Source organism: Nicotiana tabacum, chromosome 8 (assembly GCF_000715075.1).
Source record: "Nicotiana tabacum cultivar K326 chromosome 8, ASM71507v2, whole genome shotgun sequence".
Taxonomy (NCBI): Eukaryota; Viridiplantae; Streptophyta; class Magnoliopsida; order Solanales; family Solanaceae; genus Nicotiana; species Nicotiana tabacum.
Window position 1 is genome coordinate 82,819,525 of NC_134087.1, and position 144,179 is coordinate 82,963,703.

Below are 144,179 nucleotides of genomic sequence, written 5' to 3' on the forward strand. Positions count from 1 at the left end.
TTGTGCTAGGGTTTCGTAGCGTATGGCTCTATCCATCTCCCCAAGGTTGTATGTTAGCACTTAGAGTGCTTGTGGTCGATATTCGGTATTTTGTAAGTATAATCATTTTGGCTTGATGGGTATTTCTTTATTTATTTTTATGTGTAGATCGGGTGGCATGCCGCCACGGGTATGTTGTTTGGATCGGGTTGCACGCCGCAACGGTATCATGAATGGATTGGGTTGAACGCCGCAATGGTATCATGTGTGGATCGGGGTGCACGCCGTAACAGTAAGATGGTGAGTACGGTTCCTTATATCTATTCTTGCATATTTTGATTCTCATTCTCTAAGAAGGGTTCATAGTGTCCGTTTGACCATTTTATTCGTTATGTGGGATGGGTATCTCTTTTCTAGAGTTCGTTCTTCCTTATGTTTAATATTCAAGTTGTAGCTTGTTGGCACATTGATGGGGTCATATGAGATTTTTGCCAGTATTTGAGATGCTTTATTGCCTAAGTAGCTGGTATTGGGTGAGACGAGGTTATTGGACCTAGGATCAGTGCAATCAGAGTTATGTAGGGTATATCAAAGAGTAAATATCGTTATTTAGTTTAGAATGAGGTAATGGTTCTTGTTAGGAGAAGCGAATCCATGATTTGTTAATTCGGCAGGTGGTTATGAATTTCTAAATACCTCTTCCGTCGTGGCAGTATTGCAAGAGTTGGAACAGGGCTTATATGTGTTATAAGGTGTTTTGCGGGCACCAGGTTCATGGAATTTGTAGCTATTATTGTCGTAGGATGTTATTATGGTCATGTGACTTATGTGGTGTATGGTGTGATTTCAGTGGAGGAGCATGGTCATGTTGGGTACAGTGTGTGGTGATTGGTACGGTGTTCGTATGTTAAAATCAGGCCTGGTAGAGAAATTTGGAGGTTGGAATTTGGTTCTAACACTTATTGACTAGATAAAAGGGAGAATCTTCAATCAGACTCAAGTTGTAGTGCTCAACTGGGTTGTGGTGGCACGGGCAGGTGCATGAGATGTTAAATAGTGATTTTGGGCAACTCCGGAACAGTTCTCAGCACGTTCGAGGACGAACATGTGTTTAAGTATGGGAGAATGTAATGATCTGCCCGGTCGTTTTGAGCTCTAACGCATCATTCGGCGGTTTGAGGCTTCGAGTAGCTTCATTTCATGTTTGTTTTATGACTTGTACGTGTGGTCGGAATTTAATTTCGGAAAGATCGAAGTTTATTTGGAAAGAAAATTCTAAATTCGGAAGCTTTATGTTGGAGAAGTTGACTAAGGTTTGACTTTTGAGCAAAACACCTCAGAATCAGGATTTGAAGGTCCTAGTAGGTTTGTATGATGATTTCGGACTTGGGCTTGTGTTCGGATTGAGTATCGGGTGGTCCAGCAGCATATCAGTGCCTATTATGGAAAGTTGGCATTTTTGATGAATTTCATAAGTTTGGGTTGAAGTGGATTTGATGTTATCGATGTCTGTTTGAGGTTCCGAGCCTTGGAATAGCTTCGTTAAGTCATTTATGACTCGTGTGCAAAGTTTTAAGTCATTCCGGATTGATTGGATACGTTTCGGCACAAGATATAGAATTTGAAAATTTATAAGTTTGATTAGAGGTGCGATTCGTAATTTCGACATTGTTTGGTATGATTTGAGGCCTCGACTAAGTTCATATTGTAATTTGGGATGTGTTGGTCTATTTGATTTAGGTCCCGAGGGCCTCGGGTGGATTCTGGATGGTTAACGGATTGATTTTGGACTTAAGGAAAAGCTGGAAATTTCTAGTTGCTAGTGCGATCGTTTCTGCAGAAGCTTCATCCCAGAAGCGACCTCGCAGAAGCGAGGCATTTATCGAAGGAGTGACATTGGCAGGGCTGGAGTTTGGTTGCAGAAGCGAAAGACAAAGCGCACCCGCGTCATCGCAGGTGCGATGCCTAGAACGCCGAAGCGATAGGGTCGACTGGGCAGCAGAATCGCAGAAGCAAGGCTGCAGATGCGGCATTTCTATTGACAGAACCAGAGCTGGGAAGATTATTAAGGGATCGAACTTGGTCATTTCCTCATTTCATTTTGGATTTTTGGATCTCGGTTTTAGGCGATTTTGGAGGAGTTCTACATGATTTCGACTTGGGTAAGTGTTCTATATCCGAAAGTGATTATATCTTACAACTCCATAGTTGCATTCATCATTTACTTTGAATTTAATGGAAGGAATTGGAAAAAAAATTGTGAAATCTTCTGAAAGAGTAAATTGGAAATTTGGAGGACGATTCGTTGTCGGAATTTGATAATTTTGGTATGGTTGAACTCGTATTAAAATAGGTGTTTGGATTTTTGTGAATTTTCATCGGGTTTCGAGATGTGGGCCCGAGGGTTAACTTTGTTGACTTTTCGAGCGGAGTTAAGAATTTTTATAAATTGTTAAGTTATACGCTTTGGAGTATATTTTGATTGTTTTGCACATTATTTGACTAGTTTCGGATAGTTTGGCTTTGAATTTAAGAGTTAGTGTGGCATTGGAGGTGGTTATGGAACTTCGGAGAGAGGTAAGTCCCCTGTCTAACTTTTTGAGGAGGAAGCTACCCCCTAGGTGATATAATTGTGCTACTTACGCACGTGGTGATGAGAGTCCGTATGTATCTAAAGCATGTTTATGTCCGAGTAGACGTAGGACTTTACCATGTAATACTTGATATATTTGAATTCATTTTGCTGGCTTAATCAATTGAATTAATAATTGAACAGTATATATATATATATATATATATATATATATTAGGCCGAGCCTTATCATCTTGAGTTGTTGGCATGTTATTTGAGAAGCGGTAAAGGTTATACTCACCTTATATTCATATACTATATAGTAAGCTCGCATCTCGTAATTCAATAAGTCCTTTCCTTTCTTGTAGAGCGGGCTGAACGCCTTGGCAGTATTATGTACCACATTCTCATGGGAGCGGGCTATTTGCCTCAGCAGTATAATAGACGCATCTATGGTTCTTGCTGCTCAACCCTCGACAGTGTACATGTAATGATAGGATTGGGCCGATCGCCTTGACTGTATCATACTCTTTCTGAGATCTGGTCGTAGTACCTCGTCATATCGCTAGCAGTCAGAATATTCACGAGATTTTCCTACCACTGATGCCTTGAATTTTATACGGTATTTCTTATCCATTTTTTATTGGCTCTTGATATTTTTCAAGCTACCGAAATAAAATACGAGATTGATAAATTGATATCGTTAAAAGAAAATTTGGAAGGTGCACAAGGTGCTAAACAGTGATTTTGGACAGCTCCAAAATAGTTCTTGGCACGTTCGAGGATGAACGCATATTTAAGTGGGGGAGAATGTAATGACCTGACCGGTCATTTTGAGCTCTAGCACATCGTTCGGTGATTTGAGGCCTTGAGTAGCTTCACTTCATGTACTATGACTTGTACGCGTGGTCGAGGTTAAATATCGGGAAGTTCAAAGTTGATTCAAAGTGAAAATTCTAATTTCGGAAGCTTTAAGTTGGAAGAATTGACTAAGATTTGCCTTTTGAGTAAACAACCTCAGAATCAGGATTTAAAGGTTCCAATAGGTTCACATGATGATTTCGGACTTGGGCGTATGTTCGGGTTGAGTATCGGGCCGCCCGGGAGCATTTCGGCACTTATTATGGAAAGTTGGCATTTTAAAGGTTTTAGAATTTCCTAAGTTTGGTTTGAGGTGGACTTTGGTATTATCGATGTCCGTTTGAGGATACGAGCCTTGGAATAGGTTCGTATCATGATTTGTGACTTGTGTGTAAAGTTTGACATCATTCCGGAATGTTTAACTGTAATTCGGATGCGTTTGGAAGAGTTTGAATTGTTGAAAGTTTAAAGAAGGTTTAGATCGCCAATTTTTAGTTTTGATGTTGTCTGGTATGATTTTAGGCCTCTAGCAGATCTGTGTTATGTTATGAAACTAGGTGGTGTGATTGGACGGGGTCTTGAGGACCTCGGGTATGTTTCGGAATGGTTTCAGACCAAGTTTGGATGATTTGTTGTTGTTGGTTGCTGGTGTCTGGTTTTGCTCTTCGCGAAAGCGATGGGATTCACGCATTCGCGAAGAAGGATTTTTGGGGTTGCTAGTATTTTCCCATTACGAATGCGAATAAGGAGACGCGAACACAGAGTAGAGGCTGGGGTAGCCTGCGCGAATGTGACTTGGAGGTCGCAAACGCGAGGTAGTGTGATCTGAACGCTCCGGCGATCGTGATGAAGGATGGGTCTGGGCAGAATTGTTTTGAGTCGGGATTTTTTCTCATTTCACTCATTTTTCACTTGGTTAGGCGACCTTTGGAGTTCTTGAAGAGGATATTTTTGTCATCCATTGTGAGGTAAGCTATTCCCACCTATTGTAAGTTAAATACATGAGTTATATACGGATTTATACATGAAAATTTATGAAAATTGTGGGATTTTGAAAGAAACCTAGAAATTGGTATTTGTGGATTTTGACCACGAAATTTGGACATGAAATTGGGAATAAATCATATATTTGAGTTTGTAATATTATATGGGTAAAGTTTATCTTCGAAATATTTTGGAATCCGGGCACGTGGGCCCGAGGATTGACTTTATTGACTTTTCGAGCGAAGTTGGGAATTTTTATAAATTGATTAATTATAAGCATTGGAGTATATTTTGATTGATTTGCACATTGTTTGACTAGTTTCGTATCGTTTGGCTTTGAATTGATAAGTTAGAGAGGCATTGTAGCCTGTTATGGAACTTCGAAGTGAGGTAAGTCTCTTGTCTAACTATGTGAGGTGAAATTTACCCCGTAGGTGTTATATTCTTATGTGATACATGGTGTGAGAGCTATGCACGTATGAGGTGACGGATGTCCGTGCGTATGTTAGAATTCCTGATTATGTCCGGGTAGACTCAGGTTCACGCCATGCAATAATTGTATTATTTGAGTTATCTTTGCTCGTTTAATTCCTTTATTTCGCGTTACGACTTGACAATAGACTTACATAGGGTGATAGACTCGCTATGTTAGAGATGTAACGAGCTACTTGATAATCCATGGAATAATTTGTGCTTCCCTTATGAATTTCTCCTGCGTTGTGCGTATTCATTGCTAAGTTTTCCTTAAATTTCATAACTCACACGTATATTCGTGAGTGGGGTCAAGGACCCGTTAAAGCTTCTAATTCTAATGGGATCGGGTTGTTCGCCTTGGCAGAATTTTGTACCACACTCTTATGGGAGCGGGCGTTCGCCTCGGCAGTATAATAGATGCATCTATGGTTCGTGTCATTCAACTCTCGGCAGTGTACACATTATTATGGGATCAGGCGGTTCGCCTCGGCAGTATCATATTCCTTATGGGATCGGGCCATACGATCTCGACATAATCGTGTGTTATATCGCTAGTAGTCCAAATACTCACGAAATTTTCCTTCCACTGATGCCTTGCATTTTATATGGTATTTCTTATTCATTTGATATTAGCACTTGATATTTTCTAAGTTGTTGAGATAGGATACGAGATTGAGAAGTTTATATCGTTAAAAGAAATTTTTAAAGATTATGCTGGTTACCGTTTCATCCTACTATTACTGTTGTGCCTCATATATGTTTAGGATTTAACATACTGGTTTATTGGACCTCTAGTTAGTGTCGGCATCGACCCCTCGTCACTATTTCTCCGGAGTTAGGCTAGATACTTACTGGATACGTGTTGATTTACGTATGTATGTATGTATGTATGTATGTATGTATGTATGTATGTATGTATGTATGTATGTATGTATGTATATATATATATATATATATATATATATATATATATTTCTGGTGGTCCTCTAGGCGCTGAGGCGCGACATTTGCGGGGATTTTACGGTAAACAACGTTCTATATTACGATCCGCAGCATACATAGTCTCCATCAGAGTTATTTATATTCTCATGTCTAACTTATATTCCATACAGATTTTATATTATTATTTTACTCCTTAGTAGATGCTCATGAACTTGTGATACCAGGTTTTGGGGGTTCATACTGGATGTTCATTATTGTAGTTCACGTAATTATTATCATTTCACCTTGTAATTTATATTTTATACGAAAGTTGGAAATAAAATTCACGGGTTTTTCTATGAGTACCAGACCTTACTCTACTTATTTAATGGAATTCATGATTTCAAAAATAATAAAATGAGTAACTAAGTTGATTACCGTTGGCTTGCCTGGCGGCTGCATTAGGCGCCATCACGACCTATAGTGGATTTTGGGTCGTGACATTAGTGGTAGTTTTGGACAGTTGTCAATTAGTTGTAGAGGTTTGTTACTTGTATAAATAGATGACTAAATCAATGAAAAGATTATCTCATTCATTCTCATTTTCGTTCTGTTAGCAATGTTTTGCAAAAGCTCTTTTCCTCTCAACCTCCATTGAAGTAGAATAGGAAGCTCAAGCTAAGCACAAGCTGAATGTGCAGAAACTAATATGGTATCAGAGTATAACGACTGTTAGTGTAGTTGTATCTTCGATCTAACTCTTCAATTTTCATTTTCTTAGAATGAAGCATGGTGATTGACGATACCGAGCCGGAAACACTAAGCCACAATCATCATCTATTATTCCTGCACTCCACTGACACTTCAAGTGCAGTGTTGATCTCTCTTCAATTGACTAGGCCAGAAAATTACTCTGTTTGGAGTCGAGCTATGAGAATTGCGATCCTAGGAAGAAACAAACTAGGGTTCATAGACGACACTTGTGGAGGATTTTGGAACAAATCTAGTTGATCTCTGGGAGAGAGGAAATACTATTGTTCTGTCATGGATCGTGAATTGTATGTCGAAGGAATTATATAGTGGACTAGTGTACTCAACAGATGCTTCTTGAGTTTTGGGAGATTTGAAGGAATGATTTGATAAAATCAATTATTCTAGGATTCAAATACACAAAGAGATTGATACTATAACTAAGGTCCATTTCTGCTTATTTTTCAAAATTGCATTTGCTACAGGCTTAGTTTAATAGCCTTGCTCCAATTCTTGACTGTGATTGTGCCAAGTCACATGAATTTGTGGTGTTCATGGAGATAAAATTGTTGCAGTTTCTAATGGGACTCAATGAGTGTTTTGAGAAAGAAAGGAGTCAACTTCTGATAATGGTGCTACTGCCTACAATTAACAAAGCATAATCCATGTTAATGGAAAGTCAAAGCCAAAGGAGCATGACAAATGCTGATATTGGAAAGGTGACATCACTCATGACAGAAAGGACTAATAATCCTGCTCAGAAAGGGAAAAGGAACTACAATCTATAATGTGACTATTGCAAACTCAAAGGTCACACTCGTGAAGGATGCTACAAATTGATAGGATATCCTGGTGACTTCAAGTATAGGAAGAAACCTGGAGTTGGAGCTGCTCACAATGCTGTAGTGGAAAATCAAAGAAGGCATGATGCAGCAACAAATGCTAGTGGATGAGGAGATAAGCTCAATATCACAGATAGCATTCAAGGACCATATTTCACACCAGAATATAATCAGATCCTAAAGTTACTCAACAAGGATGGTACAGGCGAAGCCTCAATTTCAGTTGGCATGGCCAACATGGGAGGTACTATTAATGCTTTTCTAGCAGATGCACACATAAAATATTGGGTTATTGATTCTGGAGCCTCAAACCATATGGTGGCTGACATAAACATGTTGAGTACTAAAGAAAAAGTGATAAGAATGAAAGGTACATTTACCAAATGTGGAGACCACAGTTATGACACAAATTGAATCTTTTAAATTGACTGATAACATTAAAAATGATTATTTCCAGAGTTTAGGTATAATCTTTGTCAGTATCTATAATTACCAAGGAGCTTCAAATTCTCAGTGTGTTTCTTTCAATATTTCTATATATTCCAGGACCTTTATAGCGGAGTAGTGAAGAGTATTGGTAGAGAAAATGAATGGACATTACCTATTCCTTCAAAAGCCTACCAACAACAACAACGCTATAGCAAGAGGATTAACTGGAATCAAGGAGAAATTGAATATTGGACAGTGGCACAAAAGTCTTGACATGCATCAGCAGTAGCTATAAAATAGATATTAGGTTTGGGACAAGAATAATGTAAATTTGCAATTGATAGATGCACTATGCCCTTTAGCAAGGGATACTAGACTACCATTTCACAACAGTAAAAGTAGGTCTTCTGATAATTTTTGAATTGTTACATTTGATGTATGGGGACCTTATAGTGTACCTACAGTTGATGGGAATAAAATGTTATTGACTATTGTGGATGACTATTCAAGAACTACTTTGTTGTTTCTGCTTATACTGAAAAGTGATGTAGTTGTAATGCTCAGAAATTTCTTCTCATTGGTCAAAACTCAATTTGGAAAAATAGTCAAGATGCTAAGATCAACAATGGTGGAGAAATCACCAACACCAATTATTTTCATTTGTTTCAATATTTAGGGATAACTCATCAGAGAAAATGTGTTTATACCCCTCATCAAAATGGGATTTACTGAGAGAAAACACATACATATATTGGAAATTGCAAGCAGTTGGGTTCCAAGGAGGTACTCCTCTAAAGTTTTGGTAGACACTATATTTTAGCTTTAGTGTATTTAATCAATAGGATGCTCTCAGTAACTCTTAAAGGGAAGTCACCTTATGAGGTATTTTACAAAAGAAGACCAAAGCTAGATCATCTAAGAGTAATGGGATGCCTTTGTTTTTCCAAGAAGGTCCATAACCATGACAAGTTTGCAGCTAGAGTAATTACAACAGTCATGATGGGATACTCAGCAGTTAGCAAAAGGTACATACTATATGATCTAACTAATCGTGCTTTATATAATATGGATGTTCATTTCAAGGAACACATTTTTCCTTTCAAGAACAAAACATTTACACAGGCTTCATTGTTCTCAGAAATTCAGCCAAACATTTCTGGACATATCCCTAGTGGAAATTATCTAGACACATAATACACAGTAAATGAGATGATAGAAGTTCAAGAGGAGGAATCAATTGCACATCATGAGGAGACTCATAAAGATGTTTCTCAACAAAAACATGAAGATTATGGTGAGTTGGTGTGTCAGAGTCAAAATCATCCTGTAGACCCTTCAATTGAACCTGAAGATCTTGAAAAGCCACAAGATTTACCATACACCTCAGCTTCTGAAGATCCATAGACCTAAAAAAATCTACCGGAACAAAGAAACCTCGAGGATGGTTATCATACTATGTCATTGCACCTGCTATCACTACTTCAACCACTCATTATCCTATAGATCACTCAGTTAATTACTCTTCCCTGAAGCCATCATACTAGGACTACATAACAATTTTTACTTCAATTGTGGAGCCAAAGTCATTTCATGAGGCCTACAAAGATCCAAGATGGATGGAGGCCATGAGACCTAAAATTCAAGCCCTGGAGGATAATCACACATGGGAGTTGGTTCTTTACCTAATGGGAAGGTCCCTATTAGGGTGTAAGTAGGCGTTTAAGGTAAAATAAAAACTAATGGTGAGGTATAAAGTTTTAAGGATCATTTGGTGGCTAAACTTTATAATCAACAAGAGGGGCTTGACTACAATGAGACATTCTCTCCAGTTGTGAAGATTTTCACTATGAGATCAGTCATATCCTTAGTTGTAATGGAAGGTTGGCACATCCATCAAATGGATGTGTACAATACTTTTCTACCAGGTGGCTTACCAGATGAAGTCTACATGCAATTACCTGAGGGATTTACAAGCCGGGGGAAGAATTCACTGGTATGTAGGCTTGTTAAATCCCTATATAGTCTGAATCAAACAAGTAGACAATGGAATATCAAACTCACAAAAGCATTTATAGCTCAGGGGTTCCTACAGAGCACTCTTGATCATTCTCGTTTTACACGGAAGGTAGGGATCACCATAATTGTCATTCTTGTTTATACGAATGACATGTTGATCAATGAAACAATCTCCAGTTGATAGAAGAAGCATAGCATAAATTACAACAAGCTTTTAAGATGAAAAACCTTGGTAAATTAAGCTTTTGGGGATGGAATTCAGCAGGTCAAAGAGTGGGATTTTGATGAATCAAAGAAAGTATTCTCTATAACTCATTGAAGAATTAAGGGTGAGTGCCTCAAAACAAGCTTTCACCCTATTAGAATACAATCAGAAGTACACTCTTAAGGATTTGGATGATATCACAAGCTTAGAAGGTGATGAGCAACTAGAAGATAAGGTCCAATATCAAAGACTCATTGGGAAGTTGCTATACTTGGCATTAACAAGACCAGACATAGCCTTTGCAGTCTAAACACTCAGTTATATTTATGCAACAACCCAAAAGAAGTCACTAGGAGGCAGCTTTGAGAGTGGTCAAATATGTCAAGAAGGAACTAGGTTTGGGGATCTTGATGAGCATTGAAAAGAGCAATACACTAAGTGCATACTGTGATGTTGACTGGGCTTCATGCCCTAACACAAGAAAATCAGTCACATGCTTTCTTGTTAAGCATTGAAATTCTCTCATATCTTGGACATCTAAGAAACAAAACATAATCTCGAGAAGCTCAGCAGAAGCTAAATACAGGAGCATGGCATGGACAGTAGCAGAACTCGTTTGGTTAACAGGGTTGTTCAAGGTGCTTGGTGCAGAAGTGAAGCACTAATTGAATTATTCTATGCTAACAAAACAACACTTCAAATTGCTATGAATCCATTATATCATAAAAGAACAAAACATATTGAAATAGACGGTCATTTTATCAAGCAAAAAATACAGCAAGAATTGGTGAAAATAATGCATGTGAGTTCCAAAGAGCAGCAGGCAGATATCTTGACAAAAGGGCTGCTGAGATTGCAGCATGAGTACTTGATGTCCAAGCTGGGAGTGCTCAATATTTTTACACCTACCAGCTTGAGGGGGAGTGTTCGAGATGGAGTAACTTGAAGTTACTTTGGGAACCAGTGTTAAGAAGTAGCAGTTAGACGTTAAACTAGAGTTAGTTATGTAACGAATTAATAGAAGGTTAGTTAGTTAGTTAGTGGTAATTTTGGACAGCTGTAAATTAGTTGTAGAGATTTGTTACTTGTATAAATAGACGATTAAATCAATGAAAAGATTAGCTCTTTCATTCTCATTTTCGCTCTGTTATCATTGTTTTGCAAAAGCTCTTTTCCTCTCAACCTCCATTGAAGTAGAATAGGAAGCTCAAGCTAAGCACAAGTGAAATGTGCAAGACATATTAGACAGGTAAAAGTGAATGACAGGAGTAGCATAATTTATTTATTTATTGGCTTTTCCCTAAAATAGCTTCTTTTCAATTTATAGTCTTAGAAGTTATTACAAGGATGTGCGGGCATACAAGGATGGATAAGATTAGGAATGCAGATATTCGAGAGAAGGTGGGTGTGGCCCCCATGGAGGACAAGATGCGGGAAGTAAGACTCAGATGGTTTGGGCACATTCAGAGGAGGAGCACTGATGCACCGGTGAGGAGGTGTGAGCGACTGGCTGTAGTGGGCACGCGGAGAGGTAGAGGGAGACCTAAGAAGTATTGGGGAGAGGTGATCAGACAGGACATGGCGCGACTTAGGATTACTGAGGACATGGCCCTTGATAGGGAATTATGGATGTCGAGCATTAAGGTTGTAGGTTAGGGGAGAGTGTGAATATTTCTACAGCACAAGTGAGAGAGACTATCTAGTTAGGAGTTAGACTAGGAATGTCAGTGTCGTCTATTGATGCAGGGCTTTACCTTCTAGTTGTACTATACCAGCCATCTATTTCGTATTTCGTATTTTGTATTTCGTATCCTGTATTTCATATTTCGTATCTCTTATATATTGTTGTTATTTTTATTACACATTTTTATGGTACTAATATATCATCTCCTATTGCTTTTTTTGAGTCGAGGGTCTCCTGGAAACAGCCTCTCTACCCTTCGGGGTAGGGGTAAGGTCTGCGTACATATTACCCTCCCCAGACCCCACTTGTGGGATTATACTGGGTCGTTGTTGTTATTGTTGTTGTTGTAGAAGTTATTACAAAAGCAGGAGGAGGAAAAAGTAAGGAAAACTACCAGCTATGTCCATTTATAAGTAGCTTGTTACAAAAATTGGCCAGTTCAAAAAATATTATTAATACTAGTCAAATATTACCAATATTAGCCAATTAACTAGTTGTAGCCAAAAAGATCAAAAATTTGCTTTCTTTTGAGTGGGTATTATTAGAATAGAATGGATACATCTTAAGGAGCTGGAAACTCAGTTTTGGGATGATTTTGTGGAGTTTTGAGATGGTTTGAATTGAAAATTCGAAGTAGAAGTTGAACATGAAAAAAATAATTGTATGTGTATCACATTGTGTATCTCTCTCTCTCTCTCTCTCGCACACACACACACACAACACACACACACACATACACACACACACACACACACACACACATATATATATATATATATATATATCACATATATACCTGTGTGTGAGATATATGTGTCGCGGAAGAATTTTTTGAACTCGATTTTAACTACGAATTTTGATGCCAAATCAGTCCAAATCACCTCCAATCTTTCTCAAATTTTGTATATTGACTCATCTATGTGTTTTCAATGAATTTCAATTACACCCATTGAAAAAAGACCGTTTTTGGTTAGATTTTTGGGATCTTATATCTATAATATTTTTGTATTTTATCACCTTATTTGCTACATCATCCATGACATTTCCTTTTTCTCTTGCATCTAATGTTACTAATCACGCTTAAAAATATGAAAGGTGATATTTGCGTGTGATTCTTGGAGAGAAAAAAACTCATTTATTTGAATTTTTAATTTTTATGTGTACTTGACTAGTTTTGATAAATTTATAATTAATGACTAGAGATTAGTAAACTGGGACTTATTTGAAATATTTATGTAAGATTCCCAAGAAGTAATGATACACGTGATCAATCAGCATCACATAATTGTCCTTTTGACCTTTCAATGCCCGTGAAAACGGAACTTGGAAGGTTTGTATTGGGGATAACGAACAAAATATAACTCTTGCTATTACTAGTATACATGATTATTTTTTTCTAATTAAGAAAAGGACTAAACGACTTAATTACGGAAAATTTTATTTTGTGTCTCATACAACTTATACTAGTTGTATAAAATATTTTTTTTGTCTCACAGTTTTGTGGACTCAGAAGTATAAAATTGAAATCCACAAATTTATGAGACAAAAATGAGCTTCACACAACTAACACACAATAAAACTTCTCACTTATCACATAGTGGAGTACTCTCGTTCAAACGGAATAAATAAGAGATATAGCTAGTACATTCTCCATTTAAGTTTATGTGATACTATTTATTTTTTTATTAGTTTGTTTCTAACAGAATAACACATATTTATATTTGTCATAATTTAAATTAAACTTTTAATGAAATTTTTTTTGTAATCACACAAATATTATAACATATTTAAAATTACAAGTTTTAAGTTTTTTACTTTTCTTTCTTAAAATCAAAGGCCGAGTCAAATTAAGTCACATAAAATTGATAAAGATGAAGTAATAAATTGGAGTACATGCATGTACATACAAATCAATGGAGTTAAAAAGATAGTTGTATTCACGTCTCTTCCATCAACAAGTTAATAAGTTACTGTGACGGACTGAAGGTGAAACTGGGCCCTACATGAATAAGATCTTCACCTTTTTTTATGAGCTGTATTTGTACTAATACTTGAGTGAAACTAAGATGACCTAAAAGAATTATTTTGATATATGACTTGTTCCAAAGCTATGATCATCATAGTGTCGTTATACATGATTGCATATGGTTGGATTGAAGTAGTGGGTAACAGCACCTTTATTTTTTGCAGTGGTTATTAACATTTACTTCAGCTACATCTTTATGACTTTCTAGTGACATTTCTTTACCTACTTTTGTTCCGAAATAATTTTAATGCATAAAATGCATCTGATGGCACTACCAAATATATGCAACTGATTTTTTTGCACTATTATTATGTAACTAAAAGGAAAACTACAGGTTGTTTTAATAAGATTAAGTTTGTAACATGCTAGGACTAGTTAAACTAATTAGTTGAAATACATTCTTTAATTCTATCACTTAGGGTGTGTTTGGTACGAAGGAAAATATTTTTCTGGAAAATATTTTCAAATTTTTTCATATTTGGTTGGTTTAAATATTTTGGAAAATATTTTCCTTATGAACTTATTTTTTTTCAATTACCGGAAAATATTTTCCTTATCAAAAAAAAGAAAAAAAAAATTCCAAAACTCCTTTTCAACCTTCCTCACCCTCGTCCACTCAATCCATTATAAAATCCACAAATTCTTGGCCTTTATCATTTTCAAAATCCTCCGGCAAGAACGCCGGATTCCACGGCTTCGCCGCCGTGAACTTGTGCCCAGAACCACCACCACCCACGGCGTTAACTTTCTTGAAATACTTCATAGCCACGCGTATTCTCTTCAGAATTGCATAGAATTCTTCCACTTCATCATCATCCACAATTGTTCCCTCGTTTTCTTCCTCATCTTTCATAATATTTACTACCTGTTTATTTTCAATCTTTTCATCATCTATTCTTTTTCGTTTCTGCACTTCCATTATAACTATTGACGTGATTTTGTTTTCTCTTCCTCAGGCAAGGGAATAATGATAAGTGGAGAAAATGTGTAAATGACTATGAAATTTCCTAGTCGGAATTTTAGAGGTTGATTATTACGGAGTCGTTTTAAATGTTTTTATAGTGGATTGGTGGGAGTTGACGGAGTTATACAAAACCTAATGATGTCAGATGTTGACGTTATGGGAATGTGGTAAGCATGGATCGAAATTTCGCGATTTCGAAAGTTTAGCTGTTCGAAAGTTTATGAAATTTGTGGGTTCGGAAGATTGTTGGTTTGAAAGTGTATGACTTCATGTTTATTATATCTAAATTTCTTATGAATACTTTTGAGAAATCATTTTTTTTAACTTGCGCACCAAACACCAAAAAATGAATAAGATTACTAATTATTTTTCAAGAAAACATTTTCTTGAAAAATATTTTTCACGAAAAACATTTTCCGTTATACCAAATACACCCTTAGTTCCAAATCATGTCTCCCAGAAAGCATCAGCGACATAAAAATCATGTAGATGGTACGATGTTCACTGATTCCAAATTCTTGTCACGTTAGTTACACGAGTAAAAATTATTGGTGGATTAAAAATTCTTGCCCCAAAAAGAAAAAGTTATTATACATGGTATTCACACCTAAGCAGTAAACACTTTACATAAAATATTATAGTATCAATTATTCATACATTTATACCTCAATTTTATCACTAATTGCAATAATATAATTTAGTGTAAACATGGTAAATAAGTTCCTCCTCTAGCTAGTCCATATCTGGCTATGTACGCAACATAGTTTTTCCTTCTCATATGACATATGAAGTCTTACACTTAAGAGAAAAACCAAAAGTCGTTGTTGAAGAATTTAGGAGGATCTCAAGTTTCAGAGAATGCCCTATTTGGGTCAGTGACTCTTCATGAATTATATATATATATATATAAAGGGTATTGATATGTGTTTTTGGGAGGTGTTTAACAGTAAAGAGGGATCGTGAGAATGTTCACAAGGGAAGTAGAGCGGTTTCTTAATTCTATAAAGAGGGAAGAAAGCACCCCAAAAAATGAAAAGCCGCATGGGATCGATGTTACACAATGGATGGCGCCCTTCAATATATTAGCAGCTGAGTATAAATATAATATGTACATTCGGACAGATGTTGACTAGAAAATAGCAATCTATAACCATAATTCTCCCCTAGAATTCTGCATTTTCTCGAATTATACATCCTCACACATCATACTATTACATCGTAAAAACAGTCTGGAAAAAAAAAATAAAGGAGTAGGGAGTGAGAGATAGAGAGTACCAACAATAAATGCCAATTGACATGGCTTAGTTCCTCAAACATCTACATGACAATTCTGTACTAACTGATACTTCATAGCTGATCCAACTGCAATACTATTTCCAATCATCTTCCCCCCAACTCCAACATAAGCTGGACAATTTACATACAAATGATACTTCCCTGAAATAAATGTCCCAACTTTCCATCTAATTCTCCCATCCACTTTGATGTTAATCAACACAGTTCCAGCCATCTGATCTTGGTTAAGACTTTCACTAAGGAATGGCGCAACGGGGACTGAGTTTCCATACACAAAAGGAGACCATATTGTGACATCTTTATGTCCCTGATAAGTTGAGGGTAGCAGTGTAGGAAGGGTAATTTGTTGGCCACGGTAAGTTGCATACACATCGAGTTTGTCATAGTAAATTCCAATTTTGTTATTTGGGTTGCGAGAGGCGAGGGTAATTTGGATGTTGGTGGTGAGGAAAATATTAGGAGAGGAGACGTTGAAAGCATAGATAGTGGCAGCATGGAGGATGAAACTTGGCTTTGTTGGCCTAAGGATTAGCCAAATGAGAAAGATAATGAAGAGGACTAAGATAACGAAGGCAAGTACGGCCACGAATAGGCGGCGGTGCAGCTTGTGCCGCTCCTCATCGTGGTGGCCGCAGTCCTTGGGCGACATGCTGGCGGCAGTGGCAGCGGAGGTGGTGGTGAGGGGTTGGTGTTTAGGCTGAAGTTTTAGTCCTTTGGGAGAGTTTTTCTAAGGCGAGCTAAGTTGGTTAATATGGTTTGTTTTCCAGATTCTATAATGTGGTGAGAGACTTTCTCTTCTTAAAGAGAGTGGTCTTTTCTATTAAAAATGTTTGACATTTCTTCTTTTCATTTTTCTATTTCTGTTGGTGGTCGTTGTAGAGGTTTAGGAGACTCTAAGTAGGGTATATAGAAATCTTTCCTTTTATCAAATATGATCATGACACTATGATCAGAAAGATATAAAGATGTCTCTAACTATTTTATCAATGAAGAAGTTATATTTTTAATTTTGTTCTTTTGAAACATGTTATACAAGTAATGGCTATCTAAAGTAAATGTGTCTAACACCATGTTTTCAAGAATAGTTTAGGGAAGTGTCTCAACGACCAATTCATGCAAATACTATGCACTAACTACTTGCAAGTTGCAAATTTTAGAGGAAAGTGAATGGTGGAAAATGAAGTTTGGTGATGGTCGTGGTATGGTGTGGTGCAAGCAACCTTATCTTTTTGGGACGTATGCTTCTACGCAAAGGCTAATTAAAGATTCAAGAATTATACCGAGGGCCCTACTTTTCATAAGTAATGACAAAATGGGATAGCAAGATTCTGAAGTCACCGACACAAATTGGCTATTGTACCCCGAACGGCTAAAAACTTAAAGTTTTGGTTTCAACCTCTTCAAAAAAAGTTAGGAACTTTTTATGCCAGCTATTAGTTGAGAAATCAATTATTATGGCACTATCTTACGAGAAACAAGAAAATAAATAGAAAGGAGAAACTTAATTAGTCGAATCTAAAATTAGTTGTACTGATAGTTTTATTTTACGGTATAAAAACCAATCTCACAAGATCGTATTCTAGCTATTTAAGTAATTTTCCAACCTTAAACACAAGTTTCCTAAAATTCGATGTCGGGCCCACGTGTCTGGATTCCGAAATTTTTCGAAGGAAGTTGTTCTATATAACCTAAGGATCAATAATATATGATTTCTGATTAATTTCATAACAAATTTCGGGGTTAAATCTAACTTTTATCAAAACCCTAGGTCTTGCACTAATCCTATAGTTTTCACAAATTTTTGTGTGTTAATCTACCCAAAACCCAAGTATTAAACCCACATTAAGTAGAATTAACTTACCTCACAATGCTATGTTGAAATCCCCTCTTTGAAAGCTCCCAAATCGCCCAAGTGTAGAGATAAAATGAAATAAATGGCCTAAGTCTCGTTTTCTAAAAGTTGTGCCAAGGTCTCTAATGTCGCATTTGCGACATCAGGTTCGTAAATGCGAACTCGTAATTGCCACAAAATCTTCACAATTGCGAACTGGCTCCCTTTCTGCTTTCATCGCAAATGCAATCCTCGGGTCGCAAATGCGGACCTTGCAGGGTTCAATTGCGGTGCAATTGCCGCAAATGCGACATTGCCCACCTGCTGCCTTCATCACAGTTGTGGTGGTTTCCTCGCAAATGCGAGGTCGCAATTGCGAACAAATTCCTCGCATTTGCGAAACCTGTAATTTCCCACAAAACACCAAAAAACTAGGGTGTTTTTCACCCCCAACCCATGCCCGAAACTCACTCGAGCCCTCGGGGCTCCACTCCGAACACCGACACAAGTCCAACAATATTGTACAAACTTACTCGAGCGATCAAATCACCGAAATAACACTTAAAACCACGGATTCAACACCAAAACGCATGAAATCCTTAAGAACATTCAAATTCCTATCTTTACAACCGGACGTCCGAATTACGTCAAATCAGTCTCGTTTCTCACCAAATTTCATAGACAACACTAAAATATTATATTGAACCTGTACCAGGCTCCGGAACCAATATACGGGCCCGATACCAATATGATCAAGCATTATTCCTTTTCATTAAATCCTTAGAATTTCAATTTAACAATTTCTAATAAAAATTCATTACTCGGCCTAGGGACATCGGAATTCGATTCCGAGCATACGCCCAGGTCTCATATTTTCATACGGACTCTTCGGGTCCGTTTGCTAAAAATATTGACCAAAGTCAAACTTAGCCTTAACGGTTGTGTTCATTCCTTTATTTATTACTTGCAGTCATTTCTCTCTTTATATTTTGTTTATTTTATCTTCGACGCTAACTCCTTCTTTTTACATTTTTTATTCATAGCAATGTAAATTTTCATAATTAATAGTAATTGTTTCTATCCTTCATATTCAATGTCAATAATGACTTTTCACATTCTTTGTTGCAGTCTATATAAGTGCACAATGAGGTGTCTTTGTCCATATTCCCAGCATCCTTGTTGTATTCATTATGCCGGAAATTTCTTTATTCGAGAAGAGTCTATTTCACTCATCAGTATCTGCAATAGGTATATCTGTTTCGATTAGATTATGCTGAAAATATTGTCTTCTCTTCAGTCCCTTTGATCATAGCTAGCAACCAATTTTTCTTGATTATGCGATTTCTTGAAAAGTTCTAAAATTAAATATAGTATTAATGTAAAAATTCCGTAGAAGGTGTGGAGCATGATAACTTGATATGGAGAATTTTTAAAACTGTATATGACCTTTATATTGCCATGTTATACTCAACTAACATATGCTTAAGTACTTTTTGAGCCATAGCTAATTAAACATTGTAGTACTTGGGGCAGAATGTGTTTCTTGTGGATTATTTGATATTGTCATGGCAAATTTTATTTTCTAGTTACCATTACATAAGTCATTTGATGAATGTTAGTTTTTCAGTAGCATTATGGGCTCACTTTTCTTCAAAATTAACTTATATACAAGGAAGATCAATCCCATTTTAAATTAATAAGATATCTTCAACTCTTCGGTTAAAGTAGTAACCAATTAAAAAACTAATGCATCACAAAGCCATAGAATAATCCAAAACCACGTAAAAGAAAGCTAAAGGAATTTAGTTGTCAAAAAAAATTAAAATTTTAGTAAAGCTTATTTTTTACTATTGGCTTTAAAACACTTACGAACTATGGTTAGATGAAAGACAAAGAAGGCATACGGTGATCTATACAAACTAAAATCTGTAATGATTCCCAGTTGAATAAGAACTCTTTAAGTATTTAGAGAGTTAGGACCTAAAGCATTACAAATTTGATGTAGTACAGTGAAAGATTTTTGTGTCTGGCAAGTGTGTATAAAGTATTTAAGTATTTGTTTAATTTTACATGAATTAGATAGCCCGAAAGTAATTATACTAAAAGATAATCATGTAGGATTCCTAACGTGTAGTATTATGTCCTAAAACTAATAGGATTATAAGGCTAATATCTAGAATTCTGGTTATGTCCTTTTATTATGAATTATTATGCTTAATATTATAAGGTTATTTTGGTAAGCCAATATTGTATTCATGCTAGTTTGAGCATCTCTAGCAGGATTCTATGACTGTTACCCAGTATGAGACCAGATTCATCGACTTGGCTCGTCATGCTCTTGTCATACTACCCACCGAGAGAGAGAGGGTGAGGAGGTTCATTGATGGACTTATTCAGCCGATTCGTCTTTAGATGGCTAGGGATACAGGGAGTGAGATTACTTTCCAGGAGGCGGCCAATGTGGCTAGGAGAGTGGAGATGGTTTTGTCGCAGGGAGGTGGTCATGGGTCGGACAAGAGGCCTCGTCATTCAGGCAGCTTCAGTGGTGCCTCGTCTGGAGGCGGAGATTCGTATGGTAGAGGCCATCCTCCTAGGCCCTTTCAGTCAGCACTTCAGGTTTCTCACGGTGCTTCAGGTGGTCGTGGTTCTCATATGCAGTATTCTGATCAGCAGCCCTACAGTGCACCACTAGCTCCTATCAGTGCACCGCCGCTCCAGAGCTTTTGGGGTGGTCATTCAGGTCGTCAGGGTCAGTCTCATCTTCCTCAGCCACACCATTCAGGTGGGTGCTTTGAATGTGGTGAGTATGGTCATATCCGGAGGGCTTGTCCGAGATGGGTGGGTACTCAGTTGTAGCAGTAGGGTTCTTGTGCTATGGTTCAAGCACCAGATGTTCCAAAGCCCGCCCAGCCAGCTAGAGGTGGGGGTAGAGGTGCCAGAGGTGGAGGTAGAGGTACTAGAGGTGGAGTTCAGACCGCTAGAGGTAAAGGCCAGCCAGCTACAGGCCGTCCCAAAGATGTAGTCCAGGGTGCTGGGGCCCAGCCCCGATGTTATGCTCTTCCAGCCAGGCCTGAGGCTAAGGCTTCCGACGTAGTTATCACAGGTATTGTTCTGGTTTGTGGCTAGATGCCTCAGTTTTATTTGATCCAGGGTCTACATACTCCTATGTGTCATCTTATTTTGCACCGCATCTGGTCATGCCTAGTGATTCCTTGAGTGCCCTTATATATGTGTCCACACTGGTAGGTGATTCTATTATGGTAGATTGAGTCCATCGCTCTTGTATAGTTATGATTGAGGGTCTGAGACTCGTGTAGATTTGTTGCTTCTAGACATGGTTGATTTTGATGTCATATTGGGGATGGACTGGTTATCACCTTACCACACTATCTTGGACTGTCATGCCAAGACTGTGACCTTAGCCTTGCTGGGTTTACCTCATTTAGAGTGGAGAGGGACTCCTGGTCATTCTACCCGTAGTGTCATCTCTTATGTGAAGGCTCGGCGTATGGTCGAGAAGGGGTGTTTGGCCTATTTGGCATATGTTCGTGATTCTAGTGCCGAGGTTCCTTCTTTTGGTTCTGTTCCTATTGTTCGTGAGTTCCCTGAGGTATTTCCTTCAGACCTGTCACGTATGCCACCCGACAGGGATATTGACTTTTACATTGATTTCGCTCCAGGCACTCAGCCCATTTTCATTCCGCCGTATCGTATGGCCCCGCCTGAGTTGAAAGAGTTGAAGGAGCAGTTGCAAGACTTGCTTGAGAAGGGTTTCATTAGACCCAGTGTTTCGCCTTGGGGTGCACCGGTGTTATTTGTTAAGAAGAAGGATGGATCGATGAGAATGTGTATTGATTACCGACAGTTGAACAAGGTTACAATCAAGAATAAGTATCCATTGCTGAGGATTGATGATTTGTTTGATCAGCTTCAGGGTGCCAAGGTATTTTCAAAAATTGACTTGAGATCTAGCTACCATCAGTTGAGGATTAGGGCATCCGATGTCCCTAAAATAGCTTTCCGCACTCAGTACGGGCGTTATGAGTTTTTGGTGATATCATTCGGGTTGACAAATGCCCCAGCAGCTTTTATGGATTTGATGAACCGAGTGTTCATGCCTTACTTGGATTCGTTCGTGATAGTCTTCATTGATGATATTTTGATCTATTCCCGCAGCCGGGAGGAGCACGAGCAGCATCTTAGAGTGGTTCTTCAAACCTTGAGAGATAGTCAGTTATATGCTAAGTTTTCAAAGTGTGAGTTCTGGTTGAGTTCAGTTACATCCTGGGTCATGTTGTATCAGCAGAGGGTATTCAGGTTGATCTGAAAAAGATTGAGGAAGTCAAGAACTAGCCTAGACCAGCATCAGCTACAGAGATTCGGAGTTTATTCGGGTTGGTAAGCTACTATCGTCGGTTCGTGGAGGGGTTCTCATCTATCGCAGCCCCAATGACCAGGTTGACCCAGAAGGGTGCCCAGTTTAGATGGTCGGACGAGTGTGAGGCGAGCTTTCAGAAGCTCAAGATAGCTCTGACTACGGCACCGGTATTGGTTTGCCCACAGGTTCAGGGCTTATACAGTTTATTGTGATGCACCTCGTATTGGGCTTGGTGCAGTGTTGATGCAGGATGGCAAGGTCATTGCCTATGCTTCACGGCAGTTGAAGATTCATGAGAAGAACTATCCGGTTCATGACTTAGAGTTGGCAGCCATTGTTCACGCGTTGAAGATTTGGAGGCATCATCTGTATGGCATGGCATGTAAGGTGTTCACGGATCACAAGAGTCTATAGTATTTGTTCAAGCAAAAGGAGCTGAATTTGAGGCAGATGAGGTGGTTGGAGCTGTTAAAGGACTATGATATCACCATCTTATATCATCCGGGATAGGCCAATGTTGTGGCCGATGCTTTGAGTAGGAAGTCAGCCAGTATTGGCAGTCTTGCTTATATTCCGGTCGGTGAGAGGCTGCTTGCTTTGGATGTTCAGGCTTTGGCCAATCAGTTCGTGAGGTTGGATGTTTCTGAGCCCAGTCGGGTGTTAGCCTAGACGATCGCTCGTTATTCTTTATTGGACCGTATCCGTGATCGGCAGTATGGTGATCCCTATTTATGTGTCCTTAGAGACGCGGTGCAACATAGAGGTGCCAGGCAGGTTACCTTTGGTGATGATGGAGTTTTGAGATTGCAGGGTCGAGTTTTTGTGCCTAATGTGGATGGTTTTCGAGAGTTGATTTTAGAGGAGGCTCATAGCTCCCGGTACTCTGTTCATCTGGATGTCGCGAAGATGTATCAGGATTTGCGGCAGCATTATTGGTGGTGGAGAATGAAGAAGGATATCGTTGCATACGTGGTTCGGTGTTTGAATTGTCAGCAGGTTAAGTATGAGCATCAGAGGCCTGGTGGTTTGTTCCAGAAGATTGAAATTCCTGAGTGGAAGTGGGAGCGGATCACTATGGACTTCGTTGTTGGACTCCCACGGAGTCAGAAGAAGTTCGATGCAGTGTGGGTTATTATTGATAGACTGACCAAGTCAGCGTATTTCACTCATATGGCAGTCTCCTATTCTTCCGAGCGGTTAGCTGAGATCTATATCCGGGAGATTGTTCATCTTCATGGTGTGCCCGAGTCTATTATTTCGGACCGAGGTGTGCAATTTACCTCGCATTTCTAGAGAGTAGTTCAGCGAGAGTTGGGCATACAGGTTGAGTTGAGCACAGCATTTCATCCTCAGACGGATGGGCAGTCCGAGTGGACTATTCAGATTTTGGAGGATATGCTCCGAGCTTGTGTTATTGACTTTGGAGGCTCGTGGGATCAGTTTTTGCCTTTAGCAGAGTTTGCCTACAACAATAGCTACTAGTCGAGTATTCACATGGCTCCTTATAAGGCTTTATATGGCAGGCGGTGTCGGTCCCCAGTTGGATGGTTTGAGTTGGGAGAGGCTAGGTTATTAGGTACGAATCTGGTTCAGGATGCCTTGGACAAGGTCAGGATTATTCAGGATAGGCTTCGTACAGCTCAGTCCAGGCAAAAGAGTTATGCCGACCGCAAGGTTCGAGATTTGCCTTTCATGGTCGGTGAGCGGGTGTTGCTTCGAGTGTCGCCTATGAAGGGCGTGATGAGAGTTGGGAAGAAGGGCAAGCTTAGCCCTAGGTTCATTGGTCCGTTTGAGATTCTTGATTGAGTGGGAGAGGTGGCTTATAGACTTGCATTGCCGTCGAGTTTATCAATCGTGCATCTAGTGTTTCATATGTCCATGCTTCAGAAATATCACGGCGATCCATCCCACATGTTAGATTTCAGCACTGTCCAGTTGGACAAGGACTTGTCTTACGAGGAGAAGCCGGTAGCTATTCTAGACTGGCAGGTTCCTCAGTTGAGATCGAAGAGTTTTCTTTCTATTCGTGTTCAGTGGAGAGGTCAGCCTGCTGAGGCATCGACCTGGGAGTCCGAGTCCGATAAGCGGAGCCGTTATCCCCATATTTTCCCCGACTCAAGTACTTCCTTCTTATGTCCGTTCGAGGACGAACGGTTGTTTTAGAGGTGTAGGTCTACATTCCGACGCCTTAAAGAGCTCTTTCAGCATCACCTGGATTTGCGTGCGCAGTCCGGGCGCGTAGCCAGAAAGCTATTATGTGAAAATCTGTGAAAATGTAGAATTTTCAACTTAAAATGCATTTGAGTTGACTTCGGTCAACATTTTGGGTAAATGGACTCAGACCCATGATTTGACGGTACCGGATGGTCCGTGGAAAAATAAGGGACTTGGGCGTATGCCCGGAATCGAATTCCGAGGTCCCAAGCCCGAAAAATGAATTTTTGAAAGAAATTGTTTTCTGAAAAATATAAGGTTTTTTGAAAGTGAAATGTTATGTGAAACCTGTGGTATCGGGCCTGGATTATGGTTCTGGATCCCGGTACAGGTTCAATATGATTTATATGTGTTGTCGGTAAAGTTTGGTAAGAAACGGGATCCATTTGACGTGATTCGGACCTTAAATGCAAAATTTGATGTTCAAAGAAATTTTGATAAATTCCATTGATTTTGAGGTTTAATTCGATGTTCATGATGTTATTTTGGCGATTCGATCGGCCGGATAAGTTCATATGGTGTTATTGAGTTAGTGCGTATGTTTGGTTTGGAACCCCGAGGGCTCGGGGTGAGTTTCGGATGTGTTTCGGAAGGTTTTGAACTAATAAAAAGTTGCAGGTTTTTTAGTTCTGGTGTTCTGGTATTTTCTTCTTCGCGTTCGCGGGAGAACTCTCGCAAACGCAATGATTTATTCATGCTGAAGGAAATTTGCTTCTACACGAACGCGAGACCCAGGTCACGAACGTGAAGCTTTGGGGGGGTCTTCCCTTCGCGAATGCAGGCCTAGTATCTCGAACGCGAAGGCTTATGAGCCTGGGCAGGGGGAGGGGTATTATACCTACGTGAACGCGACCACCTGGACGCAAACGCTACCACCTGGACGCGAACGGGAAGGCTCGAGGAGTTAGTGCTCCGCGAACGCGAGCCCATTTCCGCAAATGCGATAGTCTCTCAGGCCTAGCTCATCGCGACGCGATGAGCCTGTCGCGAACGCATAGACCAAATTCGCCCAGTTATTTTTAAGTTCAAAAACAAAATGCATTACGGGAATTTCACCATTTTTTATAAACTTCATCTTCTCCACACCTCTTGGGCGATTTTTGAAGAGGAACTTCACCATAGCTTCATATGTATGTAATCATAAGCTCGTTTTCTTCCATTTTTATCAACACCCACTAGATTGCTAGGCCTAAAACATGAGATTAAGGGTAGAAAATTAGGGATTTGGGTAAAGTTAGGGCTTTTTGATTATTTGGGAATTTGACCTCGTTTTGGAGTCTGATTTCAAAACAAATTATATATTCGGGCTCGTGGGTGAATGGGTGATCGGGTTTTGGTCCGAACCTCGTATTTTGACCAAGCGGGCCCGCGTCAATTTTTGATTTTTTTGGGAAGAATGATTAGAAAGCTATAATTAAGCATTGGAATTGGATTGTTTAGCATTTATTGATGTCATTAAGTCGATTATGTCTAGATACAATTGATTTGGAGCCAAATTCAAAAGGAAAAGCGGTGTCTGAGGTTTGAGTTGGCCGTGGAAGTTCGAGGTAAGTGTTTGGTCTAACCTTAGCTTGAGGGATTAGGAGTTGTGTCCTATTTGCTACTGGTTTCTTGTTGAGCACGACGCATAGGCATGGTGACGAGTATCTATACGCTGGTATCGAGCATCACCGTGAGTCTTGAATTATAATTTATTGTGTTCTTAAATAATACTATGGATGCTTAAGTTGATAACTCTCTGTATTGAGCAATGATCGTGATTATTGTCGTGGAAATTACTTATGACTGAGTATTGGTGTTAGCTGAGGTAGTTAGATGTTGGAACAAGTTGGGCTATAGCTATTTCTCCCTTGCCGGGATGTTGTTACTTATACTATTGATTCCCTTGCCGGGATAGTGTAGTCCTTTATTGATCACTTGCCGAGACTCTTGCCATGATTGTTGTTGATTTTATATGTGGATCGGGTTGCACACTGCAACAATGAGATATTTGGATTGGGTTGCACGCCGCAACAATGATATATTTGGATCGGGTTGCACACCACAATAATATTATGTGTGGATCAGGTTGCACGCCGTAATAGTGATAAATGATATGGATCGGGTTGTGCGCCGCAACAGTGTTTATATATATTGGGATCGGGTTGTGCGCCACAATAATTACTGGTACAAAGTATTTATAGATTGGATACAAATTTCTTATTGTTTTGCTATGAAATCTAAGCTGTTTTTTTGTTGTTACTCTTGATTTACTGTTGCTATTGGTATACCCCGCAGCACGTACCCCTCCTCCCATATTTACTTGTTTATTTCTATTTTATTTTTCGTTGTGTATTATATAACTGCACAGGTTATTTAGTAGTCTGGTCCTAGCCTCGTGACTACTTCGCCAAGGTTAGGCTTGGCACTTACCAGCACATGGGGTCGAATTGTGCTGATACTACACTCTGCACTATGTGCAGATCCCGGAGTAGCTCTTGGACCATAGCATTTGGGTGGCTGCCTTCAGTCCAGCTAGAGATCCCGAGGTAGTCCTGTAGGCGTCCGCAGGCTCGACGTTCTCTTCTATCTTATTATATGCTATGTTTTCACTTGTATCCAAGACAGACTGTACTTCCTTTTTCAGACACTTGTATGTAGTACTCATACACAGTCCGTGATATTGTGACACCGGATTCCGGGTAGAGACGTATGTTGGCATTGTAGTACTGACTGTGGTTATTTTATCAATTTAAGTCTTTTGCTTGTTTTATTTATCATTAATATTCAATGTTGATTACCTGTTAATCTCAATTGTTAAAAAAGGGGTAAAATGAAAGAGGTAGTGATTCTTCATTTGCGCGGCTTGCCTAGCTTCTACGAGTTGGCGCCATCACGACTCCCGAGGGTGGGAAATCCCGGTCGTGACAACTAGTATAATTACTTTTGGATACATATTTTTAGTCATGCAATCCTATTACTTTAGGATATTCTTCTTAAAAATTCTATTACTACTTTAATTTGAAAACTTATTATAATGTGCTATTACTAATTTAATTTGAGAATATATTATATTGTCCAAATTTATTTAAAAAAAGAGAGCCTATTTAATATAAAAGCATAAATACAATATTGATAGACTAAAATATTAAATAGAAGAAGTCATAGGGAAAGAACATAACTAAAATAACCCGTTTTTTACTACAAGACCTTCTATGTTAATTTTTTAATATTTAATATTTTAAAATTAATAAATTATGTCTATTAAACTCTTATTAAAAATATGTAGGAAGGTTTAATAAAAATAATTTCATAAGAATCCTCCATATTGGCAGTACATTACCACTCAATAATATCCAATACGAAAAAAAATAAAAGTAATATTAAATGGACTGCATAAACCATTAAAATTGAGAAAAAAATATTCTCATAATATATTTTTATATTATATTTGAATTTTTTTCCTACTAAAATAATATATTTTTTAATTAATTTTTTGTGTAATATTGAAAAATATACCCAATTATTAAACAACAACTAAGAAAATATTTAAAAATGTAAATGTGTGAGAAAGAGAAAGAAAAATACTTGGTAAGAGTCAAATACCACTAATGATTCTGTAAACATAAATATATAAAAGTGAAATGTCAGATCGATATTTTTACTCTTTGAAAAGAAAATTTATGGTGGATAAAATTACAATTAAGATTAAATCTTCAAAACAAGATATGAACTACTATTAAGAATTTGAATCAACATAAAATAAATTATTTTTTGTGTTAAGACCAAATAGTTAAATCTTTCAATTAATTATTTGGAAAGAGAACTCAATTCAATTATTTTTTAAATTCACCATATGAGTAAAATTATTTTTCAATTAAGAAAAATCTTAGATTACATAAATTTATTCCATAAAAAGAGCGTTAGAGATTAAAAAAATTAGAACACAAAGTAAAAATGTTGTTATAATATTAAGAATCAAACGGTCATACAAGTGTTTGTTGAAGCACAATCAAAGCTAAATATTGAATAATAACAAGCTTTCAACATTATATTATAAAGAGTTGACTCTTACAACGGGATTATCCTTTATAGACGCCTCCGGCTAAATCGAAATAATATTTCTATGTCATGCATTATTTGCAAATATCAAATCAAGAGGCATGATATTATTTGCAATAATAACAAATGGCGTACCAACAATGATATTATTATTAGGCCACTTAGATTTGATATACATCTTCAAACAACCGAAATAATCATCACAAATATATCAAAGTAGAGCAATGGTGCTAAATTTATAAGAAAAATTAATAATATAGGATAAAGCGCTTACGGCTAAGTGTCAAATGATCGAAATAATTGCCCGAAGTTCTGGAGATATATTTAATATAAATGAACCGTTTGGTGAAAAATTAATGGTTTGGAAGGTGATTTTTGTCAAGTACTTTCAATAGTTACAAAATCGATGAAAGCAGAGACTGTAAAAACTAGCTTGCCAAAATTATACTTATGGCCTCAAATGAAAAAGATTCAACTGATAAGAAATATAAAGTAATAACATATCTATTATTCAGTAACTTCTTGCTTCGTATCAGAAACGAAGAAGAGCGTCTAATAAAAGAGATTTGGTTCTTCCAGAATATTTGTTAATCAATCCCAATTGTGATAGTAGTATATTTAACAAGAAAAATATTTCTATCAATAGATTAAAACCCAATTTCTGCAAATTGCATGATAGAAATTTAAATGTCATCTTAGCTAGTAAAAATGAATATGTTGATCAACTAAATAAAAGGTTAATTGCGAAATTTTATGATAAAATAAGATATTTTTTGGATTTTGATTCAGCAGAATATGACACCAACAATTACTACCCAAAAGAATACTTAAATACTCTACTACCAAATGGCCTTCTATCACACAGGTTTGTTGTCAAGTTTATTTTTTTATTATCTATGTTGGTGTCACCATATAAGTAATAGACTAAGTTAAAATTGATCTTCCATTGCATATAAATTGATTTTGAGAAAAACTATGCTCGTCATGCTACTGAAAAACTTAGATCCGCTGAATAACTTATGTAATAGCACATAAATGGTATATAGAATTTTTGACAATAACGTCATACATGCAAAAATTATGACACTGGTCAATGTGCTTCTAAGTATATTTTTATCCCCAAATTCAACTTTCATCTTCCGAAACTAAAGAATATTCTTTGAAAATAATTTTCGGTATGCTTATGTTTTGCAATTATAATAAATAAAGTACAAGGACAAATATCCTAAATATTTAACTATATTTATCACAGGATGTTTTCTGGCACGAACAACTATATGTTTCACTTTCAAGACGAATACCAATATCGACAACAAGAGTTTTGGTTATGGTAGAGCAACCAAAGCATTGGAAGAAAATATACACGAAAAATATCATCTATAAAGAAGTGTTTGGTAAGATATCATCAAAATAAATACTTTTAAACAATAATACGTAATTATCTAACTAACATAACTAAATTGATCATTTGTGTAAGTTATGATGATGTCCTTTTATTTTGAATTCACGTATTATATTAATGTGGTCACGACCGAAAATCCACTAAGGGTCGTGATGGCACCGGACACCGCTGTAAGGCAAGCCAACCAAACTACTTAATTAAATTTTCATTTAAACAATTGGGAAAAACTCTGATTTTTCTTCAATTTTTACTAGTAAATAATACTCAGTTCAAATTAAATATACATGTTAAGAAGTCAATACAAAATACCCCATAACTATCCCAGAGCCCGGTGTCACAAGTGCATGAGCTATTTCTAGGAAGCATTATAATACAATAACAGTCCGGAATACAAATTGGACAGATAATAAAATACAATACAATACTCTGAAGGAGACTCTGCTAGCTACGGATGTCTCGATAAATGCAACTCACTTAAGTCTCCGTATCAACCATGCCGCTATGCCACTGATAAACCTATGCAACAAAAATGCACAACAAGTGTAGTATGAGTACGAAAACAACGTGTACCCAATGAGTATCCCGTCTAATCTCGAATAAGTAGAGACAAGAGGTCGACTTCGACACTTACTAGTGGTCCAATATTGTTATCTCAATAATATAGTAATTCGGTGATTTTTATAATCATGATTGTAATTCAATGGAATGAAGCAAGCATGGAATTCTTTCTTTTATAGAAAATTTCCAAATTCCTTTTCATCGTTTAGACAAATATTCTCAAACCGGAAAGAGGCAATAACAATTTCAGTAAGTTTCAAGGCAAGCAATACAAGCATGTGCAAATCATGCCGAGGTCGTACAGCCCGATCCAACAATATTTAGACTGTGCACTGCTAGAGGGTCGAACGGCGTGAACCATAGATGCATCTATTTAATCTACCGAGGCGTTTGGTCCGTTCCAGAATTTAAACACGCCAGATAGTCAATCAAGAAGTCATCAGGAAACAATTATCCAAAGAAAACCACTTCTCTTTTAACAATTTAGAAAAAAATGAAGTTTAATTCTTTTTAGAAATTCATTTACCAATTCGATAGAATTTAAGCAATCAATTGTCAATAAGGTTACAGATATTACAAGTATAGCATGCTTTTGGGTCCTAGACTACCCGGACAATAGCATAACAGTAGCTACGCACGAACTCTCGTCACCTCGTGCATTCGTAGCCCCCACAAATAGGAGCACATAACCAATTATTTCACCTATGGGAACAATTCACTCTTACAAGGTTAGAAAAGAGACTCACCTCGCTCCGAAGCCTATATTCCGATTCAAGAACGTGCTCAAACCTTCAATTTGGAGTCGAACGATCCAAAACTATTCAAATAGGGTAAGAACTAGTCAATACATGCTCAAAAGTTCATATTCTAATTATTAAACCAATTTCTCAATCCTAAATGCAAGGTTCCTAAAATTCATTTCCCGGGCCCACGTGCCCGGATTCCGAAATTTTCCGAAGGAAGTTGTTCTCTATAACCTAAGAATCAATAATATATGATTTCTAATCCATTTCATAACCAATTTCGTTGTCACATCTAAGTTTTATTAAAACCCTAGGTCTAGCTCTAACCCCTTGATTTCTCCAAATCTTTAGGTGTTAATCTACCCAAAACTCGAGTGTTAAACTTAGAAATAAGGGGGATGAACTTACCTCATGATGCTATGTGGAAATCCCTTCTCAATAGCTCAAGAATCGCTCAATACCCGAGTGCCAAATGGTCAAAAATGGCTGGGTCTCGACTTAAATAAAGCTAATTGCTTCAGCAGTTTCCACATCTGCGGTCCCGTATCCGCAGAATTGGCTAAAAGGGATGGGACCGCTTCTGCGGTCTTGAAGACGCTTCTGCAGCTAAGGAGCTGCTTCTGCGGTTTGGCCTGGCCAGCTCTAGGCCGCATCTGTAAGGCTACGACCGCTTCTGGGGTCTCGCACCTGCGGTCGACCAACCGCAGGTGCGGTTATGACAGAAGCAGATGCTTCAGCACTTCTTCAAATTTCATTTTCGTTCCGTTAACCACCCAGAATCCACCCGAGTCCCCCGGGACTCCAACCAATCATACCAACCAGTCTCAAAATACATTACGGACTTGCTCGAGGCCTCAAATCATATCAAACCATGCTAAAACCACGAATCGACCTCCAATCCAAGCTTTATGAACTTTAGAATTTCAAACTTTTACTTTCGATGTTTAAACCTATCAAATCACGTCCGATTGACCTCAAATTTTGCACACAAGTCATATTTTCCATTACGAACCTACTCCAACTTCCGGAATCGGAATCTGACCCCGATATCAAAAAGTCCAAAACCTTCAAGTTTTTATGTTTAGCCAAATGACTCCAAAATGGCCCACGGACCTCCGAATTCACTTCCGATTGTGCTTCCAACACCAGAATCACCATACAAAGCTATTCCCGGACTCGAAATCCCAAACAGACATTGATAACACTGAAATGCATTTCAACCCAAACTTAGGAAATTCTTTCAAAATACTAACTTCCGTAATAGGCGCCAAAACGTCCCGGTTCTTCCGAAACCCGATCCGGACATACGCCCAAGTCCGAAATCATCGTACGAACCTTCTAGAACCTTCGAATCCCGATTTCGGGGTCGTTTACTAAAAAATCCAATCTTAGCTAATTCTTTCAACTTAAAGCTTCCGAAATGAGAATTCCCTTTCCAAATCAACTCTGAACTTCCCGAAATTCAATTCCGACCATGCGTACAAGTCATAATACCCAAAGTGAAGCTACTCATGACCTCAAACTGCTGAACGACGCGCTAGAGCTCAAAACGGTCAGTCAGGTCGTTACATTCTCTCCCAACGAAACATACGTTCGTCCTCGAACGTGCTAAGAACTGCATTGGAGTTTCCCAAAATCAATGTTTAACACCTTGTGCACTTATCCGTGCTACCACAACTCAGTTTAGCATATTAGTCGATCAATTCTGAAGATATTCCCTCTTATTCAAGCAAATAAGCTTAGAGCCTAATTCCAACATCTGAAATTCTCTGCCAGGCTTGCTTCCAATATATGAACACCGTATCAATCACTACATAAGGTACAAGAACATGACTGCATGCCTTTGTTGAATTCTCACCATGCATCACATTATTCACACGACCATAATGTAATCATAATAACCACTATTCCCCGAATCTGATGCTCACAACGCACCTCGAGATATATATAAGTTTTATTCCAACTCTCGCAATACCGCCACGACAGAAGAGATGTGTAGAAATTCATAACCAGCAGCGAAGTCAACAAATCATTGAGGCTACACTCCTAACAAGAACATTACTTCATTCTGAACCAAATAATGCTCTTTGCTCTCTAATATACTTCATACAATCTGATTGCACTAATCCTAGATCCAATAACCTTGTCTCACCCAGTACAAACTGCTCAGGCAACAAGCCACCCCAGACATGACCAAAAGTCTCGTATGATGACATAATGTGCCAATAGGCTACTAATTCGAACGTGATACAAAGGAAAAAGAATTCTGGAAGGAACTACTCAACTCACACACTAATATGGACTTTCCTTAGAAAATGGGAAACAAAGCATACAAAAATAACATATAGAAAACTGTACTCAACATCACACTGTTGCGGCGTGCAACCCGATCCAAATAGCATATCCATGGCGGTATGCCACCCGATCCACACATAACACTCACCTAAGGAGATGCACATTGAGCTAAATTGCTCATTACAATAAAATACCGAATTTTGGTCACAAGCACGCTAAGTGCATAATACCATCCCTGAGGGGACATATAGCTCTATAAGCTACAAAACTCAAGCACAACTGAGGTGCGATATACGATCTGAATCTCAAGAGCCATTCTGTTCGTATAACATCATCTCTACACAGAACCTCAACACATAAGAAATTCCCCAAGTCATCTCACGACTCACACGGTGCAATACATCATTACATGAAATAGCTGACGACAAAATAACACCCCGACTACTCTTCAATAAGGAGCGCATTGCTGAAATGAACACATCTGGCTTGATATAGAGCCCATATTCACATTTAAATCCATCCACATACCTCAAGCTGATTCTGATCACACCGAACTAGGCCAATAATCTCTCATGGGTCCATAATCACCCCCCCATTTTTCATAACACACAAGAACAACCATCATAACCGGAGTAATCCCCCACAGTCCACAACCCAATAAACCGAGTGCCCTCCAGGCATCAATTCTCAATTTAACGACATCACTACAATCTTCATACTTGGTTTAACTCTTCAATCAATCAATCAAGTGATTACATGCCACACTTATACAACCTTCATGTAGGGCACGCTCCCACAACCTACCGTAATAGATAACAGGTCTGTACATCCAGACCACCGGCCGCACTAACGCTGAAAAGCGATCAAGAATCCTTAACTAGGATGCAAAGCCTTTTTTACAAAACACCGATCTCAAGTGACACTGAAGACAATACCAACTTGCCTTAAACGTCAAAACTCATTTCCTGCTCATCCGAGTTCGTGACATCCTTGTCAACACCGAACTGCAACCTTGATCCTCACTTCAAATTCCATGGCACTCACTGCACCCAACATGCCAATATACAATAGAACACATTTTTTCATCATCACCCCAGAACCGCTAACAAATCAACACTTCATCATATAAAAACTTTTTACTTACTCGCTCCAGGAGAACCATAGCAACACACAGATGGATTCTCATGACCGTAGAATATGCAAATCTCTAAGTAGTGGACTAAGCCATCATAGCCCTTCTGGGATCTGCCTACACATAACAGGCCATAACACTAGAATATTTCCGAATAAAATCAATTACGGTGGCCGATAGGCCTTACACGTACTGCCACAAATCCCCTGCATAACTTGATCACGCTGAAAGAACTGATCACTACCACCAATATGACAATTCAACAATGGCTAATCAATCTATCTTCTTCCAATTTATCCTTAATTGCCTTAGAAATAATAATAACTCCATTCAACACATAACACACCCCATCCGCACTCATCCCGAGTGACCTTGAATCACGAGACCACGATGTCTCCAATCCCATGAACCGTTTCATACCTCCCTTGTGCATACATTCACATCCTCAACTAGTATTCCCATTCTGATAATCCCTCTATGAATCCGAAGTCTTTTCTCATAAGCTGCTACAAAAGCTTGATTCTAAATCGTACTTGTAGGCTCGAAATCATTAGGTACCACACTTTACCCCTTTGAATCCACTAGGACCATTTTTGAGAGCCTCCCGCCCTGACTTGGCCCCGAATATAATCAACTCTATGAATCTTCTAGCACATGAATACCCTCTCAACGAAGCACCCGGCAGAATCATTTCTCTTGAAACCCGCACCTATACAAGGCATAAATCCTAAATCCCTCCCCAAGTCTAAACATGAGAAAATAAGACCAACCATAGCACACCTTTAACAATTCTTTTGCTTACCTCTTATATTCTTTTCCCGTAGCTAAAATAACCCATCAATATGCTAATAACCAGAAACCTCGCAAGTAGTTAACCATGCAACCCAATCATAGGCGGTGGGAATCTCCCACTTAGCTCGAAGCCACTATTACACAACTCTGGAATTCACCAGGATTCTTTATCTCTTTGACATAACCTTGCGCAATCAACCACCAAAATTCTCGAAATCTTCCTGTAAAACCCATTTTATACTCTGAATCATCAACCACATTCGCACGACCGACCTTTTTGCTGTACAACCAATAGAATTTTTTGCAAAAGCCTCACCAACCACGCGACCGCTAACCTGCTCACAGGGAATAACCCACCTGTGGAAATCATTTTCCGACAGCTTCCAACGCTGCTGCACAGGGTACAATCACTACGATATCAATAACCCATCCTAAGTCCGAGCTCACTCTCTAGCTGCACAAGTCCATTCACCCCTCGTGGACATCACTTAAATGTATGACGACATCCTTCCAATTCAAAGTTATGTGGTATCCTTCTTCATTTCAAGCAACTCCTTCCCGTTATATCAAATCTCCTATCGCATAATAGACCATACTTCAACTTAAATCCGTAGACCCCAATCACCAATCACTAAAATTCCCAAATTATTCCAAACTCTCCTTAAGGTGCGTAGTCATCCTACCACAAAGCCCACACGCAACTCTGCCACTCTCCCACTTTGGTGGAACTCACCCCTTTAATCGACTACTCGACCTTTGCTTCTTATAACTGGCCTTCTAGAAATTTTAACCACCGCCTGACACTCCCCATATGTCTTTTCTCATCCTTCGCTGCTCAGTTGTTGCCTTAAATAAAATCTATCTTCGCGACACTTGAACCCTCAAATCGCTACTAACCTTAAACTTTTCCGAAGAAAATCTTTCTCGAGCCGTCAACATTAGAAACACCGATTCAATCTTGAACCATCATACCCCGCAATCTCTGACAGTCGTTTCTCCCATATTATTTCATAATATCTTACCCCAAAGGCGAATTGCAGAAGACCATAACACCGGTGAACTTAACACATACAATCGAGGACGACAACAATATATCACAGATGAAAATTCCACCACGCTCGAAAATACCAAGTCTCGTTACTCCATCACCCCAAATCTGGACATTCATAGGCCAGTTGCTTTTCCTCTGCCGGGAATGAAATATCAGATCTCTGAATCGTGCACTGAGTAGACTTCCTTTCAAATTATTCACCACCCCAACACATAGGCAAGTATCCTACCATCAAGTCAGTACTGTGCGATAACCAATCATAGTGATCTGTGCATAGTCTCAAAGTTCTCAGGAATATTGTTACTAACCTAAAATGACAAGATATCCTCCCGCAAGGCAACGACAATAGCCCAATCAACTATACCGGGAGAAACATCCCGCACCACATCTATAGTGCCATTACAATCCTTCAATTCTTGATTTATAACCAGAGGTTCGCGTCACATAAGATTGAGTAAGAAGGAAACAAGGGCATAAGCCTCAAGAAATCAAATCGCACGATGAGGAATTAAGAAGGGAAGTACTCCTAACAGCCCTGTAGCCTCCCGAAAATAAGTACAAACGTCTCTGTACCGATCCGCGAGACTCTACTAGACTTGCTCATGACTCGTGAGACCTAAGGGAACCTAGTGCTTGGATACAATGTTGTCACGACCCAAAATCCACTAAGGGTCGTGATGGCGCCGGACACCGTTGTCAGGCAAGCCAACCAAACTACTTAATTAAATTCTCATTTAAACAATCGGGAAAAACTTTGATTTTTCTTCAATTTTTACTAGTAAACGATACTCAGTTCAAATTAAATTTACATATCAAGAAGTCAATACAAAATACCCCATAACTATCCTAGAACCCGGTGTCACAAGTGCATGAGCTATTTCTAGGAAGCATTATAATACAATAACCATCCGAAATACAGATTGGACAAATAATAAAATACAATGCAATACTCTAAAGGAGACTCTGCTGGCTACGGACGTCTCGATAAATGCAACTCACCTAAGTCTCTGTATCAACCATGCCGCTATGCCACTCATAAACCGGTGCAACAAAAATGGACAGCAAGTGTAGTATGAGTACGAAAACAACATGTACCCAATGAGTATCCCATCTAATCTCAAAGAAGTAGAGACGAGAGGTCGACTTCGATACTTATTAGTGGTCCAATAATGTTATCTCAATAATATAGTAATTCTGTGATTTTTATAAACATGATTGTAATTCAATGGAATGAAGCAAGTACGAAATTCTTTCTTTTATAGAAAATTTCCAAATTCCTTTTCATCGTTTAGACAAATATTCTCAAACCGGGAAGAGGCAATAACAATTTCAATAAGTTTCAAGGCAAGCAATACAAGCATGCGCCAATCATGCTGAAGTCGTACGGCCCGATCAAACAATATTTAAACTGTGCACTACTAGAGTGTCGAATATCGCGAACCATATATGTATCTATTTAATCTACCGAGGCGTTCGGCCCGTTCCAAAATTTAAACACACACAGGCAGTCAATCAAGAAGTCACCAGTAAACAATTATCCAAAGAAAACCACTTCTCTTTTAACAATTTAGAAAAAATGAAGTTTAATTCTTTTTAGAAATCCATTTACCAATTTGATAGGATTTAAGCAATCAACTGTCAATAAGGTTACAGATATTCCAAGTATAGCATGCTTTTGGGTCCTAGACTACCCATACAATAGTGTAACAGTAGCTACGTACGGACTCTCGTCACCTCATGCATACGTAGCCCCCACAAATAGGAGCACATAACCAATTATTTCACATATGGGGACAATTCTCTCTTACAAGGTTAGAAAGGAGACTCACCTCGCTCCGAAGCCTATATTCCGATTCAAGAACGCGCTCAAACATCCAATTTGGAGCTGAACGATCCAAAACTATTCAAATAGGGTAAGAACTAGTCAATACATGCTCAAAAGTTCATATTCTAATTATTAAACCAATTTTCCAACCCTAAATGCAATGTTCCTAAAATTCATTCCCCGGGCTCACGTGCCGGGATTCCAAAATTTTCCGAAGAAATTTGTTCTTTATTACCTAAGGATCAATAATATATGATTTCTAATCCATTACATAAACAATTTCGTGGTCAAATCTATGTTTTATTAAAACTAATCTACCCAAAACTCGAGTGTTAAACTTAGAACTTACCTCGCGATGCTATGTGGAAATCCCTTCTCAAAAGCTCTAAAATCGCTCAATACCTGAGTGCCAAATGGTCAAAAATGGCTGGGGCTCGACTTACATAAAGCTGACTGCTTCAGTAGTTTTCGTATCTACGGTCAAGGGACTGCATCTGCGATCCCGCATCTACGAATGGAGGCCGCATCAACGAAATTGGCTAAAAGGACTGGGACCACTTCTGCGGTCTTGAAGCCGCATCTGCGAAGCCGCTTCTGCGGTTTAGCCTAGCTAGCTCTGGGCCGCATCTGCGAGGCTACGACCGCTTCTGCGGTCTCGCACCTGTGGTCGACCATCCGCAGGTGCGGTTATGACAGAAGCAAATGCTTCAGCACTTCTCCAAATTCCATTTTCGTTCCGTTAACCACCCACAATCCACCCGAGGCCCCCGGGACCCCAACCAATCATACCAACCAGTCCCAAAACACATTACGGACTTGCTCGAGGCTTCAAATCATATCAAACCATGCTAAAACCATGAATCGACCTCCAATCCAAGCTTTATGAACTTTAGAATTTCAAACTTCTACTTTTGATGTTTAAACCTATCAAATCACGTCTGATTGACCTCAAATTTTGCACAAAAGTCATATTTGCAATTGCGGACCTACTCCAACTTCCGGAATCAGAATCCGACCCCGATATCAAAAATTCCACTTCCGGTCAAACTTCTCAAAAACCTTCAAGTTTCTATCTTTAGCCAAATGACTCCAAAATGGCCCGCGGACCTCCGAATTCACTTCCGATTGTGCTCCCAACACCAGAATCACCATACGGAGCTATTCCCAGACTCGGAATCCCAGACGGACATTGATAACACTAAAATGCACTTCAATCCAAACTTAAGAAATCCTTTAAAATGCTAACTTCCATAATAGGCGCCAAAACGTCATGGTTCTTTCAAAACCCGATCCGGACATACGCCCAAGTCCGAAATCGTCATATGAACCTACTAGAACCTTCGAATCCCGATTTCGGGGTCGTTTACTAAAAAATCCAATCTTAGATAATTATTTCAACTTAAAGCTTCCGAAATGAATTCTCTATCCAAATCAACTCCGAACTTCCCGAAATTCAATTCGACCATGCGTACAAGTCATAATACCTGAAGTGAGTCTACTCATGGCCTCAAACTACTGAACGACATGCTAGAGCTCAAAACGACCGGTCAAGTCGTTACAAATGTAATAATATTTTTCGTCTTTCAAATGATTTAATTGGTTAAACCATCACGTGCCGTTATTAACGTGCATCGCTAATTATACTTAATATTAGGATGTGGATTTTAAGAATTATAGTATTAAAATATATTCATAAAGGCTAATTCTTAGTAGCCTATAATACTAAGTATAATAAAATTTGTAAGTTAATAAATTATAATAGGGTACTTATAATGATAGTTAATAATATATATGTCTACAATGAGATGGAGTTAGATACTAGTATTAAAGGAATTTTCAAAATCGGCGGTACAAGTCATAAGCCTTTCTAAGAGTAATTATACAAAATAAATACAACATTATTCCGGAACGAGAAGGAATCAATGGAACGTAAATACAAACGAAAGTGACTTCGAGGCTTGCGAATGCAGCAACAAGTTACCGTGAGTCTCCACCGTAACAATCCGCGCAGCTAGTATCGATCAATACCTGGATCTGTACACAAAAATATACATAAGTGTAGTATGACCACACCACGGCGGTGCCCAGTAAGTATCAAGACTAACCTCGATGGGGTAGTGACGAGGAACAGTCAAGACACCTTCTGGTCAAATAAAATGAACGGGATATGATAATAAAATATCGCGATAAAGATAACGAGGTAATATAAACAACGGAAAGAAATCAAAATGCAACAATAAGAACAATAAAGGAGAACGCGGGTAGTAACGAATGATAACCAAGTAAATCAGATAACCAAGTAAATCAACACTAACACAACAGGAACAGAGACAAGTAAGAGTGTATTCAATTAAAGAAGGAAATGCCCACTCAATCAATCATATCATGTCTAATACACAATCCCGACCATCTCAATCCTCGATTTCTCATATCATAATCTTAACTTCCGAATCTTCCGCACACATGGCACCTTGTACCACCCCCCCTCCCATCTTTTCCATTTCACTTTTAACAACAGAATCCACATGCTATACAATACATAATGTCCGTACAATGAACTCAATATGTCCAAGAAGTCCCATTTACCTAATATAAGTAAAATTACAATTTGTAAACTAATTGGGAAAGCTAGCGAGATACGGTGAAATTTGTTTCTTTTGAAATCATTTGAGTAAAGAAAGTACCCCTTTTAATTTAAAAATACAACATTGAATGGATTATTACCTTTAATATGAGATTTAATAACTTAAAACTTAGTAGAAATTCCTTCTTAAGTAAAATACGACCTCAGACGGTTTAAGAAGGTATAATTGAGAAACTAATTGAATTACGGCTGTAGCAATTATTGAAGTTTGAAGTATATATATAAATACGGAGAGGTATTGAAAACATTGCAGGTTCTAACACAAAGGATCACAACAATAAAGGAATTTAAACAGTTTAAACACTTGAATTGATAACAACAAATAAACACAGCAACAGAAAGTGCATGGCACCACCCTTCGTGCTTTTACTCTCGCTCTCACCATAAGAGTCAATATTCACTTTTATTCTTTCTTGTTGCGGCATGCAACCCGATCCCAATCATATAGTACTGTTGTGGCGTGCAACCCGATCCAAATTATATAATATTATTGCGGCGTGCAACCCGATCCAAATAATATAATGATGTTGCGGCGTACAACCCGATCCATATAATATCGTTGTGGCGTGCAAACCGATCCATATAATATTATTGCGGCGTGCAACCCGATCCATTTAATATTGTTGCGGCGTGCAACCCGATCCATTTAATATACAAATCAACACTAATCACAAAAGAATCCCGGCAAGGGAACAATAAGGAAACAACCATATCCCAGCAAGGGAGTCAACAACAAGAGCAAACACATCCCGGCAAGGGAACCAACAATAAGGATTAAATATGTCCCGGCAAGGGAATCAGCTATAACCAAACTTGTACCGATAATTAACTTCACAACGAAACCTCAACTAAACAACACGACATACAAGCACGTGATAACTACACCAGTAATCACAACAATTGGACATGTAACCTATTTGTACGAAGTCATAGATGAACTCACAATCAAGAAGTATCAAAACAATAAGGAAGGCGATCACTGCAATTAAGGCAATTAAGGGTCAATGCAACACGTAGGAATTCGAGGAAAGCTAGCAACATCATATGGAGCATATAGAGACAATTTAAGCAATTATTAAACTCAATCATAACGGAATACTCTCCACATATTGAACATAGACCTAAGAACCCTAGAGCATATTTCCCACAAATAAGTCCAAGCACACACTCGTCACCTCGCATGCATGGACTACAATTAACATAGAAGACTCAATTCCTAAGGGGAAGTCCCCCACACAAGGTTAGGCAAGATACTTACCTCAAAGACGACAAACCAATACTCTAAAATGCACTTCTCGGGTGAAAGACCTCCGGACGGATCAAATCTAACCAAATTAACTTCAAAACACAAATAAAACACATAAGAAACTATTCCGAATCATAAAGTCTCAATCTTTAACAAAATCCAAAAATTGGTCCAAAAGTTGACCTCCGAGCCCGCGCCTCGGAACCCGACAAATTTTACAAAATCTGAATACCCATTCCAATATGAGTTCAACCACACAAAATTATTAAATTTCGATACCATTTGGCCCCTCAAATCACGATTTTTCATTTTAGGAATTTTCTTCAAAAAACAACATTTTACTCAACCCAAATCACAAATAAATGATAAAAATGAAGACAAATTCATGGAATATAATCTATTCTAGGTGAAGAACACTTTTTCCAATCGTTTTGCTTGAAAAACCCACAAAGAATCACCCAAAACCAAGCTCTAGATCTCCAAAAATGGTGAAAATGGTGTAACCCTCGATTTGGAAATTATATTCTGTCCACCCAGTCGCGAACGCGGAAGGACAATCGCGTTCGCGAAGAAGGGAAACTAAAGCTGCCAAGAATAGCCATCGCGAACGCGAGCTATGGGACGCGAACGTGGAGAGTAAAGAACAGATGCATATGCGAACGTGGAGAAGGTGACGCAAACACGAAGAAGGATAAGGCAGAGCTTCGCAAACGCGAAGAGTGTTACGCGAATGCGAAGAAGAATTTCCAGCTAGTCAGCAACAAAGCTTCGCGAACGCGAAAGGCTGTTCGCGAACGCGAAAGAGGATACAAGAAGCAGAAAACAACAGTTCAAAAATAAGGGAAAATGACCCGTATCCCACCCGGAACACACCCGAGGCCCTGGAGACCCCGTCCAAACATACAAACAAATCATATAACCTAACACGGACTCGCTCGAGGTCTCAAATCATATCAAACAACGCTGAAACATCGAATCACACCAAGAATCAATCTTAGGAACTTTTAAACCTTCTAACTTCCAAAACTCGTGCCAAAACCTATCAATTCAACCCGGAATGATGCCAAATTTTGCAGACAAGTCCAAATGACATGACGGAGCTGTTCCAACTCTCGAAATCACATTCCGACCCCGATATCACTAAAGTCAACTATGGGTCAAACTTCTCCATTTTCCAAACTTTATCTTTTTCAACTTTTGCCGAAACACCTCAAATTACCCTACGGACCTCGAAATCCAAATCCGGACATTCGCCTAAGTCCAAAATCACCATACAAAGCTGTTGGGATCACCCACGACCCATTTCGGGGCCATTTACTCAAAAGTCCAATTCTGGTCAAATTTGTACTATTTAAACTTCCAAAACTAGGTTCCTTCTTCCTATTCAATTCTGATTATCCGAAAACTGAATCCAACCATGCACACAAGTTGATATACCTAATGTGAAGCTGCTCGAGACCTCAAACTACCGAATCAGGCACAATTGCTCAAAATGATCAGTCGGGTCGTTACATCCTCCTCCACTTAAACAAACGTTCGTCCTCAAACGTGCCCGGAGTCGTTCTAAAGCCATTGAACCACTGCATGAGCTCACCATGCATACACCCGGGGTGATTCCCCATCACCCAACCTAAGCAAAACTGACAATGCAACTTAACTGAAGATCTCATCTCCTCCTTAGCCCATAACCTTAGAACAGAACCCAAACCTCAACATCTGAAACTCATCATCGGATCTGAATTCCTCGTCATCACACTGCATGAGCCTTGACAAGCTGAATCAAGCCAAATTCCAATCTAGAATACAATCACACGCTGCTCCACACAACTCAAATGTCAGATGCAATAACATCTGACCACCATAGCTGCTCAAATAACATCCTGGATGCCGGCATACTTCACATTGAATACAACCTTGTTCCGGACCTCCACATCACTTCTCATGATAAAGAAACATGCAGGAACTCATAGCCGCCCATGAAAACAACAAGTCAAGAAGCTCTCTCGCCCGCCAAGGGCCATCACACCAAATCTTAGCAGAAACACCCTCATACTTCCAAACACTCCTCACCCCCGATACCATAATACTAATCTCAGGTCTAAGAACCTCATCTCAGCCAATACCAGCAGCACAACTGACAGCTCATCACAGAACCACACGGATTCTCACATTACACAGTTTGTACACAAAACAAACAATAACTCAATTATGCAGCACAAGTAAACAAAAGCAGGGTATAAGAATTATCTAACGAGTACAACACGTATAACAACAAAAGTGTAATTATTCATCAAATCGTCCCACAAAGGGAAAACACAACACCAAATAAACACAAGGAAAGGGTATCCCACATAACATCCGCTGCGGCGTGCAGCCCGCTCCCAAATACTCATCAAGCTAAAATGCTCGAGCTCACTGAACACATGAATACTGATATCAAGTAAAACAAGGTGCACAAATAAAACTATGGGAAAATAAATGAAAGTGTTAACACATGAAAGAAGTAAGCACGACTAAGGTGCAATAAGCAAATCAACATCACGAGGGCTATCTCGCCCGCATCGCCATAAGGCCTGAACAGGATTACTACTTGCGGGGGAAATAATCATACAACCTCGCCGTCAAACACATCATAAAAGAGTAGCACATATCATAGGCTAGGGCACAAATAATATCCATTCTGCCTGATAACATAACCAAAATGACGATCTCATAGGAGCACTCAAACTTGATCTGATACAAGATACTTATTCTCATTGAGCTTTCAAATAGCCCCAACCAAATCCTGAATATTTTCAAATAGGTAAATAGCCTTTCCAAAAATCCATAGCGACCTATAAATCATGCATGCTATTAACTATCTCATCCTCAACGTTTTCCACAATCCGCAAACAGGAAATAATTCACATATGAGGGCATCTAGCCCCAAAATCTCAGGAATACCAAAATTTCCATACTCTAACTCCACTACATGATCAAATGGCTGATATATCACTTACACCCTATCATTCTGCTAAAGCACTCATATAGAGTTTCTGACCGGGTAACAAAACATGAACCTCGAAAAACTCAAACCTAGTAATCATCATGCTACCAGCCATGCACTCGCAAACCAAACCTCAAGGTCCTTTCCACAAAATGCACACTCTTCACATATAATAGCCAACAATGCCAATGCTCTGTTAATTTCAGATACCAATTCGGGAGAAACCACAATGTACCACATATTCCTTATGCCCATAGTAGACACCCAACTCAAGCCGTAGTCAAACTATCGATAACCCTCTGAGATCCACCCGCACGTAACCAAACCATCAAGACTGCACCCCCCAACTCAACCGAGTCACACAAACCGCCCAATCCAAGAGTGCTACCACAAATGCCAGTAGAGAATTCCCATTCAAAAGGACCATTTACTTCTATGGCTATACTGACCCAACACTACTAAACTGACTCATTTCTTCGGATAGTCGATATACAATAACTCCCATCAAAGCCCCACATATAAATGACTCTAGCATGAACTACGTAGCAAGAAACTCATAGACCACCGCATTACCTCTGAAGCACCCCGTTCTGCCGCAACCACGATGCCTACGCTGAATAGACCTCCTGTGAATCTGAAGTTGTTCCTCCGACTCCCCTAGATACTGAAATGTAGATCCATTATTGACGTAGAAATACTGTAAGCCCCAACATCATCCCGTGCGAGATCTTATACCCTGGTCATACCCCAAATCTGGGAATCTACCAATACCACATATACACATACCTCAGGCTAAGATTGATACAAATATGACTCCGCAATCTGAATGCCGCTATTGGACTCCTCCACTTGACGCAAATCCATAGAAAACAAAGTCTGATGATCCACAAAACTAACCCTCAAAGCTTGTACAACACAAATCACAAGGTACTCCAATACCACCAACTATTCCTAATCAACACCGACTTTGTGGCCTTGCCACAATCGCGAGGACTAATCGACCAATTAAACCTTCCCAGCTCGCACTCGTCGAGCAGGTGCCGGAAACCGCTGTGCCTCCATACGAACAACTGAATAGTCTCTCAATGCTTCTGTATCTTCAGTCTGGACAACACGTCGAGGCAATGCCTGAGTATCCCTGACTCCTTTGTAGCCTGTCTATAGCATCACAAACCACTGGCGCATAGCGAACGCTGAGAGGGTAATATTATACACGAGTGGATGTAGAGGGACATAAGTCAGGTACTTCGAGCTGAATCAATATCGCACGATAGGGAATGAAAGAGCTGGAATTTCCTAACAGTTCTGTAGCCTCTCGAAGATAAGTACAGACGTCTCCGTACCGATCCGCAAGACTCTACTAAACCTGCTTATGACTCGTAGCACCCATGAACCTAGAACTCTGATACCAACTTGTCATGACCCAAAATCCCTCCTAAAGGGTCGTGATGGCACCTAGTGTCTATAAACGTGCATTGCACGTTAATAATGACACATGATGATTTAAATATTTATTTATATGAAGAAATAATAAATTTAATTAATGAGAGAAATTTTATATATAATACTACAATAATCTTCTAAATGCCGAAAAATATTGTTACATTAGCATAATACGTGAATTCAAAATGAAAGAATATCATCAGAACTTACATAAATGATCAATTTTAGTCATATTGAGTAGATAATTATGTTCCACGTGCGTTACTAGAACTAGGAGAAGCATAGGGAATTTTGGAGTTTCATACTAATACTACTTTCCCTACTATATGTTTTAACTCGTAGGTACCCTAATATATTATAATATTGTTTTAACTCGTACGCTTATAATGATCACACCGGTGAGAAACTTAATTAGTCGAATCTAAAATTAGTTGTACTGGTAGTTTTATTTTACGGTATAAAAACCAATCTATATCTATATTATTATAAAAGTATGAATACGATATCGGTTTACAAAAATACCTTAGAATATTAAGCATAATAACTCATAAAAAAGGATATAACCGAAATTCTAGATATTAATCTTATAATCCTATTAGTTTTAGAACATAATACTACACAATATATTAAACTAATACTATTTTTTATTATTCCTAGAGTCGACTAATATACATAGAATCTCGATTATACATTCTAGAGTCGACTAATATTTTATAATATTCTAAAGTTGACTAATATTCAACTATAGTCGACTTTATATTATACATAATTTAATATAAAGAATATTAGTCGACTTTAGAAGCTAATGTTTAATATTTAAGATTTTAAAATTAATAAAATTATATTTATTGAATTCTTATTATAAATATGTAGGAAGGTTTAATAAAATCAATTTCATAAAAATCCTCCGTATTGGCAATACATTACCACTCCATCATGTCCAATACCCACAAAAAAGTAATATTAAATGGACTGCATAAAGAGTTAAAATTGAGGAAAAAAAATACCCCCACGATAATGTATTTTATATTATATTTGAACTATGTTCCTACTCAAATAATATTTTTTTAATCAATTTTTCGTATAATATTAAAAAATATCCAATTATTATACAACAACTAAGAAAATATTTAAGAATATAAATATGTGAGAAAGAGACAAAAAATGGTTGGTAAGGGTCAATACCACTAATGATTCTACAAACATAAAGATCTAAACGCGAAATGTCAGATAAATCTTTTAGTCTTTGAAAATAAAATTTATAGTGGATAAAATTATAATTAAGATTGAATATTCAAAACAAGAGGTGAACTAATATTAAGATCTGAATCAACATAGAATAAAATATTTTTATATTAAAACCAAATAATTAGATCTTTTAATTAATTATTTAGCAAGAGAATCCAATTCAATTATTTTTTAAATTCATGAGTAAAATTCTTCTTCGAGTTTAAATTTTTTTAAGGTATATAAATTTATTCCATAAAAAGAGAATTACAACATAAATTTAAAAAGGTTAGTATATTACTAAGAATCAAAATGTTATATAAGTGTTTGAGGAAACACGATCAAAGCTAAATCTGAAACAAGAATAAGTTTTCAAGACTATATTATAAAGAGTCGACTCTGGTATAACAGGACTATTCTTTGTAGATGCCTCTGGTGGAATCGAAATGATATTTCTATGTCATGCATTACTTGCAAATATCATATCAAGAGACATGACACTGTTAACAATAATAGCAAGTGATGTACCAATAACGATTTTATTGTGAGCCCACCCACTTTAGATTTGATATACATCTTTAAATAATTTAAATAACCATCACAAATTTATAAGAAAAGTAAAATTGATAAAATGGGATGAAGTGTGTATGGCTAAGTGTCAAACGATCGAAATAATTGCCCGGAGTTCTAGATATATATTGGATATTAATGAATCATTTGGTGGAAAATTAATGCTTTGGGAGGTGATTTCTGTCAAGTACTACAAGTAGTTCCAAAATCGAAAAAAATATAGACTGTAAAAGCTAACTTGCCAAAGTTATACTTTTGGCCTTAAATGAAAAAGATTCAACTCACAAGAAATATAAAGTGTATATCAAGATTCAGTGTCTTCTTGCTTCGTGTCAAAAATGAAGAAGAGCATCCAATAAAAGACGATTTGGTTCTTCCTGAACACTTGATTATCAACTCCAATGGTAATAGTAGTACATTTAATAAGAGAAATATTTCTATCATTAGATTAAAACGCAAATTGTGAAATCGCATGATAGAATTAAACAGATATCTTAATTAGCAGAAATGAATATGTTGATCAATTAAATAAAAGGTGGATTGCAAAATTTTATAGTAAAAACAAAATATTTTTCAATTTTGACTTAGCAGAAATGATACAAATAATTACTACCAAGAAGATTATACTTAAATACTTTAATACCAAATGGCTTTCTACCATACATGTTTGTTGTCAAGGTTAATATTTTTTTTACGTATTTTAGTGTCACCGTATATATATAATAGACTAAGTTAAAATTGATATTCTATTATATATAGGTTGGTTTGAAAAAAAATATGCCGGTCATGCTACTGAAAACTTAGATACGCCGAATAACTTATGTAATAGCGCACATATGGTATATAGAAGTTTTCACAATAACGTCATACATGCAAAAATTATGATACTGGTTAATGTGCTTCTAAGTATAATTTTATCCCGAATTCAACTTTCGTCTTCCGAAACTAAGAAATATCCTTTTAAATTTATCTGAAAATAATTTTTAGTATGTTTATGTTTTGCAAATATAATAAATATACAAGGACAAACATCCTAAATATTGGAGTACAATATTTACTACAATATATTTTCTTGCACGAACAATAGTATGTTGCACTTTCAAGAAGGATATCAAGAGTTTTGGGTTTAGGCAGAGCAACCAAAGCATTAGGAGGAAACATACACACAAAAAAATATTATTCACAAAGAAGCGTTCGTTAAGATACCATTACATTAAATACTTTTAAACAATAATAATAATTATCTAACATGACAAAATTGATCATTTGTGTAAGTTTTTGATGCTTTCCTTTTATTTTAAATTCATGTATTATGCTAATGTAATAATATTTTTCGGCATTTAGATGATTGTTGTATTATTATATATAAAATTACTCTCATTAATTAAATTTTATTATTTTTTCATATAAATAAATATTTAAATCATCACGTGTCATTATTAACGTGCAACGCACGTTCATACATACTAGTATGATTAAATTTGGTAGTGCTATAACATTTTACAGATTTACCCTCTTGGAATCATCACCTATATTGAAGGTACATACCTATACTTGTCTTGTGCATGTGCCTATTTCCCATAGAAGCTAGGGATCTTTTTTGGGATAATCCCAGGAAATAATACCATCTAGAATTCCATTTTCATTTCAAGCTTGGTTTTTGCCCTAGTGGCCAAAGTGCAAGAGCACATATGAATTGACATTGCGACCAATATTAGGTACCAGGGGCATGCATATGCCGCACAAAATCAACTATTTCTTTCTGCACTATACTGGACTTGAACCATAGTTGTAATCTCTTACTAAGGAAATTTCTTCTTTCACATTATCCTTCTTAAATAACCCAAGAAGCATGTTCATTGGTATAATGAAACATAAGCCATGTAAAGCCAAGACATAAATTTTTTATCAGAATATAAAGTTGAAGCCAAGACATAACATGGTTCCAGCAAACTAGCAAATATAAACGAAGGTAAACTTGAACCATAAAACAGAAAAAGGTAAAAAACGCGCATATACTAACAGATATTTTTGTCATCCCCCCTGGCAGATGCACAGAAGAAGGTAGGAAATGTGGGTGGGGGGGGGGGAGGAAGGGGGGAGGGGATTTAATTTATTAGCAACTTTCATCAATAAAGAAGACTATCCTTCAAGAGGTTTCACACCTTCTATGTGAATTAACTTCACTTCAATTAAACGCACTAACAACCGGAAAAACATGTACATAAATTTTTTTTTTGTGATGACCCAAAAAGGTTATCACTTGTTTTAAAAGTGGATTCTGTATTCCGAGGCCTTAAAAACCTCTTTCGGCATCACCTCGATTTGCGTGCGCACTCCGGGCGCATAGCCGGAAAGCGATTTTGTGAAAATATGTGAAAAATGATGAATTTTGTATTTAAAATGAGTTTAAGTTGACTTCGATCAACATTTTGGGTAAACGGACCCGGACCCGTGATTGGACGGTCCCGGAGGGTCCGTAGGAAAATATGGGACTTAGGCGTAGGAATCGAATTCCGTGGTCCCAAGCCCGAGAAATGAATTTCTAAAGAAAATTATTTTCTGAAATTGTTTATGAGTTTTGGAAATGAATTGTGATTAAAACTTGATGGTATCGGGCCCGTATTTTGGTTCCGGCACCCGGTATAGGTCTTATATTTGATTTAATGTAATTCTGTGAAATTTGGTAAGAAACAGACTTGAAACGACGTGAATTGGATCGTTTTTGAGAAAATTGGAAATTTGAATTTCTTAAGAAAATTTCATGATTATGATGCTAAATTCATAGTTGTTGATGTTATTTTAGTGATATGAATACACGAGCGAGTCCGTATGATGGTTTTAGGTTGGCGTGCATATTGGTTTGGAACCCCGAGGGCTTGGGTGAGTTTTGGATAGGCCACGGGGAGGATTTTGGACTTGGTGAATTGCAGGTTTTTAACTGGTGTGATCAGGCCTGCAGGCTTCGCATTTGCGAAGCCTGGCTCGCAAATGCGAGTTCGCAAATGTGAAGGCTGAGTCGCAAATGCGAAACAGCCCAGGCCAGCTCTTCCTCGCAAATGCAAGATTTCCTTCACAAATGCGATACGCCCCTTTTGGGCATGTTATCGCAAACGCGATCCTTTGTTCGCATTTCCAAACTCGCAAATGCGAGAACCCCTTCGCAAATGCGAACATAGCAGCGGCGGGGTTCGCAATTGCGAACTCTGGTCGCAATTCCCATATCTGCAATTTTATAACTTAGCCGAAAATCTTTTATTTTTCACACTCTTTCAAAATCAAAACACTCTTGGGCGATTTTTCAAAGACAACTCTTCTTCCAAATCGATTGTAAGTCAATTTTAACTCATTTCCTTCAATCATTAACATCTTTTCACATGATTTCAACTCAAAATCAATGATTTTCATGGAGGAAATTTGGTAGAACCTAGGTTTTTCAAAAATTGGGGATATGGACCTCGATTTGAGGTCCGATTTCAAAACAAATTATATATTTGGGTTCGTGGGGTAATGGGTAATCGGGTTTTGGTTCGAACATTGGGTTTTGACCATGTGGGCCCGGGGGCGATTTTTGACTTTTTGGGTAAAACTTTGGGAAACTTATTTTCATGCATTGGAATTGATTCATTTAGCGTTTGTTGATGCAATTAAGTAACTTGTGGCAAGATACGAGTGAATTGGTGGTGGAATCAAGAGTTAAAGCGATAGTAGAGGCTTGAATTGTGTTCGTGGCATCGAGGTATGTGTTTGGTCTAACCTTAGCTTGAGAGATTAGGAGTCGTGTCTTAATTGCTACGTGTTAATTGTGGAGTACGACGTATAGGCATGATGACGAGTATCTATACGTTGGTGTCAAACATGCCCGTGAGTCTTGTATTGTAATTGATATGACTCCTTGTGGTTTATTGCGCTTTACATGTTATTATCATTATTGTTCCCTTGCCGGGATGTTATTATCATTATTATTCCCTTGTCGGGATGTTATTATCATTACTGTTCCCTTGCCGAGATATTATTATCATTATTGTTCCCTTGACGGGATGTTATTTTCATATTATTATTCCCTTGTCGGGACCTTTTTGTGATTGATGTTGACAAAAGAAATGGGAGTGGATTGCACGCCTGCAATAAGATATGTGAAATGGGAATGGGTTGCACGCCTGCAACGAGAATGTGAAATGGGAGCGGGTTGCACACCTGCAACGAGATATGTGAAATGGGAGCGGGTTGCATGCCTGCAACGAGATATGTGAAATGGGAGCGGGTTGCACGCCTGCAACGAGATATGTGAAATGGGATCGGGTTGCATGCCTGCAACAAGATATATGAAATGGGATCGGTTGCACGCCTACAACGAGATATATGAAATGGGATCGGGTTGCACGCCTGCAACGAGATGTGAAATGAAAGTGAACTCTGCATGTGTTTTCCCTATCCGTGTTAGTAATAGGATTTTGGTTTCTTTATATTCTCTTGATATTCTGTTGTTATCTGTTATTCCCTGAAACTTGTTTCCCCTGCCCAATTTTAATTGCAATTATCTTCTTCTATTTCCGTTATTTATGATATAACTACACAGGTTTATTTGGTAGTCTGGTCCTAGCCTCGTCACTACTTCGCCGAGGTTAGGCTAAACGCATACCAGCACATGGAGTCGGTTGTGCTAACACTACACTCTGCACTCTTTTGTGCAGATCCTAGTGTTGTAGACTTCGAACCACAGTGATGTTGCTGCCTTCAGTCCAACAGGCGACCCGAGGTAGTCCTGCAGGCGTCCGCAAGCCTTGGCGTCACCTCCTATCTTTCCTTTATACTATTTCCTTTACTTATTTCAGAAACAGTGTATCTTTTGTTTTTTAGACTTTGTGTGTAGTATTCTTAGACCGTTCGTGAAATTGTGATACCAAATTCTAGGTAGAGTTGTATTTATACTTCCGCAGCTTGTATTAAGATTAATTATCAGATTTTGTCTTCCGCTTAATTATTTTCGCTATTGGCATGATATCTACTCATCACTGATAATGGTTTAAAACAGGAAAAGGTTAAGTAATTAGAATAATTTGGCTTGCCTAGCTTTCACCAGTAGGCGCCATCACGGCTCTCGAGGGTGAGAAATCCGGGTCGTGACAAGTTGGTATCAGAGCTCTAGGTTACATGGGTCTCACAGTTCACAGACAAGCTTAGTAGAGTCTGAGGGGTCGGTACAGAGACGTTTGTATTTATCCCCTAGAGACTACGGAGTTAGGAAAAGTTTCAGTTCTATTCTTTTCTGTCGTGCGGTATTTGTTCTCTCACTGTTAAATTGAAACCTCTACTCTTGTCCTTTCGCTAATGGCGAAGTCACATACCGTTTCTTCAGCCGGGCAGCAACATAGACCGGTGATAGATCAGCTACGTCTTCGGAGGCTTTGTGGAGGTTGGATAGGTTTCACCAAGCTCTTCACTACCACTTTCAGCAGTGCATCTTCTGAAGATCCCTAGGATTATCTAGACAGCTGTCATGAGGTTCTCAGGAACATGGGGATAGTGGAGACCAATGTGGTCGATCTTGCTACTTTTTGCTTGTCTGGATCCTCCAAGACTTGGTGGAGAGATTCTTTCTTGGCTAGACCAGCCGGATCACCCGCTTTGACTTGAGAGCAGTTTACTCAGCTATTTCTGGAGAAGTTTCTCCCTATTACTCAGAGAGAGGCCTATCGGAGGCAGTTTGAGCGTCTCCAGCAGGGTTCTATGACTGTTACTCAGTATGAGACCAGATTCATCAACTTGGCTCGTCATTCTCTTATCATACTTCCCACTAAGAGAGAGAGGGTGAGGAGGTTCATTCAGGGACTTATTCAGTCGATTCGACTTCAAATGGACAAGGAAACAAGGAGTGAGATTTCTTTCTAGAAGGCGGCCAATGTGGCCAGGAGAGTTGAGATGGTTCTATCACAGGGAGGTGGTCAGGGGTCTAACAAGAGGCCTCGTCATTCAGGTCGATTCAGTGGTACCTCGTCTGGAGGCAGAGATTCGTATGGTAGAGGCCATCCTCCTAGGCCTTTTCAGTCAGCACTTCAGGTTTCTCACGGTGCTTCAGATGGTCGTGGTTCCCATATGTAGTATTCTAATCAGCAGCCCTATAGTGCACCACCAACTCCTATCAGTGCACCGCCGCTTCAGAGTTTTCGGGGTGGTCATTCAGGTCGTCAGGGTCAGTAGTCTCAGTAGCTGAGGGCTTGTTATACTTGTGATGATATGGGTCACATTGCTAGGTTTTGCCCTCGAGCACCGAGCAGCTCTCAGCATCAGGGTTCTTGTGCCATGGTTTAGGCACCGAGTGTTCCACAGCCCGCCCAGCCAGCTAGAGGTGGGGGTAGAGGTGTTAGAGGTGGAGGTAGAGGTATTCGAGGTAGAGCTCAGACCGCTAGAGGTGGAGGCCAGCCAGCAACAGCCCGTCCCAAAGATGTAGTTTAGGGTGGTGGGGCCCAGCCCCGATGTTATGCTTTTCCATCCAGGCCCGAGGCTGAGGCTTCCGATGTAGTTATCATAGGTACTGTTCTGGTTTGTAGCGAAGATGCTTCAATTTTATTTGATCCGGGATCTATGTACTCCTATGTGTCATCTTATTTTGCACCGATTCTGGTCATGCCTAGTGATTCTTTGAGTGCTCCTGTTTATGTGTCTACACCGGTGGGTGATTCTATTGTGGTAGATCGAGTCCATCGTTCTTGTATAGTTGTGATTGGGGGTCTTGAGACTCGTGTAGATTTGCTTCTTCTGGACATGGTTGATTTCGATGTCATATTGGGGATGGACTGGTTATCACCTTATCATGCTATCTTGGACTGCTATGCCAAGACTATGACCTTAGCCTTACCGGGTTTACCTCGTTTAAAGTGGAGAGGGACTCCTGGTCATTCTACCGGCAGTGTTATCTCTTATATGAAGGCTCGGCATATGGCCGAGAAGGGGTGTTTGGCCTATTTGACCTATGTTCGTGATTCTAGTGCTGAGGTTCCTTCTATTGATTCTGTGCCAGTTGTACGCGAGTTTCCTGGGGTATTTCCTTCGGACCTGCCGGGTATGCCGCCCGACAGGGATATTGACTTTTGCATTGATTTGGCTCTAGGCATTCAACCCATTTATATCTCGCCGTATCGTGTGGCCCCGCCTGAGTTGAAAGAGTTGAAGGAGCAGTTACAAGACTTGCTTGAGAAAGGTTTCATTAGACTTAGTGTTTCACCTTGGGGTGTGCTGGTGTTGTTTGTTAAGAAGAAGGACGGATCGATAACAATGTGTATTGATTACCGGCAGTTGAACAAGGTTACAATCAAGAATAAGTATCCATTGCCGATGATTGATGATTTGTTTGATCAGCTTCAGGGTGCCAAGGTATTCTCGAAGATTGGCTTGAGATCTAGCTACCATCAGTTGAGGATTAGGGCGTTCGATGTCCCTAAGATAGCTTTTCGCACTCTGTACGGGCATTATGAGTTCTTGGTGATGTCATTCAGGTTGACAAATGCCCCATCAACTTTTATGGAGTTGATGAACCGAGTGTTCAGGCCTTACTTGGATTTGTTCGTGATAGTCTTCATTGATGATATTTTGATCTATTCCCGTAGCTGGGAGGAGCACGAGCAACATCTTAGAGTGGTTCTTCAGACTTTGAGGGATAGTCAGTTGTATGCTATGTTTTCGAAGTGTGAGTTCTCGTTGAGTTTGGTTGCATTCCTAGGTCATGTTGTATTTGCAGAGGGTATTCAGGTTGATCCGAAGAAGGTTGAGGCAGTCAAGAACTTGCCTAGACCAGCATCAGCTACAGAGATTCTGAGTTTCATAGGATTGGCAGGCTACTATCGTCGGTTCGTGGAGGGGTTTTCATCTATCACAGCGCCGATGACCAGGTTGACCCAGAAGGGTGCCTAGTTCATATGGTCTGACGAGTGTGAGGCGAGCTTTTAAAAGCTCAAGACAGCTCTGATTACGGCACCAGTGTTGGTTTTGCCCACAGGTTCAGGGCCTTATACAGTTTATTGTGATGCATCTAGTATTGGACTTGGTGCGGTGTTGATGCAGGATGGCAAGGTCATTGCCTATGCTTCACGGCAGTTGAAGATTCATGAGAAGAACTATCTGGTTCATGATTTGGAGTTAGCAACCATAGTTCACACGTTGAAGATTTGGAGGCATTATCTGTATGGCGTGGCATGTGAGGTGTTCACGGATCACAAGACTCTGCAGTATTTGTACAAGCAGAAGGATCTAAATTTGAGGCAGAGAAGATGGTTGGAACTATTAAAGGACTATGATATCACCATCTTATATCATCTGGGAAAGGCCAATGTGGTGACCGACGCTTTGAGTAGAAAGTCAACCAGTATGGGCAGTCTTGCTTATATTCCGGTCAGTGTGAGACCGCTTGCTTTAGATGTTCAGGCTTTGGCCAATCAGTTTGTGAGGTTGGATGTTTCTGAGCCCAACCGTGTGTTAGCTTGCATAGTCGCTCGTTCTTCTTTATTGGAGCGTATCTGAGATCGGCAGTATGATGACCCCCATTTGTGTGTCCTTAGAGACATGGTGCAGCACGGAGGTGCCAAGCAGGTTACTTTAGGTGATGATGGATTTTTGAGATTGCAGGGTCGAATTTGTGTGCCTAATGTGGATGGGCTTCGAGAGTTGATTTTAGAGGAGGCCCATAGTTCCTGGTACTATATTCATCCAGGCGATGCGAAGATGTATCAGGATTTGCGGTAGCATTATTGATGGAGAAGAATGAAGAAGGATATCGTTGCATATGTGGCTCGGAGTTTCAACTGTCAGCAGGTTAAGTACGAGCATCTAAGGCCTGGTGGTTTGTTTCAGAGGATTGAGCTTCCCGAGTGGAAGTGGGAGCGGATCACTATGGACTTCGTTGTTGGACCCCGCGGACTAGAGAAAGTTCGACGAAGTGTGGGTTATTGTTGATAGGCTGACCAAGTCGGCAATTTCATTCTTGTGGCAGTCTCTTACTCTTCCGAAAGGTTAGCTGACATCTATATCAGGAAGATAGTTCGCCTTCATGGTGTGCCCGAGTCTATCATTTCGGACGGAGGTACGCAGTTTACCTCCCATTTCTGGAGAGCAGTTCAGTGAGAGTTGGGCACACGAGTTTCTGTTGAGTACAACATTTCATCCTCAGACGGACGGGCAGTCCAAGCGACTATTCAGATTTTGGAGGATATGCTCCGAGCTTGTGTCATTGACTTTGGAGGCTCGTGGGATCAGATTTTGCCTTTAGCAGAGTTTGCCTACAACAACAACTACCAGTCGAGTATCCAGATGGCTCCTTACGAGGCTTTGTATGGTAGGCGGTGTCGGTCGCCGGTTGTATGGTTCGAGCCGGAGGAGGCTCGATTGTTGGGTACAGATCTAGTACAGGATGTCTTGGACAAGGTCAGATTATTCGGGATAGGCTTCGTACAGCTCGGTCCAGGCAAAAGAGTTATGCCGACCACAAGGTTCGAGATTTGGCATTCATGGTCGGTGGGCGGGTATTGCTTTGAGTGTCGCCTATGAAGGGCGTGATGAGATTTGGAAAGAAGGGTTGTGTTGCCGTCGAGCTTATCATCTGTGCATCCAGTGTTTCATGTGTCCATGCTTCGGAAATATCACGGTGATCCATCTCACGTGTTAGATTTCAGCACTGTCCAGTTGGACAAGGACTTGTCTTATGAGAAGGAGCCGGTAGCTATTCTAGACCGGTAGGTTCGTTAGTTGAGATCGAAGATTTTTCCTTCTGTTCGTGTTCAGTGGAGAGGTCAGCCCGCTGAGGCATCGACCTGGGAGTCCGAGTCTGATATGCAGAGCCGTTATCCCATCTTTTCCCCCACTCAGGTACTTCCTTCTTCTGTCCATTCGAGGACGAACGGTTGTTTTAGAGGTGGACGATGTGATGACCCAAAAGTTGGGTCATCACTTGTTTTAAAAGTGGATTCTGCGTTCCGAGTCCTTAAAAACCCCTTTCGGCATCACCTCGATTGCGTGCGTAGTCCGAGCGCGTAGCCGGAAAGCCATTTTGTGAAAATCTAGGAAAATTATGAATTTTGCATTTAAAATGAGTTTAAGTTGACTTCTGTTAATATTTTGGGTAAACTGATCCGGACCCATGATTGGACGGTCCCGGAGGATCCGTAGAAAAATATGGGACTTAGGCGTATGCCCGGAATCGAATTCCGAGGTCCCAAACCCTATAAATGAATTTTTAGAAAATTATTTTCTAAAATGGTTTATTAGTTTTGGAAATGAATTGTGATTAAAACTTGATGGTATCGGGCCAGTATTTTGGTTCCGGCGCCCGGTACAGGTCTTATGTGATTTAAGATAAGTCTGTGAAATTTGGCAAGAAATAGACTTGAAACGACGTGAATCGGATCATTTTTGAGAAAATTAAAAATTTGAAGTTCTTAAGAAAATTTCATGATTTTGATGCTAAATTCATAGTTGTTGATGTTATTTTAGTGATTTGAATACACAAGCGAGTCCGTATGATATTTTTAGGTTGGTGTGCATGTTTGGTTTGGAGCCCCGAGGGCTCGGGTGAGTTTTGGATAGGCCACATGGTGGATTTTGGACTTGGTGAATTACAGGTTTTTAGCTGGTGTGATCAAGCCTGCAGGCTTCGCATTAGCGAAGCCTGGCTCGCAAATGCGAGTTCGCAAATGGGAAGGCTGAGTCGCAAATGTGAAACAGCCCAGGCCAGCTCTTCCTCGCAAATGCGATACGCCCCTTTTGGGCCTGTTATCGTAAATGCGATCCTTTGTTCGCATTTCCCAAATCGCAAATGCGAGAACCCCTTCGCAAATGCGAACATAGCAGAGGTCGGGGTTCGCAATTGCGAACTCTCGTCGCAATTCCCATATCTGCAACCCGCAATTTTATAACTTAGCCGAAAATCTTTCATTTTTCACACTCTTTCAAAACCAAAACACTCTTGGGCGATTTTTCAAAGACAACTCTTCTTCAAAATCAATTGTAAGTCAATTTTAACTCGTTTCCTTCAATCATTAACATCTTTTCACATGATTTCAACTCAAAATCAATGATTTTCACGGGGAAAATTGGTTGTTTTGGGTAGAACCTAAGTTTTTCAAAAATTGGGGATTTGGAACTCGATTTGAGGTCCGATTTCAAAACAAATTATATATTTGGGTTCATGGGGGAATGGGTAATTGGGTTTTGGTTCGAACATTGGGTTTTGACCATGTGGACCCGGGGGCAATTTTTGGCTTTTTGGGTAAAACTTTGGGAAACTTATTTTCATGCCTTGGAATTGATTCATTTAGCGTTTATTGATGTAATTAAGTAACTTGTGGCTACATACGAGCGAATTGGTGGTGGAATCAAGAGGTAAAACGATAGTAGAGGCTTGAATTGTGTTCGTAGCATCGAGGTAAGTGTTTGGTCTAACCTTAGCTTGAGGGATTAGGAGCCGTGTCTTATTTGCTACGTGTTAATTGTGGAGTACGACGTATAGGCATGGTGACGAGTATCTATATATTGGTGTCAAGCATGCCCGTGAGTCTTGTATTGTAATTGTTATGACTCCGTTGTGGTTTATTGCGCTTCACATGTTATTATCATTATTGTTCCCTTGCCGAGATGTTATTATCATTACTGTTCCCTTGCCGGGATGTTGTTATCATTACTGTTCCCTTGCCGAGATATTATTATTATTATTGTTTCCTTGCCAGGATATTATTTTTATATTATTGCTCCCTTGCCGAGATGTTTGTTTTGATATTATTGTTCCCTTGCCGGGATCTTTTTATGATTGATATTGATAAAAGAAATGGGAGCGGGTTGCACGCCTGCAACGAGATATGTGAAATGGGACCGGGTTGCACACCTGCAACGAGATACATGTAATGGGATCGGGTTGCACGCCTGCAACGAGATGTGAAATGAAAGTGAACTCTGCATTTGTTTCCCTATCCGTGTTAGTAATTGGATTTTCGTTTCTTTATATTTTCTTGATATTCTGTTGTTATCTGTTATTCCCTAAAGCAAGTTTCCCCTGCCCAATTTTAATTGCAATTATCTGCTTCTATTTTCGTTGTTTATGATATAACTGCACAGGTTTATTTGGTAGTCTAGTCCTAGCCTCGTCACTACTTCGCCGAGGTTAGGCTAGATACTTACCAGCACACGGGGTTGGTTGTGTTGATACTACACTCTACACTCTTTTGTGCAGATCCCAGTGTTGTAGACTTCGGACCGCAGTGAGGTTGCTGCCTTCAGTCCAACAGACGACCCGAGGTAGTCTTGCAGGCGTCCGCGGGCCTTGGCGTCACCTCCTATCTTTCCTTTATCTTGTTCCTTTACTTATTTTAGAAACAATGTATCTTTTGTTTTTCAGACTTTGTATGTAGTATTCTTAGACCGTCTGTAAAATTGTGACACCAAATTCTGGGTAGAGTTGTATTTAGACTTCCACAGCTTGTATTAAGATTAATTATCAGATTTTGTCTTCCGCTTAATTATTTTCGCTATTGGCATGATATCTACTCATCGCTGATAATGGTTTAAAACTGGAAAAGGTTTAGTAATTAGAATAATTTGACTTGCCTAGCTTTCACCAGTAGGCGCCATCACGGCTCTTGAGGATGGAAAATTCGGGTGATGACACTTTTGAAGATTGCTTCAACTAGATATAGAGTCCCATTAAGGCACATCATGTTAAATTTTCACGCATCTGTCCTAATACTAGCGACCACGTTATTCACTAGCGATAGTAGTCACAGATGTAATTTCTCATCAAGGCACGTACCAAAGATCATAACTTATCCACACTTGTTATGCCCATAGCCACATGTTTACAATAGGCAAAATACATAAGTTACCTCCTAAATTATGGACCAAATACCTGTTACATATTTTTTTATGGACGAAAATCATTTTATACACTCAATCTTTTCAAAGTGCAACTAAGACACACCACTTTTGTTATGTCACACGCGTGTGTTGACCAAAAAAATATAAGCGCATAAAACTGTGAATTTTCTGTCCCAGTCATTATTTAAATGACATGTCTCAAACTTTAATTTTTTTTTTAAACACTAGTATTTGGTTCCTTAACTTTGACCCCATCCCTTCCCCGATTCATCTTATCAAGAGTCCCTCCCCTTTGTGCTAGTCCACTGAAACTCCCCCTCCCAATTTCCGTCTTCTTCCACACTATTTTTCCCATCTTCTCTCTCTCGATAAGTTTAAGAAAAACAATAATGTAAAAAGATTTGGAAGAAATTGATAAAGAAAATTAAGTGGACTCTATAACTAAGCAAATTTTGTAGATCTGAGTTTGATTGCTTATTTTTACCTAATTTTTGAAGAGTGTATTAGGATCGTTTTCTTTGACCTCTCGTCAGGTTGAGCAAAATAATGTCCTCAGCTCTATTTTAGAAATACATGAGACCTTCCTCTAACTTGATATGCTATGAAAGATCTTTATTCTGAAATGATCTCTTACACAGGCAACATTCATTAAGAAAATTTAAAGAAAAGTTAAAATTGATGAAAACTCCGACAATATCTTCTTTAATGTTGTTTGCAGTTTTGGGTCATAATTTTTGTGTTAGATTCGAATTCCGACTACAAAACTTGGGATTAATCTGCTTGGGCATCTAATTTTGGTTTGTAATTGGAAGGTGATAATTGTGGTTTTTTTTATGGTGGTCGGCGGCAATGGAGAAGAGGCGGAGAAGAGAGATTGGAGGGAAAGGTTGAGGGGTATATTTGTAATTTTAAATTATTTTATTTTTGAAAATTAATGACACATGGCATAGTATTATCGGTGCGTGATATTACACACGCTTTGAAAAACTGGTTAAGAAGAAAGTGGTGTGTCTTAGATACACTTTAGAAAGATTAAGTGTGTAAGCTGATTTTTATTCGCAAAAAGTGTGTAACAGGGATTTGGTCCATAATTAAGGGGGTAACTTATCTATTTCGCCTTTACAATAAGACAATAACTTTCCAACTTACCACACATGCAGGCAATAAATCTGCAATTAAGGAATATGTCCCGTACTTCAACAAATTTTTAAGAAGATAGTGCAGTGGCGATTGCATAATCTCCGGAACACTGAAACTGACACATCTCCCTCCCTCCCTCTTTCACACACATAGCAAGAGAGCCATCTCCTCTGTATTGTTATATCTTCAGCTCAGAGATTTTCTACAAGTCGAAGCCATTCGCAACAATCAAGGTTTCGAGTTCTCTGGACCAGTCACCATGAACTACAGATCTCATAGATGAAGAGGAACAAGAGTGTCTTTAAGATTCTCTCTAATTTTATTAACTTAGCTCAAAAGTGCCTATCACATGAAATAACACGAACCAAACAGGCTATCCAAAAGAACTTACGTCGATAGTCCTTTCCTTTCCCCTAGTGTTCTCCTTCTATTTCACCCAGACTACTTACAAGGTAATTTTACTCACCAAGGCTTAGGCTTAGGCAGATGAGTATAAATCACCTAGTGTTTCGGTATTTATTGCCTTTGCTGGGATTCAACCTAAGAGTTCTCCTTCTACTCGCTATTTGCCCAGAACCACAACATCTTAAGAGTTGGTCACCCTTCAATCTGTCAAAACAATGCCGCACAACCGAATTGGCGCTGCATACACAAAGGTCACAATTTCTGTACTCAAAGGTTGTATCAACTAGTAGACATGAAAGCAGAAGCTAAGAAAATCAATATAGATATTTCCTAGAACTGCTTCATATCACTTCAAAGCAGAAATATCAGACAAGCAATATAACTTGGACGATACAGGATAAAGAAAAAGAACTTTTACTTGATGAGGTCAAAAAAAAATGTAAAAACATTACCTTATAGTGATTTAAACCAATTCTTCAAGAAAATAGATAACATACCGCCCCGAAGTTATTGAAGCACTAGGAACCGCAAATAAGTTATTTTGGTCACATCAAAAGTCTAACATTGCAAAATTAATGGGCAATAAAGTTTGAAATCCTAAATGACATGAAAGGGCTTCCCTACACCTTGATTAATTCGAGACTACTCATCTACAGGTACACAAAATAACCTTCTTTTCCTAAGACAACATATCAAAATTACAGACCTTTTTACTTGCTTAGCTATGCTGTAAACCATAAGACGAATAAACAGTTTTAAAAAAAACAAGAATAATTTAATAATAAAACACATTCTCTACATCTTAAACGTAGCCTCAGAACAACAAGAACAAGTCAACAACAACCTATAGATCCGTACACACCAATGTGAATAAATGAACAATCAAGATCAGTTTTTTTATTTAATATCAGATCAAAATAACACACTTGCTCTACATCCTAAATTAGCCTCGAAACAACAATAAATACAACCTAAAGATCTGCAATACACTATGAACAAATAAACAATCAAGATCAGTTTTTTTTTCCTTCTTTTTTATGTATCAGATAAAAATAACGTGATTCAATTAGCATTATCCTCACTACATTGCTAATACAATTAAACTAAGAAGTCATCTAATGGGGTCAAACAAAATTCAATTAACATTCACCTCAGAGCAAATCAAAATCCCACCATCAAAGCCCAACCCGACACTGCCTCGGGCCTCCAAGTAAATTCCCAGAAGACTTATTTGCCCCAATCCCAACAGACAAAACCCCACAATAAACCCTCAAATACCTCCTCCTTGCTCTCCAAGCTCCAGCTTTAAATCCAACCCTAGCCACCATCCTCACATTAAACCCAATACTCCCACTTTGGGCCTTCTCTTTATTCATACCATCAAAAGCCCATTTCTCCACATAAGCCCCCGATGCAACAAAGCTAACTTTCTGGGCCGTCTCATTTCCTTTATCCATAAAGAAAGGTGGAACCGTAGTATCAGCAACCGACAGCGAATCGAAAAAAATCGCCGCCGCAATCTCGTCGTAGTATAGAGTCATCTTTTTGTTGGGATTTTTAGCAGTAAAATGGAGATCCCAGTTGGCAGTAATTAAGGAGTTGGAAAGATTGAGGTTTGAAATAGTGAGTGAGTCGATTTGGAATTCGGGGATGCGGGGACTAATTAAAAGCCAGAGGATAAAGAGAATTGTACCAGTGATGATTGTAGAAGCAACGATTATGGCGATTGCTCGGCGGAGAAGGGTATTACGCTGTGATGCATAAGGGTTTGGGTAGTGGTGGTAGGGGTTGTTGTTGAAATACGGTGGTGGTGCGGTGTAAGGGTAGGCGGTGGCAGGAGGTGGTTGAGCGGCGGAGGAGAAGACATTGGGGTTTGGAGGGGCGGCGGGGTAGCCGGTGACTGGTCTATTATGGTCGCCCATGGCGGAGGATATGCAGCATCTGAGGAATGCTATATGCGGTGGAATTGTAGTGGAGAGTGGAGTGGAAAGTGCAGTAGAAGAAAGAATCTAAAAGAAGAAAGAGGAAAGAGACTTTGTGGTTACGGCCTACGGTGATATCAACAGCTAGCAATAAATAAAGGTATTTATTTATTACTCCCCAAGTCCCTTCGCGATAAAATTTATCGTGTGCCTCACGCAATATCAATATGATATTCATTTTGTCTAAAAAATTATTGGATACTTTTGGATTCATAAAAATTTGGGTCCATAAAATTACGAGACAAAAAATATATTTCATACAATTACTGTCAATTGTACGAGACACAAAATAAAAAAATTTCCTCCACCTCAATTTATATCTTAGTTTGATTCTACAAGGTTTAAGAAAATAAAAACCTTTTAGATTTTATAATCTTATATTAAAGAAAAATGTAATATATTAAAATACTCTTTGAATTATGTAATCTCAAATTTGTCACATAGAATATAGAATATTGAAATTAGAGAGTTACCAAGTTTTAAAAAAAAAACTTTTTGAAATATCCTAAAAAAATAAGACTCTTAAACTGAAAAGAGTAGAGTATTAATATTTGAATAAACTTGGGCATTACTTTATTATATCTCTCTACGGACGGCCGGGGGAAAGAGACCGTGGTCGTAAGGAGTTCAACAGCTGGTAAGGAATAAGAATATTTAATCTTGCCATAAATTTTGACATTATTCATATAGCAGTATAAAACATTTAATGGTGGATTATTAGTAATTATTTATTAGTATTGATTGATGCATGTCCGAACTACAAAACTTATACTTGAATTTATATATTACGCGTGACGTGCGTGTTTCCTGTCTTAAAAAATAAAAATATATTTAAAATTACATTAATATTATATTAAAATTATGTTATAAAATTAAAATATTTTAAAAAAAAAGTTTAAATGCTTAAAAATATTAAAAATATTAATTGTGTTTAGCTAACTCAATAAAGGAAGAACTTTGATCTAAAAGATCTCGACAGCGTAATAATATAATTGCTCGCAATAATATTCTAGACCTTTATACTTATTTGAGGAAATAACTTAGAAAAATCGAACATAAATGTCATTGCAAGTTCTAACTTTTAAGAAGTTGTAGATATACCTTTTACACGAAGAACATCACAATTATGACCACATGAAATGACAACTTTAAGCTTCTTCCACCTTAGAAAGGATTAACATAGATGGTGATCCTCTAGAGATGAACACCACCACCACTTCTCCACTACCAGATATAAGCTCCATGCACCTTACACCAACACCGAATACAACCACAGACCAACGCACTACAATTCCACCACCACCACTCACATTTGCCCAAACCTTGCTCAGTAGCAACCAATTCAGCCCCTACTCAACCACTTGCCAACAGACACACTCTCACCTAGATTTAACGGATGAATCCACTATTCATGATCTACAAAATGACACTTTCATACCACTTACCTCCGCTGATAAGTCCAGATTATATTTACCTTGGAAACATTCAGTTATAGTTTAGGTATTTGGTCGGAAAGTGAGTCATCAAACACTACGCTCAAAACTCACAGCACTATGAAAATCAACGGAGGAACTACCCCTAATTGATCTGGGGGTGTGATTTCTGCTTAGTGAAATTCCAAAAGGAAGAAAACATGTTCATTGCCCTACATAATGGTCCTTGGTTTGTACTTAATCACTTTGTTTTCGTCCGTAAATAGGAACCCAAATTCATAGCTTCCAACACATAACTAACATACATATCCATTTGGTTAAGACTCCCTCAATTACCTACAGAGTTTTATGATCTATAAATACTGCAACGTGTTGGGGAAATGATTAGATCACTACTCAAAGTCGACACCTGCACGTTCGCAACTACAAGAGGTCGCTATGCAAGAATATATATTGAAGTCCTGTTAGAAATACCTCTTAAAACCCATGTCTATATTGGATCCCATAGACAACAACTAGTATATGAAGGGTTCAATATGTTATGTACTGCTTGTGGTAAACTTGGACACACAAAGAACCTTTGTTCGTCCCCCTCCAATCTAATAACATCCACCCCCACAACTACACACACCATTACCAAATATGCCTTCAACCTCACAAAGCTCCATTCCTAACACCACCCCAGCTATCCATCCACAACCCAGAATAGTAACTAACGACTAGAAAACAATCATTTTCCCTCTAAAAGCCGTTCAAGAAACAAATCACCAAACTCAACCAATGTCCAATCCTACAACTCCAACAATGGCAGCGTGGGACCTACATGTACGTTTCCTAACCCTAATTTTAATATTTCCCCTGTTGGTAAACACTTACACCCAAAGAAATCTCAAATTACCACTAATCCTTTAATTCAACCCAAGTTTTTAAATAAAACTAATTTAAAAATTCTTAATGACCCTAAAACAATGTATCAAACGGCCATTTCTAATGTGCCAGGTCTTGAAGCCCAAGCAAATAACCATAACAAATCCAGCCCAAAACCCAACTCCCGACAAACGTTACATTGAGCAATTTATATTGTTGATTCATCAATTACCAACACACAAAGCACATTAAATAGCCATGTGGCACACAAGAATAGACCAACTGCCAATCAAGGCACATGCATGCACACCCCATCTCAAACAATAGGCACTCAATTGCAAGCCTATCTTACGGTAACCCAGTCCTCCAAAACAAATGACCAAGGCCCAACACCCTTACTCCCTACCCAATTATCTCCAACATCTTCTGACAAAGCCCATTATCTCACACAAGCAACCGGCTTAAACACTTCACACGAGCCTACACACACATTACCCATAGCAAATCAACCGGCCAAATTAGCCACTAAAATTCCTTCGAACACTGAACCATTATCATTACCTTCTCAAACTAATACTTCTTCACATAACCCTCACTTACCAGATACATCCCAACCTAATGAACCGGTCACCTTACAATTTTTAACACAGGAGAACCCGTTCCTTTACCAATACCACTCTTCTTCAACACCCAATCTTCCTAAACACCATCACCATGCAACCATCACAGACCACCCACCACAACCAACACCCATCTATATCACACAGTACCCACCAACTCAAGCTTACCCCCAGTCATGGTTGGAAATGAGCATGCAGGAATATGCACTGACCTTCACCATGGAGATAGACAACCAAGATGTAATAGTGATGATCCAAAATCCGGATAGATATAGCTCAAATAGTCACTGAAGGGATGTGCATGGGAGTGACTCTTTACAATCAATTCCTATAGGCAATGCACCCCCCATCGGTCCTTCATCAACATCCATCAATGACACTACAGGTTCCCTCTCCACTACTAATGTTCATGCCACCATCACCACCAACAAACACCATGAATCTTCCATTTTATCCACCACAACAGCCACCACAGAACTTCATACTATGGATACAACCTCGCACAACAATAACACCCATAATTCCACTCCATGCACAAGCATCCCCATACCACCCTCTAACACCTCCAACAAGACCACAACCACCTCTCAGTCCATCTCACAACGAACTCGACGAAATAGCTCGCTTAGAAGTAGCAGCAACTATGGCAGAAATAAGAGAAATACTTCCTATACTGAGCTACCTAAATAGAAAGAAGACATACATCCTCAAAGAACAGTACGAAAGAAAAGTGATCATAACCTGTCCACTAGAGCTACAAAGTGTATCACTAAATATACGTCCAACAAGAAACCCCGAGGTGGGGAAGTTTGCAATAGTGTTGATTCCAGCACTGATGACCACATCCTTAATAATGGAGAGGGAGACTCCATCCAATCTACTCATTAATCAATCAATGCAGTTTGTCATATGGAACTGTCGCGGGGCTCAGTCACCGGAGTTTAAAAGAAATTTTCGATTTATGCTTAACTACCACAGCCCATCTCTTGTGGCACTACTGCAAACGCACATGCAAGATCATGAATATCTTAAAGTTGAGTTTGGTTTCTCACACTTAGCACAGTCGCCTGCAGAAGGAATCTCTGGAGGAATTGCCCTACTGTGGAAGGATGAGGACATCAAACTCGATCAAGTGGCAGCCACCAATCAAGAGGTCCATTTCATTGTCGAGGTATACCCTAACCCTAACGTTTGGTTACTGTCCATTGTTTATGCCAAAAATGATATACATGCACACACTATACTGTGGGACAATTTACGTACTGTACATGATCAAATTAGATTGCCATGGTTCATAGGAGGTGATTTAACGAAATTATTAGATCAAATAAAAAATATGGTGGCCTTAGTACAAATAATAGTCGTAGTGATCAGTTTATAAAATGCATTAATTATTGCAACCTTGTGGGCCTAGGGTATACGGGTAGTCAGTACACTTGGTCTAATAATCGTTAATTAGTCAATAGAATTCTAGAACGTTTAGATAAATGTTTAGCTAATTACGAATGGCTCAAACTTTATCTTGAGGCTTCAGTGCATCATTTGCCCAAAACTCACTCAGATCACAGTCCCTTACTATTAAATTTAAAAAAGCACAAAGCTTCTCAGGATAAAATATTTAGGTTTGAAATAATTTGGACCACTCATCCTGAATTTCCTTCTATTATTATCCAAAATTGAACCCCTAATAAACCTACCGCGTATGCATTAAAGATTTCCAAAAACATATAACTGAATGGAATAAGATTACTTTTGATAAAAATTTTAAGAAAAAAAATACTTTGTTAGCTAGGCTACAAGGAATACAAAAATTCACCAAGTATCCAACTAGCCAATTCCTCCCAAATTTAGAAAAAGATCTTATTGACCAATTTAATGATCTACTAAATCTTGAAGAAGAATTTTGAAAGTTAAAATCAAGGATAATTTGACTTCAATATGGTGATGCCAACACAAATAAATTTCACATAACAACCCTACAGAGGCACAGACGGAACCGTATAACGACTCTAAAAAACTCTGTTGAGAATTGGATACTAGACCAAAAGATATTAATACTTCTATTGAAGATTACTACCACACACTATTCACTACTACTCACTCCCATCACCCAATCACACCCTACAACACAGACCCAAACAACTCCAATGATTACTCAGTTCTTGTAAACAAATTACACACATGGAAATTACTGAAGCTCTTCAATCATTCCAACCTTTTAAAGCACCAGGACCGGACGGGTTACATCCGTATTTTTTCCAACAATACTAACCTCAAGTTAAATCCCAAGTTATTACCTTTTGTGAAGAAATTTTTAACACTCAACAAATTCCTTCCGAAATTAATAAAATCTACTTATATCTAATTCCTAAAATACAACAGCCTTCAGTAATCACACAATACAGACCAATTAGTCTTTGTAACATACTCTACAAATTAATCACTAAAATAATTGTCAAACGCATCAAACCTTTCCTAATTAACATTATTAGTCCTGAGCAATCAGCTTTCCTACCTCATAGAAGAGCCTCAGACAATGCAATTATAGTGCAAGAAATTATGCATCACTTTAGAAAGAAGCGAGGAACCCAGGCAGCTTTCTTGCTAAAATTTGACTTAGAAAAAGCTTTTGATAAATTTGAGTAGGGTTTTATACATGATGCACTTCAATATTTCAAACTATCTCCAAAACTTATAAAGCTCATAATGTCATGTATCACTATCACTTCAATTTCAATCTTAATTAACGGTCAACCAACAACATTTTTTTCTCCTTCAAGAGGCATCCGTCAAGGAGACCCACTATCTTCTTATATCTTTATACTCTGCATGGAAATGTTATCCCGAAAAATCCACATAAATGTAGACTATCTAAGATGGCACCCTATTAAGTTATCAAGACATGGACCTCCTCTTTCACATCTATTATTTGCTGATGATATTACAATTACCTCTAAATTGACCACTAAGAGCATGAACTCAATTACAGATACTCTAAAACTTTTTACCACATTGTCAGGGCTAACTATTAATTATACCAAATCAAAAATATTCTTCTCAAAGAACACTCCTAAGGAAGCTCGAGACAGTATTACTCAGCTTTTTAATATGAAGGAGGGCATAAACTTGGAAAATACCTTGGTTATCCTATTTTTAACAAACAAATCCCAAAACATTTCCAATCCTTAATAGACAATTTTAAAAATAAACTAGTAGGATGGAAAACAAACTTCCTATTAATGGCAGGACGCACTACTTTAATTAAAGCTACACTCAATTGTCTGCCTAATCATGTTATGTAATTAATTAAAATACCTAACACTGTCATTAATAAGCTTGAACGTTATCAAAGAAATTTCTTATGGGGCACTACCCCTCAGAAACGCAAATCACACCTCATTAAATGGGAAACAATTCAATTACATAAGGAAAATGGTGGCTTGGGTATACAAAATCTCCAATATAAAAATTATGCATTATTGGGCTCCCTAACTTGGAGATTATTTCAATCACCATCTCATACTGGGCTAGAATAATCTTTTCCAAATACTTAACAATTACTAATTCGAAAAATATGTCCTCCAACTGGAAAGCAATCACTCATGGCTGATCCTCTTGTCAACTAGGCCTAAGGTGTCATTCAGTCAATAAAACACATTAGTTTCTGGAATGATCCTTGGATAGAGACTAACTTAACTCTAAGAAAATTAATTGAAGTTCCTCTACCCCAGAACGATCAGACTTCATCACTTTCCAATTATATAACTAGTAACTGCATAAATACTCAAAAAATACCCTTTGAACTTCCCACTAATATACAATAACTAATTACCAAACACTACGTACCTACCATCACAAACCCTACCATATTTGACCAAATTTATTGGGGCATAACATCTAGTGGCCTCTTCACAGTAAACTCACTCTATCATAAATTACATTCTTATTAACCAACCACCTCCTTCCATTGGTTATGGAAACTACAGTTACCCCAAAAAATCAAATATTTCTTATGGCTTATGAGCCATCATAGGCTGCCCACATCCAGTCATCTCCATAATATACATATTGCCCCACATGCACAACGCCCCATTTGCCATACACATGAGGATTCAATCACCCACTTATTCTTTTAATGGCACAATGCAAAAATGCTTTGGCAACTCTTGCACATCAACTTATCTAATGCAAATTTAGATAGATTACATGACAATACTTCATATACACTGTCTCAATTCATTTTGCGAACAACTACTCATAGCACACAAATCTCTCCTCAGATCTTAATTCCTTTCACCCTTTGGAATTTATAAAAAACTAGGAATCATACTATTTTCGACATAAGCCAAGCTGTAGATTTTTTTTACCGTAGGCATGAATCATACTAACACCATAACACAAAAATTACACATGCATGTTAAATGGAACCCTCCAAATAATGGTTCATTTAAACTTAATTAGGATGGTGCATGTAACATAGCCAATCAATAATTTGGTTTTGGTGGAGTAATTCGAGACTCATCAGGTAGATGGTTACTAGGATACATGGGTTCCTGACCTATAGGAAACATAATTTGTAATGATCCGACAGGTCATTTTGAGCTCTAGCGCATCGTTCAACAGTTTGATGCCATGAGCAGCTTCACTTCAGGTATTATGACTTGTACGCATGGTTGGAATTGAATTCCGGGAAATTCGGAGTTGATTTGGAAAGGGAATTCTCATTTCGGAAGCTTTAGGTTAAAAGAATTGACTAAGATTGAATTTTAGAGTAAACGACATCAGAATCGGGATCTAAAGGTTCCATTAGGTTCGTATAATAATTTCAGATTTGGGTGTATGCCTGGATCGGGTTTTGGATGACCCGGGAGCGTTTTGGCGCCTATTGTGGAAGTTAGCATTTTGGAAGAAATTTTATAAGTTTGGGTTGAAGTGCATTTCAGTGTTATTGATGTCCGTTTGGGATTCCGAGTCTAGGAATAGCTCCGTATGGTGATTCTGGTATTGGGAGAGCGATCGGAAGTGAATTCGGAGGTCCGTAGGTCATTTTGGAATCATTTGGCTAAAGATAGAAATTTGAAGGTTTTTTGAGAAGTTTGACCGAGAGTTGACTTCTTGATACCGGGGTCGGATTTCGATTCCGGAAGTTGAAGTAGGTCCGTAATGTCGAATATGACTTGTGTGCAAAATTTGAGGTCAATCGGACGTGATTTTATAGGTTTCGACATCGAATATAGAAGTTTGAAATTCTAAAGTTCATTAAGCTTGGAATGGAGGTCGATTCATGATTTTAGCAATGTTTGATGTGATTCGAGACCTTGAGCAAGTCTGTAATGTGTTATGGGACTGGTTGGTACGATTGGACGGGGTCCCGGGGGCCTCGGGAGGATTCTGGATGGTTAACAGATCGAATTAGAATTTGGAAGAATAGCTGAAGCAGCTGATATCTGGTATTACCGCACCTGCAAAGATTTGGCTGCAGGTGCGGAGCCACAGAAGCAGCCAAAGGGACGCAGATGTGGTGGTGAAGGGTGAAGGCTAGGATCGCAGATGCGGTCAGGTCACCGCAGAAGTGGGACCGCACCTGTGAAAGAAGGAGTGCAGAAGCGAAAATGGGCTGGGAGCCCCAGATCACAAAAGTGGCAACTGGTCCGCATCTGCGGGATCGCATGTGCGAAAGGACTGGAGGTAGTGAGCTTTCTTTAAAAATCAAATTTTGGTTCATTTCCAACCATTTTCACTTCGGGTTGGACGATTTTAGAGCTTTTGGAAGAGAGATTTTCTTCATCTATGTCAAGGTAAGTTGTTCCCACTCATTAGACGTTAAATATATGGTTTTGTTTCGGATTTGAGCATGAAAATTGGTAGAAACTTGGGGTTTAGGGGAAAACGTAGAAAATGGATATTTTAGATTTTGACCACAATTTTGGGTATGAAATTGTGAGTAAAGCATATATTTGAGTTCGTGAGTTCATGGGTAAACTTTATCTTCAAAAAATTTTGGAATTCGGGTACGTGGGTTCGAGGGCAATTTTGTCAACTTTTCGATCGGGGTTAGGAATTGTTATAAATTGGATTGTAATGAGTAATTGAATATATATTAATGGATTTGAATAATTATTGGCTAGTTTTGGAGCATTGTGCATCAATTCGAGTCTTCGAAAGAGCGTGGAATGCCGGTTATGGATCTTCGGAGCGAGGTGAGTCTCCTTTCTAACCTTGTCATAGGGAATTGTCCCTATAGGTGAGTTAATTGGTTATGTGCTCCTATTTGTGGGGGCTACGTATGCACGAGGTGACGAGAGTCCGTGCGTAGCTACTATTATGCTATTGTCCGGGTAGTCTAGGACCCAAAAGCATGCTGTACTTGGAAATATTTGTAATCATATTGACGGTTTGAATTGCTTAGATCACATGAGATTAGTAAGTGAATTTCTAAAAGATTGAGCTTTATTTTCTTGAATTGTAAAAAGAGAATTGGATTTTCCTTGGATAGTTGTTCTGTGATGAAGTCTTGATTACCTGTTTGAATATGTGATTCTATGTGTACCTGCGTTGCATGTATGATTCGCGAGCAGGGTGTTTCTTTATTTTATGTTGACCGCGTCGCATGGATGATTCGTGAGCGGGGTAATAGATACATCTATGGTTTGCGCCGTTCGACCTTCGACAGTGCACATTTTACATTTCTGTTGGATCGGGCCGTACGACCTCGGTAGGATTTGCACATGCTGGTATTGCTTGCCTTGAAGTTTATTGATATTGATATTTGCCCTCCTAGCCTTGAGATAATTGAAAATTAATAGATTATGAATTCAGAGACTTTTAATATAAAAAGGAACTTTTACCTGTTCGAAACTTATTTGAAATTTCTACCATTTTTAATAAATCCATGAATATTCGCATTATTAATATATTACCATTGGACCACTAGTAAATGTCGAAGTCGACCTCTCGTCTCTACTTCTTCGAGATTAGACGGGATACTCATTGGGTACATATTGTTTTCGTACTCATACTACACTTGCTGTGCATTTTTGTTGCACAGGCACATGCATCACTAGTGGACTGGTGGGCGTAGCAGCATGGTTGATATGGAGACCTAGGTGAGCTGCACTTCTCGAGACGACCCACAGCCAGTAGAGTCTCTTCCAGATTATTGTATTTATTTTCTGTCCAATTTGTATTCTGGATGGTTGTTGTATTGTATTGCTTCCTAAAAATATGCTCATGCACTTGTGACACCGGGTTCTGGGATGATTATGGGGTATCTTGTATTAACTTCTTAACATTTATATTTGATTTGAAACGATTATCTTTTACTGGTAAAATTGAAGGAAAATCATAGTTTTCAAAATTATTAAAACGAGAATTTAATTAAGTATTTTGGTTGGCTTGCCTGACAGCAGTGTCTGGCGCCATCACGACCCTTAGTGGATTTTGGGTCGTGACAACATTGTATCAGAGCACTAGGTTCCCTTAGGTCTCATGACTCATGAGCAAGTCTAGTAGAGTCTCGCGGATCGATACGTAGACATCTGTACTTATCTTCGGGAGGCTACAGGGCTGTTAGGAGTACTTCCCTTCTTGATTCCTCATCGTGCGATTTGATTCCTTGAGGCTTATGCCCTCATTTCCTTTCTACTCAATCTTATGCGACGCGAACCGCTTGTTGTAAATCGAGAATTGAAGAATTTTAATGGTACTACAGATGTGGTGTGGGATATTCCTCCTGGTATAGTTGGTTGGGCTATTCTCATCGCCTTGCGGAAGGACCTTTCTATCATTTCGGCTCGGTAGTTGTGCTTCTAAGATCTTGGAGGCTATGCACAGGTTGCTATGATGCTCACGATTGGTTATCTCACAATATTGACTTGATAGTGACTTGCCTATGTATTGGGGTAGTGAATGATTTGAAAGGAAGTTTATTCAGTGCACGATTCAGACATCTGATATTTCATTTCCGGTGGAGGAAAGGAAATTGGCTTAGAGATGTATAGATTTGGAGTGATGGGGTAACAAGACTTGGTGGTTTCGAGTGTGCTGGGGTTTTCATCTGCGACGTGGTGTCCTCGTCCGTGATTGAATATGTTAAGTTCGTCGGTGTTATGGTTTTCTCCAATCCGCCTTTGGGGTAGGGTATTGTTGAATAATATTAGGGAAACGACTGTCAGAGATCGCGGGGTGTGGTGATTCTGGATTGAATCGGTATTTCTAATGTTGACGACTCGAGAAAGATGATCTTCGAAAAAGTTTAAAGTTAGTAGCGAGCTGTGAGTTCAAGTGCTACGAAGATAGATTTTATTTAAGGCAACAACTGAGTAGCGGAGGATGAGAAAAGGACATGTGGGGAGTGTCAGGCAGTGGTTAAAAATTTCTAGAAGGCCAGTTATAAGAAGCAAAGGTCAAGTAGTCGATTAAAAGGGTGAATTTCGCCAAAGTGGGAGAGTGGCAAAGTTGCATATGGGCTTTGTGGTAGGATGACTATGCACCTTAAGGAGAGTTTGGAATGAGTTGGGAATCTTAGTGATGGGTGATTGGGGTCTACAGATTTAATTTGAAGTACGGGCTATTATGCGGCAGGAGATTTGATATAACGGAAAGGAGCTGCTTGAAATGAAGAAGGATACAACATAACTTTGAATTGGAAGGATGTTGCCGCACATTTAAATGATGTCCACGAGGGGTGCATGGACTGGTGCAGCTAGGAAGTGAGCTCAAACTCAGGATGGGTTATTGAGGTCGTAGTGATTGTACCCCGTGCAGCAGCGTTGGAAGATATCAGCATGTAAATTTCGCAGGTGGATTATCTCCAGTGAACAGATCGGCGGTCGCTTGGTTGGCAAAGCTTCTGCGAAGAATTCTATTGGTTATACAACAAAAAGATCGGTCGTGCGAATGTGGTTGATGATTCAGAGTATAAGAAGGGGGTTCTATAGAAAGATTCTGAGAATTTTTGCAATTGATTGCGCAAGGTTATGTCAATAAGAGATAAAGAATCCTGGTGAATTCCAGAGTTGTGTAATATCGGCTTCAAGCTAAGTGGAAGAGTCTCACCGCCTATGATTTGGGTTGCATGGTTCATTGCTTGCCAGGTTTCTGGTTATTAGCATAGTGACGAGTTATTTCAGCTACGGGAAAAGAACATAAGTGGTAATTTGAGCAAAGAAATTGTTAAAGGTGTGCTATAGTTGACCTTATTGGCTCATGTGTAGACTTGGGGAAGGATTCAGGATTTATGCCTTGTATAGATACGGGTTTCGAGGGAAGTGATTCTACCGGGCGCTTCGCCGAGAGGGTATTCATGTGCTAGAAGATTCATGGGGTTGATTATATTTGGGGCCAAGTCAGAGCGGGTGGCTCTCAACAACGGTCCCAGTGGATTCAAAGGAGTAATGTGTGGTGCCTAATGATTTCGAGCCTATAGGTACGGTTAAAAATCAAGCTTTTGTAGCAGCTTATGAGAAAAGGCCCAGAATGTTCTATGATGCTTTGACTGGCAGTGGAGCATTTGGGAAATATGAAATGGTTTGTGGGATTTGAGACGGCATGGTCTCGTGATTCAAGATCACTCGGGATTAGTGCAGATGGAGTGTGTTATGTGTTGAATGGAGCTATTACTTCTAAGGCAATTGAGGATAAATTGGAAGAAGATAGACCCATTAGCCATAGTTGAATTGGCATATGGGTGGCAGTAATCAATTCCTTCAGCAAATTATGCAAGTGATTTGTGGCAATGCATGTGAGGCCTGTCAGCCGCCGTAATTGATATTATTCAAAAGTATTCTACTATTGTGGCCTGTTACGTGTAGGCGGATCCCAGAAGGGTTATGGTGATTTAGACCACTACTTGGAGATTTGCATATTCTATGGTCAAGAGGATTCACTTGTGTGTTGCTATGGTTCTCCTAAAATGAGTTAAATGAAAAGTTTATATATGATGAAATATCAATCTATTAGTGGTTACGGAGTTATGACAAAAAATCGTGTTCTATCATATATTGGCATGATGGGTGCAGTGAGTGGTATGGAATTTGAAGTGAGGATCAAGGTTGCAGTTCGGTGTTGACAAGGATGTCACGAGCTCGGATGAGCAGGAAAGGAGTTTTGATGATTAAAGTAAGTGAGTATTGCCTTCAGCGTAACCGGAGATCGGTGTTTAGCGAAAAAGGGCTTGCATTATGGTTAAGGATTCTTGATCGCTTTTTAGCGTTAGTGTGGCCAGTGGTTGGATGATCAGACCTGTTATCCGTCACGGAAGGTTGTAGGGGCGTGCCCCACGGGAAGGTTGTATAAGTATGACATGTAGTCACTTGATGGGTTAAAAAGTAAGCCAAGTATGAAGATTGTAGTGATGTCGTTAAATTGAGAATTTATGCCTGAAGGGCACTCGGTTTATTAGGTTGTGGACTGTGGAGGATTGCTCCAGTTATGATGGTTGTTCTTGTGTGTTATGAGAAAAGGGGAGTTATTATGAACCTTTGAAAGGTTATTAGCCTAGATCAGTGTGATCAGAATCAACTTGTGGTCGGTGGATGGATTTAAATGTGAATATGGGCTCTATATCAGGCCAGATGTGTTCATTTCAGCAATGCGCTCCTTTGGACAAGTAGTCAGAGTACTATTTCGTCGTTAGCTATTTCATGTAATGATATATTGCGCTGTATGAGTTATGAGATGGCTTGGTGAATTTCTTATGTGTTGAGGTTCCACGTAGAGATGATGTTATATGAGCAGGATGACTCTCGAGATTCAGATAGTATATCGCACTTCAGTAGTGCTTGAGTTTTGTAGCCTATGGCACTATATGTCTCCCTAGGGATGGTATTATGTACTTAGCGTGCTTGTGATCGATATTCGGTATTTTGTTGTGATGAGCAATTTAGCTCGGTGTGTACCTCCTTATGTGAATTTTATGGTCGTGGATCGGGTGGCACGCCGCCATGGGTATGTTGTTTGGATTGGGTTGCGCGCCGCAACAGTGTAATGTTGAGTACAGATTTCGATATCTATTTTTATGTGTTTATTTCCTATCTTTATGAGAACTCATATTAACTGTGTGCCCCCGTCGCATGTATGATTCGCGAGTGGGGTGTGTTTGTTTAATCATGTTAACTGCGTCGCATGTATGATTCACGAGCAGGGTAATTAGATTTCCTTTTCAGAATTTGTTTTCTTTTTGTATCGCGTTCGAATTGGTAGCCTATTGGCACATTGTGGCGTCATATGAGTCTTTCTATTATGTCTGGGGTGGCTTATTGCCTGAGCAGTTCGTACTGGGTGAGACGAGATCATTGGATTTAGGATCAGTGCAATCAGATTATATGAAGTACATCAAGAAGCTAAGACCATTATTTGGTTCAAAATGAGGTGATGGTTCTTGTCAGAAGTATAGACCCAATGATTTGTTGGTTCGACAGTTGGTTATGAATTTCTACACATCTCTTCCGTCGTGGCAGTATTGTAAGAGTTAAAGTAAGACCTATCTATGTCATCAGGTGCAATGGGAGCATCAGATTCGTGGAATTTCGACTAATTTGATTAGAAAATGTTATTGCGGTCCTGTGAGTAAAGTGGTGCAATGTGTGAATTCAGCTAAGGTATGTAGTCATGTTTTGGTGCTGCGTGTAGCTATTGATATGGTGAGCGTATGTTGGAAACAGGCCTGGCAGTGAATTCCAGATGCTGGAATTGGGCTCTAAGCTTATTTGCTGTAAGGAAAGAGAATATCTTCAGATTGATCGAGCTAACTCGACTGAGTTGTGGTAGCACGTGTAGGTGCACGAGGTGTTAAACAGTGATTTCGGATAACTTCGCTGCAGTTCTCAGCACGTTCGAGGAGGAATGTATGTTTAAGTGGGAGAGAATATAACGACCCAACCGGTCGTTTTGAGCTCTAGCGCGTCGTTCAACAGTTTGAGGCCATGAGCAGCTTCACTTCAGGTATTATGACTTGTACGCATGGTCAGAATTGAATTCCGAGAAATTCGGAGTTGATTTGGAAAGGGAATTCTCATTTCGGAAGCTTTAAGTTGAAAGAATTGACTAAGATTAGATTTTAGAGTAAACGACCTCAGAATCGGGATCTGAAGGTTCCAGTAGGTTCGTATGATGATTTCGGACTTGAGCGTATTCCCCAATCGAGTTTTGGATGACCCGGGAGCGTTTTGGCGCCTATTGTGGAAGTTAGCATTTTGGAAGAAATTTTATAAGTTTGGGTTGAAGTGCATTTCAATGTTATCGATGTTCATTCAAGATTCCGAGTCTGGGAATAGCTCCGTATGGTGATTCTGGTACTGGGAGCGCGATCAGAAGTAAATTCGGAGGTTCGTAGGTCATTTTGGAGTCATTTGGCTAAAGATAGAAATTTGAAGGTTTTTGGGAAGTTTGACCAAGAGTTGACTTCTTGATATCAGGGTCGGATTTCGATTTCGGAAGTTGGAGTAGGTCCATAATGTCGAATATGACTTGTGTGCAAAATTTGAGGTCAATCAGACATGATTTGATAGGTTTCGACATCGAATATAGAAGTTTGAAATTCTAAAGTTCATTAAGCTTGGATTGGAGGTCGATTCATGATTTTAACGATGTTTGATGTGATTCGAGACCTCGAGCAAGTCCGTAATGTGTTATGGGACTGGTTGGTACGATTGGACGGGGTCCCGGGGGCCTCGGGTGGATTCCGGATGGTTAACAGATCGAATTAGAATTTGGAAAAATAGCTGAAGTAGCTGATATCTGGTATAACCGCACCTGCAAAGATTTGGCCATAGGTGCGGAGCCGCAGAAGCGGCCAAAGGGACGCAGATGCGGTGGTGAAGGGCGAAGGCTGGGATCGCAGATGCGGTCAGGTCACCGCAGAAGCGAGACCGTACCTACGAAAGAAGGAGCGCAGAAACGGAAATGGGCTCGAAGCCCCGGATTGCAAAAGCGGCAACTGGTCTGCACCTGCGGTCCCGCAGGTGCGAAAGGACTGGAGGCAGTGAGCTCTCTTTAAAAATCGAGTTTTGGTTCATTTCCACCCATTTTCACTTCGGGTTGGATGATTTTGGAGCTTTTGGAAGAGAGATTCTCTTCATAAGGTAAGTTGTTTCCACTCATTAAACGTTAAATACATGGTTTTGTTTCAGATTTGAGCATGAAGATTGGTAGAAACTTGGGGTTTAGGGGAAAACCTAGAAAATGGATATTTTGGATTTTGACCGAAATTTTGGGTATGAAATTGAGAGTAAAGCATATATTTGAGTTCGTGAGTTCATGGGTAAACTTTATCTTCGAAAAATTTCAGAATCCGGGCACGTGGGCCCGAGAGCAATTTTGTCAACTTTTTGATCGGGGTTAGGAATTGTTATAAATTGTATTGTAATGAGTAATTGAATATATGTAAATGGATTTGCATAATTATTGGCTAGTTTTGGAGCATTGTGCATCGATTCGAGTCTTCAGAAGAGCGTGGAATGCCGGTTATGGATCTTCGGAGCAAGGTGAGTCTGCTTTCTAACCCTGTAAGAGGGAATTATCCCCATAGATGAGTTAATTGATTATGTGCTCCTATTTGTGGGGGCTACGTATGCACGAGGTGACGAGAGTCCGTGCGTAGCTACTATTATGCTATTGTCCGGGTAGTCTAGGACCCAAAAGCATGCTGTACTTGGAAATATTTGTAATCCTATTGACGGTTTGAATTGCTTAGATTACATCGGATTAATAAGTGAATTTCTAAAAGATTGAGCTTCATTTTTTTGAATTGTAAAAAGAGAATTGGATTTACCTTGGATAGTTGTTCCCTGATGAAGTCTTGATTAACTGTTTGAATATGTGATTCTATGTGTACCTGTGTCGCATGTATGATTCGCGAGCAGTATGTTTGTTTATTTTATATTGATCGCATCACATGGATGATTCGCAATCGGGGTAATAGATGCATCTACGGTTCGCACTGTTCGACCCTCGGTAGTGCACATTTTACATTTCTGTTGGATCGGGTCATACGACCTCGGCAGGATTTGCGCATGCTGGTATTGCTTGCCTTGAAGTTTATTGATGTTGATATTTTCTCTCCTAACCTTGAGATAATTGAAATTAATAGATTATGAATCCGAAGACTTTTAAGATAAAAAGGAACTTTTACCTGTTCGGGACTTATTTGAAATTTCTATCGTTCTTAATAAATCCATGATTATTCGCATTAATAATATATAACCATTGGACCACTAGTAAATGTCGAAGTCGACCTCTCGTCTCTACCTCTTCGAGATTAGACGGGATACTCATTAAGTACACGTTGTTTTCGTACTCATACTACACTTGTTGTGCATTTTTGTTGCACAGGCACATGCATCACTAGTGGCCTGGCGGGCATAGCAGCATGGTTGATGCGAAGACTTAGGTGAGATGCACTTATCGAGACGACCCGCATCCAGCAGAGTCTCTTCTAGATTATTGTATTTATTTTCTGTCCAATTTGTATTCCGGGCGGTTGTTGTATTGTATTGCTTCCTATAAATAGCTCATGCACTTGTGACACTAGGTTCTGGGATGATTATGTGGTATTTTGTATTAACTTCTTAACATTTATATTTGATTTGAAACGATTATCTTTTACTGGTAAAATTGAAGGAAAATCATAGTTTTCAAAATTATTAAAACGAGAATTTAATTAAGTATTTTGGTTGGCTTGCTTGACAGCGGTATCCGGCGCCATCATGACCCTTAGTGGATTTTGGGTCGTGACATTAAAAATTTGTTATTACAGGAAGGGCTAAGGTTTGCCCTACAACATAATTTCACACCACTGGAGGTCAATGTGAACTCAACAGAGGTAATCTCATCCCTTCTTTCACATAATCCACATTACTCATTTTTGATTGGTGAATGCAGATATCTACTACACCTTCTGGTGTATACAGGGAGCAGAATCAAGTGGCAGATCATATGGCCAAACAAGGGGCAACTCTACCCGTGCAAACCACAACTACTGAACTTTTGGATGCACCACTTTTTGTAATGCACAAGTACATTGATGATCAACGTGGAACACTTCACCAACGTTCCACAACTGCAAATAACACGTTGGGACACACATCTTTTTGTTTACATATGTTGTCCAACACTTGCACTTTGAACATGCCAACTCCACTAAAAGTTAGGATGGGTGCACAACAATATTTTTGAAATTCTATATCACAATTCGCTCCTTGTACTAGTCCTTAATATATAATATATGCATCTTTGATTGACAAAAAAAAAAACTTTAAGCTTCTTTCCTACAAATATGTCTTTATTACCGTTATTTCTATACTAATATCTCACAAACTACTAATCACAATTTATTTCAACCTAACAATAAATATATATTTTTTTTTGCAGAAAAGATATAGAGATATTGCTTCAGAATTATAACGTTTAGATGTATATAAGTAGTTTAGTACTGTATAAATAATTAAATCGACTATACTCGGAAAGAAGAATCCTAAACATAATAGAGTTCTAGATGCACGATATTTAGTTTCCTACTTTGATTTCTCCCATTTAAGTGTCAACTTTGGTTTTTTCCTTTTCTTTTTTTTGTGTGTTCGTACTTTTTGAATTTGAAAAGATTTAATGACAAAATTTGTATTTGATATTAAATTCCTAAATATTAGAAAATAACTAAGCTACAATTTTGTTCAATGTAAAAATTATTTTTAAAGAATAAAAAAATCAAATAATATTTCGCGAAAGAACTTAATGCTTTGGAGGAGAGGTTTAATTCTCGTACCTTAATCCTAAATTTAAAAATAGGTGAAGGTGCTCAAAAGTTTAGAGAAAAAAAACGATCCTAAACCTAAAAGTGGTAAAAGTGCTCAAAATCTTTACCTGAAATATTATTTATAAAGGAAAAATGAACTCTTTACCAAAATAATTTTAAATTAATTGGTTAACTCTTTCATAAATATTCCTAAACCTAAAAGGAGTCCAACGTGCTCGAAAAGTTTTCTAATGTGAATTTTTCATGTGTTATAAAAAAAAAGCCCCAAAAAAAAATCCTAAATCTAAAAGGAGTTGAAAGTGCTAAAAAACCTAAACCTTTTTAAGGAATTACTCTCAAACTTTTTTTAGGAGTTACTCTCAAAACGTAAAAGGAGTTCAAACGAATGTAATCAATTTTATTTAATACGTTACAAAATATTTTGATTTTTCTTATTATTATTTTTCTTTTACTAATTTGTTATATTACCTAGTTTAAGTATGGAAGAATATAATAAACAAAATCTGGTTGATTTGGAATTACTAAATATTAATGAACTTTTTACTTAAATAATCATAAAGTATTAATTGGTTAATTATTCTTAAAAAATATTCTTAAACCTAAAAGGAGTTCAAAATGCTCGAAAGTTTCCCAATGTGATTTTTTCATGTGTTATAACTTATAACAAAAAAGAAAAGAAAAGACTCCTAAATCTAAAAGGAGTTGAAAGAGCTACAAAATTTAACCTAATTGTTTTAAAGAATTAACTGGTTAAAGTTTATAACAAACAAAAGACTCCCAAAATATAAAAGGAGTTCAAACGGATATAATCATTTTTATTGAAATACTTTGCTTTTCTTAACCTAATTTTTAAAGAATTGATTGGTTGAAATTTATAACAAACAAAAGACTCCCAAAATGTAAAAGGATTTCAAACGGATGTAATTAATTTTATTGAAATATTTTACAAAATACATTGATTGTCTTTATTGTTATTTTTCTTTTATGAATTTGTTTTATTACATAGCTTAAATAAGGAAGAATTTAATAAATAAAATCTAGTTGATTTGGAATTACTAAATATTAGAAAAATAATTGGAAAATTAGTCTCCTAAATATTAGCGATTCTTAATCCTAAATAAAATAATGAAATGGCTATTTTATTCATTGTAAACTTTATTTTTAATGGGTAAAAAAGGTGAATGACATTTTGCTAAGGGCTTTCGTGCTTTTAAAATAGTATAGATATTGTATGTATAGGAAAAATATAAAATGATAATATAAACAAATGAAATAATAGTACTAATTAATATGATGTTGCCAAGCGCGAACTTCAATGTAATCTATATTATTATAAAAGCATAAATATAATGTCAGTTTACAAAAATAACCTTATAATATTAAGTATAATAACTCGTAATAAAAGACATAACCGAAATTGTGAATATTAGCCTTATAATCCTATTAATTTTAGGACATAATAGACCTTTAGAAATCCTATTAGTATAATTACTTTCAGACATAAAGATTTAGACCACTCCTTTGTTAGAATTTAGGTGGTACTTATCTTTCAAATTTTAAATAAATATTATTTTTATTTCACCACTTTGTAAATATTGGTTGCGAACTCATTTTGAGTTATTAGAAAAATAATTCCTTTTGATTTTTTTATTTGAAGATTTCTAAGCTCAATTTTTGAATTTCTTAAAAACTCAAAAATTAGTTTTCAAAGTTTTAGATTTTTCTTAGGATTTAAGATTTTAATTAGAAATATTTTTTTAAATACTTTTCATTTCAAAAACATATAAAAGATACATTTTTTAAGAGTTTCGAAAAATAAATTGCAAACTCAATTCTTACAAAAATTTAAAACAAATGTCAAGTGTCAGCTTATAATTTCAATATCTTTTCCCTTCTATCTATCTATATCTATATCTATATTTATATTATTATTAAATCACGAATATTAGGAAGTTAAATATTAAGAGACGAAAATATCCTCAAAAAGTTGATCGATTTTTTTGCCCTTTAGGTTAATATTTCATTTATTTAGCAATGTAATGATGGGTATAAATATAATTTTAGGTTAGGACTAAGTAGCCTTTTTCTGTTGGAATTCAATCCATTCTAAATGTAACGACTCGTCCGGTCGTTTTAAGAATTAACGCCCTGATTCCCTATTAAATGCTTTTCCCGTATTTATTTCTGCTATTTTGATTTGCCGGGATGTTCGGTTTTGAGTTTCGGAGAGTTTTGGGACACTTAGTCCATAAATGAGAGCTTAAGTTTTGGAAATTTGACCGTTGTCGAAACAGTATGAAGACAGCCTCGGAATGGAATTCTGATGGTTCCGTTAGCTCCGTTGGGTGATTTCGGGCTTAGGGGCGTGTTCGGATTGTGTTTTGGAGGTTCGTAGCTAATTTAGGCTTGAAATGCCGAAAGTCGAATTTTAAAGTTTCCGATTTGATAGTGAGATTTTGATCCAAGGGTCGGAATGGAATTCCGGAAGTTGGAATAGCTCCGCAGTATTGAATGTGACGTGTGCGTAAAATTTCAGGTCATTCGGACGAGGTTTGATAGACTTTTTGACCGAAAGCGTAAATTTAGAGTTTTAGAGTTCTTAGGCTTGAATCCGTGGTTGATTCGTAATTTCGATATTGTTTTAGGTGTTTTAAGGATTGGTATAAGTTTGGACAGTGGTATTAGACTTGTTTGTGTTTTTGGTTGAGGTCCCGGGGGCCTCGGGATGGTTTCGGAAGGTTGTCGCAAGAATTGGGAGTTGTTTGAGTAGCTTCAGCTGCTGATCTTCTGTAATAACTGCGCCTGCGGTTGGGTCCCGCAGGTGCGTAGCCGCAGAAGCGGCAGTATCATCGCAGAAGCGGAAAAGGGGAGAACCAGCAGGAGCCGCAGAAGCGGTACCGCATCTGCGTATGGGGAGTCGCAGGTGCGGAAAGCTGAGTTTAGTGATTTGTCGTAGATGCGACCTTTGTTCTGCAAAAGCGGGACCGCACCTACGGTCCCATGACCGCAAAAGCGGATTAGCTGGGCAGAACATATAAAAAGTTGCCTTCGTGAATTTGAGTTATTTTCACCTCTTTTCAAACGGGAAGAAGCCTTGGGGAGCATTTTCAAGGGAGATTTTCAGAGGAATTCATTGGGGTAAAGTCTTTGGTCCTTAAACTCGTTATTGAGGTGATTTTTATCATTATAAACATGAAAATTTTAAGAAAAATCAGTGGTAATTTGGAGGTTAGGGGACCATTTGAGGTTCGATTTTGGTACTTTTTGTATGACTGAACTCGTGAAAGTGTGAGGATTCTGAAAATATAAATTTTACCCGATTCTGAGACATGGGCCCGAGGGGCGTTTTGGTCATTTGACCTAATTTCGCATATTAACTTAGGATGTTTTTGTAGAATCAGTTACTTGAAGTGTTATTTACATTATGAAATTTAATTGAATAGATTTGGGCCATTTGGAGTCGAGTACTCGTGGCAGGTGACTTGCCTAACTTTGTGTGGGGGACATTCCCCTTAGGATTTGGTATTTGTGGTAATTGAAATGCCCTGTACGTGAGGTGACGAGTGCGTACTTGTGCTAATTGTTAAAAATCGTGTTTTCACTAAAGTAGCTTTAATTGTGTTTTCCTTTCCTGCTTATTCTACTTGAAATTTAAGCCTGCTGTTAGCTTAGAGAAGTATGTTTAATTGACTTAATTGCCTTATTGCTTGAGCTGTCTTATTTGTATTATGTGAAGCATGTTAGGTTAGAATTACCTGTTTTGCTTTGGTACGAAATTGAGTTTAATTGAGTTATCTTTGTGTTATTGCTGTGTGTTTCACTTTGGGACTACGAGACGACATCCAGGGAGATCCCCTGTACGTATTTTTTTATTTGAGCTAAGGTGCAGGATACCGAGAGATCCCCAACACGTATATTGAGGATACTAAGAGATCTTCGGGATACCATGAGATCCCTAGCATATATTGAGGATACCAAGAGATCCTCGGGATACCAAGAGATCCCTAGCATATATTGAGGATACCAAGAGATCCTCGGGATACGAAGAGATCCCTAACATATATTGAGGGTACTAAGAGATCCTCGGGATATTGAGAGATCCCCAGTTATTATCCTTGTGAAGAGTGGTATTCCTGGTAATTGTTTTTGCCTCTATTTCGGTTGTAGTTATCCTTATTATCCTGTATTAATGTTATCTTCGAACTGTACTGCTTTACCTTACACTGTCACACCTTATATTTCATTTAATCTCAGTAGGGCCCTGACCTTCCTCGTCACTACACGACTGAGGTTAGGCTTGGCACTTATTGAATACCACTGTAGTGTACTCATGCCCTTTCAGTGCATGTTTTTCATATGCAGATCCAGGTACCTCCACTCAGACTTATCATGCTTGAGACGAGGCATTTTGTAGAGACTCCGAGGTATATCTGCCGTGTTTGCACACCGAAGAGTCCTTTTCTACTCTCCCTTTTAAGTATTAGCCCTTATTTATTTTCTTTCCTTTGTTAGATATTTTGGAGTTAGATACTTGTAGACATTCAAAGGCTTGTGATCATAAGATTCCGGGTCATGGGAAATGTATTAGTTTTTGAGAGTTGATATTGTGTATGCCGAGCGGTACTTTTAAATGTTGTTTTATTTCACTATTTCGGTTTTTAATTGTTTCTTCCGCAAATTTGTTTATTTTTCGCATTGTTAGGCTTACCTAGTCGTAGAGACTAGGTGCCGTCACGATGGTTGATGGAGGGCAAACTGGGGTCGTGACAAGTTGGTATCAGAGCTCTTCGTTCATAGGAGTCATGAATCACAAGACGCTTTATTAGAGTCTCGCAGATCGGTACGGAGACGTCTGTACTTATTTGTGAGAGGCTATGTAACTGTTAGGAAAATTCCACTTCATTTGATTTCCTTGTCATGCGAGATTTGATGTCATAATTCTAAAACTTCTATCTTCTATTATCTCACAGATGGTGAGGACACGTGCTACCCGAGATGATCAGGCACCCGCGCCCCCTACTGCAGCCGTTAGAGGCCGGGGCTATGGTAGAGGCTAAGGACGCACACATGGCGCAGCCAGAGCAATTGCGCGAGCTGCCGCTGAGGTACCACCACCAATTCCAGCCGGAGTCCAGGCACCTGATACGCCTACTGCTACTACTACTCCAGCACTTCAGGAGACTCTGGCGCAGTTCATGGGCATGTATACCACTTTGGCTCAGGCAGGGTTGCTTTCCCTTGCTACAACTACATCTCAGGCCGGGGGAGGAGCACAGACTCCCGCCACCCGCACTCCTGAGCAGCGAGTGCATGTTTAGCAGGTCCCTGAGATTATTCCTGTACAACCTGCAGTCCGAGATTAGCCCGAGGATAGGGCAGTAGTTTCCGAGGATGAGCAGCTGAGGCTTGAGAGGTTCAAAAAGTACAAGCCTCCTATATTCAGTGGTCTAGCATCGGATGATGCTCTAGGATTTCTAGATGAGTGCTACCATATTATCCGTACCATGGGTATATCAGGATAGAGCGGGGTTTCCTTCACTAATTTCCCGCTTCGAGGAGCCGCCTATAAGTGGTGGTGCACCTATGAGTTAGACAGTTCGGATGAGGCTGCTTTACTGACTTGGACTCAGTTTTCAGATCTATTCCTGAGAGAATATGTTCCTCAGAGCCTCAAGGACGCATGGCGCGTAGAGTTGAGCATTTTCTCAAGGGTGCTATGACTATCTCAAAGTATACTGTCCGTTACACTAGTTTGGCTAGACATGCACTAGCCTTGGTTTCTACTGTTCGTGAGAGGGTTCGCCGGTTTATTGAGGGAATTATTACCAGTATCAGGTCTAGCATGGCTCGTGAGTTGGAGATGGATATTTCTTATCAACAGGTGGTGAGCATTGCTAGGAGGATTGAGGGTATACATGCTAGGGAGAGAGATGAGAGGGAGGCCAAGAGGTCTCGAGAGTCGGGCCATTATTCTGGTGCCCGTGCCCCAGTTGCAAGTCGTCATGGTAGGGGTTATATGAGTCGCCCTGTTCATTCAGCTCTTCTAGTAGCCAGTGGTATTCCAGCTCCTCCTAGGTCTCAGGAGCCTTATTATGCACCTCCGGTATCTAGCGCGCCTCTTACGCGGGGTGCTTTGAGAGGTCAGTCGAGCAGATCTGGCCTGAGCCAATCACAGCCGCCACGTCCTCCCAGAGCTTGTTTTGAGTGTGGTGACACATGCCATGTGGTAAGGGATTGCCCTAGACTTGGGAGGAGTGCGCCTCCACAAACTTCTCAGCCACAGCGCGCCCCGTAGAGTTCTTAGGCTATGGTTATAGCTCCAATTGCTACCCCACCTGCTCAGCCAGCTAGAGGTGGAGATCGGGGAGGTAGAGGTCGCCCTAGAGGAGGAGGTCAGGCTCGATAATTTGCCCTTCATGCCCGTACCGAGGCTGTTGCCTCTGATTCTATCATCACAGGTATTATACTGGTTTGTGACAGAGATGCATCAGTTCTATTTGATCCAGGCTCCACTTACTCTTATGTTTCTTCTTATTTTGCTTCGCATTTGGGTGTACCTCGGGATTCTTTGAGTTTTCCTGTTTATGTTTCTACTCCTGCGGGAGATTCTCTTGTTGTAGACTGCATTTGTCAGTCGTGTTTGGTTGCTCTTAGTGGTTTTGAGACCAGAGCTGATTTATTGTTGCTCAGCATGGTATCTTGGGCATGGACTGGTTGTCGCCCCATTATGCTATTCTTGATTGTCACGCCAAAATCGTGACGTTGGCTATGCCAGGTGTACTGCGTGTTGAGTGGAGGGGTACTTTAGATCACACTCCTAGTAGAGTTATTTCTTTCCTTAAGGCTCAGCGAATGGTTGAGAAGGGGTATGACGTGTATCTAGCTTATGTGAGAGATGTCAGTATCGATACCCCTTCAGTTGATTCAGTCCTAGTAGTACGAGATTTTCCTGATGTGTTTCCAGCTGATCTTCTGGACATGCCGCCGAATAGAGATATTGATTTTGTCATTGATTTGTTGCCGGACACTCAGCCTATTTCTATTCCTCCGTATCGTATGGCTCCTCTTGAGTTGAAGGATCAGTTACAGGAATTGCTTGATAAGGGTTTTATTCAGTCCAATGTATCACTGTGGGGTGCTCCTGTCTTGTTTGTGAAGAAGAAGGATGGTTCTATGCGTATATGCATTGATTATCGCCATTTGAACAAAGTTACAGTGAAGAACTTTTATCCTTTTCCTCACATTGATGATTTGTTTGACTAGATACAGGATGCACGAGTGTTTTCTAAGATTGACTTGCGTTCAGGGTACCATCAGTTGAAGATTCGGGAGCAAGATATCCCGAAGACTGCTTTCAGGACTCGGTATGGTCATTACGAGTTACTTGTTATGTCATTTGGGCTGACCAATGCCCTAGAAGCCTTTATGCATTTGATGCACAGTGTGTTCCGACCATATCTTGACTCATTTGTCATCGTTTTTATTGGTGATATTCTGGTGTATTCCCTGAGTCAGGAAAATCACGAGCAGCACCTGAGGACTGTGCTCCAGACTCTGAGGGAAAAGAAGTTATTTGTTAAGTTCTTGAAATGTGTGTTTTGGTTGGATTCCATGGCATTATTAGGCCACATGGTATCGAGTGAGGGTATTCAGGTGGATCCGAAGAAAGTAGAGGCATTGCAGAGTTGTCCCAGACCATCCTCAGCTACACAGATCCTCAGTTTTCTTGGCTTGGTGGGTTACTACCGTTGTTTTGTGGAGGGGTTTTCATCGATTGCAGCCCCTATGACTAGGCTGACCCAGAAGGGTGCTCCGTTCCAGTAGACGGAAGAGTGTGAGGCCAGCTTTTAGAAGCTTAAGACAGCTTTGACTATAGCCCTAGTTTTGATATTGCCTACAGGTTCGGGTCTTATACTGTCTATTTTGATGCCTCAAGGATTGGCTTTGGAGCGGTTTGGATGTAGGATGGTAGGGCGATTGCCTACGCGTCCAGACAGTTGAAGGTTCACAAGAAAAATTATCATGTCCACGACCTTGAGTTAGCTACCATTGTTCATGCCTTGAAGATCTGGCGTCATTATTTGTACGGGGTTTCTTGTGAGATTTATACTGATTATCGGAGCTTGCAATACCTGTTTAAGCAAAAGGATCTAAATTTGCGCCATAGAAGGTGGTTAGAGTTGCTAAAGGACTATGATATCACTATTTTGTATCATCTGGGTAAGGCCAATATGGCGGTCGATACCTTGAGTCGCCGGACAAAGAGTTTGGGGAGTTTGGCTTATTACCAACATCGGAGAGGCCTGTGGCGATGGATGTTCAGGCCTTAGCCATCAATTTGTGAGATTGTATCTTTTGGAGCCCAGTCGGGTTCTAGCTTGCGTGGTTTCTCGGTCTTCCTTATTTGATCGTATCAGGGAGCAGTAGTATGATAACCCTTATTTGCTTGTCCTCAAGGACAAGGTCCAGCATGATGATGCTAGAGATGTGACTATTAGTGATGATGGGGTATTGAGGATACAGGGTCGGATTTGTGTACCCAATATTGATGGGCTGCGAGAGTTAGAGGAGGCCCATAGCTCGCGGTATTCCATCCATCAAGGTGTCGCGAAGATGTATCAGGATTTGAGGCAGCACTACTGGTGGAGACGGATGAAGAAAGATATAGTTGGATTTGTAGCTCGGTGCCTCAACTGCCAGCAGGTGAAGTATGAGCACCAAATACCGGGTGGGTTGCTTCATCAGATAGAGATTCTGGAGTGGAAGTGGGAGCGAATCACCATGGACTTTGTAGTTGGGCTCCCACAGACTTTGAGAAAGTTCAATGCTATTTGGGTGATTGTGGATCGGCTGACCAAGTTCACGCACTTCATTCCTGTGTGTACTACTTACCCTTCGGAGCGGTTGGCGGAGAATTATATCTGGGAGATTGTTCGTCTGCATGGTATTCCAGTTTCCATCATCTCAGATAGAGGTACTCAGTTCACATCATGATTCTGGAGGGCTGTTCAGCATGAGTTGGGTACTCGGGTGGAGTTGAGTACAACATTTCACCCTCAGACGGACGGACAATCCGAGCGCACTATTCAAATTCTTGAGGATATGCTCCGCGCGTGTGTGATTGAGTTTGGAGGGTCTTGGGATCAGTTCTTGCCATTAGCGGAGTTTTCCTACAACAAGAACTATCAGTCCAGCATTCAGATGGCATCGTATGAGGCTTTATATGGTAGGCGGTGTAGATCCCCGGTGGGTTGGTTTGAGCCGGGTGAGGCAATATTATTGGGCACAAACTAGGTTCAGGATGCTTTGGAGAAGGTCAAGGTGATTCAGGATAGACTCCGTATAGCCCAGTCCAGACATAAGAGTTACGCGGACCGGAAGGTTCGTGATGGTTCCTATATGGTTAGAGAGCGGGTTCTGCTTCAAGTTTCGCCTATGAAAGGCGTTATGAGATTTGGGAAGAAGGGGAAGTTGAGTCCGAGGTTTATTGGCCCTTTGAGATATTGAGGTGTGTTGGGGAGGTTGCTTATGAGCTTTCCTTACCTCCCAGCTTGGCAGGAGTTCATCCGGTATTTCATGTTTCGATGCTCCGGGGTACCACGGTGATCCATCGCACGTGTTGGATTTCAGTTTAGTCCAGTTGGACAAGGATCTATCCTATGTTGAGGAGCCAGTGGCAACATTGGACAGGCAGGTTAGGAAACTGAGGTCAAAGAACATTGTATCAATAAAGGTTCAGTGGCGGGGTTAGCTGGTCGAGGAGGTGACCTGGGAGACCGAGCAGGATATGCGCAGTCGTTACCCTCATCTTTTCTCTACTTCAGGTATGTCTCTATGCTCGTTCGAGGACGAACGAATATTTAAGTGTGGGAGGATGTAATAACATGGCCGGTCGTTTTAAGAATTAACACCCCGATCCCCTATTAATTGCTTTCCCCGTGTTTATTTCTACTATTTTGATTTGCCGGGATGTTCGGTTTTGAGTTTTAGAGAGTTTTGGGACACTTAGTCCCTAAATGAGAGCTTAAGTTTTGGAAATTTGATCGTAGTAGGAACAATATGAAGACGGCCTCGGAATGTAATTCGATGGTTCTGTTAGCTCTGTTGGGTGATTTCGGGCATAGGGGTATGTTCAGATTGTATTTTGGAGGTCCGTAGCTAATTTTGGCTTGAAATGCCGAAAGTTCAATTTTGAAGTCTCCGATTCGATAGTGAGATTTTGATCCGAGGGTCGGAATGGAATTTCGGAAGTTGGAGTAGCTCCATAGTGTTGAATCTGACGTGTGTGCAAAATTTCAGGTCGTTTGGACGAGGTTTGATAGACTTTTTGATCGAAAGCATAAATTTTGAAGTTTGGAGTTCTTAGGCTTGAATCCGTGGTTGATTCGTTGTTTCGATGTTGTTTTAGGTGCTTTAAGGATTGGTATAAGTTTGGACAGTGGTATTAGACTTGTTTGTGTTTTAGGTTGAGGTCCCGAGGGCCTCGAGATGGTTTCAGAAGGTTGTCGCAAGAATTGAGAGTTGTTTAAGCAGCTTCAGCTGCTGATCTTCTGTCATAACCGCACCTGCGGTTGGGTCCCGCAGGTGCGTAGCCACATAAGCGGCGGTATCATCGCAGAAGCGGAAAAGGGGAGAACCAGCAGGAGCCGCAGAAGCGGGAGCTTCACCACAGAACTGCATCTGCATATGGGGAGTCGCAGGTGCGGAAAGCTGAGTTTAGTGATTTATCGCAGATGCGACCTTTATTCCGCAAAAGCGGGACCACAAGTGCGATCCCATAACCACAGAAGCGGATTAGCTGGGCAGAACATATAAATAGTTGCCTTCTTGAATTTGAGTTATTTTTACCTCTTTTCAAACGGGAAGAAGCCTTGGGGAGCATTTTCAAGGGAGATTTTCAGAGGAATTCATTGGGGTAAGGTCTTTTGTCCTTAAAATCTATATTGAGGTGATTTTTATCATTATAAGCATGAAAACTTTAAGGAAAATCAGTGGTAATTTGGGAGTTAGGGCTTGATTAATTAGAGACATTTTAGTGATGATTTGAGGGACTATTTGAGGTCCGATTTTGGTACTTTTGGTATGACTGAACTTGTGAGAGTGTGAGGATTCTGAAAATATAAATTTTACCCGATTCCGAGATGTGGGCCCGAGGGGCATTTTGGTTATTTTACCTAATTTCGTGTATTAGCTTAGCATTTCTTTGTAGAATCAGTTACTTGAAGTGTTATTTACATTATAAAATTGAATTGCATAGATTTGGGCCATTTGGAGTCGAGTACTCGTGGCAAGAGCGTGGTTTCAGATTGATTTGAGCTGGTTCGAAGTAAGTGTCTTGCCTAACTTTGTGTGGGGGATATTCCCCTTAGGATTTGGTATTTGTGGTAATTGAAATGCCTTGTACATGAGGTGAGTAAAGTGAACTCCGAATGTCCGCCGGGAGCCCTCAACTCATGAACTCCGAATGTCCGCCGGGAGCCCTCAACTCGCACTGGTAGGATTAGCAATGCCTGAATCTGCACACGGGGTGCAGGAAGTAAAGTGAGTACTCCAACTCAGTGAGTAACAAATGTAAATAAAGGTTGAAAGCAAGAAATCACGTAAAAACACAAAACATTCTATAATGAAGCAGTAAAACCATTTAAAAACAAGAAATCAGTGAAAGATAGGTAAAATTCTTTAGCTCAAATGTTGTTTCATGAAAAGCCTTTTTCAATAATTAAGCAGGTAGTTGACAGTCAATTATGAAAAATAAACACATAAAGGTTCGCCCCTCGGGCACAATATCAACAAATCCGCCCCTCGGGCAATATCTCAGAATAGTACCAGCCCCTCGGGAAATCACATAGAATAATACCAGCCCCTCGGGCTCAATCTCACATCACAATGGGTACTCGCGCTAACTGGGGGTATACAGACTCCTGGAGGGGCCCCTTACGGCCCAAGCGTAATATCAAGCCACCTCGTGGCATCATCACTAGGCCCTCGGCCTCATATTAATCAAGCCACCTTGTAGCGTACATATCTCAGGCCCTCGGCCTCATAATCAGTGTCAAATATTTCCTCACAACATAGGCCCTCGGCCTTACTCAGTCAAAATCCTCACAAGCCACTCGGGCCGTAGTAAAACATGTTTCTCAGTTCAACATGTATAACATAGTGAAATATAACATGACTGAGTTCAAGTATAAAGTCAAAATAGTGAGGAAATACCAGTAAAAATCCCCGAAGGGTTTAAATAGTTGGCACGAAGCCCAAATATGGCCTTCAGCCCAAAAAATGATGATAGCAAATAGATTTCAGTCAAATACACGGTAAAACCATCAATCGGGATTGGCCAAGCCATAATCCCCAATAGTGCACGACCTCACGCTCGTCATTAAACGTGTGCCTCACCTCAATATAGCACTACGATGTGCAAATCTGGGGTTTCAAACCCTCAGAGCATCATTTACAATCATTACTCACCTTGAACCGATCAAATCTCTAGCTCGCGATGCCTTTGCCCCTCGAGTCGGCCTCCACCCGTGTCGAATCTATCAAAAATTAGAATCACGACATCAAAATATGCTAAGGGAATGAAACCCAAGCGAAAATAATAAAAATACAACACAAATCCCGAAATTACCAAAACCCGACCCCGGGCCCACGTTTTAGAATTCAATAATTTTTACATCAATAGGTTCCTTATCTCCCCACAAGTTCATACATATCAAAGGTTCTGAAATCTGACCTCAAATGGTCCTTCAAATACTCAATCAAAGGTCTAAGTTTCCAAGCCCTAGTTTCCCCAATTTTCACCCTTAATTTCCATGATTTCTAGCTCTAATCCATATAATAATAGCATATGAACGAGTTTTAGGTCCAAATTTGTTACCTCAATGGAGTTCTCTTGAAATCCCTCTTTCAAATAGTCCAAAAATATCCAAAGCCAAGATAAAAATGGTGAAATTAGCTAAAATTCGCGAAGGCCACAATTTATACTTTCTGCTCAGGCATTTTCGCATCTGCGGCGCATTACCCTCTTCTGCAGTACCGAATATGCGGCCACATAACCGCTTCTGCGGTTCTTCACTTAGAGGACCAAAATCGCACCTGCGCTCAACATTCCGCACTTGCGGCTCCACAAGTGCGGTCCCACTACCACATCTGCTGTTCCTGACAACTCCTCAATAATCTGCTTCTGCCCAATCCGCAGGTGCGGAAATACTAGAAGTAGCAAAAGATCAGCAGCTGCAAACACTCCTTAAACTCCATGTCAACCATCCGAAATCACCCAGAGGCCCCTGGGTCCTCAACCAAAAGTACAAATATATCCTAATACCTTATTCAAACTTGTTCCAATCTTCAAAGCACCTCAAACAAAATCAAATCTACCAAAACACATCGGATTCAAGTCAAACTTTCCGAAATCTTCCGAATTCCACTTTTGATCAAAAATCCCACCAAACCACATCCGAATGACCTCAAATTTTGCGCACACATCCCAAATGATCCAACCCTTACATCAAAATCTCGCCTACCAACCGGAAATCGCCAAAATATCAACTTCGCCAATTCAAGCCTAAATCTACTCCGAATCTCCAAAACTCATTCCGATCACGCTCCTAAGTCCCAAATCACCTCCCAAAGCTATCCGAACCATCGAAACTCACTTTCGATCCCTCTAACACTTAAGTCAACATCCGGTTGATGTTTTCCAACTTAAGCTTCCTTGAAAGAGACTAAGTGTCTCAAACCTTACCAAAATCATTTCGGATTTGATTTGACCAACCTGATACCACAAAACACGGATAACAAAGCATATAGAAGTAGAAATGGGGGAAAACTGAGTGGTGACTCATGAGACGACTAGCCGGGTCGTCACATCCTCCCCAACCTAAACAAACGTTTATCCTCGAACGAATCAAGAAACATACCTGAAGCCTCAAACAGGTGAGGATATCTGCTCTGCATCTCCCGCTCGGTCTCCCAGGTAGCCTCTTCCACGGGCTGACCTCTCCACTGCACTTTCACTGAAGCTATATCCTTTGACCTTAACTTCCTAACTTGACGACCCAAAATAGCTGCTGGCTTCACATCATAAGTCAAATCATCATCCAACTGAACCGTGCTAAAATCCAAATCATGAGACGGATCCCCAATATATTTTCGGAGAATAGAAATATGAAATACCGGATGCACACTCGACAAGCTAGGTGGCAAAGCAAGCTCATAAGCCACCTCCCCAAGCCTCCGAAGCACCTCAAAAGGCCCAATGAACTACAGACTCAATTTCCCTTTCTTTCCAAATCTCATAACACCCTTCATGGGTGAAACCTTCAACAGAACCTTCTCGCCAACCATGTAGGACACATCCCAAACCTTCCTATCAGCATAGCTCTTTTGCCTTGACTGCGCTGTACGAAGCCTCTTCCTGAATCACCTTCACCTTTTCTAAGGCATCTTGCACCAAGTCTGTCCCCAATTGCCTAGCCTTATCAGGCTCAAACCAACCAACTGGAGATCTATACTCTCTCCCATACAAAGCCTTATATGGAGCCATCTGAATACTCGACTGGTAGCTGTTGTTATAAGCAAACTCTACAAGCGGTAGAAACTAATCCCATGACCCTCTGAAATCAATGACATAAGCACACAACATGTCCTCCAATATCTGGATAGTGCGCTCGGATTGTCTGCCCGTCTGAGGGTGAAAAGTTGTGCTCAACTTTACTTGAGTACCCAACTCTCGCTGCACAGACCTCCAAAACTGTGATGTAAACTGAGTGCCCCTATCTGAAATGATGGAAACTAGAACACCATGTAAACAAACAATCTCCTAGATAAAGAACTCCGCCAACCGCTCTGAAGAATAAGTAGTACACACATGAATGAAGTGGGCGGACTTGGTCAGCCGATCCACAATCACTCAAATAGCATCGAACTTTCTCAAAGTCTATGGAAGTCTAACAACAAAGTCCATAGTGATCCTCTCCCACTTCCACTCGGGAATATCCATCTACTGTAGCAAGTCACCGATCTCTGATGCTCATATTTCACCTGATGACAATTGAGACGCCAAGCTGCAAATCCCACAATGTCTTTCTTCTTCTTCTCCACCAATAATGCTGCCTCAAATCCTGGTACATCTTCGCAGAACCGGATGAATAGAATACCGAGTGCTATGGGCCTCTTCCAAAATCAACTCCCGAAGCCCATCCACATTGGGCACACAAATCCGGCCCTGCATCCTTAACACCCCATCATCACCAATGGTCACATCTCTAGTATCATCATGTTGAACTCTGTCCTTAAGGACAAGCAAATGCGGATCATCATACTGGCGCTCTCTGATGCGATCATATAAGGAAGACCGAGAAACCATACAAGCCAATACCCGATTGGGCTCCAAAATATCTAACCTCACGAACTGATTGGCCAAGGCCTGAACATCAACTACAAGAGGTCTCTTTCCAACTGGAATATATGCCATACTCCCCATACTCACCGCCTTTCGGCTCAAGACATCGGCCACTACATTGGCCTTTCCCGAATGGTACAATATGGTGATATCATAATCCTTAAGCAACTCCAACTACCTCTGCTTCCGCAAATTGAGATCCTTCTGTCTGAACAAGTGCTGGAGGCTACGATGATCAATAAACACCTCACAAGACACACCATACAAGTATTGTCTACAAATCTTCAACGCGTGAACTATGGCAGCCAACTCCAAATCATGAAAAGGGTAGTTCTTTTCTTGGGTCTCTTCAACTGATGAGAAACATAAGCAATAATCCTATCCTCCTGCATCAATACACAACCAATTCCAACTCTCGAAGCATCACAATACACGACATATGAAGCTGAAGCTGATGGCAAAACTAACATTGGAACTTTGGTCAAAGCTGTCTTGAGCTTTTGAAAGCTCTCCTCGCACTCGTCCGACCATACAAATGAAGCACCCTTCTGAGTCAACTTGGTTAAGGGCGATGCGATAGATGAGAATCCCTGAACAAACCGGCGACAATAACCTGCCAAACCAAGAAAGCTGCAAATCTTTGTGGCTGAGGACGGTTTGGGCCAACTTTGAACCGCCTCTATCTTCTTCGGATCAACATGAATACCCTCGCTGGACACCACGTGCCCTAAGAAAGCCACTGAACTGAGCCAAAACTCACACTTGGAGAATTTCGCATAAAGCTTCTCCTCTCTCAATCTCTACAACATAATTTTCAAATGCTCCGCGTGCTCCTCCTAACTACACGAATACACCAGAATATCATCAACGAAGACTATGAAAAACGAGTCAAGATAAGGCCGGAACACACTGTTCATCAAATGCATGAACGCTGCTGGGGCATTGGTCAGACCAAAAGACATCACCAAGAACTCATAATGACCATATCGGGTCCTGAAAGCTGTCTTAAGAATATTCGAGTCCCTGATCTTCAATTGGTGATAACCTAAACAGAGGTCAATCTTGGAGACTCTCGCTCCTTGAAGCTGGTCAAATAAATCATCAATGCGAGGCAAAGGATACTTGTTCTTAATTGTTACCTTGTTCAATTGCCTATAATCAATGCACATTCTCATAGTGCCATCCTTCTTCTTCACGAATAGAATCGGCGCACCCCAAGGTGACACACTAGGCTGAATGAACCCTTTATCAAGGAGTTCCTGAAGCTGCTCCTTTAATTCCTTCAACTCCGCTGGTGCCATACGATATAGTGGAATAGAAATGGGTTGAGTTCCCGGCACCAGGTCAATACCAAAATCAATATCCCTATCCAGTGGCATGATCAGTAGGTCTGCAGGAAACACATCGGGAAAATCCCTCACAACTGGAACAGAATCAATACTAGGAGTCTCAGCACCGACATCCCTCACAAAGGCTAGATACGAAAGACAACCCTTCCCAATCATATGATCGACCTTCAAGAATGAGATCACTCTACTGAGAATATAATTAGTCACACCTCGCCACTCAATTTGTGGCACACCCGGTATAGCCAATGTCACTGTCTTAGCTTGACAGTCCAGAATAGCACGACATGGAGCTAGCCAATCCATGCCCAAAATGACATCGAAATCCACCATAAAAAATAATAAAGGATCTACGCGGGTCTCCAGACCCCCAATAGTCACCACACACGACCAGTACACACGGTCTACAACAACAGTATCACCCACTAGGGTAGATACATGAACAGGTGAAGCAAGAAACTCACGGGATGTACCCAAATAACGAGCAAGGTATGATGACACATAAGAAAAGGTGGAACCGGGATCAAATAATACAGAGGCATCTCTGTGGCAGACTGAAACAATACCTGTAATAACAGCATCTGAAGCAATAACATCGGGTCTGCCTGGAAGTGCATAGAAATGGGCCTGACCGCCACCTAATCGACCTCCCCCTCTGGGGAGACCCCTAGCTAACTGACCTCCACCCCTCACTGGCTAAGCAGGTGGTGGTGAAGTAACTGGCGCTGAAGCCGATGACTGACCCCTCTGCTAAGATGAACTCGCAAGATGACGAGGGCACTACCTCTATATATGACCCATATCACCACACTTATAACAACTCCCAGGTGCTGGAGAAGGGGACTGAAGGGAACCCCTCGCACTGGAGTGACTAGTAGATGCACTCGGCATAGAAGAGCCCTGAACTGACAAAGCACAGGACGAACTCTGAGCTGGAAAGGCACTAAGTGATGACTTGCCCTGAAGAGAACTATGAGAACCATGACCCGATGACACCCCACGATAACCTGGGCAAGCTGGTTGAGCATGCTTGAATTGATGGCCTCTGCCGTGCTGAAACTGACCTCTCGAAGAAGTACCACTATAACTACAGATCCTCAAGGCCTTTTGGACTCCCGCTCCTCTCGCTCCTGGCGACGAACCGACTCAATCTCACGGTAAATATCCACAACCTCCTCGAAGGTAGTACCAATCACCCTCTCCCTGGTCATGAGAATATGAAGATGATAAGTGAGGCCATCAACAAGCCTCTTAATCCTCTCTCTATCTGTCGGAACCATCCAAATAGCATGACGAGCTAACTCGGAGAACCTCATCTCGTACTATGTCACAGTCATCTCTCCCTGATGCAACCACTCAAACTCCCTACGCAACTCCTCTCTGCGGGACTACGGCACATACTTCTCCAGAAAGAGAACAGAGAACTGCTGCCAGGTAAGGGTGCTGCACCAACAGGCCTACACCTCTCAAAAGAATCCCACCAAGTGAAGGCAGCTCCCAAAAACGTATAAGTAGTGAAAGCGACCCCGCTGGTCTCTAGAATACCCGATGTACGAAGCATCCTCTAACACTTGTCTAAGAAACCCTGGGCATCCTCGCCCTCTGCACCACTGAAGGTCGGAGGCTGCAGTCTACCAAACCTCTCCAACCTATGCTGATCATCCTCCGGCATAGCAGGAACTATATAATCCTGAGTAGCTGTAACTGGCTGGGCTGGATGTGCGCCCGACGTCTGAAGTGCCTGCATGACCTAGTCAGGTGTGCGAGCAGCGGGAGTCTGAGTGCCTCCCCCAGCCTGAGAAGTGTTGTGGCTGTAGTGGCTGAAACCGCCTGAGCTAGGGCAGTGCAAATTGATTAGATTTGAGCCAAGGCCTCCTAAAGACCCGGAATCACAATGGGCACAGCTGGTGACTAAGTTGGTGCTGCTGGAGCGTCCATAACTGGGACCTGATCCTGAACTGGAGCGGCTAGTAGATCTACAGGTGTTGCTCTAGCTGCTGTGCGGGCCACATCTCTGCCCCTACCACGACCATGACCGTGTACTCAACCTCTAGTGGCCACAGCTGGTAGTACTGGTGGTCGTCCATCCTGACCGGTAGCGCGTGTCTGATAAGTCTATAACTACTACAAATGTCTGAAAAGAGTAGAAATGACAAGAGGCAGAAACACGGGATTGCAGACACCAAGCAGCTACTTCTTAAACTCCGAATGTCCGCTGGGAGCCCTCAACTCGCACTAGCAGGATCAGTAATGCCTGAATCTGCATATGGGGTGCAGGGAGTAAAGTGAGTACTCCAACTCAGTGAGTAACAAATGTAAATAAAGACTGAAAGCAAGAAATCACGTAAAAACACAAATCATTCTATAATGAAGCAGCAAAACCATTTAAAAATAGGAAATCAGTGAAAGATAGGTAAAATTCTTTAGCTCAAATGTAGTTTCATAAAAAGCCTTTTTCGATAATTAAGTAGGTAATTGACAGTCAATTATGAAAAATAAACACATAAAAGTTCGCCCATTAGGCATAGTTCAACAAATCCGCCCCTCGGCAATATCTCAGAATAGTACCAGCCCCTCGGGCAATCACATAGAACAATACCAGCCCCTCGGGCTCAATCTCACATCACAATGGGTATCCGCGCTCACTGGGGGTGTACAGACTCCTGAAGGGGCCCCTTACGGCCCAAGCACAATATCAAGCCACCTCATGGCATAATCACTAGGCCCTCGACCTCATATCAATCAAGCCACCTCGTGGCATACATCTCTCAGGCCCTCAGCCTCATAATTAGTGTCAAATGTTTCCTCACAACATAGGTGTAATGACCCAAAAGGTCATCACTTGTGTTGCAAGTGAATTCAGTGTTTCGAGGCCTAAAAACCTTCCTTTTACCTCACCTTGATTTATGTGTGTGGTCCGGACCTATATCCAAAAAGCCTTCTATGTAAAAATATGAGAAATAGAAATTTCTAGAGTTAAAAATTTGATTATGGTTGACTTTTGTCAACATTTTGAGCAAACGGACCCGGATCCATGTTCCGATGATCCTGGGAGGTCTGCAGTAAAATATGGGTCTTGGGCGTATGCCCGGAAATGAATTCTGAGGTCCCAAGCCTTAGAAATTAATTTTTGAACGAAATTGTCTTACTGGATTATGTAGGAAATAAAGAAAAGAATTAATGTTTGAAACCATTGTTATCGGGCCCGTATTTTGGTTCCGAAGCCCGCTACAAACTTGTTATAGTATTTGAAAGATAAATGTGAAGTTTGGTGAAAAACGGAGTTTATTTGACGTGAGTTGGACTTCCGATTGAAGAGTTATGAACTTTGAGAGTTCTTGTTGAAAATGTTTAGTTTTGAGGTTTAATTAATGATTTTACATGTTATTTTGATGATGTGATTGCACGAGTAGGTATATCTGATGTCTTTGAGTTAGTATGCACACTTGGTTTGGAGTTCCGAGGGCTCGAGTGAGTTTCGGGTAGGTTCCGGGATGTCTTAGGCTTAAAAACATAGTTGTTGCAGGTTTAGAGAAGTGGAAGGCCTCTGAACAAACCAGTGCGGTCCGCACAAAATGGAATGCTGCCGCGGAGGGGCCAGTGCGGCCACACTAGATTTTGTGTGGATCGGGTGGGGGCTTTGCGGCCGCACTAGATTTTGTGTGGTCCACGGTGAAGAAAAATTTCACTGGTCCGACTTCGGAAGCCTATATCTTTTGATCTACATGAAATTTTGAGATGATACAAAAAGAAAAAATGTATCCCTTCGTGTCTAGTTTCCAGAAAGTGAAAGAAATCACAATTTGGACATCGATAGAGAAAGTTATGGCCAAAATACTAAAGTATATCACTGCAGTCCACACGGGAGCTGTGCGGCCACACTCGATTTTGCGCGGTCCGCACAGGGGGTCTGAGAGGGCTATATTAAGACGGGATTTTCAGTTATTTTTCATTTTTCAAAACCCCAAAACATAAGAGGATATTTTTCAAATAACCTTTCTTCTCCAAAACATTGGTAAGTAATTTCTAACTCGTTTTCTTCAATTATTAACATCTTTTCACATGATTTCAACTCAAAATCAATGATTTTCATGGGGGAAATTGGGTGTTTTAGGTGTTTTCAACTCAAAAGCTTTAGAAAACGCATTTTTCATGCACTGGGGTTGATTCATTTAGCATTTATTGATGTAATTAAGTAACTTGTGACTTGATACGAGCGAATTGGTGGTGGAATCAAGGGGTAAAGCTATAATTGAAACGTGAATTGTGTTCGTGGCATCGAGGTAATTATTTGGTCTAACCTTAGCTTGAGAAATTAGGAGTTGTGTCTTATTTGCTACATGTTAATTGTGGAGTACGACGTATAGGCATGGTGACAAGTATCTATACGTTGGTGTCAAGCATGCTCGTGAGTCGTGTATTATAATTGTTATGACTCCGTTGTGGTTTATTGCGCTTCATATGTTATTATCACCATTGTTCCCTTGCCGGGATGTTGTTTGATATTAATGATCCCTTGTCGGGATGTTTGTTTTGATATTATTGTTCCTTTGCCGGGATGTTGTTGAAATATCATTGTTCCCTTGCCGGGAAGTTATTATATTACTCTTGTTCCCTTGATAGGATTCCTTGTGATTATTATTGGCTTGTTAACTGGGAGCGGGTGGTACGCCTAACACAAGATATAATAAAATGGGAGCGGGTGGTACGCCTACCACAAAATATAATGAGTTGGGAGCGGGTGGTATGCCTACCACAAGATATAATAAAATGGGAGCGAGTGGTACGCCTACCACAAGATATAATGAAAAGAGAGCGGGTGGTAAGCCTACCACAAGATATAATGAAATGGGAGCGGGCGGTACGCCTACATCAAGATAAATGAAATGGGAGCGGGTGGTACGCCTACCACGAGATAAATAAAATGGGAGCGGGTGGCACGCCTGCCACAAGATAAATGAAATGGGAGTGGGTGGCACGCCTGCCACGAGATACAAGAATTGGGATCGGGTTGCACGCCTGCAACAAGATGTGAAAAGAAAGTGAAATCTACCTTTGTTCTCCTTATTCTTGTTAGTGGTTGATTTTGATTCCTTTATAATTCTCTCGATATTGTGTTTTACCTGTTATTCCCCGAAGCATGTTTCTCCCTCCTATCTTTATTTATTTATTTCTGTATTTCTTTTCCGCTGTATATTTATTTGAACTGCACAGGTTTATTTGGTAATCTGGTCCTAGCCTCGTCACTACTTCACCGGGGTTAGGCTGGACACTTACCAGCACATGGAGTCGGTTGTGCTGATACTACACTCTGCACTATGTGCAGATCCTGGAGCAGCTTTTGGACAGTAGCTTGGAGGCTTCCTTCAGTCCAATCAGAGACCCAAGGTAGACCTGAAGGCATCCGCAGGCCCTGGCGTCTTCCTCTGTCCCTATTTCCTGTTTCATTTTCCTTTTATTCAGAAACAGTGTACTGTTATTTCTTCAGACTTTGTATGTAAAAATCTTAGACAGTTTGTAACACTATGACACCAGATTTTGGGTGGTTAAGACTTAGGTATTTGTAATAGATGCAGTTTTCATAAATCTTATTATTGTCTTCCGCTTAAATTTGAATTTCCCCTGTTACCACGTTATCGTCTTATATTTGTATAAAAGAAATAATTGGTTAATGAAGTAATTAGATTAAAGGTTTGGCTTGACTAGCTCACATTAGTAGGCGCCATCATGGCTCCCAAGGGTGGGAAATCCGAGTCGTGACAATATGCCCTCGGCCTTACTCAGTCAAAATCGTCACAAGCCATTCGAGCCATAGTAAAACATGTTTCTCAGTCCAAAATATCATTTAAAAGATCATGTAAGTGTTAAAACAGAGTAAACATGGCTGAGTACGAAAAACAGTAAAATATAACATGACTGAGTTCAAATATAAAGTCAAAACAGTGAGGAAATACCAGTAAAAATTCCCGAAGGGTTCAAATAGTTGGCACGAAGCCCAAATATGGCATTCAACCCAAAAAATGATGATAACAAATAGATTTTAGTCAAATACGCGGTAAAATCATCAATCGGGACGGACCAAGTCACAATCCCCAATAGTGTACGACCTCACGCTCGTCATCAAGCGTTATAGCACTACGATGTACAAATCCGGGGTTTCAAACCCTCAAAGCATCATTTACAATCATTATTCACCTCGAACCGGTCAAATCTCTACCTCGTGATGCCTTTCCCCCTCGAGTCGGCCTCCACTCACGTCGATTCTATCCAAAATCAGAATCACGGCATCAAAATATGCAAGGGAATGAAACCCAAGCAAAAATAATCAAAATACGACACAAATCCCGAAATTACCAAAACCCAACCCCCGGGCCCACGTCTCGAAATTCAATAATTTTTAAATAAATAGGTTCCTTATCTCCCCACGAGTTCATACATATCAAACGTTCTAAAAACCGATCTCAAATGGTCCTTCAAATCCTCAATCAAAGGTCTAAGTTTCCAAGCCCTAGTTTCTCCAATTTTCACCCTTAATTTCCATGATTTCTAGCTCTAATCCGTGTAATAATAGCATAGGAACGAGTTTTAAGTCCAAATTCCTTACTTCAATGGAGTTCCCTTGAAATCCCTCTTTCAAATCGTCCAAAAAGCTCCAAAGCCGAGATAAAAATGGTGAAATTAGCTAAAATTTGCGAAGGCCACAATTTATACTTTCTGCTTAGACATTTTCGCATCTGCGATGCAATACACACTCTGCGGTACCGCATATGCCGCCACATAACCGCTTCTGCGGTTCTTCACTTAACGGACCAAAATCGCACCTGCGCTCAACATTCCGCACTTGCGGCTCCGCATGTGAGGTCCCACTACCGCATCTGTTGTTCCTGACAACTCCTCAATAATCCGTTTCTGCCCAATCCGCAGGTGCGGAAATACCAGAAGAAGCAAAAGATCAGCAGCTGCAAACACTCCTCAAACTCCCCGTCAACCATCCGAAATCACCCCGAGGCCCCCGGGACCTCAACCAAAAGTACAAACATATCCTAATACCTTATTCAAACTTGTTCCAATCTTCAAAGCACCCCAAACAATATCAAATCTACCAAAACACATCGGATTCAAGCCAAACTTTCCGAAATCTTCCGAATTACGCTTTTGATAAAAAATCCCACCAAACCACATCCGAATGACCTCAAATTTTGCACACACATCCCAAATGATCCAACGAAACTACTACAACTCTCGGAATTCCATTTTGACCCCCATATCAAAATCTTGCCTACCAACCAGAAATCGCCAAAATATCAACTTCGCCAATTCAAGCCTAAATCTACTCAGAACCTTCAAAACTCATTCCGAGCATGTTCCTAAGTCTCAAATCATCTCCCGAAGCTATCCAAACCATGGGAACTCATTTCCGAGCCCTCTAACACACAAGTCAACATATGGTTGACTTTTTCTAACTTAAGCTTCCTTAAAAGAGACTAAGTGTCTCAAACCTTACCAAAATCATTCCGGATTCGATCCGACCACCCTGATACCAGAAAACACGGATACCAAAGCATAAAGAAGTAGAAATGGGAGAAAACGGAGCGGTAACTCATGAGACGACTGACCCGGTTGTCACAATACCAAGAGATCCTCGGGATACCAAGAGATCCCTAACATATATTGAGGATACCAAGAGATCCCTGACATATATTGAGGGTACTAAGAGATCTTCAGGATACTGAGAGATCTCCGGTTATTATCCTTCTGAAGAGTGGTATTCCTGGAGATTGTTTTTGCCTCTGTTTCAGTTGTAGTTATCCTTATTATCCTGTATTAATTCTTATTGTTATCTTTCAACTGTACTGTTTTACCTTACACTGTCGCACCTTTTATTTCATTTAATCTCAGTAGGGCCCTGACCTTCCTCGTCACTACCCGACCGAGGTTAGGTTTGGCATTTACTGAGTACCGCTGTGGTGTACTCATGTCCTTTCTGTGCAAATTTTTCATGTACAGATCTAGGTACCTCCACTCATATTTATCACGCTTGAGACGAGGTGTTTTGTAGAGACTCCGTGGTATATCTGTCGCGTCCGCAGACCGAAGAGTCCCTTTCTATTATCCCTTTTAGATATTCTGGAGTTAGATACTTGTAGACATTCAAAGGCTTGTGATCATGAGATTCCGGGTGATGGGAAACGTATTAGTTTTTGAGAGTTGATATTGTGTATGCCGAGCGGCACTTTTAAACGCTGTTTTATTTCACTATTTCGGTTTTTAATTGTTTCTTCCGTTAATTGGTTTATTTTCCGCATTGTTAGGCTTACCTAGTCGTATATACTAGGTGCCGTCACGATGATTCACGGAGGGCGAACCCGGATCGTGACACTAAAATACAAAGTTTCCCTTCAAAGAAACAACTCCATAATTGGATAAAATTATAACATTCAGAATTATAATATTACGTATATGAGAAACGTTGGCAAAAGAATTTCTACGAGCATGTAAAAAGATTGTCATATTATATATACCAGCATTAATTGTTCCTAATTTTGTTATTTATCACAATCAGTTTGCACGTGTAGAATTGTAAAAGTTTTAAAACTTTTTTTCTCGTCTCAAATTTATTAGTCAGAGACTTCGTCATACTCATTCTAATCAAATAATTTTAATTTCTACTAAGCGGTTGCTCTCTAAACTCTAAGAAATTAACCCGTTCAAACAAAAATAAAAGTAAGACAAAAAATTTCTCCAAACTATATTTATTACTTCAATTTATAATCTAACCATAATAAGCGTACAAAAACCTAACTACACTTGGCTTAGTCGTCTATGCACTACAGTATTTTTTTAAATAAAAATTAACATGACAATATTTAATTTCAATAGAACTTAGTTATTAAAACTAAGACCAAAACACTACAGGAATGTAACTACATTAAATTTATTTTTTTGGCGTTATTGTTTATTATTAGGGTTAGTCTTCTTTTGATCTTCTTATTCTGTAAAAATCATAATGAACATATGTAGTGGCGTACGCAGAAATTTTTATAAGTTGTGTCAATATTTGGATAAGTGAACAAAAAAATAAATTACTGTAATGGCAAGCAATATCATTTTTGTATTTATACTCAATATTTTAATTTTATTATACATACTGTCATGACCCAATTTCATTACAGGTCATGATGGCGCCCAACACCGTTGTCAGGCAAGCCAACACGAAAATATTAGTGAGTTCTCATTTTGCTTTACCAAAATAATTCCATTATTTTTCTAAATTTGAATTTAAAATAAGTGATAATTAGCAACGTAAAATAACAGTTATACAACCCAAAAGAATAGTCTACCAATGTATGTGTCAAGACCTAGTATCACAAGTATATGGGCATCTAGTAGAATATACAAAAGAATAAATCTATCTTACTGTCTGAAATAGAATAGGCAGTCAACAATAAAGAGAGACTCCATCAAGCTGCTGAATGACATAGGAAGGGAGCAGCTCACCGTGGAATCTCGGTCTATTATCAAGGATGCGCACCAGACGGGTAGCCAGATGTACCTGTCTCAGATCCTGTACAATTAAGTACAGAAGCGTAGTATGAGTACATAAAAAATATGTACCCAGTAAGTATCCAGTCTAACCTCGAAGAAGTAGTGACGAGGGGTTGACTTGACACTTACCAGGGTCAGATAATATAAGAAAGTGTTATGCTAAGCATGGATGTCATAAATAACAGTGTATAGCAAGAAGTGATAGGGTCTTTCCTAGATAATATCACAGATAACCATTTATATTTCGGAGCATTTAACACAGTTCATATCACAGGAAGTACCGAGCAAGAAGCATGCGCAAATAGTGCCGAGGTCATACGGCCCGATCCAACATAAAAATAAAGTGTGCACTGCCGGAGGGTCGAACGACGCGAACCATAGATGCATCTATTACCCCACTCGTGAATCATACATGCGATGCAGTCAAATATAATTAAACACAATAAACAGTCATGCAGGAATATATAGGGGAAATAATTACTCAAAGAAATGTCAACTTCTCTTTAAAAGGTCAAGAAAATGATGTTCCTCTTTATAAATTCATTTACTACATTCAACATGATTTAAGCAATCTAAATTTACAACAATGTTACAAGAATAACACATAAAGCATATTTTTGGGTCCTAGACTACCCGGACTTAAGCATAATAGTAGCTATGTATGGACTCTCGTTACATTGTGCGTACGTAGCCCCCACATTTAGTGGCCAATTATTCAATTATTTCACCTATGGGGACAATTCCCTCTTACAAGGTAGAAAGGAGACTCACCTCGCTCCAAAGCATACTTCCAATATCAAGAACGTGCTCAAACCCTCAATTTCGAGTCGAATGACTCCAAAACTAATTAAACGAGGTAGGAACTAGTCAATACAAGCTCAATAATTCATATTCTAACTATTTAAGTAATTTTCCAACCTTAAACACAAATTTCCTAAAATCCATCCCTGGCCCCACGTGCACGAATTTCGAAATTTTTTTAGGGAAGTTATTACCCATAACCTAAGGATCAAGAATATATAATTTCTACTTCATTCCATAACAAATTTCATGGTTAAATATTGTTTTTATCAAAACCCTAGGTTCTACTCAAATTCCATGATTTTTACTAATTTTTGTGTGTTAATCTACCCAAAACCCAAGTATTAAACTCCCATTAAGTAGAAGTAACTTACCTTACAATGCTAGGTTGAAATCCCCTCTTTGAAAGCTCCCAAGTGTAGAAGTGAAATGAAATAAATGGCCTAAGTCCTGTTTTTAAATGTTGTGCCCAGGCCTCTAATGTCGCATTTGCGACACCAAGTTCACAAATGCGATGTCGCAAATGCGACAAAAGCCTCACAAATGCGAAGCCTGGGCTTATGCTGCTGTGGTCGCATCAAGAGTCCCAATTGTGACTTCTGATGGGATCGCAAATGCGGCAGGGTTATCGCAAATGCAAACTCTGCCTGGGTCGGGCTCCTTCGCAATTACGAAGACCTCCTCGCAATGCGAGGTTCGCATTTGTGAACAAATCTCTCACAATTGCGAGATCTGCTGCAACAACCAAAATCACCAAAAATTTGGTGTGTTTTCTACTCCTCTCCCGTGTCCGAAACTCACCCGAGCCCTCGGGGCTCCACACCAAATACTTCCACAAGTCTAACAACATTATACCAACTTGCTCGTGCGATCAAATCGCCAAAATAACATCTAAAACTACAGATTTAGCACCAAAACGCATGAATCCTTAAGAACATTTGAAATTCCTATTTTTCAACCGGACGTTGGAATCACGTCAAATCAGTCCTGTTTCTCACCAAATTTTACCGACATGACTTAAATGTTATATTGGACCTGTACTGGGCTCCGGAACCAACATACGAGCCTGATACCAACATGATCGAATATTATTCCATTTCTTTAATTCCTTAGATTTTCAATTTAATAATTTTTTAACAAAAATTCATTACTCGGGCTAGGGACCTCGGAATTCGATTCCGAACATACGCCCAAGTTTTATATTTTACTACGGACCCTCCGAGACCGTCAAAATACAAGTCCGGGTCCGTTTGCTAAAAATATTGACCAAAGTCAAACTTATTCTTTTAAGCCAACCATAAGGAACTAAGTGTCCGATTTCAATTCAAACTCTTCCAAATCCCGAACCAACCATCCCCACAAGTCGTAAATTAGTTAAAGCAAGTACAGGAAATTTTATTTAGGGGAACGAGGTCCTAGAAAGCAAAATGACTGATCGGGTCATTACACATACAGATTACCAAAACAATCTGATGAAGTGGTGTCACGTGACACCGCTTCAAGCAAGGTGCGAACGCCTTTGGACATATGTATTTTCAAGCATGTGTTTATCCCCCAAAAATTTAACTTTTACCATAGCCGATGAATGATATCCTCTTAAATATATCTGGAAATAATTGTACGTACTCTTGTGTATTACAATGACAATAAATAAAATACATAACCAAATAATTTTAAATGTTGGACTATATTTGATGCAACATATTTTAATAGAGTAACTATTATATGCTACATTTTCAAAAGAGATATTAATATTGACAACAAGAGTTCTAATATCTCATACTCTTAGAAATAATGTCAAATCATTTTCAATTCAAGTATTATGTAACTGTAATAAGATATGAAATGTATGAATATAAGAAATTTTAGTAATTGAATATCAATGTGAAATTGTTATTGTGCAACACACGTTCATAGAAACTAGTAAAGACAAACGATGCTGTACAATTGCTTTTGGTGAAGTGTAGCATACCGACCAAAATGGGTGTGTTTATTGCTATCACTTTATCTTTTCATTTCATATTTTATATGGGATTGTGTATTCATTAATACACGGGGCGGCTCAAGCATTTTAGTGGCTTAAGCTAAAATTTATTTGGAGGCCTTAAATTTAAAAAGTAAAACATATTTTCCCCCCCCAAAAAAAACAAAAAAAAAATATTGTTCTAGCTTTTTGAGATATAAAGTTCTGAAAAAATTTTTATTATCGATTTCTTCTAATAATTCTTTTTCGAATGGCAATATAGTTAATTCATATAATCTTTCTTGAAAACTGTCGTTTTAATAATTTTAATTTTAAAAATCGTGTTTCTATCGAGGCAACTGTTACATGAAGTGTTAAAATTATTTTATAAAAAAAAATTTATTTGAAAAAGAATCAATTTTTTTATTTGATTGATTGTATCGACTAGAGTATTATTTTTTACTTCTATTATTTTCTAAATTTTTAATTTAAAAAATAAGTCTAAACCATCAATATCAGAGGGATTATTATATTTTAAGGAACAATTCAAGGCTAGCACAATATTTTTTTTTAGTTCTCGTTATCTAATGATTTCATATTTTTATACCACTAAAACTTTTGAGCTGTTGAACTTTTATACTTTTGGAGAAAGAAATTAAGAAAGAAATAAAAGAGAAAGTACATAATCTTGTGAGAGAAAGGAAAGAAATATTGTGAGTTGGAAAACATAAGAAAGAGAGTGTAAAAATTTATAAGTATTCATACTTTCCATAATAATTATTCCGATATTGATGATTTATTCACAAATTTAATAAAATTATCTTTCTCTTTATATGAAAAAATTTACTTTTCTACCAAAAGTACTTTATTTTTTATAAAAAATATAAATATATTATTGCTAAAAAATGAGGCCCAAAATTTGCGATCTAAAGCAAGTGCCTTACTTGCTTTACCATAGAGCCGGCAGTGATTGATAGCTTATATTCTTGATTCAAAATCTTCCAAATCTTTTTTTTAACAACAAATTTAAATTCCATTATTTTTTAAAATTATTCATTCAAAGATGTACATCGATCTATTTTGATCTATTATTAATATTCTCAGATTAATACACAACTCATTCATATATTGATTGCTAAAAAAACGTCTTTAATAATGAAATAAATCAAGAAAAAATTAGTAATAAAAAATTTGACTTTATTTCGACCATTAAAAAAAGTGACTTTATATTAGTAGTAAGAAAAATTCACATATTTTTCTTATTTATCCTACTTGTCACAGATGTTAGGTGTTGTCTTGATTTTCTTACCATATTTGATTTTTCTATTTCTTGAAGGAAGGACAACATATTTACCATAATTAATATTTTATTTTACGAAAAAAAATATAATTCTTCCATATTTGACTAGTCCTTTTTCTTGGAGGAAACGACTTTGAATTTCTATAAATTGAGGATACGACTTTGAACTTCTATAAATTGAGGATATTTCGTTCTCATTCGGTATCATCCACAATATAGCCATAAGAGATTTGAGAGTCTTATTTAAGGGGAGAATTTCGGGACAAGTGTTAGCCTGCTACTTGTGTTTGCCTCTTTATGAGGTTGTTCCCTCGATATTTTTGTACTCTTTTTTTAATAGTGGATTGCTCATTTTCGTTCGTAGACGTCGGCTAATTGATTGAACCACGTTAAATGTTTGTGTCTCTTTTGGTATAATTTCTCTTTTGTTGTCTGATTGATCACCGTTCAAGGTTTGCTTTACTAGCTTCTGCATGACACCTAATTATTTCGATCCTAACAACAAACTCACAAGCATACATATTATGTATTTTGTTTTCAAATATTTATGCAGTGATTATTGGGAAATAAAACTTTGTTTGACTTTCAAAAAAGGAAATGAAAACCAAAATAAGTTTTCAAACGCTGTTTTTCTTGGGAAAAAAAAAGAAAAACTAAAATCCAACCCAAAATGTAACGATACGATCGGTTGTTTTGAGTTCTAGCACCTCGTTTAGCAGTTTGAGGCCATGAGCAGCTTCATTTTAGGTATTATGACTTGTACGCATGGTCGGAATTGAATTTCGGGAAGTTCGGAGTTGATTTGGAGAAAGAATTCTCATTTCGGAAGCTTTAAGTTGAAAGAATTGTCTAACATTCAATTTTTGAGTAAATGACCTCGGAACCAAGATTCGAAGGTTCCAGCAACTTTGTATGATAATTTCGGACTTGGGCGTATGTCTGGATATGGTTTTAGAAGGCCCAGAATATTTCGACACCTATTGTGGAAGTTAGCATTTTTGGAAGGATTTCATAAGTTTGGGTTAAAGTGCCTTTCAGTGTTATCAATGTCCGTTTGGGATTCCGATTTGGGGATAGCTCCGTATGGTTATTCTGGTATTTGGAGTGTGATCGGAAGTGAATTCGGAGGTCCGTAGGTCATTTTGGAGTCCTTTGGCTAAAGATAGAAATTTGAAGGTTTTTGAGGAGTTTGACCGGAAGTTGACTTTTTGATATTGGGGTTGGAATCCGATTTCGAAAGTTAGAGTAGGTCCGTAATGTCAAATATGACTTGTGTGCAAAATTCGAGGTCAATCGGACGTAATTTGATAGGTTTAGACATCGAAAATAGAAGCTTAAAATTTTAAAGTTCATTAAGCTTGAATTGGGTGCGATTCATGGTTTTAGCATTGTTTGATGTGATTTGAGGCTTCGAGCAGGTCCGTGTCATGTTATGGGACTGAGTTGTTTGATTGGACGGGGTCCCAGGGGCCTCGGGTGAGTTTCATACGTGCGGGAGGAATTGGAAGCACACCAGATTTTTTGGTGTTCTTGGCACCAGTTGCAGGTCTCGCAAATGCGAGAAATTGTTCGCATATGTGAACCTTGCATTTGCAATTAAGCCCGACCCAGGCAGTGTTCGCCTTTTCGACACTTTGGCCGCATTTGCGATTCCAGTAGACGTCGCATTTGCGACTCTGTGGTTGCATTTGCGATCCCAACATTTGAGCCCAGACTTCGCATTTGTGAGGCTTTTGTCGCATTTGCGACCCTCACATTACGAACCTGGTGTCGCAAATGCGACATCAGAGGGCTGTGTCCATCTATTTTATTGCAGGATTTAGGCCATTATTTCATATCACCTCATACTCTTAGGCGATTGTTGGAGCTTTTGGAAGAGGGTTTTCACCTAGCACTTTGAGGTAAGTAATTTCTACACAACATGAGTTCAATACATAGATTATGGGTAGATTAACATGTAAAAATTAGGAAAAATTAAGGGTTTTGGTGAGAACCTAGGATTTTGACAAAAATGAGATTTAACCACAAAATTTATTATAGAATTTAGTAGAAATCATATATTCTTGATCTTTAGGTTATGGGTAACAACTTTTTTAAAGATTTTCGAAATCCGGGCACGTGGGCCCGAGGATGAATTTTAGGAACTATGCATTTAGGGTTGGGAAATTTGTTTAATAATTAGAATATGAACCTTTGAGCATGTATTGACTAGTTCTTACCCAATTTGAATAGTTTTGGATCGTTCGGCTCCGATTTGGAGGTTTGAGCACGTTCTTGAATTGTGATATAGGTTTCGGAGCGATATGAGTCTCCTTTCTAACCTTGTAAGAGGGAATTGTTCCCATAGGTGAAATAATTGGTTATGTGCGTCTATTTGTGGGGGCTACGTACGCACGAGGTGACGAGAGTCCATGCGTAGCTACTATTGTACTTATGTCTGGGTAGCCTGGGACCCAAAAGCATGCTATACTTGAAATATTTGTAACTTGGTTGACAAATTATATTGCTTAAATCATATCGAATTAGTTAATGAATTTCTAAAAAGTTGACTTCATTTTCTTAAACGTTAAAAGAGAAATGACTTTTCCTTGGAGAAATGTTGCCTGATGAATCCTTTATCGACTATTTGAATGTGTGTATCTATGAGTACCTGCATCGCCCGTATGATTCGTGAGTGGGGTAACTCTATTATTTATATTTGACCGCATCGCATGTATGATTCGCGAGCGGGGTAATAGATGCATCTATGGTTCGCACCATTCGATCTTCTGGCAGTGCACAATTTAAATATTATTGAATCGGGCCGTACATCCTCGGCATGATTTGCGCATGCTTGTATTGCTTGCCTTGATATTTATAAATAAGGATATTGCTTCCTCAGATTGAGAATAAATGTATAAATGACAAAAAGGAAGTTGGAAATTTCCTATAAATAAAAGAATTGTTTACTTGCTTTATTCTATTGAGTTACAACCATGTTCTAAAAATCCTTGATTTACTATATTATTGGCATATTATTATTGGATCACTAGTAAGTGTCGAAGTCGATGTCAAGACCCCGGTTCGCCCTCCGTGAACCATCATGACGGCACCTAGTCTCTACGACTAGGTACGTCTAACAATACGGAATATAAATAATAATTGCGGAAGAAATAATTAAAAACCAAAATGTAAAATGAAACAGTGTTTAAGGTGCCGCTCGGCACATACAATAACAACTCTCGAAACTAACAATAATTCCCAAAACCCGGAATATTCATGAATCACAAGCTAAAAGATACATAAGAAGCTCTAACTCCGGAAATGTCTAAACAAAGGAAAATTACTGAAGGGCTATACTTTTTACAGAAAGATAAAAAGGGACTCCTCGGTCTGCGGACGCGACAGATATACCTCGAAGTCTCTACAGAAGTGGCTCGCCGCAAGGATGATAAGACTGAGTGGAAGTATCTGGATATGCACAACAAAATGTGTAGAAGAATAGCATGAGCACACCACAACGGTGCCCAGTAAGTATCAAGACTAACCTCGGTAGAGTAGTGACGAGAAATAGTCAAGATACCACCGGTCCAATAAAACTGTACAAATATAGGAGCAATGAGACATGATGTATATATAAAGACTACACGAAATGGCTAACAATACTACAATCACAATAAGGGAAGAAAACAGCAAGTAACAACGAAAATACTAAGAATAATGACATAGAAGAGGGAGCAAAAACACAACCCAAATCCTAAAGTCACAACACAGTAAATGTAAGCAATAACTCAGATCCTACGACAGTGTTCACATCAGGCCTTATCCAACAATTTCCACAAAGTACCGAATCTAGGACAAATTACAGCTCACAAGTCCCAGTACCTGAAATCTAACACTTGGCATAATGTGCCCCCATCAACCCCATGGTCAAGCTGACAACTCACTTGCTAACTAGGGCCACTCTCATATATATAATAAGTAAACGAGGGTGTACATCTATACTCGGCAAAATCAGGAGGACTTCACATGCAATAGGAGTGTTCAACTACGTGTATGCTTGTGCAAGTGCTATAACATAGTTCCTACCAGCTAATAAGCGTAAGGAAAAGAACGGACAGCACGTAATATGTTTCCTCACAACTTTCATGAGGTAAAGCTCATACAGGTAAGCGTACCACAACACAATATTAAACAACAAGAATGCCCCCAAGCCATCACAAATCCTCACAATCAATCCCTGATATAGCCCACCTTGTCTCGCCATGTGTGCAAATAATAACATAATAACTGCCCGCCTTGTTTCGCCACACGTGCATCATAATGTTCCCACCTTGTCTCGCCACATGCCCAACCCACATATAAGCATATATACATATCCCGCCTTGTCGTGCCGCTTGTGCAATATATCAATAGTAACAATAGCACGGCAAAAACCTCGTGCAACCCCTCAACAACAATCCACACGGTAGAGACCTCGTGCACAACACAACATAACCGCTCGACAGAGACCTCATGCACCAACACAACCAACACAACAACAATAGTGATAGTAATACAAAATATAGCGAGTGAATCCACTCCAAAACTTCAAATCGCAAGGAATCAGTATAACCAGTTCACAAGAATAGCCACAGTAAGAAAAATGAAAGGCATGAAGGGAATAGTTCAACAAAAGGGAAAACTAACATGTAGTGACGATCCCAAAATAAACAAATCAGTACAAGGAAGACAACACGAGTCTAGTAGTCCCAAATAAAAGCAAGTCGACAAGGATATAGGTCATCTAAACTTCGTTTAAGGTTGGAAAGTTACGAGAATATTCGATAATTTCAATTAAGGGAAGGTGATCTTAGTTGCACTTAAGACTAGGAGATTATAGGAGGGATGACAATAACCCTCAATAACACAGGCAGTTATGAAAAGGTAGCATGATAATAAGAGAGATGAAGTTCTTCAGTTAAATCAAATAGGATGACAATTAGGCAATAAGAGTAAATCATGCAGCAAATAATTCCAACTAAGCATGTAGAGATGAAACTAATAAGCAGGAACTCAGTCATATCAAGAATAACTCAATACGTAGTGAATATAAGAAACTAAGAACCCTAAAAAGCCAACTATCTACAATTAAGTCCGAGTACACACTCGTCACCTCGCATACACGGAGTACAATCAACATAGAAGACTCAATCCTAAGGGGAAGTCCCCCCCCACAAGGTTAGGCAAGATACTTACCTCAAAGACAACAACTCGGTACTCTAAAATGGACTTCTCGGGTGAAAAGACCTCCGAACAGCTCAAATCCAACTATAACAACTCCAAAACACACATAAATTGAATAAGGAACTATTCTGAATAATAAAGTTTCAATCTTTACAAAAATATAAAAATCGACCCAAAAGTCGACCCACGGGCCCGCACCTCGGAACCCATAAAATTTTACAAAATCCGATCACCCATTCCAAAATGAGTTCAACCATACAAAATTTATCCAATTCCGATACCATTTGGTCCCTCTAATCATGATTTTTCATTTTGAAGTTTTTCTTCAAAAACCAACTCTTTCCCCAACCCAAAACACAATTTAAATGATAAAAATAAAGACAAATTCGTGGAATATATTTAATTTTAGTTGAAGAATATTTACCCAATCGAATTTCGTGAAAAATCCACCAAAAATCGCCAAGAACCGAGCTCTAGAAGTCAAAATATGATGAAAATGGTGTAACCCTCAATTTTGAAATATATTCTGTCTGCCCAGGTGTTTGTTCCTTGAAATCACGGGAGAAGTGATGCGATCACATAAAAGAAAATAGCTACTGGCCCAAAATGTCCTATGCGATCGCGGGCAAATCAATGCAATCACATAGAAGAAAAATGCTGCTGTCCAAATTTGTGATATGCTATCACGAACAAATCAATGTGATCGCATAGAAGGAAAATATGGCAGGTTAACATTGTACTATGCCAGCTCATAGCAGGAAATACCAGATAGCAGAACAACAGTTCAAACATAAGGAAAAATGACCCGTAGCCCATCCGAAACACACCCGAGGCTCCCGGGACCCCCGTCTAATCACACAAACAAGTCATATAACCTAACACGAACTCGCTTGAGGTTTCAAATCACATAAAACATCACCCGAACAACGTATCAAACCAAAAATCAAACTTATGAATTTTCAAATCTTCAAATATCAAATCTCATGCCGAAACCTATCAATTCAACTCGGAATAATGCCAAATTTTGCAGACAAGTACAAAATGACATAACAGAGCTACATCAACTCTCGGAATCGCATTCCGACCCTGATATCACAAAAGTCAACTGTGGGTCAAACTTCTCCATTTTCCAAACTTCAACTTTTCCAACTCTCGCCGAAATGCCTCAATTTACCCTACGGACCTCCAAATCTGAATTTGGATGCACGCCTAAGTCCAAAATCACCATACGAAGCTGTTGGAATCATAAAAATATCATTCCGGGTCCGTTTACTCAAAATTCCAATTCTGGTCAAATTCTCACCGTTCAAACTCCTAAACTAGATTCCTTCTTCCAATTTGACTCTGAATCATCCATTAACTGAATTCAACCATGCACGTAAGTCGATACTCATATTATGAAGTTGTTTAAGACCGTGCACCGCCAAACGGAGCTTAAATTCTCGTAACGACCGGCGGGTCGTTACATCCTCCCCTCTTAAAACCAACGTTCGTCCTCGAAGTGCCAAGATTTGCCTCGAGTCCTCAAGTCACTAAATGCACACTTCCAACATACACCTGCAGGTGATCCCACGTCACCCCAATCCATATAAGCCTAACGACACCATCTCAACTGAAACTTAGCCTTTCTAGCAATACCAATAATCCTTTGAACACGAATTCTCACCTTCCATCTGCATCACATATAGGCCCACAGTAATAATTCTGATCACAATATTCGCCCGAAATCAAATTTAGCACCAGCCATAAGCCTCATATTCAATAGGAACCCATTTCAAACCTCCAAAACATTGGCGATGATATAATAACCACGAAAACCACATAACTAAACACCCGAATCACCAAATCTCAACTAATACCAACGGGCACACACCCCACAAGCTAAAACTCAAGAGGCATAGAACGAAAATGACTGAATATGGGAAGGGAAACACATAAGGGAACTATCAAACAAGCCAGACAAGCACAAATTTTCTATCAACACTAATCTACAAAACAATCTAACAAGAAAGAATTAAAGCATATAAAAGAATCTTAAGGATCTCATACTGATATAACTCCCTCAGCGGTACACAGCCCGGTCTCAACACATCAAAACACATGAAATCACAAGGGTCCCGCCCTCCACTCTAAATCACAAGTAGGGTGTACATCAAACCAACTGAAACCATTCACTAGATCAATTCAGTCACAATTTACAACAAGTACTGGCTCCCACACTGGTGGAGCATAAACATCACGGCTCGTAGCCAAAAATACTTAGAAATCATATCAAACCTACCGAAATAGACAACAGGAATTTACTACTAGTCTCATAACTCTCGAAAATGACTAGAAATAGATGATAGGCATAACTATCATTCATAGAACCTCCCAACAGGATAATCACATAAATAGAGTGCTAATCATGAAACACACCCATAAGTGGAGAAACAAATAAGGGAACTCACCTCGATAAGCAAAACTGTAATGAACTACAGATGGTGCTCCTCTATAACAAACCGAAATCATACCTGAATGACATTCAGCTGGCGCGACGGCCTCAAGCCTACTATATGAAATACATCAACGAGCCGGGCCTCCCCTTCTTAGGCGCCCTCTACTCGCCTGAATACCTCACTGTGATACATTAGCCCGAAGTCTGGGACAATCTCTCACCATATGGCTAGTATCTCCACACTCAAAGCACCCTCTCTACTGACGAGGCTGTGGGAACTGTGCGGTATGGGTACCCCGAGACCCATGAACACATGAGTCACTATGCAAAGCCTGAAGCGCGAACTGAACTGGCTAACCCACAAAACCTCTACCATGAAGAACCCTGCCTCCAAAATAAGGACCAACAGATCTCCCCAGTCTACAAGGCCTCCTCGCCTCTTTAAACTCTCTCTCCTGATCTCGTCTGCCCTCTCTCTCATGGCCCCGCCTGTCCTCTCTCTCCCTAGCATGCATACCGTCTATCCTCCTCGCAACGCTCGCCACCTGCTGATAAGAAATATCCATCTCCAACTCACGAGCCATGCTATACCTGATGCTGGGAATAAGCCCCTCAATAAATCGGCGAACCCTCTCGCAAACAGTAGAAACCAAGGCTGGCGCATATCTAGCCAAGCTGGTGTAACAGACAGCATACTCCAAGATAGTTATAGTACCTTGGCGCAAATGCTCAAACTCTACATGCCATGCATCCTTAAGGCTTTGAGGAACAAACTCTTTCAGGAATATATTTGAAAACTGGGTCCAAGTCAATGAAGCTGCCTCATCCAGACTATCTAACTCATAGGTGTGCCACCACTCATAGGCAGCTCCTCGAAGCTAGAAGGTAGTGAAAGAAACCCCAGTCGATCTTGATATACCCATAGTGCGGAGGATACGGTGACACTCCTCCAGAAATCCCAAGGCATCATCTGATGCTAACCCACTGAATACAGGAGGATCATACTTCTTGAACCTCTCAAGTCTCCACTAATCATCCTCTAAAGCCGCTGCCCTATCCTCAGGCTAACCTGGGACTACAGGCTGTGCAGGAATAATCTCTGGGACCTAATCGACATGCACTCACTGCTTAGGAGTACGGGCAGATGTGACGACCCGACTGCTTGTCTTAAGAATTACTTCCCTGATCCCCTATAAACTACTTTCTCCGAGTTTATTTTTGCTATTTTGATTTTTTGGTATGTTCGGTTTTGAGTTTCAGAGAGTTTTGGGACACTTGGTCCCTAAATGAGAGCTTAAGTATTGGAAAGTTGACCGTAGTCGGAACAACATGAAGACAGCCTCAGAATGGAAATCTGATGGTTTCGATAGCTCCGCTGGGTGATTTCGGGCTTAGGGGCATGATCAGATTATGTTTTGAAGGTCCGTAGCTAATTTAGGCTTGAAATGCCAAAAGTTAAATTTTTGGAGTTTCCGGTCCGATAGTGAGATTTTGATCCGAGGGTCCGAATGAAATTCCAGAAGTTGGAGTAGCTCCGTAGTGTTGAATGTGATATGTGTGCAAAATGTTTGGTCATTTGGACGAGGTTTGTTAGACTTGTTGATCGAAAGCGTATTTTTTGAGAATTTTAGAGTTCTTAGCCTTAAATCCATGGTTAATTCAAGGTTTTGATGTTGTTTAGGTGTTTTAAGGATTGGTACAAGTTTGGATAGTGGTTTGTGACTTGTTGGTGCCTTTAGTTGAGGTCCCGGAGGCCTCGGGATGATTTCGGATGGTTGACAGAAAGATTTTGGAATTTAAGTTGCACCTTCAGCTGCTGGTTCTGTCATAACCCCACCTGCGGTTTGGGTTCCGCAGGTGCGACGCCGAAGAAGCGGATAAGTGGCCGTAGAAGCAGGATTTGGCCATCTCTTCAGGAACCACAGATGCGGGTAGTTCACCACAAAAGCGGTACCGCACCTGCGGGAGGGTAACCACAGATGCGGAAAATGGCCCTTTAAGTGAAAGTCGCAGATGTGACCTAGGCTCCGCAGAAGTGGGACCGCAGATGCGGTCCCAAGCCTAAAAATGCGGAAATCATTGGGTAGAACATATAAATTCTTGCCTTCACGAAATTTAGCTATTTTTTATCTTTTTCAAAACAAAAAGAAACTTGGGGAGCACTTTTCAAGAGAGATTTTTAGAGGAGTTCGTTGGGGTAAGGTATTTGGTCCCTAAACTTGTTATTGAAATGATTTTTATCAATTTAAGCATGAATCAGTGGTAATTGGGGGGTTAGGGCTTGACTAATTGGAGGCCTTTGAGTGATGATTTGAGGGACCATTTGAGGTCCGATTTTGATGCTTTTGCTATGAATGAACTCGTAAGAGCGTGAGGATTCTAGAAATATAAATTTTACCCGATTTCGAGATGTGGGCCCGAGGGGCATTTTGGTCATTTTACATAATGTCATGTATTATCTTAGAATTTAATTGTAGAATCAGTTACTTGGAGTGTTATTTACATTATGAAATTGAATTGAATAGATTTGGGCCATTTGGAGTCGAGTACTTGTGGCAAAAACGTGGTCTCGGTTGATTTTTGAGCCGGTTCGAGGTAAGTGGCTTGTCTAACCTTGTGTGGGGGACTTTCCCCTTAGGATTGGAATTGTGATAATTGAAATGCCTTGTACATGAGGTGACGAGTGCGTACTTGTGCTAATTATTAAAAATTCGATTTTCATTAAGTATCTTTAATTGTGTTTTCCTCCTTTCTATTTATTCTATTTGTACTTTTAAACCTGCTGTTAGTTAGGGAAGCATGTCTAATTGACTTAATTGCTTTATTTGATTTAACTGCCTTATTTGTATTACGTGAAACATGTTAGGTTAGAATTGTCTGTGTTACCTTGTTATGGAGTTGAGTTTATTTGAGTATTCCTTGTGTCATTGTTGTGTGTATTACTTTGGGACTACGGGATGGCATCCCGGGAGATCCCCTGCATGCATTTTCGATTTGAGCTGAAGTGCGGGATATCGAGAGATCCCCAACATGTATAATGATGATACCAAGAGATCCTCGGGATACCAAGAGATCCCTAGCATATAATGAGGATACCGAGAGATCCTCGGGATACCAAGAGATCCGTAGCATACATTGAGATACCGAGAGATCCTCGGGAAAGAGATCCCTGTCATACATTGAGGATACTAAGAGATCCTCGAGGAACCAGGAGATCCCTAGCATATATTGAGGATACCGAGAGATCCTTGGGATACCAACAGATCCCTGGCATATATTGAGGGTACTAAGAGATCCTCGGGATACTGAGAGATCCCCGGTTATTTCCTTGTGATTTTTTGCCTCTATTTCAGTTAATGAGTTCCTTGTTTTCCTGTATTAAATTCTTATCGTTAGTTTTCAACTATTCTGCTTATCTTATGTTGTCATCTTATTATTTATTTTATCTCAGTAGGGCCCTGGCCTTCCTCGTCACTACCAGACCGAGGTTAGGCGTGACACTTACTGAGTACCGCTATGGTGTACTTATCTCCCTTCTGCGCATGTTTTTCATGTGCAGATCCAGGTACCGCTACTTAGTCTTACCATCCTTGAGAGAGGCGACTGCTTTATCGACTTCGAGGTACATCTGCCGCGTCCTCAGACCGATGAGTCCCTTTTTATTCTTGCTTTTAGTATTTAGCCCTTCTGTATTTTTCCGCTCTTATTAGACATTCTGGAGTTAGATCTATGTAGTATTTTTCTTAGCTTGTGATTCATGGGTTTCCGGGTTTTGGGAGTATGTATTGGTTTTGAGAAGTTAAATGTTGTGTATGCCGTGCGGTACCTTTAAAACGCTATTTCATTTCTCTATTTCTTTTTAAACTATTTTTTTCTTTTATTCCGCAAGTTTGGGTTATTTTTTTTCTGCATTCTAGGATTACCTAGTCGTAGAGACTAGGTGCTATCACGATGGTTCATGGCAGGCGAATCGGGTCGTGATAAGTTGGTATCAGAGCTCTAGGTTCATAGGAGTCATAGATCAAAAGCTGGTTTATTAGAGTGTCACTGATCGGTACAGAGTCATCTGTACTAATCTATGAGAGGCTATGTAACCGTTAGAAAAATTTCCACTTCATTTGAATTCCTTGTTGTGCGAGATTTTTGATATCACAATTCGAAACTTTTATATTCTATTCTCTCACCGATGGTGAGGACATGCGCTACCAAATATGATCAGGCACTCACGCCCCTGCGAAAGTCACCAGAAGTCGGGGCTGGGGTAAAAGCCGAGGATGTGCACGCGGTTCAGCCAGAGCACCCATGCGAGTTGCCATCGAGAAGCCACCAGCAGTTCCAGCCAGAGCCCAGGCACCGAATACGCCTACTGCTACTATTACTCCAATACTTCAGGAGACCTTAACATAGTAAATGAGCATGTTTGGTACATTGGTTCAGGCGGGGTTGATTCAGGTTGTACCAACTACTTCACAGATCGGGGGAGGGACCCAGACTTCCACCACCCGCACTCCAGAGCAGTGAGTTCCCATTGTTCAAGTTCTCGGTGTCTTGGCGACACAGCCTATGGTCCCAGTTTAATGGGTGGTGAGGACCTCTCACCAAGTAGAGGACATGTGGGTCCAGGAGAGAGGACAGACAAGGTCAGGAGAGAGAGTATAGGGAAGTGAGGAGACCTCGTAGACTAGAGATACCCACTGGTACTTATTTTGGAGGAAGATTATGGCATGGTAGAGGTTTTGTAGGTCAGCCAACTTAGTTTGCATCTCAGATTTCACACAGCGTTTCAGGTGTTCAGGGGTCTTGGAGTGCCCGTATCGCACAGTTCCCACTACCACGTCCTCCCAGAGCTTGTGTTAAGTGTGGTGACACACACCATATGGTGAGGGATTGCCCCAGACTTGGGAGGGGTGCACATTCACAGACTTCTCAGCCACAGTATGCCTCGCAGAGTTCTCAGGCTATGGTTACAGCTCCAGTTACTACCCCACCTACTCAGCCAGCTAGAGGTGGAGGTCGGGAAGGTAGGGGTCACCCTAGAGGGGGAGGCCAGGCCAAATACTATGCCCTTCCTGCCCGTACCGAGGGTGTTGCCTCCGATTCTGTCATCACAGGTATTATGTTGGTTTATCACAAAGATGCATCGATTCTATTCGATCCAAGCTCTACTTACTCTTATGTGTCTTCTTATTTTGCTCCGAAATTGGGTGTATCTTGGGATTCTTTGAGTTCCCCTATTTATGTTTCTACTCCTGTGGGAAATTCTCTTGTTGTGGACTGCATCTATCGGTCGTGTTTGGTTGCTCTTAGTGGTTTTGAGACCAAAGCCGATTTATTGTTGCTCAGCATGGTAGATTTTGATATTATCTTGGGCATGGACTGGTTGTCGCCCCATTATGCTATTCTTGATTGTTATGCCAAAATCGTGACGCTGGCTATACCAGGTGTACTGCGTGTTGAGTGGAGGGGTACTTTAGATCACACTCCCAGTAGAGTTATCTTTTTTTCTTAAAGCTCAACGTATGGTTGAGAAGGGGTGTAACACGTATTTAGCTTATGTGAGAGATGTCAGTATTGATACCCCTTCAGTTGATTCAGTCCTAGTAGTACGGGATTTTCCCGACGTGTTTCCAGCTGACCTTCTAGGCATGACGCCTGATAGAGATATTGATTTTGGCATTGATGTGTTACCGGGCACTCAGCCTATTTCTATTCCTCCGTATCGTATGGCTCCTCCTAATTTGAAGGATCAGTTATAGGAATTGCTTGATAAGGGTTTTATTCAGCCTAATGTATCACCTTGGGGTGCTCCTATCTTGTTTGTGAAGAAAAAGGATGGTTCTATGCGTATGTATTGATTATCGCCAGTTGAACAAAGTGATAGTTAAGAACCTTTATCCTTTGCCTCGTATTGATGATCTGTTTGACCAACTTCAGGGCGCACGGGTGTTTTCTAAGATTGATTTATGCTAAGGTTACCATCAGTTGAGATTCGGGAGCCAGATATCCCAAAAACTGCTTTCAGTACTCGGTATGGTCATTACGAGTTCCTTGTTATGTCATTTGGGCTGACCAATGCCCCAACAACCTTTATGCATTTGATGCACAGTGTGTTTCGGCCGTATCTTGACTTGTTTGTCATTGTCTTTATTGATGATATTCTGGTGTATTCCCGGAGTCGGGAAGATCATGAGCAGCACCTGAGGATTGTGCTTCAGACTCTGTGAGAGAAGAAGTTATATGCTAATTTCTTGAAATGTGAGTTTTGGTTGGATTCAGTGGCATTCTTAGGCCATGTGGTATCGTGTGAGGGTATTCAGGTGGATTCGAAGAAGATAGAGGCCATGCTGAGTTGGCCCAGACCATCCTCAGCTATATTGATCCGTAGTTTCCTTGGCTTGGCAGGCTACTACCATCATTTTGTGGAGGGGTTTTCATCGATTGTAGCCCCCATGAACAAATTGACCTAGAAGGCTGCTCTGTTCCAATGGATGGAGGAGTGTGAGGTGAGCTTTCAGAAGCTCAAAACAACTTTGACCACAACCCTAGTTTTGGTATTACCTTCAGGTTATGGGTCTTATATGGTCTATTGTGATGCCTCGAGAATTGGCCTCGAAGCGGTGTTGATGCAGGATGGTAGGGTGATTGCCTATGTGTCTAGGCAATTGAGAATACATGAGAAGAACTACCCTATTCACGACCTTGAGTTAACAGTTAACTGCCATTGTTCACGCCCTGAAGATTTGGCGTCATTATTTATACGGGGTTTCCTGTGATATTTATACTGACCATCGGAGCTTGCAACAGCTGTTCAAGCAAAAGGATCTAAATTTGCACCAGAGGAGATGGTTAGAGTTGCTGAAGGAGTATGATATCACTATTTTGTATCACTCGGACAAGGCCAATGTGGTGGCCGATGCTTTGAGTCGCCGGGAGGAGAGTTTGCGGAGTTTGGCTTATTTAGCAGCATCGGAGAGGCCTATGGCGATGGATGTTCAGGCCTTAGCCAGCCAATTTGGGAGGTTGGATCTTTCAGAGCCCATTCGGGTTCTAACTTGCGTGGTTTCTCGGTCTTCCTTATTTGATCATATCAGGGAGCGGCCGTATGATGACCCTTATTTGCTTGTCCTCAAGGGCATGGTCCAGCATGGTGATGCTAGAGATGTAACTATTGGTGATGATGAGGTATTGATGATGCAGGGTCAGATTTGTGTACCCAATGTTGATGGGCTGCGAGAGTTGATTCTAGAGGAGGCCCATAGCTCGCGGTATTCCATCCATCCGGGTGCTGCGAAGATGTATCAGGATTTGAGGCAACACTACTGGTGGAGATCGATGAAGAAAGATATAGTTGGATTTGTAGCTCGGTGCCTCAACTGCCAGTAGGTGAAGTATGAGCACCAGATACCGGGTGGGTTGCTTCAGTAGATAGAGATTCCGGAGTGGAAGTAGGAGCGAATCACCATGAACTTTGTAGTTGGGCTCCCACAGACCTTGAGAAAGTTCGATGCTATTTGGGTGATTGTGGATCGGCTGACAAAGTCCGCTCATTTCATTCCTATGTGTACTACTTATTCCTCGGAGCGGTTGGCGGAGATTTATATCCGGGAGATTGTTCGTCAGCATGGTATTCCAGTTTCCATTATTTTCAGATAGAAGTACTCAGTTCACGTCACGGTTTTGGAGGGTCGTTCAGCGTGAGTTGGGTACTCGGGTAGAGTTGAGTACAACATTTCACCCTTAGACGGACAGACAGTCCGATCACACTATTCAGATTCTTGAGGATATGCTCCATGCGTGTGTGATTAAGTTTGGAGGGTCTTGGGATCAGTTCATGCCATTGGCGGAGTTTGCTTACAATAAAACCTATCAATCTAGCATTCAGATGGCACCGTATGAGGCTATATATGATAGGCGGTGTAGATCCCTGGTGGGCTGGTTTGAGCCGGGTGAGGCTAGATTATTGGGCACAGACTTAATTCAGGATGCTTTGGAGAAGGTTAAGGTGATTCAGGATAGACTACGTACAGCCCAGTCTAGACAGAAGAGTTACGCGGACTGGAAGGTTCGTGATGTTTCCTATATGGTTGGAGAGCAGGTTCTGCTTCAGGATTTGTCTACGAAGGGCGTTATGAGATTTGGGAAGAAAGGGAAGTTGAGTCTGAGGTTTATTGGCCCTTTTGAGATATTGAGGTGTGTTGGGGAGGTTGCTTATAAGCTTGCCTTACCTCTTAGCTTAGTCGGAGTTCATCCGCTATTCCATGTTTCGATGCTCTGAAGGTATCACGGTGATCCGTTGCATGTGTTGGATTTCAGTTCAGTCTAGTTGGACAAGGATATATCCTATGTTGAGGAGCCAGTGGCAATATTGGACAGGCAGGTTAGAAAGCTGAAGTCAAAGAAAATTGCATCAGTAAAGGTTCAGTGGTGGGGTCAGCCGGTCGAGAAGACGTCCCGAGAGACCGAGCAGGATATGCGGAGCTGTTACCCTCATCTTTTCACTACTTCAGGTATGTCTCTATGCTCATTTGAGGACGAATGAATGTTTAAGTGTAGGAGGATGTGACGACCCGGCCGGAAGTCTTAAGAATTAATGCCCCGATCCCCTATTAACTGCTTTCCCCGAGTTTATTTCTGCTAATTTGATTTGTCGGGATGTTCTGTTTTGAGTTTCGGAGAGTTTTGGGACACTTGGTCCCTAAATGAGAGCTTAAGTGTTGGAAAGTTGACCGTAGTTAGAACAGTGTGAAGACGGCCTCAGAATGGAAATCTGATGTTTCCATCAGCTCTGTTGGGCGATATCGGGCTTAGGGGTGTGATCAGATTGTATTTTGGATGTCCGTAGCTAATTTAGGCTTGAAATGCCGAAAGTTAAATTTTTGGAGTTTCCGGTCCGATAGTGAGATTTTGATCTGAGGGTCAGAATGAAATTCTTGAAGTTGGAGTAGCTCCGTAGTGTTGAATGTGACGTGTGTGCAAAATTTCAGGTCATTCGGACGAGGTTTGATAGACTTGTTGATCGAAAGCGTATTTTTTGAGAATTTTGGAGTTCTTAGGCTTAAATCCATGGTTAATTCGAGGCTTCGATGTTGTTTAGGTGTTTTAAGGATTGGTACAAGTTTGGATAATGGTTTGTGACTTGTTGGTGCCTTTGGTTGAGGTCCTAGAGGCCTCGGGATGATTTCAGATGGTTGACGGAAAGATTTTGGAATTTAAGTTGCAGCTTCAGCTGCTGGTTCTATCATAACCGCACCTGCAGTTTGGCAGAAGCGGCTAAGTGGCCGTAGAAGCGGGATTTGGCCATCTCTTCAGGGACCGCAGATGCGGGTAGTTCACTGCAGACGTGGTACCGCACCTGCGGGAGGGTAACCGCATATACGGAAAATGGCCAGTTAAGTGAAAGTCACAGATGCGACCTAGGCTCCGTAGAAGCGGGACCGCAGATGCGGTTCCAGGGCCACAAATGCAGAAATCTCTGGGCAAAACATATAAATTCTTGCCTTCGCGAAATTTAGCCATTTTTCATCTTTTTCAAAATGGGAAGAAGCTTGGGGAGCATTTTTCAAGAGAGATTTTTAGAGGAGTTCGTTGGGGTAAGGTCTTTGGTCCATAAACTCGTTATTGGAATGATTTTTATCAATTTAAGCATGAAAAATTAAGGAAAATCAGTGGTAATTGGGGGGTTAGGGCTTGACTAATTGGAGGCCTTTAAGTGATGATTTGAGGGACCATTTGAGGTCCAATTTTGATGCTTTTGGTATGACTGAACTCGTGAGAGTGTGAGGATTTTGGAAATATAAATTTTACCCGATTTCGAGACTTGGGCCCAAGGGCGTTTTGGTCATTTTATATAATTTCGTGTATTAGCTTAGAATTTAATTGTAGAATCAGTTACTTGAAGTGTTATTTACATTATGAAATTGAATTAAATAGATTTGGGCCACTTGGAGTCGAGTACTCATGGCAAGAATGTGGTCTCGGGTTGATTTTTGAGCTGGTTCGAGGTAAATGACTTGTCTAACCTTGTGTGTGGGACTTTCCCCTTATGATTGGTATTGTGATAATTGAAATGCCTTGTACGTGAGGTGACGAGTGCATACTTGTGCTAATTGTTGAAAATCCGATTTTCATTAAGTATCTTTAATTGTGTTTTCCTCCTTTCTGTTTATTCTATTTGTACTTTTAAACCTGTTGTTAGTTAGGGAAGCATGTCTAATTGACTTAATTACTTTATTTGATTTAACTGCCTTATTTGTATTACGTGAAGCACGCAAGGTTAGAATTGTCTGTGTTACCTTGTTATGGAGTTGAGTTTATTTGAGTATTCCTTGTGCCATTGTTGTGTGTTTTATTTTGGGACTACGGGACGACATCCAGGGAGATCTCCTGCACGCATTTACGATTTGAGCAGAAATGTGGGATACCGAGAGATCCCTAGCATGTATAATGAGGATACCAAGAGATCCTCGGGATACCAAGAAATCCCTAGCATATATTGAGGATATCGAGAGATCCTCGGGATACCAAGAGATCCCTATCATACATTAAGGATAGCAAGAGATCCTCAGGATACTAAGAGATCCCTGTCATACATTGAGGATACCAAGAGATACTTGGGGTATCAAGAGATCCCTAGCATATATTGAGGATACCGAGAGATCCTTGGTATACCAAGAGATCCCTGGCATATATTGAGGGTACTAAGAGATCCTCGGGATACTGAGAGATCCCCGGTTATTCCCTTGTGATTGTTTTGCCTCTGTTTCAGTTATTGAATTCCTTATTTTCCTGTATTAAATTCTTATCGTTAGTTTTCAAATGTACTGCTTATCTTACCCTATCATCTTATTATTTATTTTATCCTAGTAGGACCCTGACCTTCCTTATCACTACCCAACCGAGGTTAGGCTTGGCACTTACTGAGTACCGTTGTGGTGTACTCATGCCCCTTCTGCACATGTTTTTCATGTGCAGATCCAGGTACCGCTACTCAGGCCTACCATCCTTGAGGGAGGCGACTGCTTTAGAGACTTCAAGGTACATCTGCCGTGTTTGCAGAACGAGAAGTTCCTTTCTATTCCTGCTTTAGTATTTAGTCCTTCTGTATTTTTCTGCTCTTGTTAGACATTCCGGAGTTAGAGCTATATAGTATTTTTCTTAGCTTGTGATTCATGGGTTTCCGGGTTTTGGGAGTATGTATTGGTTTTGAGAAGTTAAATGTTGTGTTTGCCGAGCGACACCTTTAAAATGCTGTTTCATTTCTCTATTTCTGTTTTAAACTATTTTTTTTTCTTTTATTCCGCAAGTTTGGGTTATTTTTTTCCCGCATTCTAGGCTTACCTAGTCGTAGAGACTAGGTGCCATCACGATAGTTCACGAAGGGCGAACCGGGTCGTGACAACAGCGGGAGTCTGTGCTCCTCCTCTGGCCTGAGATGTGGATGCAGCAAGGGGAAACAACCCTGCCTGAGCCTAGGTGGTGTACATGCTCATGAACTGCGCATGAGTCTCTTGAAGAGCTGGAGTAGTAGCAGCAGTAGGCGCATCAAGTGTCGGGACTACGACTGGAACTGTTGATGGTACTTTGGTGGCAGCTCGTGCGGGTGCTCTGGCTGCACCACGTGCGCGTCCTCGGCCTCTACCAGGCCCTAGCCTCTGACGGCTGCAGTAAGGGGTGCGGGTGCCTGATAATCTCGGGTAGCATGTGTCCTCACCATCTGTGAGAGAATAGAAGATAGAGGTTTAGGATTGTGATGTCAAAAATCTCGCTCGACAGGGAAATCAAATGAAGTGGAATTTTCCTAACGGTTACATAGCCTCTCGCAGATAAGTACAGACGTCTCCATACCGATTTGCGAGATTCTAATAAACCGGCTTGTGATTCATGACTCCTATGAACCTAGAGCTCTGATACCAACTTGTCACGACCCCGGTTCTCCCTCTGTAAACCATCGTGACGGCACCTAGTCTCTACGACTAGGTAAGCCTAACAATGCGGAATATAAACAATAATTGCAGAAGAAATAATTAAAAACCGAAATAGTAAAATGAAAAAGTGTTTAAGGTGCTGCTCGACACATACAATAACAACTCTCGAAGCTAACAACAATTCCCAAAACCCAGAATCTCATGAATCACAAGCTAAAAGATACATAAGAAGCTCTAACTCCAGAAATGTCTAAACAAAGGAAAATTACTGAAGGGCTATACTTTTTACAGAAAGATAGAAAGGGACTCTTTGGTCTGCGGACGTGGCAGATATACCTCGAAGTCTCTACAGAAGTGCCTCGCCGCAAGGATGATAAGACTGAGTGGAAGTACCTGGATCTGCACAACAAAAATGTGCAGAAGAGTAGCATGAGCACAGCAAAACGGTGCCCAGTAAGTATCAAGACTAACCTTGGTAGAGTAGTGATGAGGAACAGTCAAGACACCTACCGGTCCAATAAAACTGTACAAATATAGGAACAATGGGACATGTTGTATATATAAAGACTACACGAAATGGCTAACAATACTACAATCACAATAAGGTAAGAAAACAACAAGTAACAACGAAAATACTAAGAATAATGACATATAAGAGCGAGCAAAAACACAACTTAAATCCAAAAGTCACAATACAGTAAAGGTAAGCAATAACTCAGATCCTACAGCAGTGTTCACATCAGGCCTTATCCAACAATTTCCACGAAGTACCGAATCTCGGACAAATTACAGCTCACAAGTCCCAGTACCTGAAATCTAACACTTGGCATCCTGTGCCCCCATCAACCCCATGGTCATGCTGACAACTCACTTGCTCACTAGGGCCACTCTCACATATATAATAAGTAAACGAGGGTGTATATCTATACTCAGCAAAATCAGGAGGACTTCACATCCAATAGGAGTGTTCAACTATGCGTATGCTTGTGCAAGTGTTATAACACAGTTCCTACCAGCTAATAAGCATAAGGAAAAGAACGGACAACACGTAAGATGTTTCCTCACAACTTCCATGAGGTAAAACTCATACAGGTAAGCGTACCACAACACAATATTAAATAACAAGAATGCCCCCAGGCCATCACAAATCCTCACAATCAATCCCTGACATAGCCCACCTTGTCTAGCCACGTGTACAAATAATAACATAATAAGTGCCCGCCTTGTTTCGCCACATGTGCATCATAATGTTCCCACCTTGTCTCGCCACATTCGCAACCCACATATAAGCATAAATACATATCCCGCCTTGTCACGCCGCATGTGCACTATATCAATAGTAACAATAGCACGACAAAAACCTCATGCAACCCTCAACAACAATCCGCACGGCAAAGACCTCGTGCCTAACACAACACAACTGCATGACAGAGACCTCGTGCACCAACACAACCAACAGAACCAACACAATAACAATAGTGACAGTAATACAAAACATAGCGAGTGAATCCACTCCAAAACTTCAAATCGCAAGCAATCGGTATAACCAGTTCACAAGAATATCCACAGTAAGAAAAATGAAAGGCATAAAGGGAACAGTTCAACGAAAGGGAAAACTAACATGTAGTGACGATCCCAAAATAAACAAATCAGTACAAGGAAGACAACACGAGTCTAATTGTCCCAAATAAAAGCAAGTTGACAAGGATATATGTCATCTAAACTCTGTTTAAGGTTGGGAAGTTACGAGAATATTTGATAATTTCAATTAAGGGAAGGTGATCTTAGCTACACTTAAGACTGGGCGATTATAGAAGGGATGACAATAGCCCTCAATAACACAGACAGTTATGAAAAGGTAACATGTTGCTAAGAGAGACGAAGTTCTTCAGTTAAATCAAATAGGATGACAATTAGGCAATAAGAGTAAATCATGCGGCAAATAATTCCAACTAAGCATGTAGAGACGAAACTAATAAGCAGGAATTCAGTCATATCAAGAATAACTCCATACGTAGTGAATATAAGAACCTAAGAACCCGAAAAGGCCAACTATCCACAATTAAGTCTGAGTACGCACTCGTCACCTTGCATACATGGATTACAATAAATATAGAAGACTCAATCCTAAGGGCACACAAGGTTAGGCAAGATACTTACCTCAAAGACGACAACTCGGTACTTTAAAATGGACTTCTCGGGCGAAAAGACCTCCGGACAGCTCAAATTCAACTATAACAACTCCAATACACACATAAATCGAATAAGGAACTATTCCGAATAATAAAGTTTCAATCTTTACAAAAATATAAAAATCGACCCAAAAGTCGACCCCCGGGACCGCACCTCGGAACCCATTAAATTTTACAAAATCCGATCACCTATTACAAAATGAGTTCAGCAATACAAAATTTATCCAATTCCGATACCATTTGGTCCCTCAAATCATGATTTTTCATTTTGAAAATTTTCTTCAAAAACCAACTCTTTCCCCAACCAAAAACACAATTTAAATAATTAAATAAAGACAAATTCATGGAATATATTTATTTCTAGTTGTAGAATACTTACCCAATCGAGTTTCGTGAAAACCCCACCAAATATCGCCAAGAACCGAGCTCTAGAAGTCAAAATACGATGAAAATGGTGTAACCCTCGATTTTGGAATATACTCTGTCTGCCCAGGTATTTGTTCATTGCGATTGCAGGAGAAGTGATGCGATCGCATAAAAGAAAATAGCTACTGGCCCAAAATGTCCTATGCGATCGCGGGCAAATCAATGCAATCACATAGAAGAAAAATGCTGCTGTCCAAATTTCTGCTATGCTATCGCGAACAAATCAATGCAATCACATAGAAGGAAAATGCTGTTGTCCAAATTTGTGTTATACTATCGCGGACAAATCAATGCAATCGCATAGAAGGAAAATGTTGTGTCCAAATTTGTGCTGTGCAATCACGAATGAATCAATGTGATCACATAGAAGGAAAATATGGCAGGTTAATATTGTACTATGCGATTGCAGCTATGCCCATGCGATCGCATAGAACGAAATACTAGATAGTAGAACAACAGTTCAAACATAGGGAAAAATGACCCGTAGCCCATCCGAAACACACCCGAGGCTGTTGGACCCCGTCTAATCACACAAACAAGTCATATAACCTAACACGGACTCGCTCGAGGTTTCAAATTACATAAAACAACACCCAAACAACGAATCAAACCAAAAATCAAACTTATGAATTTCCAAATCTTCAAATATCAAATTTCATACCAAAACCTATCAATTCAACTCAGAATAGCGCCAAATTTTGAAGACAAGTCCAAAATGACATAACAAAACTGCTCCAACTCTCGGAATCGTATTTCGATCCCAATATCACAAAAGTCAACTATGGGTCAAACTTCTCCATTTTCCAAACTTCAACTTTTCCAACTTTTGCCAAAATGCCCCAATTTACCCTACGGACCTCCAAATATGAATCCGGATGCGCGCCTAAGTCCAAAATCACTATACGAAGCTGTTGGAATCATCTAAAATTCATTCTGGGGCCATTTACGCAAAAGTCCAATTCCGGCCAAATTCTCACCATTCAAACTCCCAAAACTAGATTCCTTCCTCCAATTTGACTCTAAATCATCCATTAACTGAATTCAACCGTGCACGCAAGTCGATACTCATATTATGAAGTTGTTCAAGACCGTGAACAGCCGAACGGAGCTTAAATTCTTGTAACGATCGGCCGGGTCGTTACAATCAACCTCTCGTCTCTACTTCTTTGACGTTAGATGGGATACTTACTGAGTACATGTTGTTTTCGTACACATGCTACACTTGCTGTGCATTTTTGTTGCACAAGCACATGTACGTTTCGTGGCCTAGTTAGGTGCAGCGACATGGTTGATATAGGGACTTAGGCGAGCTGCACTTCTTGAGACGATCCGCAACCAGCAGAGTCTCCTTCAGAGTGTTGTATTGTATTTTCTTTCTACTGTCCAACTTGTTTTCTGGACAGTTATTATATTACATTATTTTCCTAGAAATTGCTCATGCACTTGTGATACCGGGTTTTGGGATGTCTATGGAAATATTCAGTATTTTAAAATTGTTAAAGGTATCATTATTTATTCAGTGAAATTTATTATCTATTGTTTAATTGTACAAAGGAAATGATTTCAAAAATACCTAAAACAAGAACTTACTAGTTATTTGGTGTTGGCTTGCCTGACAATGGTGTCCGACGCCATCACGACTCCTAGTAGATTTTGGGTCGTGACACAAATGCCTATGGATTGTCACGGGAACTAGTACATGATATCTCTTTTCAACAGAAAATGCGGGAAAACAAAAGTAAAATAAAAGGAAAATAATTATATTCTGTAAATGTTTGATTTATTAGTTGGATCGATATAAGGTTAACTAGTTAAGATTTTCCTACAAGTCTATTAGTTTTGCAAGACTGGTTTTTGTATTTCAGAAAAAATGTAGATCTCTGACTAGCTACTTAATGAAACCGTGGTATCAATTTCTTTTGTCAAGACAAGCACAGAAAACTACTAGTGAAAGTTATTTTATTTCACTTACCAGCACAACAATCAAACACATCCTCAACAACATTGCTTTCCTGCGATCTGCTTTGATTATGTACCAAGGATGTATTGGTTCGCTATTTACGTGGTGTAGAATTTTGTTTAAGTTGCAGAAAATATAGTATAATATCAGACAAATTTAATACTATATAATATGCCAAATTGATCAATACAGAGACCTAAAAATTGAAAACAGTATCAAGAGTATTAGTCTATACCATGACCATCTTCGGATTGAAGTTTTTATTGTTGATTATTCCATAGGAGACGACCACAAGCACAAAAGTTAAAAAAGGAAAAAGCACTAATACATACACTACTAATCATGCCAATACACACAGACTCTCATCACCTCGTGCATATGTAGCCCCTATTGAGATTAGCTTGGGACTGAGAAAACCAAGCTCATGCAAGACCTCCAATGGAGGTTCTAGAGACTTTTGAGAAACAAAGAGAGAGAGAGAGAGAGAGAGAGAGAGAGAGAGAGAGAGAGAGAGAGTAGACAGAAGATGGAAAATGAAATATCTATTTTTCTCATTATTACTGTAAAAGAAATGTGTATGTATATATGTACATGTGCACACACGTGTGACAACTAACTACTCTAACTGCTACTATGCTAACTATCAACTCTACCTACCTGTATACAATACAATACAAGTACATGCAACATATTAAATTAAGTGCTTATTCTCAATAAGCCCCTCAAGTTGGATGGGAGGATCTCACATCCAACTTGCCAAGTACAACAACATGTTTAACACCTGTGAGAGCTTTAGTGAGGATGTCTGCCAATTGGTCATTGGTGGCTATATGATGAAGAGAAATGAGACCTTCCTAGAGCCTAGTTCTGACAAAATGGCAATCCACCTCAATGTGTTTGGTCCGTTGAAGGAACACATGGTTATGAGCAATGTGAATGGTTGATTGGCTGTCATAGAAGACAGTAATAGGACTGGATTATATTGTAGGATAGTGAGCTCCTCAAATAACCTGTTCGGCCACACCAATTCTCCAACAACTTTTCTGAGGGACCTATATTTAGCTCCAGCTGATGATAAGGAGATGGTCTCCTATTTCTTGGACTTCCAGCTAATAGGGCTGACTCCTACTAGCACAATATATCCAGTAACAGATCTTTTGGAATCAGGTCATGATGCCCAATCAGAGTCACAATAAGCAGATATTGAGTAGTCAACATTGTTGGAGAAAAATATTCCTAGTGTGAGATCCTTCATAAGATATCTGAGGAGGTAGAAGGCTGCAGTCAAGTGTGTGTCTCTAGGTTCTTGCGTAAACTGATTGAGAAACTGCACACTGTATATATGTCAAGTCTTGTGTTAGTTAGGAAGTTCGCTTTCCTACTAGTTTTCTATATTGAGTAGGATCTGGCAACAAGGTTCCTTCATTGGCCTTTAGTTTCAGTGAAGGGTCAAGTGAAGAAGACAAACTACTGTATGCAAAGCAGTCATATTCCTTAAGAAGGTCTAAAGCAAATTTTCTTTGAGAGATGAGAACTCCATTTAATTTGTAAAGGACTTCTAAGCCCAAAAAGTAGTGAACCCTCCCTAAGTCTTTGATTCTGAATTGTTTGTCAAAAAAAGCCTTCAGGTTAGCTATCTCTACTGAATCAGTGCCAGTGATTATCACATAATCAACATACACTGCCACAAAGATGGTGGAGGATGAAGTCCTTTTGGAGAATAGTGAGTAGTCATTCTCAAAATGATTGTATCCCATGGATGATAGAGCCTCAATTAATTTGGCTTACCACTGCGTGCTAGCTTGTTTCAGTCCATAGAGGGGTTTGTTTAGTTTTCAAACCATCTTGTGTGAACTGGGATGATCAATCAAGAGACCTGGTGGCACCTCTATATATATGTCACGATCCCAACCTCGATCGTGATGGCGCCTAAAACACTGCTAGGCAAGCCTAACCAACTAACAACCTCAATCTGTTTTCTTATAAAAATCAGTATCAGCTAACATAGTTAAATTGCTAAATTTCCCTAATAAGAGTTTAAGACAACGAGTTAAATATGCAGAAATTCAGATGATAATACCACTACCTAGCCCATACAGATATGGTGTCACAAGTCTCGAGCCTCTAGTACAAGTTTAACAGCCTAATACATAATCAGTCTAGGAAATGCGGATAAAACGAAAGGATAGAAGGGAGAGATCCGGGCTGCGGACGCCCTGCAACTACCTCTATTCTCCCCGATATGAATTGATCGACTGAAAATCCTCACTCAGCCTCTGGAACAACTTGATCTGCACGCAAGGTGCAGGGAGTAATGTGAGTACTCCGACCAAGTGAGTAATAAGCATAAATAATGACTGAGAATAAGAAGTCACGAAAAAACACAGAGTAAGCTATAATGTGGCAGTTTAAACAAGTAATATGAAAGCAAGAAACCAATGGAAACGAAATATGGTAATGCTACAACAAATAAGCAGTTAAGTGACAGACATATAAAAAAATCAACACATAGAACGGTGCCCTATAGTACCCGCTGCGGCGTGCAGCCCGATCCATATATTTCGTCGACGGCGCTCACTAGGGGTGTGGAGACTCCGGGTGGGGGCCCCTTATGGTCCAAGTGCAATATCAAGCCATCTCGTGGCATCAAATCTAGGCCCTCAGCCTCATATCAATATCAGTATAACACTGCTGCAGCGCGCAACCCGATCTCATAGTATCCTCACATCTGGCCCTTGGCCATACTCAGTCCAGAAATCATATAAGCCCCTCGTGCATTAGTAAAATAGTAGTTCTCAGCCCAAAACATCAATTAATATATCATTTTAGTTTCAGAACTGAGTAGAAGTGGTTGAGTTGGAAAATAGTGGAAAACGGTACGACTGAGTTCAAGTAGTAAGTCAAAATAATGAGAAAATAGTGTTAAAACTCCCCGGAGGGTTCAAATAGTTGGCACGAAGCCCAAATGTGGCCATCAGTCCAAATAATGATGATAACAAATAAGCTTTAATCAAATACATTGTAAAAGCATCACCCGGGATGGACCAAGTCACAATCCCCAATAGTAAATGACCTTACGCTCATCATCAAGCGCGTATCTCACCTTAATATAGCACTACGATGTGCAAATCCGGGGTTTCAAACCCTCAGGACATCATTTACATTCATTACTCACCTCGAACCGGCAAAAACTCTAGCTCTCTACGCCTTTGCCTCTCAAATCGGTCTCCTCGCGCGTCGAATCTAGCCAAAATCAGAACGAATACATCACAATATGCTAAGGGAGAAAAGCCCAATCGAAAACAATCGAAAATATCAAAAATCCCGAAATTAGCGAAACCCGAGCCCACTTCTCGAAACTCAAAATTTTTAAATCAATGGGTTCCTTATCCTCCCACGAGTTCATACACATCAAAAGTTCTCAAATCCGACCTCAAATGGTCCCTCAAATCGCAATTCAAAAGTTCAAAATCCCAAGCCCTAGTTCTTCCATTTTTAGCTCAAGTTCCAAGAATTTCTAGGTTAATTTCACAATAGATTCGAGTTTTAGGTTCGAAAATCTTACCTCCAATCAATTCTCCTTGAATCCCTCTTTAATCACCTTCAAAAAGCTCTCAAAATACTCAGCTATGGAGGAAAAATGGCTCAAAATCGCGGATAAAATGACTTATAAACTTTCTGCCCAGGGGTTTTCGCATCTGCGATCCCACCACTGCTTCTACGGTACCGCTCCTTCGAAAATTCCTCCACATCTGCGGAAATCAATTAGGGGGTCAGGTTCCGCACCTGCAGTCCACGAGCCGCATCTGCGACTCCACAGGTGCGGTCCATATGCTACATCTGCGGTCCCTGACAAACCTTCCCAAATCTGCTTCTGCGGCTCTCCTTCCGCATGTGCGGCACTGCACATGCGGTCCCAAATCCGCAGGTGCGGAGATACCAGAAGCAGCAATATCAGCTGCTGCAACAAGGTTCCAACTTCTCCGTTAGCCATCCGAAATCACCCGGAGGCCCTCGGGACCTCAACCAAAAGCACAAACATAACCCAATACCTTATTCAAACTTCCTCCAATCATCAAAACACCACAAACAACACCAAAACCACCAATTCACGTCGCATTCAAGCCTAAGTTATTCTAAAAACTTCCGAAACACGCTTTTGATAAAAAACCCAACCAAACCACATCAAAATGACCTGAAATTTTGCACACACATCCCAAATGACATAACGAAGCTACAACAACTCTCAGAATTCCATTCTGACCCTCAAATCAAAATTTCGCCAACCAACCAGAAATCGCCAAAATACTAACTTCGCCAATTCAAGCCTAATTCTACTCCGGACCTCCAAAACCACCTCTGATCATACTCCTAAGTCACAATTTACCTCCCAAAGCTAACCAAACAATCGAAACTCACTTCCGAGCCCTCTAACTCATAAGTCAACATTCGGTTGACTTTTCCAACTTAAGTCTTCTTAAAAGAGACTAAGTGTCTCATTTCTTACCAAAACCACACCAAACGCAAACCAATCAACTCGACCACATAAAACACGGATAGCGAAGCATAAATAAGTAGAAATGGGGGAAACAGAGAGGTAACTCATGAGACGATTGGCCGGTCGTCACAATATACCTCATCAAACAAATCACCATGGAGGAAAGCATTGTTCACATCAAGTTGGAAAATATCCCAGCCTTTCTTCACTGCTACTGTAAGTAAGGCTCTAATTGTTGTCATTTTGACAATAGGGGAAAATGTTTCTATGTAATCAATCCCTGCTTGTTGGGTATAGCCTTATACTACTAGTCTTGTTGATACCCAATTTTTTTCTAATATTTTAAAGTGCATATATACCTTCAAAACTATGCATTAGCATCGATTGATATTTTTTCATAATTTTTATATTTTTAAATTAATTTATTCTATAGTTTTATTTATATAAATAATTATAAAATTGCATCACAAATGGCTCAATAACATTCTATTGATTTAATTTTGTTATTCATAGCCATATTAAGTTCAAATTATTTCACAAATGGCCAGATTTACACCTTTTGATTATAATTGCGATAATTTTACAATTATAGCCCATGCATACATTACTACATTATGTTGCAAGAAATTGGTCCATTATATTTTTAAAATATTGAATAATTATTGTAAAGCATTTCTATGCATGAAAATTATTTTTTCTCATTATTAATTATTTTATAAAATAATTTATATTCAATTACTTGGGAATTTAATAAATAGCCCCTTTTTATTTCAGACCTGAGCTATTTAAAACCAACCCAAAACCCTTTTAAAAATCAGCCCAAACCCCTTTTGGCCCAATCCGCCTACCCGACCCAATAACCCCATTAAATCGTGGCCGTTGATCTTTTAGATCAACGGTCCACGATCAAACTTCCTTTTTTAATTCCAAACGACTCCTAACCTAATTAATTTCTTACCATACTTCGCCGGCCTTCGTTCCCTCATTTCTCAAACTCTCTCTGAGACCCAGACCTAACCCTAGCTGCCGCCACCCAAAACCATCCCTAATCCCTCCGATCCTTACTTGATCCATGGGTTTCCATGGGTGTTTGAGACCCCTGCTTGTCTCCTACGTCTCCTGGTTGCTTATTTTTGTGATTTCAGGGAAAGATCTCGAAGAGATCTAGTCCAGATCTTGTTCAAGACCCTTTGTGAGTCCGTCGATGGTCTGTGAGTGCTTTTCTATTAATGTTTTACATTTCAAATCTCTGGTTCAAGACCAAATTTCCCTTTACTCTTTCCTTTTTTTCTTAAAAAACCCAATGTTTGGACTTGAATCGATTCAGATCTATGTAGATTTGGAGCGATTCTGAGTTCGTCACTAATTTTCTTTAAGGTTCTCTTACTTCCTTACTGTTAATCAATTTCAACACTATGTTATTCTATGGTTTCTGGTTTCTTTGTTATTTGTTGTCTGAATCCTTGCCTATTTTGACGCGTTTCAGGTTTACATAGTTGTTTTCTTTAAGGGTCCTTTGATTTCTATACTGTCAATCAACCTTAAGTGTTTTCAAATTAGGGGTTTTCTACTTCTTCTGTTTTTGCAAAAGTTTTTCTGAGATCCTCATGTTTTGTTTAATCTTTCTCGCATGATTAGGTTTCTGGTTCAATTGACTGACTATTCATTGTTTGATTTCAACCTCTTATCTATTATTGCTAGAATAATTAAAATGATTAGCCTAATTATCTAGGGTTTCATTTGT

The 144,179-nt window shown here is 39.7% G+C and overlaps 2 protein-coding genes and 1 long non-coding RNA gene across 4 annotated transcripts; 1 reads left to right on the plus strand and 2 right to left on the minus strand.

The window, feature by feature from the left end:
• Positions 1-15,760: 15,760 nt before the first annotated feature.
• Positions 15,761-17,024, minus strand: LOC107804558 (NDR1/HIN1-like protein 1). The gene has a single exon (XM_016628470.2). The coding sequence runs from the start codon at positions 16,650-16,652 to the stop codon at positions 16,017-16,019; it is 636 nt and encodes a 211-aa protein (XP_016483956.1). The 5' UTR covers positions 16,653-17,024; the 3' UTR covers positions 15,761-16,016.
• Positions 17,025-62,416: 45,392 nt separating this feature from the next.
• On the minus strand, positions 62,417-64,848 carry LOC107768409 (NDR1/HIN1-like protein 26). The gene is made up of 2 exons (XM_016587835.2): positions 63,932-64,848; positions 62,417-63,018 (listed from the first exon to the last, which is right to left on the minus strand). Exon 1 carries the CDS (start codon positions 64,701-64,703, stop codon positions 63,957-63,959), a length of 747 nt encoding a protein of 248 aa, XP_016443321.2. The 5' UTR covers positions 64,704-64,848; the 3' UTR covers positions 62,417-63,018; positions 63,932-63,956.
• Positions 64,742-82,419, plus strand: LOC142162750 (uncharacterized). Of its 2 annotated transcripts, XR_012694110.1 has the most exons (4): positions 64,742-64,863; positions 68,747-68,854; positions 82,015-82,072; positions 82,372-82,419. It is a non-coding gene; the product is annotated as an uncharacterized LOC142162750 (long non-coding RNA). The 2 variants fall into 2 exon arrangements; XR_012694111.1 differs by lacking the exons at positions 82,015-82,072; positions 82,372-82,419 and adding an exon at positions 74,732-74,944.
• The last annotated feature ends 61,760 nt before the right edge of the window (positions 82,420-144,179 follow it).

What these genes read in the sequence shown, in the direction of transcription:
- LOC107804558 (XM_016628470.2), bottom strand. Translation starts at nt 16,652, where the DNA reads ATGTCGCCCAAGGACTGCGGCCACCACGATGAGGAGCGGCACAAGCTG.
- LOC107768409 (XM_016587835.2), bottom strand. Translation starts at nt 64,703, where the DNA reads ATGGGCGACCATAATAGACCAGTCACCGGCTACCCCGCCGCCCCTCCA.